This window comes from Sorex fumeus, unplaced genomic scaffold (assembly GCF_029834395.1).
Source record: "Sorex fumeus unplaced genomic scaffold, SorFum_2.1 ptg000044l, whole genome shotgun sequence".
NCBI lineage: Eukaryota > Metazoa > Chordata > Mammalia > Eulipotyphla > Soricidae > Sorex > Sorex fumeus.
The window spans coordinates 72,766,026-72,909,587 of NW_026606101.1; the positions used below are offsets into that span (position 1 = coordinate 72,766,026).

A 143,562-nucleotide genomic window follows, 5' to 3' on the forward strand; every position below is an offset into this window, starting at 1 on the left:
AAAAGTTCCTGGGGTAAGACGGGGGGGGGGGGGGGGGGGGGGGGGGGGGGGAGGGACCAGGGGAACACGCCTCTTCTACCACTTGTACAGCTCCTGGTGAGCCTTTAGATCTTGGTCATCTGAAGGGGAAGCAACATTATATCCTGGGAAAGGCCTCTTGAGCTGGGACACCACACATTCTGTGAGTGGGAGTTCAGATTAGTGCCTCTGAGTTCTTGAAACAAATGGTTGTTTCCAGGACAGGGGGTTGGGAGTTCTGAAAACAATTACCTGGGTATTTAGGAGAAACCTCACTTCAGCAGGTTCCTTGTTAAGAGCTATTAGACTCATTAATAAATTCAATGAGTTATTCTAACAACAATAATAGCAATGATAATAGAACACTAATTGAGTGCAAGCATTTGTGTATTGCTTATTTTTTTTGGCCACACCTGCTGTACTCAGGGAGGGCTCAGGGGATCCACAGAGGCTGCTGGAGATCAAATCCATGTTGGGCGAGTGCAGACAGCACTTTCCAGTTGTACTGTCTTTCTTCCCAATTAGTGTATTATTTAATAAAGTTTTCTTGGCATTGCTTTACATTACTTCTACTACCCTATTAGCTATACCCAGGATATCTTCACCAGGACCTGAAAGAATCCTAATTAGGTGTAAGAAAATTCAGCTGTTATTAACAAAGACACATTTTTTTATTTTGACCATTTCCTGTTTTGTTCTGTTAAAAAAAGCTCAAAATGAGTTCTGTGCCAGTGTTGTTTTATTTTCTCATATAAAAAATGCCATAGTTTCAAAATAGAGAACACTGAATTTACTCCTAAGTGTATACTGATTTCAGTCACTGCAAATATGTTTGTCTTAACCTATGGAAATTTGTCTTTAAGCCCTAGGTTTGCTTAATAGAAGGTAACTTCATAAATCACTGCTGTCTGTCCACACTGTCCTCCCGTTGTTCATCGATTTGCTCTAGGGGGCCCAGTAACATCTCCATTGTGAGACTTCTTGTTATTGTGTTTGGCATATTGACTACTCTCGGTACCTTGCCAGGCTGAGAGGGGCAGAGGAATCGAACCTGGCTCTGTCAGGCCAGGCTGGTTGCATGCAAGGCAGAGGAATCGAACCTGGCTCTGTCAGGCCAGGCTGGTTGCATGCAAGGCAGAGGAATCGAACCTGGCTCTGTCAGGCCAGGCTGGTTGCACGCAAGGCAAACGCCCTGCCGCTGTGCTATCACTGCAGCCAAAATCAAAGTTGCTTGCAGAAAGGCTTCTCTCTGAAACCAGGGTTCTAAAAAAAAAGGCAGAGCTCCTCCTTCTTATGGATTCTCCAGAACCTCTACGTCTCACCTCTCCTTCATGTTAGTGGAGCAGATTGATGGCATTCCAGGCCCTTCCCCTAAACTCCACCCCCAGATTTACTCGAACTTGGATATGATTGCTGAAAAAGTTCTCCTCTGTCGAACTTCGTCTCAACTCCTTTTGGGTAAATGATGTAAGCCCATACACACCTTGTATTCATTTGGTTTTGGGGACACACTACAGTGCTCCCCTGCAAGGCAATGGCATGCATATGATACTATCTCTCCTGCCACCCTCCTTTACCATTTTTACTGAGGTAGACCATTTACACTGCCAGTAATACTTTCCACACATACATTAGTCCGGCTCCACACTCGCTAGTGAAAATGTCAGTGCGCTCCCACCACCAGGCCCGACAACTGCAACGTGTCAGAGAAATTCTCCTCACTTAATCTGCGCCACAGGCTTTCTATCCTTCGGGGGCGGGGCTGGGGTGGGGGAGGGGAGTCAGCCTCGCCCCGCTGGTCCAGGATACTCGGGCAGTTTCGCAGAAGGACAGCGGCGAGGGAGGTCAGCCCGACGCGGCCCGCTCCCGCCCCCACCCGGGATCAGCCTCTGGGCCGGAGCCCGCCCGCGTCCAAGGACCTTCTTCCGCTCCGGGCTCGCCGGTATCTCCGCGTGTGGAACCTCAGCTTTCGGCCGTCCCGCGCGCGTGGCTGCCCACTGCCCACCCGCCCCTCCGTTCCCGACCCGCGTTCCCAGCACCCGGACCGCGGACGCGCCGCTCTCCCTCCGGACTCCGGACTCCGCCGCCCCGCTCCCCGCCCTCCCGTCCAGACCCCCTGGCCCGCTCCCGGCCCACCCACACGCAGACGCCCGGCCCGCCGTCCACCTGGAGCCCGGCTTCCTCCCCCGCCCCGGCGCCCCGGCTTTCCCGGCCCGCGTCTCCCACGGGCGCCCTCGGCTCCCGCCTCAGCTGCCTTCGCCGCCTCGGCGCCCCTCAGCCCGCCTCAGCTGCCGCAGCAGGGGGACGCGGCGGGCCCCGCCCGACCCGAGGGGCGCGCCCGGCGGGGTCGGCCCCGCGCGAGGCTGCGTTCCGCGGGGCCGGGCGAGGCGGCGGGAGGCGCGGCCGGGGGTCGCGGGCGGGCGGCCGGGCCGGGCTTTCCCGCGCGGCCGCCCGGGGGGCGGGGAAGGGCCCGGATGGAGCCGCCCCGCCGCGGGATCCCCGCGGGCTCCGGAGCGCGGCGCGGGGCGGAGTCCCCTCCTCGCCGCGCGCCCATTGGCTCGCCTGCGCCCGCCTCCTCCCGCGATTGGGTGGCGGCGCTGCCCGTCGCCGGGCGTCACGCCCCGCCCCCTCGCGGCTGGCTGCCGGGAGGGGACGGCGTCGACGTCGCCTGGACTCGCTGCGTCTCCCGCGGCCGGCCGCCCTCCGCCCGCCCGCGCTCGGACCCGGCGCCGGGCTCCTCGGCTCCGCGGCCCCTCGGAGACGCCGGCCGCCCCCCGCCCGCGAGCCCGCGCGCGGCGCCATGTCCTGGATGTTCAAGAGGTGAAGGGGGCGGGGGGGCGCCGGGGCAACGGCCCGCGGGCCCCCGGCCGGGCCCGACCTCCCGGGGCGCGGGCCGGGGCCGCCGCCCGCCGCCCGCCGCCCGCCGCCCCCCGCCTCGCCTTGCTTCGCCGCGCCGCGCCCATTGTTCGGCCCGGGCCGGGGCCGGGGCGGGGCGGCGGGCGGCGCGACCCGCGACCCCGCGGCGCCCGGGCTTCCCGTGCGCGCAGTCGGGGGCCGGCGCGGGCTGACGGCCGCCGCGAGCCCCGGGCCGGGCCCGGCGGGGCCCCTGGGTCGCGGGATTTGTGCCCGGGCGGCGCGGGGCGGGGACGCGGGTCGCCGTCCGCAGCGGGCCTCGCCTGGCCCCCGCCGCCTTTGTGGGTCCCCGGCGGCGCCCGCGGGTGGGTGGGGGTCGCGCGCGGCCGCGGCACCACGCAGGGAAGGAGGTTTGTGGACCCTCGGGATTCCCGTGTCTCGTGTGTGCGCGCGCGCGCGTGCAGGAAAAGAGGCTTGTGCATCTTCGGTAGGGGGTTTCGTGTCGAGAAGCTGTGTGTGTGTGTTGACCTGGAGTGGAAACCTCCCGCACTCGCAGTGGGGGCTTTTGTTTGGAGTGTGTGTGTGTGTGTGCGTGCAGGAAAAGAGATTTGTGGATCTTCGGTCGGGGCATTCGTGTCGAGAGACTGTGTGTGCACGCGTGTGTGTGCGTGCGCGTGTGCGTGCGCCCGCGTGTGTGCGCGTTGACTGGAATGGAAACCTTCCACACTTGCAGTGGGGGCTTTTGTTTGGAGTGTGTGTGTGTGCGTGTTTGTGTGTCTGTGTGTTGACCTGGAGTGGAAACCTTCCATACTCGCAGTGGGGGCTTTTGTTTGAAGAAAGAGAGTGTGCGTGTGCGCGCGTGTGCGTGCGCCCGCGTGTGTGCGCGATGACTGGAATGGAAACCTTCCACACTCGCAGTGGGGGCTTTTGTTTGGAGTGTGTGTGTGTGTTTGTGTGTCTGTGTGTTGACCTGGAATGGAAACCTTCCATACTCGTAGTGGGGGCTTTTGTTTGGAGAAAGAGAGAGAGAGAGAGAGTGTGTGTGTGTGTGTGTGCGCGTGCGTGCGCGTGCGTGCGCGTGTGTGTTGACCTGGAGTTGAAACCTTCCACACTCGCTTTGGGGGCTTTTTGTGGAGTGTGTGTGTGTGTGTGTGCGTTGACCTGGAGTGGAAACCTTCCACACTCGCTTTGGGGGTTTTTGTGGAGTGTGTGTGTGTGTGTGTGTGTGCGTGTGCGTGCGCGTGTGTGTTGACCTGGAGTGGAAACCTTCCACACTCGCTTTGGGGGCTTTTTGTGGAGTGTGTGTGTGTGTGTGCGTGTGCGTGTGCGTGCGCGTGTGTGTTGACCTGGAGTGGAAACCTTCCACACTCGCTTTGGGGGCTTTTTGTGGAGTGTGTGTGTGTGTGTGTGCGTTGACCTGGAGTGGAAACCTTCCACACTCGCTTTGGGGGTTTTTGTGGAGTGTGTGTGTGTGTGTGTGTGCGTGTGCGTGCGCGTGTGTGTTGACCTGGAGTGGAAACCTTCCACACTCGCTTTGGGGGCTTTTTGTGGAGTGTGTGTGTGTGTGTGCGTGTGCGTGTGCGTGCGCGTGTGTGTTGACCTGGAGTGGAAACCTTCCACACTCGCTTTGGGGGCTTTTTGTGGAGTGTGTGTGTGTGTGTGCGTGTGCGTGTGCGTGCGCGTGTGTGTTGACCTGGAGTGGAAACCTTCCACACTCGCTTTGGGGGCTTTTTGTGGAGTGTGTGTGTGTGTGTGTGTGTGCGTGTGCGTGTGCGTGCGCGTGTGTGTTGACCTGGAGTGGAAACCTTCCACACTCGCTTTGGGGGCTTTTTGTGGAGTGTGTGTGTGTGTGCGTGTGCGTGTGTGTTGACCTGGAGTGGAAACCTTCCACACTCGCTTTGGGGGCTTTTTGTGGAGTGTGTGTGTGTGCGTGTGCGTGCGCGTGTGTGTTGACCTGGAGTGGAAACCTTCCACACTCGCTTTGGGGGCTTTTTGTGGAGTGTGTGTGTGTGTGAGCGTGTGCGTGTGCGTGCGCGTGTGTGTTGACCTGGAGTGGAAACCTTCCACACTCGCTTTGGGGGCTTTTTGTGGAGTGTGTGTGTGTGTGCGTGTGCGTGTGCGTGCGCGTGTGTGTTGACCTGGAGTGGAAACCTTCCACACTCGCTTTGGGGGCTTTTTGTGGAGTGTGTGTGTGTGTGCGTGTGCGTGTGTGTTGACCTGGAGTGGAAACCTTCCACACTCGCTTTGGGGGCTTTTTGTGGAGTGTGTGTGTGTGCGTGTGCGTGTGCGTGCGCGTGTGTGTTGACCTGGAGTGGAAACCTTCCACACTCGCTTTGGGGGCTTTTTGTGGAGTGTGTGTGTGTGTGCGTGTGCGTGTGTGTGCGCGTGTGTGTTGACCTGGAGTGGAAACCTTCCACACTGGCTTTGGGGGCTTTTTGTGGAGTGTGTGTGTGCGTGTGCGTGTGTGTGCGCGTGTGTGTTAACCTGGAGTGGAAACCTTCCACACTCGCTTTGGGGGCTTTTTGTGGAGTGTGTGTGTGTGTGCGTGTGCGTGCGCGTGTGTGTTGACCTGGAGTGGAAACCTTCCACACTCGCTTTGGGGGCTTTTTGTGGAGTGTGTGTGTGTGTGCGCGTGTGCGCGCGCGTGCGCGTGTGTTGCCCTGGAGTGGAACCCTCCCGCGCTGCCTCCAGCGCCCGCTTTAGCTAGAGCAGCGCTCGAGGTCCGCGTTCTCGCCCAGCGTTTCTTGAGGTCCAGCAAGCGCAAAGGTCTGTCAGTGTGTCTGGAGACGTACTCGGCTAGTGTCATGTCTTGTCTGTCTTGTCTTTGTTCCTCCTGAGTAGAGATCCCGTTTGGAAGTACTTGCAGACCGTCCAGTATGGAGTCCACGGGAGTTTCCCGCGCCTCTCCTACCCGACTTTCTTCCCGCGCTTTGAATTCCAAGATGTCATTCCTCCGGACGACTTCCTGACCAGTGACGAAGAGCTGGACTCAGTCTTGTTCGGGACTTTGAGAGGGCATGTGGTCGGACTGCGCTATTACACGGGAGTTGTGAGTGTGACTTCAGATCGCGAATCAAAGTTGGGGTGTTCATGGTGTTTCCCTGGAAAGTCCTGTGCTGTGTAGAAGTCATCTTTAGGCTACTTCAATAGAAGTATGTTTAGGGCGGAGAGAACAAAAAAAACTCGTTTTATTTATTTTTTGGGTTCTGTGTGTGTTTGGGTCACATCCCAGGATGCTCGGGCTAACTCCTTTCTCTGCACTCGGGATCACTCCTGTCAGCGCTCAGGGGACCCTGTGGGTTACCGGTCCCTAAGCTGGGGCTGCCTGCAAGGAAAGCTTCCTGTTTTGACTTTTTTTTGTCATTCTTTGTGTTGGAGAGGCTTTCGTTGCTACAGTGACTCAACTGTGGGTAGACATCTGTTATCCCCTCAGAGAGCAAGACTCCAGTTTGGCTTGGTTCGGTGATTTGCCCAAAAGAATGGTTGGATATCAGCTACCATCGATGTTCGGGGGATTGCTCCTTGTGACTTTCAGCACATTTTGTACTTCTTCCTAGTTTGATTTTGGGTTAACTTCTATGGAGGAAGGGAGTTTTTTATTTTCAAGATACTGTTGTTTTGATTTTTGAGTGAAAGGCGTGTCTCCCAACTTTTCCTGTGTCTGGCCTTGTTCTCTGGAAGAGACACAGGTAGAGACTATATGATACTCTCTGACGTGTAATTGTATTTGTTGTGGTTACCTAGTTTGCCCCTGTGTTATCTCTGGACGATATGCCTGCAGTTTTTATTTTTTAATTTATGTAAAATTCCAACAATGCTTTAGTAATAAATTTCCGTAGAGATTTTGCATTTTGCTTCATTGTTTTTGTGTGTGTGTGTTCTTATGCCAAAAATTCTAAATAACAATAATATTTCACACTGATATAATTCAGTATGTAAATAAATAGTTTGGGTTGGAGCGATAGTACAGCAGGTAGGGCGTTTGCCTTGCACGGGCTGACCCGAGCTCAATTCCCAGCATTCCATATGGTCCCCCAAGCACCGCCAGGAGTAATTCCTGAGTGCATGAGCCAGGCGTAACCTCTGTGCATTGCCAGCTGTGACCCAAAAAGAAAAAAAAAATCTAAATAACAGTAACATTTCACACTGGTATAATTCAGTATGTATATATAAAAAGTTTGGGCTGGAGCAATAGCAGCACAGTGGGTAGGACGTTTGCCTTGCACGCTGCCAACCCAGGTTCGATTTTTCCATCCCTCTCTGAGAGCCCAGCAAAGCTACTGAAAGTATCCCACCCGCACGGCAGAGCCTGGCAAGCTAGTTCCCTGTGGCATATTGGATATGCCAAACACAGTAACAACGAGTCTCACAATGGAGACGTTGCTGGTGCCCACTGGAACAACAGGGAGGACAATGCTACAGTGCATAGAAAAAGTTTATACATTTTCCTCCCCTTTGTTTTTATATTTAACAAAATAACAATTTCTTCCCGCCCCCACACCAATTATTTAGGAACTGTAATTTGCGATTCTAACCATAGTAAAGTTTCAGGCATTACAATGTTCAGCATCAGTCTCATGGCTAGCATCAACTTGCCTCCACCAATGGCTGCATGCTTCCCCTTCCCAAAGTAGTAATTTATGTTGCATTTCTTCAGTAATCCAAAATCAGTTTCCTTGATTGTTTAAAAGTATCTTCTTACAGTTTTTCACCCCTCCTGCCCCACCCAAGTCAAAAGAAAAAAAAATTTAGTGGCAGGAGAATTAGTATTGGAAGTGTGGCGCCCTGCATGCTTTGCATCCCAGTTCAGGTCCTGGCAGTACAATAGGTTGCTCTTGAGCAGAGCCAGGAGCAGGCCCAGAGCACTACCAGATGTGGCCCAAATGCGCCCCCCCCCCTTTTCTGGAAGAGAAATATCTTGACGGTTTTGCTCTGCAGGGGAGGGCGGCACTGTGGTGGTGCTGAGGCTTTGCTGGGGGTCACTCCTGGGGGTTCTAAGGCATGCAGCAGTGCTTGGGGCGACTCTTGACTCCGCACCGTGCAGGGCCAGGAATGGGACGGGGACCTCCTTTGTATGAAGCATACGCTCCGCCCATTGAGCCAGTCTCTAGCCCCCATGATTTTATGTTGATTTTAGGTTGCTTGTTGGAAGCATGTTCCACTGGAGATTCCTTGGGGACGAATTTCATGGTCTAGATTTATAGCGTCTTTAAGTTCCTTCATACTTTTTTTCATACTGCCGCTTCTCAAATTATTTTGTTCGAGTCTGAAATGTTTTGTCTAGAATCCGACTTCTTAAACTGTGGGTCACAACTTACAGTAGAATGTGGCAGGAAAGGATCACAAAAATTTGGTCTTTACGTGAGGGTTCTGGAACACACAACATCCAGAAGTTATTTAAAAATCGACTGACTAATGAATTTGAGGTGTTCTTAGTGGTACTTACCTGTGTTCCGTTTTTTGGGTGAAGAGGTGCTGGGAGTGAAAAACGTTTAAAATGTCCTGGTGGTGTGCAGCTGCCAATCCATGGATTGTCACCAAGCCTGTCACCAAACATAAAAATGTCAAAAACCACTTGTTCACTGCAGCGACTCCCCTGCCGCCCCCTTGGGTGGGGCTGGGTGGTGGTGGTGGTGTGGAGGGAACATACCTGGTAGTGCTCAGGAATCACTGGGTGGGATTTGGGGGCCTTTATGGGGTACCAGGCCATGTTTAAGACAAGTGCCTTGCTTGTACTGTCCTTGTGCTCCCATGGGTGGTACACAGGTCCTTCAGGAGTAAGAAAGGTGAACACCACCGGTCTCCAGGAGACTCCTCAGGAAGGAACAACGTGTTCACGATGGTAGTATTTACACTTAAAGGGCAATTTTACCGAGTGTCAAGTCCACCCATACTTTCCATGGTAGCTTGTAGCTTGATTGCTGTTGCATGAAATGTTGCTGGTGACAATTCTTATGTCAGTATGTCTCCTCTCTGTAAGTGGAATGCAGGTTTTTTGGTTTTTGCCCGGATAACCAAAGGAAGATTTTTTTTTTCTTGAAGCAAGTTCTGTAGTGTCATTATGCTGTATCTTAAGGTTAATTTTTCTGTAAGCTTATTTTCTTAGTTTTGGGGGGTTTTGTTGTAGGGCCACACCTGGTGATACGCAGGCTTCCTCCTGGCTCTGCACTGAGGGTTCGCCCCTACAGGGCTCAGGAGGCCATCTGGGTGCTGGGGATTGAACTTGACTTGGCCAAGTGCAAGGCCAGGCGCCTCACCCTCCCTACTATCTCTTGGACCTCTATTTTTGTTTTTATATAAACGATTACAAAACTTGTTTTTCCTTCTTCGAGACTCCCATTCTGCTCTTTACGCAAAGTTTTATGGTCTTTTTTTCCCACCCCTTTTGAAAGGCATATGACTATTCCCTCTGAATTTTTAAAATAAATCATTTATTGGGACTGGAGAGAAAAAGTATAGCAGAAAAGCCATTTACCTTGCATTCGGCCTTCCCTAGTTTGATGCCCGGGACCCCAGGTGGTCCCTAAGCCTGAGCCAGGAATGGTTCCTGAGTCCCTAGCCAGGGGTAAGCCCTGAGCACAGCTGACTATGGCTTCCCCTCACCGCAATTCTTTTTTAATAATTAACAGTTAATGTGTTTACAATTGCCGATACATCAAATTAAAAAAAAACTGGTGTTGACATTTATGGTCTTGATGTGAATAGTTACCTCATCTCACCACTGCTAAGGTGCCCAGACCCTCCACCTCTGTACTCTGTACCATTTCCTTAAATTGGGTTTTTTCACTTTAGAGTTTTTCATGGTCTGTTTCCTTACCATGTTTTTAAAAACGCCTGGTTTTATTGTTGTCATTGTAGGGTTCGTATCTGGTCATTTGGGGATTGGGATGAAGCCCAGGGATGGAACCCCGGCCCCACACGTGCAGAGTCGGTCCCCTCTACCACAGTGCCACATCCTCAGCCCCAATGTCTTTGTACTTTGTGTTCTTTGTACTTGCCTGTCTTTTAATTATGTTCTTTTTTTTTTCTCACTGAAAAATCTAGTTTTTATGTTTCATCTGTTCTCTTGCTTTCATGTTTTGGGTCTTTGAACATAATTTAAAATTTAAATTAAAATTTTCTTGTAAGTGAAATTTCTTAATCACAGTTATAGTACTTTTTTTCCTACTCATGAACCATCCTTTCTTGGTTTTTGGCATGTTTTATATTTTTGTTGCTGAAACAATGTGTTCTTCTCTCTTCGTTCCCATTGTTTGTTGTTGCTGATTTGGTGATTGTTTTCTTAAGTGTTTTGAATTAATACTGTGAAATATCCTCTTTCTTACTTGTTGTCACTCAGGTTTCTATACTTAGTTTTTCAGTATTCAGCTAATAGTGGTAATGAGATCAGTACATTTCTTGTTTTTTACTAAAACTGGTTGCGTTTGGGGGCACTCCTTTAATCTAGAGGCAGGCATTTAGGAACTCTGCCTTAAGCCTCCACTTTCTACTAACTCAGTAGCTTATGTTCACCTACAGCTGATAAAGGATTTCACAGCATATAGCAGTGCCTTGGGCGAAAGGTCTTTTGGAGCAAATGTAAGGCTTTGAGCCAACTTGTAGCTTGCATGTAACCTGGATTCCAACAGTGTTTTATAGTTTTTCAAATCCTCTGTGGACATCTTTTTGTATTTTCCTCCCTACCTTTAACCTTGTCTGTGAAATTATTTCAATAAACATCTTATTGAATGCTTATTAAGAAACTTATTAAGAAACCTAGAAGCCATATAGAAACGGTTTTGCAAAGTAGAAAAGCCCCTTCGAAAGTGCTCATGTCCTAGGGAACTTTGGCCATGTACAGGCCAAATTATGTCAATTGGGGTAGATGAATCATTGCAAGATTCTGCTTCCTCTGGGACTGCTACATCAAGATCCCAACAAGTTCATTCTAAAGGGCATTATTTAATAGATTGGACTAGGGCTCTGATATTCGGCTGTTGTCATACATTAACATGACCTGCCATCTGCAAGTCAGTGTTAGTTTCCAGAGTACTGGAAAAGTTAATTCATATTGTTTTATTTTTCTTTTTTGGGACATACCTGGTGTGATGCTGGGGACTCTGTTGTGCCAGAAATTGAACCTGGGTGTCCCACATGCAACAGATTATGACTATTTTTATCATTACTGATAGGTAATTTATAGTGAGAAGGAGTGAATTAAGTGGAATCTGAATGGTACAAATCACGATCACGATCACGACCACGACCACGACCACGACCATCCTGTTGTTCGTCAATTGCCTCGAGCAGGCCCCAGTAACGTCTCCTTCGTCCTAACCCTGAGATTTTTTTTGTTTAAAGTGCCATATTCAAGGCTCTTTCAGGGTTAGGAGAATGAGACCCATCATTGTTACTGGTATTTGGCATATTGGGTACGCCACAGGGAGTTTGCCAGACTCTGCCGTGTGGGCAGGTTACGTTCGGTAGCCTGCCAGTTTGTCCACAAAGTAAGAATGAAATAATAAGATGTCATTATTATCTCTTTATGTCAAAACCCTGCTTCCGGGAGCTGGGTTTATAGTCTCTGGGTCTTGGCCTTTGATGGGATTACACGGCGCCAGGGGGCCAGTTGGTGGGTGTGACCCCTGCCTACTGGAATATGGAGGATCTGGGTGGAGGATGCTCAGCCCTGATCCGAGCAGGCTTGGAGATCTCCAATGGTACAAATAAAATACAGAAATTTTTTATTAGTTCAAAGCTCTTTCAGGGTTAGGAGAATGAGACCCATCATTGTTACTGGTATTTGGCATATTGGGTACGCCACGGGGTAGTCCCCGTGGCGTACCCAATATGCCAAATACCAGTAAAGTTTCTTCTTTATAATCTCCCAGTTTTTACTTTTTAAGCTAAACACTTTGGGTTTAGGAACCATCCCGCTGAGGTTCATATTCTGGCTTTGTAAATACCTTTTGGTATTTTTGTTTGGTTTTGGTTTGGGGCCACACCCAGCTATGCTTAAGGCTTACTCCTGGCCCTGCATCACTCCTGGTATGCTTGGAAACCACATGGAGAGTTGGGGACCAAATCTTGGGTGCAAGGCAAGTGCCTTATTCACTCCACTATTTCTCTGGCCCCATCCGTAAACTGTTTGTGTTTGTGCCTTAGTATCTTTGCCTAAAAATGGGAATAATGGTAGTGTATGCCAGTAGGAATGTGAGGCTTTAAAAAGTTGACCTGGTGCCAGAGATAGTACAAGGGTTTAGATGCTCACCTTCGATGAGGCTGATACAGTTCTATCCCGGCAATGCACATGGTCCCCCTAGCACAGAGCCGGGGATATGCCGTGAGTGCTGTCAGTTGTGCTCCAAAAGTTAAAAAGTAAAATGTCAGTCTTTGTAATGTACGATAGGTCTCAGAATACTGTCCTTTTGATTTAAGGTGGATGAGGAACATTGGTCCTATTGAGTCTAAGAAAATACTGGTTTCTTCTGTATAAAATTTTACTCAGAAATCATTAAAACAGTGAATGAAAATTCCAGATAAATTATGAGGAAGTTATTAAGATATTTTTATGTTGATTATATCTGTTTATTGTTTTTATTAGGTTAATAACAATGAAATGGTTGCATTACAACGAGAACCCAGTAACCCTTATGATAAAAATGCAATTAAAGTGAACAATGTGAATGGAAATCAGGTTGGCCATTTAAAGAAAGAGCTTGCAGCTGCTTTGGCCCATATCATGGACAACAAACTCGCACAAGTTGAAGGGTAATGCACTTTCTGTGTTTAGTTCTAGTAATTGTGAGTTGTAGTGGTATTTGTTTGTTAGAGTTTATATAGTTCCCTGAAACCACTTTTCAGTAAATGTTTTCATTCTCTTCTCACATGCCCTCATGACTAGCCAGCATATAGCTGTCCCTCACTATACTCTTGAATTTGGAGATGAACAGACTTTGGTCCAAGAGTTTGAGAAGATGCATCATCTTTCCAAATCTGAGAGTGAAAAAGTGTTTGTTTAAATAAAAGGTGGTAAACAGGCAGCCTGGGACTGGGTCTGCAGCACTTTAAAATTTATTTCCCACAGTTGAATATCGGAGTATTCTATTTGTTAAACCTAATGTTTTTCCTTTGAGTTATAAAAGTTGCTTTCGAGTGTTTCTTTTGACAAGTGGAATATCTGGAAATGCAGAATCCTCATTTCCACATGACTTCAGTCAGTTGACTGGAGCAAGCTAGCAGCTAGAAGCCCAGGCAGAGAGTCCCAGGTCCTGTCCATGTCTAAATTCGCCTCTTTCCCTCTCCCCACCTTCTTTTTTAAAAACTCAGTCTCCTCGGTTACCTTTTGTCTTTTAGGGTTTCGTATTTTAAGTATGGGCTGTTTAGGATTTAAATGGGTGAGTTGGGAAGAGAAATGATCAGCGCAACATCTTCTCACTTGTTTTCTTTCTCAGTCCATCAAGTTTTTCAGGTATTGAGAACAAACTTTTAGTGAATTTTGGATAAGAAATTATTTTTGCAAATCATTCATTTTCCCAGAATGAATTGCTACCCTTCTCCTAGTAAAAGCTCTGCTATCGCAACTAAATATACTCTTTTACCTGTCTGACAGTCTTGGTTACAGACTATCCTTGTATTTCAGTCCTGCTGTATTTTACCTTTTCAGTTTCTGTGGTATTCTCTTCCTTTAAACCACCTTTTATTTTTGATTATTGATGATCACATACCTTCTCCTTTCCTCTTTTTCAGATTCCTCCAGATTTCCTCCTGTATTATTACTTCATGCAAATTGAATGCTATTTTCAGAATATTTAATTTAATCTTAATGATAGTAAAAACCAAAAAGTATAATATCCTCTCTTTTCCTTCTTAAATAAATAGGGTAGTTCCTTTTGGTGCAAACAATGCTTTTACTATGCCTCTGCATATGACTTTCTGGGGCAAAGAAGAAAATAGAAAAGCGGTTTTAGATCAGTTGAAGAAACATGGATTTAAATTGGGTCCTGCTCCAAAAGGTAAATTTAGGGTTTAACTATTTTGCTTGTGTATAAATGTTGCAATTGTAAAATACTTGCTCTATCTCTTTATAAGCATTTATTCTCTTCAGTTTGGGTGATTAATTCATGCTGAAGGCATCAAGTTATAACTCAGGAGTGTTTTAAAGGAAATTCCTGAATTTTGATTTTACCTCTTTGTTTTGAAGTAACTGTCGATTCATAGGAGGTGTGCCATGTGCGCAGACACAAATGTGAAATGTGATCCTGAATTCCCTCCCCTGTTTTCCTCCAGTGATGGTATCTGGAAATTCCTGATTTTAAACATTGTCTTGCTGATAAATTATAAACAAAAATATCTCCCAATAGGGAGTGAAAATTGTGGAATTATTTTTAGTAATATAGTACTGTAGCACTGTCCTCCCGTGCTTCATTGATTTGCTCTAGCAGGACCAGTAACGTCTCCATTGTGAGACTTGTTACTGTTTTTGGCATATTGAATACTCCACAGGGAGCTTGTCAGGCTCTGTCGTGCGTGCGAGATACTATTGGTAGCTTGCCAGGCTCTCCAAGAGGGGTGGAGGAATCGAACCTGGGTGCAAGGCAAATGCCCTACCTGCTGTGCTATTGCTTACATTTTATTAAAAAATATTTTTTTAATGAATCATTATGAGATACAGATTTACAAACTTTTGTGTTGTGCAATTGCTCAGATTTTATTTAAAAAATTTTTTTTTAAAGAATCATCATGAGATACAGATTTACAAACTTTCGTGATTACGTTTCAGTCATACAATGATCGAATACCCGTCCCTCCACCAGTGCCCATTCTCCACCACCAGTGTTTCCCAGTATCCCTCCCACCAGGCCCCTTGCCCCTGCCTCTGTGGCAGGCACATTCCCTTTTACTCTCTCTCCTTTTGGGTGTTATGGCATCATGTTTCGTCCATAGTTAGTAAAATATGTTTTGAATGACAACAGGAAGAAGCTTTATAAAATCTTTAATACTAGTTATATTCAGAGAATTTAAATGTAGCTTATTATACAAAAATATTTTGTTAATGTTACATAAATATAAACTGAAAGAATTTGATGGTTTTATTTTGATTTTGTAAATTTAAAGCTTTAGGATTCAGTTTGGAAAGCAGCTGGGGCTCTGGACGAGCTGGACCAAGTTACAGTATGCCAGTTCATGCTGCAGTACAGATGACAACGGAGCAGGTTGGCTTCATTTTGCTTCGAAAAGTTAATTCAGGGACCAGAGAGAGAGTAGAGTGTGAAGGCGCTTGCCTGAACGACACCTGGCACATGTGTGACCCCTTGAGCAGTGCTGGCGTAATTACTTAAGCACAGCCAGGTTGATGCCCGAGCGTATCACTGGTGTTTCACACTTGGATGTGGCTTAATTAACACATTGCAGCAACAGAATCAATGTGTTAAAAGAGCAAGGTAAATATGTATGTGGTTTAGAATGTGCGGCTTCATGGCTGTAATAATAGTACCACGGTAGACTCCTGCTTGCCTTGCACATGCCGGATACGGGTTTGAACCTGGTACCTCATATGTTCCCCTGAGCACTGCTAGGAGTAATTCCTGAGTGCACAGTCAGAAGTAACCCTCAAGTACCACCAAGTGTGGCCTCAAAACAAAAATGTGCGGCTTCTTCTGTGTGCTGGTGATAGTAATCTTCAGATGTGTTGTTATTATAGACTTGGATTATTGTAGTTTTTTTAAAAAAATGGGACATTGATAGAGAATGTATTTATGTACAAAGTCATATAAACAGTAAACCAGTTAATTGCATAGTTTTCCATTCATGGTCTATTGTATATTTATTTTTAAAATGTATAAGTAATTTATATCTTAGTCTTAATAAAAAATAATTGGAGTTTAAAACTTTAACTCCTTTCAGCAAAGTTGCAAATACAGTATCAAAAATTAATTCCAGATTTTTGACACTATATTTCAATATCCCAAATTGCAAATTACTTTGTTCAATTTGTAATCTGGGATATTGAAATTACATCAGATTACTCTCACCCACCCCATAAATGTTAGCCCTATTATATTCTTTTTTTTTTCCTTTTTTTGTAGGAGTACTGCTATTTATTCAGCCACTGATTAGCTGATTGAATTGTGCATGAACTCCACAGCCCTATTATATTCTAATTTTTCCATGCTCATTGTTGGAAGAACTTGAGTCTGGTGGCAAATTCCAGATAATATATCAAAAATTTGTATTTTAAAACTGATTTTCTGACTACTGCTGTATATTTATTGTTAATTTACAGAAATAGTTATAATACATGTGCTTTGCTCTAATTTAGAGGTCCCCGAATTTATTCTACATACCACCCTCTTTTAAGAAAGCACCCCATCACTCAGAGCCTCCTTGGAAATCTACTATAAGTGTTCCTTATATACATCTGAGACAGTTAACCACCCTCTCCTGTCACCCACTTTGGGAAACTGATCTAATTAGACATACAATTTCAGTGTAGTAGTGTATATGTTGCTTTGTTTTGAGATTGTTCAGTCAGCCCAGAAGTTTTTGCAGGCCTTGGTTGGGGAGAGGGATTTGCACATTACCCAATAGTTCTTAGGGAATTTGGATGCTAGGGAATGAACCCCAGTTGGCCACATGCAAGGCAAATTTCTGTACTGTCTCTTCAACCCATATAGCGGTCACTGCCACTGTCCTCCCGTTGTTCATTGATTTGCTCCGGGCACCAGTAACATCTCCATTGTGAGACGTGATACTGTTTTTGGCATATCGTAGGAGCAGAGGACTCAAATCGGGGTCGGCCTGGGTCAACTGCAAGGCAAATACCCTACCCGCTGTGCTATTGCTCCAGCCCCATAATGCAGTTATTTTATTTAATTTTTTGTGTAGGGAAGAGGGGAGTGCCGGGTGGTGCTTGTCATACCCTGTAATGCTCAAGGACTACTACTGGCTTTGCCCAGTACTTGGGGTATGCAGTGCTACAGGACTCCAACAGGGTTCACTGCATGCAAAGAAAGTACCTTAATCCCCTGTATTTTATCTCTGGTACCCCCAGTTCACTTAACTGTAATAGTATATAGTTATTTCTTGATTGCAGTAATAATAAATCCTGTTATTAATGTGAAAAAGTCATGTGACTGCAATTCTGTGGCTGTATGGGGTGACTTTGTCTCCGTCATGCAGCACTTACGAACCTTTGAGAATCCACTGCCCTAGGTTCAGGGAATTGTTGCACATTCCCAGGGTCTCTGTGACCAGTGGATGGCCACATAGGTACCTGGTTGCTTCTCCTAAAATGGTTTAAACCCAACAAAGAGAATAACTAAATTTTTGGCATAATGCACCTTGAAGACATTTTAAATCTAGTTTCCTTCTTTTAAAGAATAAGATAGAAGGGCCACAAAGTTGAAGTTTCTTATTCAAAATTACGGATTTCTTTTTCTTCTCCTTTTGAGGCAAAGCTGTGAGCAAAGAAGGCCGGAATTTATCAGTCTCTACTCTTATATTCATAGTGAAGCAATTTTGTCTTCAACCAAAACACACCTATTCAGTCTTCCGTAAATGGATAGTGGGGTATCTCGAGTTAATTTATTAACATTAATTTACTAGTGTTAGTTTATTAACATTCCACTCTTATAATTATTAGTTGAAGTCTATGAATTAAATGTATTTTCATGGATTTTTATAGTGTTTCTCATTCGTTTTAGCTTAAAACAGAATTTGACAAATTGTTTGAAGATTTGAAAGAAGATGATAAAACTCATGAAATGGAACCAGCAGAGGTAATGTTATTCTCTATTAAAACATTTTTGGGACTGGGGTTGTAGCTCATTGGTGAAGCACCAGTTTCACATACAGGAGGTTCTGATTGCTTCCCCCATTCTCCCTCCAGAAGTGAACAACTTAAGTGTATGTGCTGCTGAAGCAGGCACAAGAAATGAACAGCTTGAATGAAAAGAAAAGTAGGATCACAAAATAAGTTGTTTGTGATAAAAAGAACACATTTTTATTATTCAGATTTTTCAAATTCTGCATGTAGAGAAGAAGTTACTGTGTTTCTGTTAATAGTTTTCTTTTATTTTTAGGCTATTGAGACACCATTGCTTCCACATCAGAAACAAGCTCTAGCCTGGATGGTTTCACGAGAAAATAGTAAAGAACTTCCACCGTTCTGGGAACAGCGTAATGATTTATACTATAATACAATAACAAACTTTTCTGAGAAGGAACGACCAGAAAATGTTCATGGAGGAATTTTAGCTGATGACATGGGCTTGGTAATTATTTTTTTTTCTTCTTGCTAAGGTTTTATTTGGTAGTTCCACTTTTAGAGAGAACAGTTTTGAGGTAGGTAAAAATATATTATGCCAGTTTGGGACTAGATTCTACCTCTATTATGGAACAGTTTTTCCTATATTTTTTGGCTTAAAATAATTCCATTTTGTTCGTTGGCTTTAAGGGTCAGTAAAATATTAGTTTTGGGTTTTCCTTTTTCCCTTTTTGTTTGGGCTGGGGTGTGTTGTTCTGTTGTGCTGTGTGGAGTTGGTGAGTAGGGATTTGGGCCGCACTTGCAGTGCTCAGGAGTTCTTGGTGTGGTGCTGTGGATCAGACCTGGCCCTCATGCATGCAGTGTATGATTTCCTTTGAGCTGTCTTTCTGTCCGTATCTAGCTATATTTTCTTTGGGGAGCTTCGTGGTTTCAGTGTAAAAAGTTTTTAATCCTTTAAATTTTTGTTTTTAAATTTGGAGTAAGATAGTAGTATACTTTCTTGTGACTATCCAAAAATACAATTAATTTTTTATTGAGGTGAAATGCTCAGGAGCTATTCTTGGCTTTGTGCTTTGGAGTAACCCCAGGCGTTGCTTGGAGGACCCATTTGCAGTGCAGGTCGGCCACATTGAAGGCAAATCCTTAACTCCTGTATGATTTCTCTGGCCAAATAGTTTTGGTTTGGGGTTCATACCTGTCTCCACGCTCGGGGATCATTTGTAGCAGTGCTGGGAGACCATATGTGATACCAGGGATCCAACCTGGGTCAGCCTCATTTAAGACAAGCACCCTACTCACTTTACTATCTGACCCTTAGAATTGTATATATATTTGTGTGTGTGTGTGTGTGTATGTACATATATATGTATATATATTTATTTTAGTACAAAATAGCTATCCCAAAATAGAAATCCTTTTGACGAGAAGATTGGTTTTGGTATTGTTTTGCAGTTTTACAGTTCTCTTCATGGTCTAATAGATATAGCATAATCATCATCTGCTATTTATTTATTTATTTATTTATTGAATCACTGTGGGAAAGGTTACAAAGCTTTCAGGTTTATGTCTCAGTCATGCAAATATCAAACACATTTCCCTTTACCAATACTTATTTTTTACCCTGAAGAACCCCAATAAAACCCCACCCCCCACCCCTCCCCATCCCTGTGAGGCAGATGAATTCTAGTTAACACTCTATCTGCTTTGATTAGATTCATTATTTCAATAAGATTCACCACTATTATTTAGAGTTTACCCCCCCCCCCCCCCCAAATCAGACATGCTGAAAAAGCATTGTGAAGTGATTTGCTTTCTACAGCTGGGTTCAAGAATTAAATGTTGGTTTTGGATTTCTGCTATTTTACCTATTGACCCTGGAAGTATTTCTACTGAAAGTCAGATAGTTAAGAAATTGGTTTCTGTGTTCTGGAGTCGTGGCCGTGCTGGAGAGCCGCTAGTGAGGGGCAACCGGTGGCCTCGGTAGGGCGTGAAGGGCGGAGCGAAACGCCCCCCTTCCCATGAGGTTTTAGTCACCCCCACACTCCCGGCTCATACCTGCTGTCCACAAGGCTCCCATGTGGCCGCCATCTTTCTTTCCAGAGAGGAGAGGGCGAATGGGGCAACACCCTTTCCCCTCCGGCAGACTTGCTGGGCTGGATCAATGCATAGTCCATTCACTTTTCTGCTCCAAGCTGCTGGGTTCTGCATTAAGTCCTTGTGCTTCTAGGGCCATGGCCGTGCTGGAGAGCCGCTCGCGGGGGGTGACTGGTGACCTCGGTAGGGCGTGAAGGACGGACCGGAACGCCCCCCGACCCATGAGGTTTTAGTCGCCCCCACTCCCCCGGCTCATACCTGCTGTCCACAAGGCTCCCATGTGGCCGCCATCTTTCTTTCCAGAGGGAGGAGGGCGGAAGGGAGCAACACCCTTTCCCCTCTGGGCAGAAATGATTGCCTGGATTAATGCATAGTCCTTTCACTTTTCTGCTCCAAGCTGCTGGGTTCTGCATTAGGTCATTGTGCTTCTGGGGCTGTGGCCGTGCTGGAGAGCCGCTCGTGGGGGGCAACTGGTGACCTCGGTAGGGTGTGAAGGACGGACCGGAACGCCCCCCTTCCCATGAGGTTTTAGTCGCCCCCACACTCCCGGCTCATACCTGTTGTCCACAAGGCTCCCATGTGGCCGCCATCTTTCTTTCCAGAGAGGAGAGGGCGAATGGGGCAACACCCTTTCCCCTCCGGCAGACTTGATGGCCTGGATCAAGGCATAGTCCGTTCACTTTTCTGCTCCAAGCTGCTGGGTTCTGCATTAAGTCCTTGTGCTTCTGGGGCTGTGGCCGTGCTGGAGAGCCGCTCGTGGGGGGCAACTGGTGACCTCGGTAGGGCGTGAAGGACGGACCGGAACGCCCCCCTTCCCATGAGGTTTTAGTCGCCCCCACACCCCTGGCTCATACCTGCTGTCCACAAGGCTCCCATGCGGCCGCCATCCTTCTTTCCAGAGATGAGAGGGCGAATGGGGCAACACCCTTTCCCCTCTGGGCAGAGATGATGGCCTGGGTTAACTCATCGTCCGTTCACTTTTCTGCTCTAAGCTGCTGGGTTCTGCATTAAGTCCTTGTGTTTCTGGGGCTGTGGCCGTGCTCCAAACTTAACTCTGATTTTCAGGGAGAAAGATTGGGTGGTTTACTTCTCATTGATCACTTTGTATATAGAGAGATGTCGCGCGGCCGCATAAGCGGCCGCACGGTTTTGAGAAAAAGTCCTCGTTCCCGCATACTCGAGCTGTGTTTTTAGAGGCTTCTGGTCACCGGGGTTCCATCTGGCGGAGGCGGGATGCGGCGCCTACTCCATCTGGAACTTGCCGGTCATCTCGGCTCTTTTTGGAACCTGTTTTTTCTTTTTTTTTTTCCTCCGGGATCCCGCACCCTCCATGTGTTCCTTCTCTTATGTCATCTGCTATTTTGTTCAGTCTTGTAATACAGGGTTTTAGGTGAAATATAGAAAAATCAGTCCTCACGCCACAAGTACATAGTTGGAAAAGAGAGTAGTATTTTAATAATCTTTGTAGAATCTTGTAATTATTCTTTTATACAACAAAATGAAACATTAATTTGCATTATATATTTATATTTTAAAATGTTTGTAATATTTCTTAAATACATACTGTATCACTGTCATCTCATTCATCAATTTACTTGAGTGGACGCCAGTAACGTCTCCATTCGTCCCAGCCCTTAGATTTTTCAGCCTCTCCTTGCTGGTCTTTCCCAATGCTGCTGTATTGGAGGCTCTTTCAGGGTCAGGGGAATGAGAGCCGTTATTTGTTACTGTTTTTGGCATATTGAATATGCCACGGGTAGTAGCTTGCTAGGCTCTGCCGTGTGAGCAGGATACTCGATAGCTTGCTGGGCTCTCCGAGATATATATATATATATATATAAAACACACACACGTGTATGTATTTCCCTCTATGATTTGTTGCCTACTGTCTGAACCCCATCAGATATGGTGAAGTAATTATGGAAAATGGGCAGGGAGTGTCTTATGATGTGCACCGTCCAGGAAGATGTTCACTCCTATGTGAGGCTCGGCCTGAGAGTGTGGAAAGCGGCCTGGAACGTGGCAGTGGTAGGGTAGTGGAGGTTGGCTACCGGGGCTGGGTCCTTTGGGGCCGGGAGGGCTTTGGGGCGCTCCGAGTAAAAACAGCCTGGTGCAGAGTCCGGTGGCATGGTTATGGGGGCCTCATTTTATGCTCCCTTCTGGGAGGAGCAGCTGTGATTTGTGGAAGATGGCTGATGAGATTATCTGGTGCAGGCAGGGGGTAGCTTAATGGGTGTGACCCTGGGATCTCTGCTCCCAGGTCCTTTTAAATACATACTTACTGCAGTAAGCATACACATATAGCTATATAACTTATATGTTACATTTATAATGTTAAACTTTAAAATTATTAAACTTGCATTTTTAAAAATAGAGTAGCTTAAATATTAAAGTGATATTTTGCTAATGTATGACTTAATAACATTAGACATTGCTCATTTGAATAATACTGGTTCATTGAGTTACGCATATTTGTCAAATGTTGATAATTTCATTTTACTATATTGAAATTTTACATTTGTTATCACAGTGCTTATTAGAAAGATCTTTACAGTTTAGGAAGCTGTTAGATTCGCTATTGGATACAGATTCTTATCTTGAAATCTCAGATTTCATCAGTAATTGTTTTCCTTAAAGATGATCACTTGATCTCCCGTTATTCATCGATTTACTCGAGTGGATGCCAGTAATGTCTCCATTCGTCCCTGTTGCGTGCTAGCGTAGCCCAATGGCATCTGTTCATTCTAGGAACATGCAGAGCCTCAAACCGATCATTCAGGGTCTTGACGAAGAAGTCCGACCATCTTGTAGGTGGGAGTCCACGCGATCTTTTGACGTCCCGTGGAATCCAGTCAGTAATGGCTCTAGTCCAGTGGTTGTCTGTAAACCTCATTACGTGTCCAGCCCATCTGATTTTTGATGTCTTGGCAAATGAGACAGCGTCCCTGATTCTTGAGCATTGACGGAGATCAGAACTCCGGATTCTATCTCTCATTTGAGTGAATCATGATATTCCAAGCATTGCTCTTTCGATTCCTCTTTGAGAGACCTGAATAGCGTTCTCATCCTGTTTTCGTGGGGCCCAGGTCTCTGAGGCATATGTTAATGCAGGAAGAACAGTGGAATCGAAGAGATGTGCTCGTAGCTGGAGGTTCTTTGTCCTCTTAGTTATTTCTTCAACGCTCTTGAAGGCATTCCAAGCCGCTCTCTTCCTCCTGCGTAACTCAGGTGCCAGGTCATTCATCGTGTTGATTACTCGACCTAGGTATATATAACTGTTGCATTTGGAGATGGTGGTTCCGTTGAGAGCGAATGGAGCGTCAGGAACAAGGCTGTTTCTCATAAACATTGTCTTCTTAAGATTCAGCTATAGTTCGACCTTTCCACACTCACAGTCGAAATCGGTCAGCATTTGTGCCGCTTGGCTGATATTTGGTGTTATTAGAACGATGTCATCAGCAAAGCGGAGATGGTGTAGTTGCCGACCATCTATCTTCACTCCCATTTCTTCCCATTCCAGTCGTCGCATGATGTTCTCGAGGGTGGCATTGAAGAGTTTTGGTGAAATGGTATCACCCTGCCGAACCCCTCCCTTGACATGGATGATTACTTCTTTGTAGAATGGTGAGATCCTGGTAGTGAATCCGTAATAGAGCTCGCGGAGGATCCTGATGTATTGAGTTTGTACGCCCTGATTGGCTAGGGCTTCTATGACCGCTTCCGTCTCAACAGAATCAAAGGCCTTCTTTAAATCAATGAACGTTAGACAGAGCGGCATCTTGAACTCCTGAGAAACCTCAGTGAGCTTAGTAATCGTGTGGATATGGTTGATGGTACTGAATCCTTTTCGGAACTCAGCTTGTTCACATGGTTGTCCTTCATCTAGTGTTCTGCTAATTCTATTCAGGATGACTCGACTGAACAGTTTGTAGATGACAGACAATAGGCAGATTGGGCGATAGTTGCCAATGTCGTGGATGTCTCCCTTCTTGTATAGTAGTACAGTCTTGCTGGTTTTCCAGTGGGACGGAACCTTGCATTCAGACAGGTAGCGAGTGAAGAGCCGAGCCAGTGTATTGATGAGTACTGATGGTAAGTTCTTCAGGTGTTCAGTTCTGATCTTGTCTGGGCCTTAAAGATGATAATTTTGTTAAATATAGCACAGTGGTAAGGCATTTGCCTTGCATGCAGCCAGCCCGGCCAAGCCGGGTTCGAGTCCTCCGCCCCTCTCGGAGAGCCTGGCAAGCTACCGAGAGTATCTTGCCCGCACGGCAAAGCCTGGCAAGCTACCCGTGATATATTCGATATGCCAAACACAGTAACAACAAGTCTCAAAAAATGGAGATGTTACTGGTGCCCGCCTGAACAAATCGATGAACAACGGGAGGACAGTATTTGATTGTTTCCTTGGGGGCCACATTTGTTACTGCTCAGGTGCTCTTTCTGGCTCTTGTCAGGAGTGACTCTTGGGACTCTGAGTAGAGTTGGCCCATACAAGGTGAGCCGGTTATCCTCCTATTAGGATCTTTCAGTCACTTTCCTGTGTTCACTTTTCAAGAAAATGCCATTCATGACCCCTGTCATTGATAATTTCAGTTAAAAAATAGTTATGAATGAAAAGTTTATAGTGCATGCTGGTATGTGGTGACTATTTAAGCTTGCAGTTCGTTTTTTTTTCTTCATTTTTTTTTTTTTTATAATTTTAGTTACTGAGAGCAGTTACAAAGCTTTCGGGTTTAAGTCTCAGTCATACAATGAAACACTCATACCTTCACCAGTGCCCATTCTCCACCACCAAAAACCCCAGTATACCCCCATCCCACACCCTCCCTTTACCTCTGGGGATTTCCACATTACTCTCTCTCTACTTTGATCACATTCAATATTTTGACACCAGACCCACCATTATTATTTTTGATTTTACCCCAACACTCAGATCTGCTGAAAAGGCAGCGGTAGACAATTTGTTTTCTATTGCTGGTTAAGAATAACATACGAAGTCGTGTGGCTGCAGATGTGAACGCGTGGTTTTGAAATTCTGAAATTTTAACACTTAACTCTGGAGGGATTTCTGCCCAAACCTGCTGGGTTCTGAGATTTGTTCCTGAGTCTCTGAGATCATGGCCGTTGAGCAGCTTGATCAGGAGCCGAGAGGCCGTTCGTGGGCGGCGAAGCGGGTCGCAGTTCGTTCTTGCAAGTGCTATTTCTTTGCTATTTCTATAGATGGGCTGGAGCGGTAGCACAGCGGTAGGGCATTTGCCTTGCACGCAGCCAGCCCGGCTGAGCCGGGTTCGATTCCTCCGCCCCTCTCGGAGAGCCCGGCAAGCTACTGAGAGTATCTCGCCTGCACGGCAGAGCCTGGCAAGCTACCCGTGATGTATTTGATATGCCAAACAGAGTAACAACAGAGTCTCCAATGGAGACGTTACTGGGCCCGCTCGAGCAAATCGAAGAACAACGGGAGGACAGTGTGTTTGTTCTATAGATAACCTTACTTTTTAATCAGCAGATGTATTTTATGTGAATTACTTATTTTTTCATTTGGAGTATTAAAAAGTTGATATGAATAATGTGTAGAGAATTATTAAAGTGTGGCTGGCATTTTGTTTTTTTTCACTTAGAATAGTTATGTGGTCGGTAAGAATATGGTGGTCCCTGCTGTAATATATCACCAACGTATTTGTTTTATGTTAAGGTACCAGTAATTTTATTCTCTTTGCTTTTGTGGCATCACTATATTATACCACAAATAAAGTTTTTTGAAAATAGTTTTAACTGCATTTATCATTACTAAGATATCAACACAAATAAGATTTTATAAATATAGTTTCAATTCCTTATACTGTTAAGAGTTATAGGGACCAACTGCTACAATTTGGTAGTATGTTTTCAAGAATATGAAATGTGGAAATACACAGTATAAATGCTTTTACACTGTTTTAAAAATGGCCAAATTTAAAAGTTTCTAATTAGCCAATTAGCTATGGGAAATAATGAAAAACTACATTTAAGAAATACAAAACATTGGGGCTGGAGCAATAGCACAGCGGGGAAGGCGTTTGCCTTGCATGCAGCCAACATGGCCGATACAGGTTCGATTCCCAGCATCCCATATGGTAGGAGTGATTCCTGAGTGCATGAGCCAGGAGTAACCCCTGAGCATTGCCGGGTGTCACCCAAAAAGCAAAAAAAAAAATACAAAACGATGTCCTTTATTTTTTATGGTTAAATTACAGCTTTTAAATTTTAGTACAACTTTTAAATTTTAGTATTATCTTTAATCAGATTTTAAAAGAGAATTATATCCTGTATATATGTGTATATATGGGAACTACATGTCATTTTATATTTGCTGTGAATTTCATGGCAAGCCAATATTTATAGTTTCATGATAATGACTCAGTTAAATGTAAAAGTCTTGAATAGCAGATATTCCAAATTATTGATATGCTTTCATTTTTAGAATAAATAATTTAACATAGAAATATTAGAAAGTTCAAAATAATCAGTGTTGGAAGGCATTTTGTAACTAAATCAATTCACTCATATGTCCTTGAATGGTATTTGGTAATGTGATTTTAAAATTGATTTGGGGTGTTTTCTGGCCAACTGTATTCAGAATCTGACTTCTGTTTCTGTTTTAAACTTTAAAGGGCAAAACTCTTACAGCCATTGCAGTAATTCTTACAAACTTCCATGATGGTAAACCTCTTCCTGTTGAAAGAACTAAGAAAAATCAACTGAAGAAGGTACAGTATTGCATTTTCTCGAAAGTTTCCGATTTATTATTAAAACCTGTTCATTTTGCACCCAAATTAATATCTGATGTTTTCAGAGCTCTTTAATGTGTTAATCAGAGTGAGAGTTGGTACCACACACTTGAGGAAAGTATGGTAATAGTTTTAAGGATATTAAATTTGCTTAATCTTTGATTTAGTAATGCCGCTTTAAACAAATGAATGCATTATTTCCCCAAAATAAAAGAACTTTATTTTGAAGGCAGGGCATTTGAGACATCACATAGGAATGGTGCTTGTTAAATTATAACATAGCTGTAAAATTTGATATGTAATTACAATTTCTATTTTTGAAGTCCACTGGCTTTCCTGTATTTTAGTTAAAAAAAGCTGTGCATTTGCATATAGTATTCCCATCAATACATATTTGTGTATTTTAAAGTGTATAGACTATAAGCCAACACTATAGACCAAGATGTTAATATTAATGCTCATATCCTAATGATGAGAATATGGGTAATTCTTGATAGTTTATATGTGTAGTGTTGTATATTGTAGCATAACAACAAAGTCTCCAATGGAGACATTACTGGGCCCGCTCGAGCAACATTTATGCTATTTCTAATGAATCCGCTCAGAAGGCAAAATAAGCTGTTAAGTAGAACAGTTCTTTTCTGCCAGTAATGTAGAGATAACAAAGTAGGAAAGAACTAAGCAGAAAATGATATTCAGAATAAAGCTTTTGGATTCTCCGCTCAACTCCCTGCTCGGGGTTCCGCCCGAATGGTGCTCCTGGTGACTGGAAGAGAGCGAGAATGTGCCCCTAGCCAGCCTGTGGTGCATCTCTCTGACCCAAGTAGCGCTTTTGAACTCTTAGTATTTCGCTTTCTGAGTTTTCAGAGAGGCAGCTCACTTCTTAGTGAGTTTTTAAAAATTTGTTTCTCTACTTACTTGGAATTTAAACCATAAGTTTCTAAGGTATAGTTACCTACCTTGAATTTGAATAGTTCCAATTTTTTGCATCCTATAATTGATTATTAAAATTGAAAAATAGTACTTAAAACTCTGGCAGTTTCATTGTCAGTCATTAGTATAAAAATTGCCAAGTATCAGTAATCTTTTCCTTTTTTCCCCTTCCAAGGCAGCCATGCATTTAAGATGTCACTTAGTAGGGAGGTTTTTTTATAGTCTCCGTTTACATTTAAGATGTCACTTAGTAGGGAGGTTTTTATATAGTCTCCGTTTACTTGAAATAGAGGCTGAATATGTGATTTCTACTTAAGAATCACTGCAAAAATCTCCACTATTTTTGGTAGATAAGATATTCCAGAGTAAAAGTTCAGTGATAAATTTCCATTAGATGCAGAGTAGCCTGATTTGACATGTTGCATTTAGGAGGAAGCTTAGGCTGAACTCTACGAAGGAAGAGCTTGCTGAGCTAAAATAAAAAGAATGTAAAGGGCACCCTTGAAGGATAACCTATTAGAATTTTTTGGTACCCAGTTTAATATAAATGGTTGTATTAATAGCTAAAGAAAACTTTGGACTGAAGCAATATTACAGCTGGTAGGGTGGCTTGCTGGCATCCCATATGGCCCCCTGAGTACCAAAAAGAATAATTCCTATTTACAGAGCTGGGGGTATACCCCTGAGCATCTCTGGGTCTGGCTCAAAAACAGAAAAGGAAACTTAGTAGAATCTATTTTTAACATTTTTCTTGGAGCTGTAGGTTTTAAAAAGTTAAATATCTAAAGTTGTTAAATATCTTTAAAATTGTTGTATTTTGAACTTCAGACGTTTATTTAGACTTAATCCATGAGAAAGGGTTGGATCTTTACAACCACATATTTCACTGTCCTCCCGTTGTTCATCGATTTGCTCGAGTGGGCCCCGTAACATCTCCATTGTGATACTTGTTACTGGTTTGGCATATCGAATATGTCATAGGTAGCTTGCCAGGCTTTGCTGTGCAGGCGAGATACTCTCCGTAGCTTGCCGGCCTCTACGAGAGGGGCGGAGGAATCGAACTCTGGTCGGCTGTGTCGGCCGCGTGCAAGGCGAAGGCCCTACCCGATGTGCTGTCGCTCCAGCACAACCATATATTTAGTAAGACTTAAGTTTAACAAGACACTTGAAATTCTATTAGTCCTGGTTCTCAGTGAAAACTTATTTTGTATCTTGTCCACCAATCTCAGTCTCTACAGTTCTGATTCACAATATGTTATCACCTACTCTTTTAAAATTGAACTAGTTACTGTGTTTATATCCAGTTTCATTTGTTACTCCTGTCTACAAAATCAGAAATTAAAAATAACATTAGAGGAGCCCTGTTCCACTTAAAAATATGAAAAAGTATAAAATTTACTTTTATAGAACTTTCTGTATTTGTCTATATGTGGGTGCATTTTGAATCAAAACACTACACAAGAAAGAAGAAAGTTAGGATTAGCCAGTTAACCCCTGATCAAATCAGAAAGGAAATAGGCAATTAATAGCATCTGTGATATTTCCTCGTACTTAAGTTGGGAATTCCAGAGAAACAGTGGCAGTAATAGCTTTTTAATAATAGGTTATTTCCCAAGATAGTTTTGAAAACTTTCAGTCTAAAAATTCTTAATTATAAAATAAATTTTATTTTACAAATATTACAGTAGAGTGGTATTTATAATTAAGGTTTTCTTTTTGTATTTCTATTGAAAAAAGACTAGATTCCAATTTTTTTTTTGTATCTGAAAAAAAATTCGGCAGAGCCTGGCAAGCTCCCCGTGGTGTATTTGATATGCCAAACACAGAAACAACAAGTCTCACAATGGAGATGTTACTGGGCCTGCTCGAGCAAATCAATGAACAGCGGGAGGACAGTGCTACAGAAAAAATATTAATTTTTTAGTTATCCCATAATTCATCTTCATCTGTAGTTCCAGAATGGGACATCAATTTATGTTGTTTTATGTTAAGGAGGACATAGTACTGTATCACTGTCCTCCAGTTGTTCATCACTTTGCTCGAGCAGACCCAGTAATGTCTCCATTGTGAGACTTGTTATTACTGTGTTTGGCCTATCGAATACGTCACGGGGAGCTTGCCAGGCTTTGCCGTGCGGGCGAGATACTCTCGGCAGCTTGCCGGGCTCTCCGAGAGGGGTGGAGGAATTGAACCTGGCTCGGTCAGGCTTGCAGCGTGCAAGGCAAGCTCCCTACCACTGTGCTAAGTAGGACATAAATAGTATGCATTTTAAATTTATCTAAAACTAACTTTAGAACTTTGTAAGTAATACTCCTTCTTATGTAGGAAAGTAATATTAAGGATGAGTCTGTGAAACTTGGAAGAAACAGTACCAATGAAAAGACTGATGGATTAGTCAAAGGTAAACTTTCATTTTTGATATTTTATTTTATTTTTTATTTCCCATATCTGCCAGTGTCCAGGGCTTACTTCTGGCTGTGTGCTCAGGAATCACTCCTGGAATTGCTTAGGGGACCACATGCGGTACTAGGATTGAACCAGGGTCAACTTTGTTCAAGTCATTCACCCAAACCCCTGTTCTGTTTGATTCCTAAACTTTAAATATGACCCCACATTTGATTTAGATCTTTCCAGTTTAGTCCTTTAAATCCAAACTTTGGTTTTTGTACTGTAGGAAATTTTTTTGTTTTGATTTTGAACCACATCCAGCTGTGCCCAGGGTTTATTTACTCTTGGCTCTGTGCTCAGGTATAACTCCCGGCATTCTCAGGACCATTTGGGGTGCTGGTGATGGGACCTGGGTCAGACAGGTGCAAGGCAAGCACCTTATCTTCTGTGCTATCTCCCTAAAATTTGCATTTATAAAGAATTGAGTTAGAACTGCTGGAAAATTTTTATTTTGGAGATAAACTGAACTTGACTGATAGTGCTAGTTCACTTAGAGAAGTTGAGGAAAATAATTTTTGGTTGAGATGAAAAAATTAATTAAAAATGTGTTGCTTTTGTTTCAGCTTTGTACCATACTCAGTGGTGTTCAAGGGTATTACTCCTGGCTCTGTACTCGGAATTATTCCTGGCTGTGTTCAGGGGCCATATGGGTTGTCGGGGACCGAACCTGGGTTAGCTATGTGTAATGCAAACACCCTACTAATGTACTGTCACTCCGACCCTAGAGATGTGTTTTTGAAGCCTTGATAGCTTTTTGATTTGGTAGGTATTTATATTAACGGGCAATAATAGCAGTAGATAAGGAGAGGAAGATAGATTCAAGCCAAATTTTAAACTTAGGAGAAATACGGTGTCTAGTTTAACACTTGTATGACTTGATTTAGCAGTTAATTTAGTTAGTGATTTCTTAGGATTGTTTAGAGCTGATGGAGATAGATTTCAAATTATGAATGGTAGGCGAAGTGTTAAAACTGTGCCGTTAGGAATTTTAAATTTAAGATAAGAAAGATAAATGGGGGCCTGAGAGATAGTATGCAGGTTAAGATTCTTGCCTTGCATGCAGCCCAGTTCTATCCCCAGTTACCCATGTGTTGTCCCCTGAGCAACATCAGGCAGCCCTGAACACTGTGGGGTGTGACCCCCCCTCCCCCAAGAGAAATAGTGAAGTCTGCAGAATTGAGTACTCCTTTTGGTGTGTTAAGGGTGTTTAAGAAAAATCCATGGTAGTAAGAATATGGTGATGATGGGAGAATGCTTTGTAGGCCTGATCAAGAGAATAGATGAATTAAAATTAGAAAGAAAGGAAAAGAAGATGAAAGAAATAGAAAGGCAGGCTAGGGGCTGGAACGATAGCACAGCGGGGAGGGCGTGCACGCGACTGACCCAGTTTTGATCCCCAGCATCCCATACGGTCCCCTGAGCACACCCAGGAGTAATTCCTGAGTGCAGAGCCAGGAGCAACCCCTGAGCATAGCTGGGTGTGACCCAAAAAACAAAACAAATAAAAATAAATAAAAAGGAAAGGCAAGCTAGCTATAGGAGTTCATGAAAGATGACATCTGATTTTCCTTGTGAAATGCTATAGGTTGTGTGCTTAGATTATAGGTAGTTAACAGACTAGGGGTTGAGTATAATGTGGATTATTCTGGTGAGTAGATAAGAAGACTGCATGATTATGTGTCAGAGTTCTCAGGAAGTTAAAAGCCTAAACTTGGGGTCCTATGTAATACGAATTATTCCACTGAGGGGATTATATAATGATTTGTAAGAGTTTGCTGGGTGACAAAGGCAACAGCTGAGATTGAAAATGTCAGTTTACAGTGACACCTGTTTCTTGTTTATTTTATCCAGCAGCTCTAAGCTGCCTTGCTTAAGCTTGAAATTCAGCTAGTAGTGACTGTTGACTAGATGACTATAGGTAAAAAGTGGGCACAAAAATTGAAGGTACTACTAATGAGAAAATACCAGTTACAAAATAGTAAACTGACAGGTCACTGAGAGAACAGAAATGAAGGTGTTAGAGTATTGAGTTGGAAAACCAAAGTCTTAAGAAGCATACTTGAAGTCCAGTACTATTCACTAATGCTGTTTATTTGTCCTTTTTTTGAAATAGAGGGATCTAGATGTAGTGGAGAATCCAGTATTTCAGATGTCAAAGAAAAAAATAAATATTCTAAATCAGAGTTATCTAGCTCCCGCCCTAAAAGGTAAACTCTAGTTTTATCATATATGTTGTTGAGACTGTATGTTTTCTAACATATAGGAAATAAATATGACCGTTATACCTCAATTATGTAGCTATTTCAAATACATTCTTTCACTGAAACTGCTCAAGTCACTGTGACTTCAGGTGAACTGTTTTTACTTCGTAGGTTAATAAAACTCATTATTAACCGTTAACAAGTGACTTTGTAATCAGGGTTTTTCCACCATCCCATTTCTCTTGCTCCCTGGAACTTAGATCTAGCTTCTGAGTTCTGGGTTCTAGATAAGACTAAAAGAGTTTTATGACTTTAAGGAGAGAAAACTGGCAGATACATACTGAATGTTTGACAGAGTGACTAAGTGCACAACTTGATCCTTAATGGAAGCAAAAGAAGATAAGTTATTTATAGAAGTTTTAACAGTATAGAGGGAGAATATGAATGAAATGCATAATGCCCTTGGATCCAAAAATTTCTTTTTAGCTTCTGAAGTAGATTTACCTTGTAAGGTAGATCTCAATACTAGATTTTGTATTTTCTGCCATCAAATTCTGTAGCCATAGAAGGAGTTATTAGTCGATGAAAAAGATTTCAAAACTGGGTCTTGTTTTCTATCATAAAATCTTTCATCTCACACCAAATTCTCAAATTTTACATCTCTGAACTAGCCATGAATTACCTAATCACCCAAATAACAGCATACTGTGTAGTTCTTATCAGATTAAAGGATATTGATAATATTAATGAAGAGGACATAAGAGAAATTAATAATAACCAACAAATACTGCAGCAGCTTACATATACCTACTATACAATAGCCACTAATTTGGGGACTATTGTCTAATAACACACTTTTTTTGTAAAGAGGTTTACTTTTTTTTGGGGGAGTCACACCTGCACAGGGGTTACTCCTGGGTTTGTACTCAGGAATTACCCCTGGCAGTGCTTAGGGGACCATATGGGATGCTGGGGATCGAACCCGGGTAGGCCGCGTGCAAGGCAAACGCCCTACCCGCTGTGCTATCTCTCCAGCCCAGAGAGGTTTACATTTTTATCCCAATTTTCCAAATGAGAAAACTGAGGCACAAAAATTATTTGGCGACTTGTCTCAAGTCAGATAGCAAATAAATGATAGATTGGGCATTTGAATTCCACGTTTATTGTTTTTATGCACTTAGCTGTGCTGCTACTATACATTTTACAAAATTCATGAAATTTTTTATTGTGAAGAATCAGATTTTTATGCAAGAATTACAAGTCATTTTGAAAGAATTTAATGTTAGCTTGTTGGAATTTTTGTTTGAGAAATTCTTTCACTAGCTTAACGTTTTAATTGAATCAGTCAGTATCGAACTCATTGAAAGGATACCTGTTTCAGAATGGTTTCCTTTTTCATCCTTTCTAATGTAGTGGTACTGTTTTTATATAGTAAACAAAGGTTGTTATGAAAATAAGTCATCTAGAGAAGTTGATATCAGTTTAAGAGTTTCCCTGGAGTATTTTTCCATAAATTCACAGAAGCAAGACAAATACTTAAATATTGCCTTATTAACATATGTGTATATATTTCATTTTGTTATGGATTGATTTTAAAAAATTGTGTATATTAAATTTCAGAAGAAAAACTATTATCCAGTACACAGAAAGTAGTGATTCAGAGGAAGTTGAAACAAGTGAATTGCCACAGAAAATGAAAGGTAAAAATGAAATGTATTTCATTCAGTAATGTGCTCTGTTATCTCTCTTCCTGGTGTGACTTTTATGATTTTGTTTTTAGGCAAGCTGAAAAATGTCCAGTTGGAGAGTAAAAGCAAAGTAAAAGGTAGGTATATGTATATACATACACCTCAATACCTAAATATACATATAACACATATAATATACATTTAGAGATAATTAAAGTAGCAACTCTCCACTAACTGGTATCTCTATAGCTTGGAATTCTTTTTATTTTTTTTTTTCTCTTTGGTTTCTGTATCATACTTTTATCCCACAATGTTGGGAACTATTCCTGGCTTTGTACTTGGAGTCACTTCTTATAGTACTCAGGGGAATCACATGGTGCCAGGAATCAAACCTGGGTGTCTAGCATGTAGAACATATGCTCAGCCCGTTGAGCTCTCTCTCCAACTCTAGCTTGGAATTCTTTAGTAAGAATTTTAACCTTGTCTGCTGCGAGTGTTGGAACTAATGTTCATAGAGCTTAGCTTATGTTAAATGGATAAGGCAAGTTGAAAAAGTACTTGAAATTTAGATATTAAGAGATTTGGGGCTGGAGCAGTAGCACAGCGGGTAGGGCGTTTGCTTGCACATGATTGACCCGGGTTGCACATGATTGTCCCAGCATCCCTTGAGCACCGCCGGAGTAATTCTTGAGTACAGAGCCAGGAGTAATCCCTGTGCATCGCCAGGCATGACCCAAAGAGAGAAAAAAAAAAAAGAGAGAGAGATTTATATATATTTTGGAGGGGGGGGGGCTTTTTGGGTCACACCCGGCATTGCTCGGGGTTACTCCTGGCTCTGCACTCAGGAATTACTCCTGGCGGTGCTCGGGGAACCACATGGGATGCTGGGAATCAAACCCAGGTTGGCCGCGTGCAAGGCGCCCTGCCCGCTGTGCCCCATGGGGGCGGCGGTTTCTCTTGTTGCTATTCCCAAGGCCATGTCGTGTCGGATTGAACCTCAGCCTTCTGCAGGCAAAACTTGTGCTCCAGGCCATTGTCTTTCTTGCCCTTAAGAGTTAATTTAAAATTTTTTTTTTTTAACTTAAGCCTTTTATTTATTTATTGAGGGATGGGGTGCCCAGGGCTTATTCTTGATTCTGCACAGAGTACTCCTTGCAGTACTTGGGGAACCGTATGTGGTGTTGGGAATTGAACCGGGGTCAACTGGACAAGTCCCTGACCTCGTATTTTAAAAAGTTATTTAAACCTTTAAACAAAATGAATTATTCTTTATCAGGTAACTTTAATGAACTCTTAATTTTAATATCTGTAAACCACACACATATATCTTAGAAATAAGTTCTACTTTATTGAGGAAAAATCTTGTCAACAAATTGCAGGTTAATTATGTTAAATTCTTCATAGTATTTCACATTTTAAGTTATAATTATTATGATGGTCAGTGATTTTTTAAAAATTTTCCTTGTGTTACTAGGAATTCAATTCCTGGGCCTCACACACACAAAGCATGTGCCTAACCCATGAGCCACATTTTTGACCTAGTGTTACTTTTGTCATTTTTGGGAGAGGGTGTCTTAGTCTACACTTATATAAGATGAATTTTATAAATGTGTGTGCTCCACCTGCTGGTTTCCTTTCTGTTTTCCTGACACAGGAATCCTAAAGTTAGGCCAGTTAACTGTAATGATTTCTTATAATCAAGTGAACAGATGAATTACATGTATCAGCCTCAATTTATAGATTAGAAATGTTAAATTTAGACTTGTATGTTGAAAACAGGCAAAAACTAGACCTTTTGCCCTTGTGAACAAAGTTGTGATGCAAAGGAAAATTTTTTATTTTATTTATTTAATTTTTTTTGCTTTTTGGGTCACACCCGGCGATGCTCAGGGGTTACTCCTGGCTCATGCACTCAGGAATTGCTCCTGGCCGTGCTCGGGGGACCATATGGGATGCTGGGAATCGAACCTGTGTTGGCCATGTTGGCTGCGTGCAAGGCAAACGCCCTGCCCGCTGTGCTATTGCTCCAGCCCCTAAGGAAAAATTTTTGAAGAAAATTACTGATAGTTTTCCAGCGAACACAAGAATGATAAGGAAACTAAGGAGCTTTGTTATTGATGTGAAAAAAGCTTGCGTGGTCTGGATAGAAGATCCAATCACCATTGTTACCTCTAGTGAAATCCTCGCCAGAACCTGCTACAACTTTTCAGTCCTCCGAAGACCACAATAGGTGAGAAAGCTGCTGAAGCAATATTTAGTTATTAGAGGTTGGTTTATGAGTTTGAAGGAAAGAACCAATCTCTTTGTACAAGGCGAAGCAGCAAGTGATTATGTAGAAGTGCAGCAAGTTAAGAAAAGAAAAAGATCTAGCTGAGGGAGAGTAGTTATATGAAAAGGTTGACTTTCATAAATAAGAAACAGCCCTATCTTGGGAAAATCACATCTTGGACTCCTGGAGAGAAGTCAGTGCCTAGTTTCGAACTTCGAAAGACTGATTTTGTTGTTAGGAGCTAATGTAATTAGCTTAGTAATTGTGCCAAATCTATTTGCATGATCTCCAAGAGTGAGGCATAAAGCCTGCATGGTCACACATCTGTAACATGTCTTAAGCCTACTGTCAAGACCTAATTCCGGGAAAGGTTCCTTTCAAAAAGTGTTACTGCTTGACAGTGCACCAAGTACCCAGGAGTTCTGATGATGTCCAAGAGGATCAGTCTCGTTTTCATGCCTACTAGTGTCCATGATCAGGGAGTACTAGTTTTGTTTTTGAAGTCTAATTGAGAAATTTAGTTTCTAAATTTGCTGCCATAGATAGTGATTCTTCTGATGAATCTGGGAAAATTCAGCTGAAGATGGAGTCACCATATGCCATTGACAACATTTGTGATTCGTCGGAAAGAGATCAGAATCTCACCAGGAGTTCAGAAGAAGTTGATCTCAATTTTTATGACCGATATTTAGGGGGTAGAACCTTTTTTAGAAGTTATAACTACAAATATGGGGCTGGAGCGATAGCACAGCGGTCAGGCATGTTTGCCTTGCACGCGGCCAACATGGACAACCCGAGTTCAATTCCTCTGCCCCTCTTGGAGAGCCCGGCAAGCTACCCAGAGTATCTCGCCCGCACGGCAGAGCCTGGCAAGCTACCCGTGACGTATTCGATATGCCAAACACGGTAACAAGTCTCATGATGGAGACGTTACTGGGCCCGCTCGAGCAAATCGATGAACAACGGGAGGACCGTGACCATGAACTACAAATATAGAATAAAGCTAGAGAACTAAATGAATTAGGGCATAAAGCTGTGATGGGATTGCTGTGGTCTGATCTCTTTTTAAAAATTCTCATTTTTAATTGTCATTGAATTACAAAGTTAATCATGATTGTGTTTCAGGCATACAATGTTTCAACACCAATTCCTTCACCAGTGCTCACTTTCCTCTACCTGTTGTATTCAGTTTCCTTCCCACCCAGTTTCCCTCCCATCCCCTGTTGCAGTCCAATGAGAACTTTAACCAATGAAAAATCATTTCTTTTGTTAAGGTGCGGAGAGGGTACTATACCTGGATGTGGTCAGGGTATACTCTTGGTTCTGTGTTCAAAGGTCACTGCTGGTCATGTTTGGGGGGGCATCTGGGGTGCCGGGGATCAAACTCAGGTCAGATGTGCCCTACCTGCTGTTCTATCTCCCCTGCCCCAAGAGAAATGATTTCTTATGGAAAAACAAAGTGTTATTTTGGAGGTGAGATCTTCTGATGAAGATGCTGTGAATGTTATGATTACAACAGGATTTAGAATTTTTTGTGTTTTGTTGTTGGGGGCATACTCAGTGGCCACGCTGAGAACTTATTCCCGACTGTGCTCAGGGACAGGGATCACTCCTGGTGTGCTTGGGGGACCATGGGAGATGCTGGGGATCAAACCCGGGTTGGCTGCATGCAAGGCATTGAATACCCTACTCCGCTCTGGCTTCGGCTCACAATAGGATTTAGAATATTATGTAACTAGTAACTGTAGAGTTGGGCTAGGGCGTATTGACTCCAACTTTGAAAGACATTCTGTGGATATGCCTGTCACGGTATGTTAACTGAGAAATCTTTCATGAATGTAAGTATTAAGGCACGAGCAAATATGCTTTATTAAGTCATTCTGGTTATATTTTTATGGATAAAGTACATTCTAAGATGGGTCAGGATAAATAGTATAGCCTATAGGGTGTGTGAATTACCCAAAGCCAACCTGAATTCAGGTCTCCCAAGCCCTGCTCAGGAGTGATCTCTGAACAGAGTCAAGAGCAAGCCCTGAGGAATGCAGAGTGGGACCAAAAAACCAGAATAAGGCACGGGATTTTTATTTTTATATTTTTTTATTTTTTATTTTTTTAAATGCAGAAGATTCTGCACACTTAAAACTGTAGTGTAAATCTGATGGGCCCTGGGAAAAATTCACAATTTGCTTTATTGACACTCTTGCTTTATTGTCGTCTGGAACCCCACATTTCTATAAAAGTAGATGGTGTGTATCTTTTTGGCAGTCCTATTAATATTCACGTTTTCATGCAGATGAAGTAATCATCTTTTTCCTTAACTCAGCGTACTCACTTTATAAAATAGATCCTGTATTCCCAGTTAGTTGAGAAATTGTATTGCATGGGAAAATGGTCCATCACTATTGTCTGATGTGAAAATTTGCTCACCTCATTAGAAGTCAGAGCATCTGTCTCTTGTCTTTATTTTATTTATTTTTTTTAAATAAGCGCCTGTGAGAGGTGCTGTGGGGCCGGGACCACTCACCACGATGCGTGTTTCGTTTCATCTGTGTGACCCTGGCTCGTGCTGCTGGGGCCTGGCAGTGTTGTGGCTGCCCAAGCCAGACCTGGTAGTTTCAGAGACCCCAGGGCTGTCTCTGGTGGGAGAGGTTGAGGTAGTGACATGTCACCTCGGCGATTGTACTCAGAATGTTGGATGTGCACGGCATGTGCTCCTCCACCCCTTTTCCTATTTTCCAGCCCCCAAAGTCTGTTTATATGGAAAATTACACTTGGGAGGCAGTCATCACTTTCCTTAAGACAGTTTTACAGTCACGTATTTTCCTCAAAAGCAGTAGTTCATCATGAATGAGAATTCTTTCTTTGAATGGAAATTTTTGGTTAGTATTGTGATGCCATTATGTCTGCCATATATAGTTTTTTACGTACTAGAATCTCTAAGTGGTGTGTGGGAGTGGTACTTTCTTACATTTTTAGGTCACACCTAGCTATGCTCAGGACTTCATCCTGGCTCTGTACTAGGGACCATCCCTGAGGTGCTTCAGGGGTTATATTTGGGGATCCTGCCTCTGTTGGCTGCGTGCAGGCAGGTGCCTTACCTGCTCCATTCTCTCTCGCCCCGTGGTGCTGTATTTGCAGTCATCAGAAAGGACCTGTACGTTGGCACGGGTACTGACTTCAGATACTTGAATGATTCTCTGCCTGTTTAGCAGGGTCATCTAAGGTGAGAGCAGAGACAGAGTTTGCACGTGCGCTCACTTCATCCTCCTCTGCAACAAAGAAGAAAATGCTAAAAAAGGGTCAGTAAAACCTTTTTTTTTTTAAGCTTTTGTTTCTTTTTTTCTCTTTTTCAGTGAAAAGAACTTTTTACTTTATTTTTTTAGTGAAGCCAGATAGTTTTTATTAAACGAAATTTCTGAAGAACAAGTATCCGGATGTATACCAAAATCTCTGTTCACCTTCCCAGTCACAATTTTCTGCCTGCTCCCATAAAAATAATCAGTATCTGGGTTTTTTGAATGCTCCGAATAGAGTGGCAAATTAAAATGCTTAATAGAAAAAAATTTTTTTAATTGTGGTTTAAGTCCTTTATGTTTATGGAGGCACGTTATTGTCATTACTTAAGTGACTTCATATTTGAGTGGAAAAGCAGTTAAAGTCTGTTACCTTTTTTTTTTTCAGGAGCATCTGCAGTGGAGGGTTCAAAGAAAACTGATGCTGAAGAGAGACCAAGAACAACACTCATCATCTGTCCGCTTTCTGTCTTAAGCAATTGGATTGTAAGTGTGAAAAGTCCCTTTGAAAGTATGGTACACCTTAGGTTTGTCAAATAACTACTGGGGGCCAGAGTAATAGTCCAGTGGGTAGAGAATTTATTTGCCTTGTGTATGTCCGACCCCAGGCTTGATCTTTGGCACCCCATGCAGTCTCCTTAGCACTGCCAGCAGTGATCTCTGGGTGCAGAGCCAAGAGTAAGCCTGAGTAACAATGAGTGCTCCCTAAAAAAACTTTTTTTTAAAAAATTTTTATTAGTGAGACACCGTGAGGTACACTTGTAGACTTACAAATTTTGTGCTTGGGTTTCAATTATACAATGATCAAATACCCATCTCTCCACCAGTGCCCATTTCCCACCACCACGGATCCCAGTATCCCTCCCACCCCCCCATCTCCCCATCCCACCCCGCCTCTGTGGCAGGGCTCTCCCTTTTGTTCTCTCTCCCCTTTTGGGTGCTGTGGTTTGCAAAAGAGGCATTGAGTGGCAATCGTGTTTGGTCTATAGTCTACTTTCAGCATGCTTCTCCCATCTTGGGAGGATCCTTCCAACACCCTTCTCTATCTGAGCTGCCTTAAAAAAACTTTTTTAAAGTGTTAAAATCTTAGAAGTATGGTTAAGGTGGGTGGAAGATCCTTAGTCAGTACCTTATATCTGTATTCAGTTTCTTATTATTATTTTTCTTTTTGGGTCACACTCGGAGATGCACTGGGGTTACTTCTGACTCATGCACTTGGGAATTACTCCTGGCTATGCTTGGGGGAATATGCGGGGTGCTGGGAATCAAACCCGGGTCAGCCACGTGCAAGGCAAACACGCTACCCGTTGTGCTATCGCTCTAGCCCCTCAAATAATTATTAATTGGGTATATTTATTGAAATGATTAGTGAGCACCTATGTTCTTGGTTTCTCCCTGAGCCCTTTTCATATATTTTTACATGGAATCCTACTAGTAATATTTTCAGGTGTTTCATATTGAAGCATCAGAGAAGTAATTTGTGTAATCAACAAGCTAATAACAAATGATGAACTGAGATATAGTTTACGGTGTTCTGTAGTCTAGTCCAGATTCATGACTTTAGAAGCCTGTGCTTTTAGGGCTACTGACCAGATCATTTTTTCAACTTTCTCTAGCTTGCTTTCCTCTTCTAAAATATCACCCTGTAATTTCATAGTTCTTAGCTTGGTTACATTTCCAGACTGTCAAGTTGCAGCCATAATGAAATAGTAATTAATATGAACATAAAGACTGTTAAATGTGAATTTCCATTCTTGCCTCCACCCAGGTTACTCTATCTATGTTCCTTTCAGAGTTGGAAAGGGCCTACTTCTGGAAGTCTGGATCTTAGTCTATGCATTAGACGAGTCTCTTCCTGCCCTGTGTTCTGTTAGTTTGTTCTTGCTTCTTCAGTTTCTTCCTCACTCACTTGTTCACAAAACAGTCCTCAGATTTTTTTTTTGACATTTTTAGGTATTTCTTTTTGTTATATCTCACACTTAAGCTGCTGCTTTTTCTTCTTATACTCTTACACCTCTTAGATTTAATTTCTCTGTGTGTGTGTGTGTGTGTGTGTGTGTGTGTGTTTTAATTACTTAATTCATTCTCACGAGTTCTGTAGAATAGTGCTGAAAAACTTTCCATTCATGACTCTTTTCCACCTGAAATACTTTTTTCGTTTGCTTCCCTTTTTCGGGGTGGGGGTCATACCTAGCTGTGTTCAGGACTTGCTCCGGTATCATTCCTGGGGGGCTTAGGAGCATCTGTGGTGCTGGGAATAGAGTCCAGGTTGGTTGTCTGCTGTACTGTCTCTCCAGCCCACTACCTGAGAAATTTTTATATAACTTCTGATAAATAAAATAGGTATAAAAGCTTTTGCTAATAATAAATTACAAGTTATTTTAAAAGAAATCTTTGCAGCCTCCACTTTGATTTTTATGGCACCTCGCTCCTGCCTCCACTCCCCACACTTGGTGTTGAGATCCACAGTTTAAGGAGTAAGGCTGTAGATTACATTAGAAAGGTTGTTAGTTACTGTCCAGGTGTCAAATTCTGTGGCTTCTTTATTTTATTTTACTCTTTTGTAGCCTTAACCCTTGACCTTTTTATTAAAAGACTTTGGTTTATATTTTAAAAAATTATATTAATTTCCCTTATTAAAATTAGTAAGGGAAGAATTTAGAGTTTGGAACCAAAGACTGAAGATATTAGGAACTAAAAATTAAAGGAACCTCAACCGAAGAATTTTAGTTTTCTTACTAATAAGTTTAAATTCCAACAAAACTGCTTTTTAAATTTGTAGTCTGCTATGGCCAGTGCTTGTGGTTACATCAAAATGAGATTTGTTGGAGTATTAACTATAGAATCAATGGTGCGGATATGTGTTTTTTAAAAGTGTAAGCAGTGTTTAATTATTGTATATTTGAAGATGGCATAAGTTTTGGCATTATTAATTTCAGAAAGGAAATCTTGGCAAAGCCTTGCCTCCTGAGATGATGGAAATCTGATTTTGGAAGGAATCCTCATTGCACATATAGAGGTGTGCACTGGTTGCACCTAGAGTCCCTGATAAGAATTACGTTTTCATTCTGTCACCAGCTCTATTCTTAACTTCCAAGTAAATCACCTGATCTTTTCTTTTTTATTTAAATACCGTGGTTTACAAAATTGTTCATGATACAATGTTACAGGCATTCAGTATTCCTGTACCAATCCCATTACTAGTGTCACCTTTTCTCCACCATTGTCCCCCTTTTCCCAACTCCCCACGCCACCCCAACCCTGCCTCCTTAAGTACGTACAGAGCAGTTTTTTAAAAATTTTTTTAAAATTTTAAAATTTTTTTTAAATTAGTGAAACACCATGAGGTACAGTTGTAGATTTACAGTTTTTTGTGCTTGGGTTTCAGTTATACAATGATCAAATACCCATCCCTCCACCAGTGCCCATTTTCCACCACCATGGATAATATCCCCCCCACCCCCATCCCCCCCATCCCACCCTGCCTCTGTGGCAGGGCAATCCCTTGTGTTCTCTCCTTTTGGGTGTTGTGGTCCAGAGCAGTTTTTTTTACATTGTTTCTTACAACTAAATGGCTAATGGAATTATCAAAAAAATATTAGAGTAAAAGAAAATTTGTGAGGATTGTTGTTTCTTACTGTGGGGTCATTAGGTCCATGTCTGAAGGATTACTAAGCTGTTCATTGCCCCTGAGCCTTCTGTGCTAACGTTTTGTCTGTTGAGCTTCGTTGGCTTCGATGTCATTTGCCCCTTGACTTCCGTGTGTGCCTACTGGGATGTCAGTGTTGTAAGATGGGAAAGTGCGGTGCAGCCGCGGACGCGGCCTGTGCTACAGAAACTGCAGAATATCTGGCTGGGCTGTGAGTTGACATGACAGCAGTTGTGGGGATGTGGCAGTCTGGGGAGTGGGGAGAGGCTTCCCTCCTCCATTCTGAGAAGACCTTAGTGTCCGCAGCCTGAGGACTGGTGTGCCTGCAGTTTGGCATCTGTAGAGCTTAGTTGTGAGGCAGTGGAGGTGGGCCCGTAGTGTGGCATCAGCTGTGGGGCGAGTGTGACCCTCGCTCCTCCTCCCAAGGGCACCCCAGACATTTATTTCAGCTGGGACTTTGTACCCATGAATTTTTGCATTGTGGGTATCTTCTGAACAATTACACATTTTTTCCCTGGATATTTTGACTTCACGTCACAAAAGAAAATGAAAAATAATATCTATTTCCCCCTCCCAATTTCTGTTAGATGCTCCAAATACAATCTGAAATACATGTGCACTACCATTCCTCACAAGGGAAAGTATTAATAGTACGTGTCACATACGCGCAGTCTCATCTCCCAGCATTATTGACTAGAAACTCAGTAATTCTAGTTCTTCCCCCCCCCCCCCCCCCCCCCCCCACACACACACACACACACAAAGGCAGGCTTTTCCTTTTTAAAAATCCAGTACTTCTACAAATTTGGTCTCTTCCATTCTGTGGCAACCCATTAAGTTTTACTATACTAGATTTGTAAGATTTCTTCTTTACCAGAATTTTTCTAGAATGCTTTGCATTTTCCTCCTTCTGCTCTTTCAGATTTTGTTCCTGTCTTCGCCCCATCGTCTTCTGGATTTAGAAGCCATTTGTGAAGTCTCTTACTGACATTGCTGCTACCATGTCCAGTTCCCATGTCTTTTCCCTGTGCCTTGGCTTGGTTTCCATTTATTTTTGTTGCATCTCATTTTGTAAGCCATCTTTATTATTTTTGTTTTGTGTGGAAGGGATGGGGGCTAAGTGACCTTCATTTACTTAACAAGATTCAAGAATTTCAAAAGTTCACATTTGCTTTCCTTTCTTCAGTCATACTTTAAACATGTCGTATTGTCCGTAGAAGCATAAGCCTTTTAAACCTTGGCATTTTGTTGTGTTTCATGGTCTGTGGCTCATCTTTTGTAATTGTACATGTTCTTCCTATTCCTGCCGTTTTCGTTTAGGACTTCAACATCTCTTAACTGAATAACTTCCAGTTCTGTCTTCCTAGGTTTGGCTATTTCTATTAAATTTTTTTTCTACTCATTTCTCAGAGTTGTTGCTTCAACAATTTAAACTCAGTGTTTTGTTGTTGTTGTAACTATGTTCTTAGGACACAGATTCTTATATTTCTTTTTGGTGAGACAAGGGTTGTGGTAGATAACTTGAATAATTGGCCTCTAGTAAGGGAAAGAAAATGGCTATTGTCATCTGGAATCTGTTGACAACCGTAAAAATGCTGTACTTGGGACTGGAGCTATAGTACAGTGGGTAGGGTGTTTGCTCTGCAAACGGCTGGCCAATGTTTAATCTCTGGTACCCCATATGGTACCTTGGCCCCACCAGAAGCAACCCCTGAGCACTGCCTAGTGTGGCCCAAAAACCAAGGGAATAAAAAACTTTTTTGTGTGTGTGCTTTTTGGGTCGCACCCAGCGATGCTCAGGGGTTACTCTTGGCTCTGCACTCAAGAATTACTCATGGCGGTGCTGGGGGACCATACGGGATGCTGGGAATTGAACCCGGGTTGGCTGCGTGCAAGGCAAATGCCCTACATGCTGTGGTATTGCTCCAGCCCCAAGCCCAATTTTTTTAAAATATAGTTCTTTTACTGTTACATTTGATAGTGAATCTGCTTACCAAGAACATTAAAGATCATTTTTATTAAAATATTGAATCTTTCAAGGACTTGTTGCTGTTTTATTTTGGTGTGCGTGGAAAGCTTGGTGTGCAGGACTCAAGTTATTCTTGGTTCTGTGGTCAGGGATCACTGTGACTGCTGGGGTTTAGCTCTGGTGGCTTTAATTACTGCCTTACAAGAATTTGTTTTCTCCTGTCTAAAAACAAAGTGATTGCTCACTGGAAGGGTCTAACAAAGGCTTTTGTACATTACAATGTCTGTGTATTATTGATGTTTAGATTGCAGGAAACATGATTTATGAAATTTTGAGAATTTGATTGTGACACAAACCAGTACTGTACTTTTTTTTAACACATTGTAAAATTTATCACTAGTCTGCTTATTAAAAATATTTGTTTTTTGTAGGACCAGTTTGGACAACATATTAAATCAGATGTGCACTTGAATTTTTATGTTTATTATGGTTCTGATCGTATTAGAGACCCAGCCTTGCTTTCAAAACAGGATATTGTTTTGACTACATACAATATTTTAACTCATGACTATGGAGTAAGTATGTTGATATATTGATTCTTTTCTAAAGTTGAATTCAGGAAATTTGCTCTAGGTTTCTAAAGTGTTACAAAATTCAGCATTTCTGTTCTTTTTTCACCTCCTTTAAAAATTTGCTTTAAAAGATGTTTCTTTTATTTTCTTTTTTTCTTTTTTTTTTTTTGCTTTTTGGGTCACACTCCGTGATGCACAGGGGTTACTCCTGGCTCTGCACGCAGTAATCACTCCTACTCCTGGCGGTGCCTCAGGGGACCATATGGGATGCTGGGAATCGAACCTGGGTTGGCTGCGTGCAAGGCAAACGCCCTACCCGCTGTGCTATCACTCCAGCCCCAAAAGATGTTTCTTTTTAAATTATTTTATTCTATAAGTTGTTGTACCTCAAATTCACAAATTGCCCAACCTATTTAGAAGTCTAATTTTTGTTTACCTATAACTACTGTTGGGAAATATACTGTATGGTTTTCAAAATATCTTTCATCAGCACTTTTCTGCTGGAAATATTAACTTCCAGTGTAAAACAAAATTCGAATTATTCTTACAGCAACGATTTTTATAGTTTTAATGAGGCAGAATAATAGCTTGGTGCATGAACCAAGTCTTGAAGGCACGCTCGGCTGTCTGGGTTTGAATGGTAACTCTGCCACTTCCAAACTGCGATGCTGTAGGCATGGTACTTCCGTTTTCTTAACCTACATAACACAAATGAAAATATTTCAGGGCTTGGGATGCAGCTCGCTGGTAGAGTGCACATACACTAGATACATGTTAAAGGGCGTAGGCCCCTTTTCCTGACTTAACAGTCACTAAAATTCCGTAACCTTGTGAGCATTGAAAAGTTCACGTCAAAAATACTTAAACAGTACCGACAGTGTAGGTAATGTAAAAGCATAAAAGCAGCTCATTCTGTGCCTAATTCATAATGTCTGTTTCACTCCCCTTTCCTTTCGATGTGTGTGGACCATTTCAGACGAAGGGGGATAGTCCGCTGCATAGTCTTAGGTGGCTGCGCGTGATCCTGGATGAAGGGCACGCTATTCGCAACCCCAATGCACAGCAGACCAAAGCCGTGCTGGACTTGGAAGCAGACAGAAGATGGGTATTGACAGGTAATGTGGCAGTAGCTTAAGAGATTCCACGTTTCCCGATATGTATCGCTGCATGTAGTATCCCAAAAGTAATCATAAAAATAACTCTGTTTTTATGTGGTGATAGTTGCTAGCAACATGTGAATTGTAATTTATGGGAGAATTGCTAGAGTGTTCTAGAACCTTAGAGATTAATTGGATTCTTTTTTCCTTTTTTTAAATGAATTAATCCTCCAATCAGAATTGTAATTTTCCTGTCCCCATTTCGAAGTCTGTTAATTGTGATAAAGTTACTGGAAGAATAGGGAAAAGAATACAGAATTAAATTAGTTTTTTCCTTTTTGCTGATTTTTTCCCCCTGCTACTGTTTAAAATACAAAAGCGAATATTCTTGTCAGCGAGAAAATTGAATTTACTTTATATATTTTTTTGTAATATGGCAAATGAGATAAAAATTAGAGCAAAATCATGTTTTTAAGATTGTATGTGTTTAAGAGGGAATTGTAATCACAGATGATGGTGTGTAGAGTGCCCATTTTTTGGGGGGGAGGGGCATACCTGGTTGTGCTCAGGGCGTATTCCTGGCTCTGCACTCAGGGGTAACTCCTGGACTCCTCTTGTGCACGGGAGCATATGAGGTGTTCGGGTTTGAACGCAGGCTGAGGTAAGCATCTTACCCGCTGTGTTCGCTCTTGCCTCTAGACTGCCCATTTGTATGGAACTGCTGTTTTCTCTGATTGGCTCAGATGGATAGTCTAACCCGATACTTTGGTTATAGGATCGTAACAATTTTCTGTTCTTTTAGGTACTCCAATCCAGAATTCTCTAAAGGATTTGTGGTCTCTTCTTTCCTTTTTAAAACTGAAACCATTTATTGATAGAGAATGGTGGCACAGAACAATACAGCGTCCTGTGACAATGGGAGATGAAGGAGGACTTAGGTAAGTAATTTAATAACAAAATGACTAGTACAGCCAGTGAATAACTGTTGCAGTCTGAACCAATTTGGATTTTCGTTACTATTTGATTGTTGGTTTTTCCCTTCATGAAATGTTTACAGCTTGAGGTTGGAAAATTTTTCTTACTGTGCTTAGTGATAATGAACATAGTTCAGAAGCCACTAATACAGTTTGCAACACTAACTACTTGATTCTTTAGAATGAATTATTTGAATTTTAATTTAAGAAATTGTTTTCATATTTTAGTGTTAGGAGAGAGGTGTTTTTTAATGTTTAAAAACTTTTTTTTTTAAAATGATCATTGATTTGGGGCTACACTCAGAGCTCAGGGCTTACTCCTGGCTTTTTGCTTAGGGATCACCCCAAGGGTATTCAGGGGACCATATGTGGTGTTGGAATCAAACTGGGGTTGGCTCCATTCAAGGCAGGCACTTTTCCCTCGTATCTCTCTAGCCCCAGGAAAAAATTTTTTTTAAAAAAATACGTGATATGCTTCCTTTTTTCCCTGATATTGAAAAGGGATTGTAAAGGTTGTAGAGCCTTGAAGACATTTCTCTTTGTTATGAATTATCATAACTCAATTTTATAATATGACCTTTTACTTTATATTAACCATGTACTGGTTTTCACAGTACTAACGAATTTTAGAGGCAAGGCAATATTTTTTCATGCATATGTGATATTTGGGATTTGCCTTGCCCTTAATGGATATTTAATAATTTGTTCTATTTGGTGATGTTCAGTAGATCAATTTGTTCAGTGGGAGAATTAAGTGAAAAACTTCATTTAGTGGTTAGAATAAATTGGGGAGAAGTGCTCTAAAAATAAGAACAGGAAAACTGGCAAGTATTAAGGGGAAATTTCAGTGCATTTATTGCTCTGTTTTTCTCTTTATATATTGTGATTATCAGGCAGATTGAATGGAACCCCAAGCAAGGGATTTTTGTTTAACTTTGCTAAGATTATAAAACTAACAGTAAAATACTCATTTGGTTACTCAGAAATACTTACATAATTTTGTTTTATTTTGACTAGGCGTTTACAGTCTCTGATTAAAAATATTACACTTAGAAGAACAAAGACAAGCAAAATTAAAGGAAAACCTGTTTTGGAGTTACCAGAACGCAAAGTATTTATTCAGCACATTACACTTTCAGATGAAGAGAGGAAGATTTATCAGTCTGTAAAAAATGAAGGCAGAGCCACTATTGGAAGGTATGAAAAAAGCTGATCGTTTGAAAACATTTTATGTTGTTTCAATTTTTTTTCACTTCATCTTTTTAAGAAATAGTAGTAGTGAAGTGTACAGTATACGAAAAGATATTTACTTTTACTTGCGTTTTTAACTTCTTTAACAGTTTTAACAAATTGATAGTAAAAGTGAGCGAAATAGTGTAATTTCTTAAGTTAGGGGGAAAAATGAAATGGTAAGGGTCCCCCCACCCCCATTTATTGATTGATTGATTCACTCTGAGGTAGACAATGTTGTTCATGATTGGGTTTCAGTCATACAGTGTTTCAACACCCATCGCTCCGCCAATATATATTTCTCAGCACCGTGTCCCCAGTTTGTGTTTCTTGGCTTCATTTTCCAATGTGAATGCTGTGTCTATAGATAGGTTCTTCTGCAAACACAGCAGGTCTGTGTGTTTCCTTATTTATTTTACTTTCTCTTCTGTGTAAAACTTGTTCAGGGAACATCATGCACCCTACTTTCTCTTTTGTGTGTGAATGAGGCTGGTTTTCCCCTAGGGGGCATGCTAATTTGAAGTCCTTTCGAGCTCATTTGTAGGTCTTCTTCACAATGTCCTACTTGAACTACAGTTAGAAGCCACTTTGCATGTATTTTGCTTTATTATCTCTGAAAAGTAGAGAGAATCTCATTAGTCTGCTTTCATTGTTTCATTGATTCGCATAGTCATTGGTTTGCTTTCCTGTTCATCTTTGTTTTCAAAGCCAACAAGGCCATTTTTATTCCCATTGTTTGCAAATAAGAAATACTGTTAGGGGTGTTCATAGTTAATCTTTTTCCCTATAGGTATTTTAATGAAGGGACTGTCCTTGCACACTATGCAGATGTCCTGGGTCTTTTGCTTAGACTGAGGCAGATTTGTTGTCATACTCACCTTCTGACAAACGCAGCATCTTCCAGTGGTTCCTCAGGTAAGTGATTGCGTTACCCCTGTGCATTTGTTGCATATTTAAATCAGATTGAGAACATTTTCAGAGACCCTAAATTTAGTACATTTTCTTTGTCCAAAAGACCATTATTCTTCATATAGGAATCAGTTGGGATTGATTGTACTTCAAATTCTGACCAGTGGAATGGAATGGCAACAGGGGGTTTCCAGGATTTCTAGTCACATTCTTAGATGAAAGGTTCAGATTGATTCTACCTTTTATTCTGCGCTAGTAAATGTAGGTCATATTTTAATGATGCTATGATAATGTTTCTATATAAGGTATATCATCTGGGTTGACTCATGTTTTAGTTTCTGGATTTTCCTTAAAATTTTCAGTTTAAACCATACTTTTTACCTGTGATAGAAAAGTATTAAGGATTACCCAAGCAGAACTTTTCCTTATATCAGGAAGATTTATCTTGCCATGTTACAAATCTTGCTTTGAAATTAATTTTTCAGCCTTTTCTCTAGGAAACGATACACCTGAAGAATTGCAAAAGAAGTTAATAAGGAAAATGAAGTTAATTCTGAGCTCAGGTTCTGATGAGGAATGTGCAATTTGCTTGGATTCTTTAACAGTTCCCGTGATAACACGCTGTGCACATGTCTTTTGTAAACCCTGTATTTGCCAAGTCATTCAGAATGAGCAGGTTAGTTTCATGCTTCTGTGTTGGACGGAATTTCGCTCCTGTCTTGAGTGTTAACAAAACCCAAGTCCACCAGTCTTTTTAAAGGATTTCTCACTTGAGTTTATTATATCTAATTGATTATGTTACTGTTTTGAGGTGTTCTAAGACTGGGGGGGTTGTATTTCACATTCACTCTCTCAGTTCCTCTAGCTAGCTCTTTAAGTCACTGTTTAAGAGATCAGTAATGTATTTGGAATTTGGTGCATGTAGTAATTTATCAGATAACTTTGCTTTATTAATATGTCTTGGTACTAAGAAATATAACCAGTATTGGTTTTTTTAGTGAACATGATAGAATTTAGCAAAACTGGAATGACTTTTTGTTTTTTTGTGGGCAGAAAACCTGGTGGTGTTCAGGGCTTACTCCTGGCTCTGCACTTAGGGGATGACTGTGGCAGGGCTTGGGGACCACATGGGATGCCAGGGGTTGAATGTGTTGAGCATGTGCAAGGCCAGCCCCCCCCTCCCCCCGCTGTTCTGCCGCTCTGCTCAGGAGTGTCTTTATACACCACGGAAGGAATTATTTACCCCCAAAGGGTAATTCCAGCTAATGTGCTTTGTTGTAGTTAGGTTTGAAAACCCACTTTTTTTTTAAATTTCTTTACTTGTCAGTAAATTTATTCTCTAGGTTGCTGCTAGTCAAGATCAAATACTTTCGCTTTCTTGTTAACTTATCCTACTTCACACATCAGAATACTATCAGGAATTAAATATGTACAGATTTAATTCAAATGGATGAGTCAGTAAAAGGTTAAAAAAATTCCAGCTAGTTGTGAAACACAGATTATAGAGTTCTTGAAAAAATCTGAAAATTTGTATTTCTGTTCCTCTGATTTTTTCTTGTACTTATTCTTTTTTATTACAATAGCCACATGCTAAATGCCCTTTATGCAGAAATGATATACATGCAGATAATTTACTCGAATGTCCTCCTGAAGAATTGTCATGTGATACTGAGAAAAAATCTAACACAGAGTGGACATCCAGTTCAAAGGTAAACTATGCATTCACAGATTGAGAAATTGCTTTTTATTTACATAGGAAAGTGCTATGTACAAAAGTGATAATTCTGTTTTTGTGTTTGGACCAACACCCATTGGTGCTCAGGGGCTGCTCCTAACTTAGAACAGTGCCAGGGAGCAAACTGAGGTACAGTGGATGCGCCCTTTGAGCTGCCCCCCCCCAGCCACCTGAATTCTGGTTTTGAATCCTGTCATTTGAAGATGCATTGGTCAGACTGGCTTTTTTGTCAGCGGTAGTGAGGAGTTTGAGGGAAAGGAGAAAGCTTCAGTTTACTATGGAACTCTTTCATAAAATAGTGGGTTTTTTTTTTTAATTAAAGCGCCATGGTTTATAATGTTCATAATAGTGTCACTTCAGACAAGCAGTGCTCCAGTACCAGTCCCACCCCAGTGTCCCTTTCCCTCTATCAGGGTTCTCAGGTTCACTCCCCACCGGTGTAGGCATATATATAACAGATTTACTCATATTACTTACGCCCACAAAACTAGATGGCAAATGGAGTTATCAGTAAAAGTCATTAAGTGGTGATCGATTGTTGTTTTTAACCTTTCTTAACTTAGTAGAAGGCTACCATATATGCAGGGTGGGTTGCACATTTTGGGAAGTCTCTCCTTATCCTTTTCTTTTCATAAATAGCTGTCCAGGACCTTTATATTTTTATTTATTTATTTTGCTTTTTGGGTCACACCCGGCGATGCTCAGGGGTTACTCCTGGCTCATGCACCCAGGAATCACCCCTGGCGGTGCTCGGGGGACCATATGGGATGCTGGGAATCGAACCTGTGTCAGCCATGTTGGCTGCGTGCAAGGCAAACACCCTACCTGCTGTGCTATCGCTCCAGCCCCTGTCCAGGACCTTTAGGAGAAATCAACTTATGACATGGAACATGAATATGATTATAATCTAATCTAGTTTACCACTTTGTTCCAGCTGTCACTTTTTTTTTCCATTTGAAAGCTTATGATTTAAAAAGTTTCCATAATGCCATTTCAGGTGCTAGTATTGCAACTCCAGTCCCACCACCCTTTGTGACCGTTCCTCCACTCAAGTTCCAGGTTACCCACCCACAAAATAATTTACTTCATATTGCTTGTTACAGCATATATCTCTTACTGGTGTTATTAAGCGACTATCTGAGGGTTTGCTGAGCTGTAAAGTGCTAATTGAGCCTTCTGTACTATTGTTTTCGTTCACTGAGCACAGTGGCTTCTCTGCAACTTTTCCATCTGATTTTCTGTTTTCTCCCGGGGTCTCAGTACTGTGAACTTTGAACCCGTCGCATGGCTGTTATGTGGCCACATGCTCTAGTAACGGAGTAATCACTAGGATGATCCAGCACCATGGCATCTCATGTCCACCAGGTTTGGCTCAGCTGCGGCTTTTCTCTCTCTGTTCTAAAGGAGCCATTTTAACATTTCTTGCAAAGCTGTTTTCAAGGCTCCACTTCCGTTAGCTGTTGCCTGTCCATGAAACTATTGTTCCTTCAAATATGAATGATAATCTCGCTGCAGAGCATATTCTTGGTAAAGCGTTCATTTTTCATTTCATCATTGTGTCACTGAAGACATAGTCTAAGGGTTTGCAGAGCTGGTTGGTCGTGTTTGTCTTTGGTGATGCTGCTTTTGCTCGTTGAACATGGTGGACTTCTGTGTGTTTTCCCTGTTGGTTTCGTCGTGTTTGTGCTGTGCTGGGGGGTGAGTCTTTGTAGTTAGACCCAGCAGATGTTGCTGTCTCTCTCTCTCTCTCTGCCCATTCTCACCAAATGACAGTGAACAGTGTGCGATTTGGTGTTCAGGGGCTTTGGTAGGGGCCCTTAATATGGCGTCGACCAGGTGTGGGGGCTGCCAGGACCTAGCCAGAAGGGAGGGTCTCTGCTTCCTGTTCCAGAAGGGCCCAGTGATGGCAGCCGGCGCAGAGCAACTGACAGAAGGGCCTTCTTTTGTCTTATTAATAGATAGCATGACAGAAACTTTGAACATAAACACTGTGGAAATATTCTATTTTGCTTATTCAGTATGGATTCTAATGGTAGTCCCAATTGCTTTTTTTTTCTTTTCAGATTAATGCTTTAATGCATGCATTGATTGAATTAAGAAAGAACAACCCAAACATAAAAAGTTTAGTTGTTTCCCAGTTTACAACATTTCTGTCTTTAATAGAAACACCACTCCGGTAAGTTCAACAGTGTTTCTTATTAAAGTATTAAAGGATTTTCTCTATTTTGTTTGCTTTGGATTGCAAAATTAATTGTACCTTGCTGTATCCATTCATTTTATATATCTAAAGTGACATTGAATTACAATAAACATTTTCTAGCAGCATAACATTTTTTTAATTAAATCCTTAAATTATGTGGGATTGCAGAGCCTGACATACTTAGTCATTGGTTACTAAATATTTGTCAAAATAAGTGAAAGAACAGGTTGAAGGAAGAGGTTTATCGTTTAGCATGTCTGTATATTATTGTTGTCTCTTTGCCCCCTTCAGAGCCTCTGGGTTTGTGTTTACGCGTTTGGATGGTTCCATGGCCCAGAAGAAGAGAGTGGAGTCAATTCAGTGTTTTCAAAACACTGAAGCAGGATCCCCAACCATAATGCTTCTGTCCTTAAAAGCTGGTGGCGTTGGCCTGAATCTTTCTGCAGCTTCTCGAGTGTTTTTAATGGACCCAGTAAGTGATTTTGTAAACTTCTTGATGTGTTGTTACTTTTAAAAATTATGAAGTAGGACTGGAGAGAGAGAGTCCGTGGGTAAGGCACTCACCTTGCGTGCAGCCAACCCCAGTTTGAAACCCTGGCACCACTTTCCATCCCCTGGAAACAGTCAGAACTCTGTGTTTTCTAATTATTTACATTTGATAAATCGGGTTAATTAACTTACTAAGATGATCAGAGGGTAAACTCGAGCCGTTTCACTTTTGATAATTTGTGGAATGTGACAGCTGTTGCACAGAGAATTGATTGTCGCTGACTGTTTCAGCTTTTAAGTTTTTCTTCTAATTTCAGTTTTTCCTTGTTACTGTTGTTGCCAGACCACACCATTCGGTGCTGAGATGCAACTCTGGGGCCTGCTTCTAATGCTCAAATAAAAGCCAGATCCCTTACCAGCTGTATCTGTCTCTATGATTTTGTTTGTATTTTCAAGTTGTTCGCTGTATTGTTACTTTCATTTCCTCCAGGCACCTTGTTTTCAACTTCAACAAGTATCCCATAGCTGACATTTAAATTTAATGTTTGTTCACATATCCATACTTCAGGACCATTTGGCTATCTTTCTAGACTGAAGAACTGTATATCCTTTTGCTATTCCGTGCCACTGTTTGTCATTTTGCTTCATCATTTTATTCTTCATCTTAAGACAGCCTTTGGGGGCTGGAGCGATAGTACAGCGGGTAGGGCGTTCGCCTTACATGTGGCCAACATGGCCGACCTGAGTTCGATTCCTCCGCCCCTCTCGGAGAGCCCGGCAAGCTACCGAGAGTATTCGATATGCCAGACACAGTAACAACAAAGTCTCCAATGGAGATGTTACTGGGCCCGCTCGAGCAAATCGACGATCAACGGGAGGGCCTTTACCTTTACCTTTAAGACAGCCTTCATGATAAAAGGTGCCTATTAATTACTGTTGCTTTTTAATTTAATTTTTAAGTCAAGCTCATTTATGTATGAAATTGCATAAGCAAAGAATTCAGTTAGAATTTTAGTATTTTTGCCAGCTTGTAGAATCATTCTTTTTTACTTTATTTGGTAAATGGTGGAAAGGAAAGACCAGCAAAAGGCCAGAACATTTTTATAAATAAACTGAACTGCATATCTCGTCGGAGATGAGCAGGATTAAATCACCTAGCAGGATATGTAAACTTTTCATCCACTTTCAAAGGCAGTGGGAAGGGGGTGCAGAAAGATAGTACTTGGTTAGTCAGCTGTCATTTTGTGTGTTTTCTGTATTAGATAATAGAAGTAGTAGAGTGCAATGACAGTGGGAAGAATAGCCCTCAGAGAAGTGATAGGGGCAGGTGCGGGAGCAGGTTTATTTATTTTTTTCCTGTGCATTTGGATTATCTGAATTTACAGGGTGAGTTTAAGTAAAAAAGATGAATAAATGATGCTGCAGTGAATTGTCTTTCTGCCAAACACTCAGATCAGGATAGTGCTAAAGCAGCTCATTTTCTTGATAGGCCTGGAACCCCGCTGCTGAAGATCAGTGCTTCGATAGGTGCCACAGACTTGGCCAGAAACAAGAGGTCATCATCACTAAAGTGAGTTTTTAAACCAGCTATTTTCAAATATAGTCGATAGCAATTTTAAAACGATACAGATCATGTGTCGATGTATTATTAAGGCTATTGGAGTAGAATTTTCAGACCAGAATAGGAACCACCGTCAGTCTCATTTGAAGTAGCCACTATTGGGCTTTTGACATTAACTAATCAGAGTGTCTTGTGTTTGCACATACGCATTCATGTATATATCTCCAATAAACATCCCCCATAGCGTAGTCTAGAATGATTCATTGTGAATAATTTGCAAAATTACATTTTTGCCAAATCAAGTATGTGAGAGAATAAAAAGTTTCTTTTGAGATAAATTGGAATCCACTTAATTTTTCTGCAACATGCTTTTTTTGTTTCCTCTTATTGTAGACTCAGCAAAACACATATTTTTGGTAGTAAAATATGCTTAATATAGTTAGCATTTCAACTGTCTTAAGTATACTGCTCAGTACCAAGTATACATTGGGTAATCAGTACCACCATCCTTGCCTAGAATTTTTGCATCTTCTCAAATTGAAACTGTATCTCTTAACTGGACCATTTCTTTCTCCTTCCAGCCCCTGACACCTACACTTCTTTATGTCTCTGTAGGATGTGGCTACTCTATAAACATGTTCTTTTTGACATCATTTATAACCAATTTTCTTTTCTGATAAGCTCATGTCTTAGCATCACATTGCGTTTGTGTTATGAAAGCCAGAACTGTGGATTTAGAATTCTTTTTCTTTTTGGGGAGGGCCATACCCTGAGGGGTTCAGTGCTTGGGGAAACTTCTAGCAGCTCTCAGGGGACTGAACCCTCCTGCATGAAAAGCTTATGATCTAGCCCTTGGAGCTGTCTCCCCCTGCCCTGGATTTATCATTCTTACAGTTGTCAAGTTGTTTTGAAACTAGACTTTATGCTGCAAATATTTGCTTGCTGATGTGCAAGAGAATGCTTTTCTAATTTTCATTTAACTAAGACATTGTGCATCTTTCACACTGTGGTCTGTTGATCTTTCTGTTCTCTTTTTTTGGGGGGTGGGTGGGTGTTGGTCAGATATGGGCCCTGCGACCCTACATAGTGTGAAGCATTTGTTCTACCATTGCACTCCATCTCTGGCTCTTGTTCATTAATATTTTTTTTCTGTGAATCACTTGTTTATCTATTTTGCCCACTTTTCATAAAGTAAAAATTATGCCTCTGCAGTACAGGCAACTTTTGATATATTGTTTTGAAATAGTTTGTTATATTTGTGTTAAAAACAGTTTCTTCCAGGCTCTTATTTGTCTTTAAACTGTAATTTTTGTCCTGAAAGTCTTACAAACAAATTTTATTGGTGGAAGTTTGCCAAGCAGTGCTTGGGCTCTCCTCCTGATTGTTTTTGGCCAACCAGGCCTGTAGCTCAATGCCAGGGTCCAAGAATATGGTGCTGCAAAGGCCCTGTGATGTCCCCGGAGGAGAACCTGAGCCATGATGGTCGTGTTTGGGCTCTGCAGGTCTCGCCCAGTGCCTGAAAGTGGAACTGTTTTAGAATTTTAAGTGCCAGGCATTTTCTTGATCTTAAATTCTTTCTTTGTTTTTGCACCACACCTGGTGGTGGTCAGGTCTTCCTCCTGAATCACTCCCCATGGGTTCTCAGGACCATTTGGGTGCCTCACCCACTGCACTGTTTCTCCCACCTCTGTATTTAAAATCTTAGAGCAGAGAACTTTTTTCAGATCTAAGAAACTTTATGTTGTGACTGTTTGATCTTTGGCATCTGTTTGCTTCATGATGTGGGTCTAATTTTATTCGTTTTTCCAAATCTGTGCTTTGTAAAGACTTTTTTTTAAAGTTTATTCTTTTTTAACACACTGTTTTTAAATGGCAAATAAATGAACTTATGTGTATTGCATAGGTCTCTTCGTTTTTCATTTATTTTCTCTTCCTAGCTCCAGGACACTATCAGTTGTTTTCTTTTTTTGGAGGGGTGGGAGGTGCCATACCTAGCAGTGCTCAGGGTTTACTCCTGGCTCTGTACTCAGGGATCAGTCTTTTGGGCTTGGGACCATAAGGGCTGTTGGGGATTGGACCCAGGTCACTGTGTGCAAGGCAAACACCCTGCTTGCTGTAGTATCACTCTGGCCCCTGAAAATTTTATTCTTTATATGAGACAACTAGTGAATTGATGGGAAAACCATTGCTTATTATATCAAGGGAGAAACAGTGCTTATTCTATCATGTTGTAGATAACTCTTCACTGTATATTGTCGGGGAAGAGGGAGCTAAACAGTTCTATTAGGTTGTTATTTACAGTTCTTATAAATACATAATACTACAAGCGAATTCTTTATATAATTTTCTATATAATTATAAACATAATTTAAATTTTTCTTGTTCTTAATTTTTTTAAGTTCACTTATCTTTTTTTTTTTCAGTTACAAAGTTGTTCGTGACCAACACCTGTCCCTTCACCAGTGTACACTACCCACCCCAGTGTCTGTCCTGCCCTCTCCCACCCCCTACCCATCCTACCTCTGTGGCAGGCACATTCTTCTTTCTTTCCTTTTGTGTGTGGTTTGCAATACAGATACTGAAATGTTATCTTAAGCGTTTCTTTCCCTTTTTTCAGCACTCAGTTTTTATCCAGGGTGATCATTTCCTACTGTTACTGTCATGGCCATCCCTTCTCTGTCCTAACTGCGCCCCCCCCCCACACACACACACACACTCACACTCACACTCACACTCACACACTCATGGCAAGTTTCTGTCTAATTTTAAATTTTTTAAATTTTACTTTTAAACGTTAGAGATTTTAAATATCGCGACTTAAAGGTACAGACCCAATATAACTTTGTGTTTTCTCTTTAAAGTTCATTGTGAAGGACTCTGTTGAAGAAAATATGCTGAAAATACAAAACACAAAGAGAGAACTTGCAGCGGGAGCCTTTGGAAGTAAAAAGTCAAATGCTAATGAAATGAAGCAAGCTAAAATAAATGAGATCAAAACTTTAATTGATTTATAATTTGTGAGATTTGGTAAGGTCAGTTTGGTCCGATATATACTGAAGTTTTGGAAATGAGAAAAATAAGTTTTTAGAAGTGACATCTAGGAAGTATGTCTTCTAGAAGGAACACATATCACTTTGTATTGTGAAGAGATTACTGATCTATAATCTCTTCTACATATTGACTTGTTCTTGATATTTCAAATAGCAATAAGTTCTGTTATCTGCTGTGGCCTATGATAATTTTTTGACAGAAAAGTTACTTTGCTACCAACTTTTCATAATATTTATGCTGAGTATTTTCATATATCTTCCAAGTACTCGGTTTTTTCATACTTCAAATAAGGTCAGACTTTTTATACTTTTGACCAAACAGTTATTTTCTATTTGAACACATTTGGTTATTTACCAAAGCCTTCCATTTGTGATGTAGTGCATTCATAGTCTTCAGAAAACAACTAATGTGCATTAATCTGTATAAGAGATTGATTTGATTTGGCCTTCATAAACCGTTTTTGCATTCCAGAGTCAACTTTAAATAAGAGACCAAAGTTCTGGTTAGCAGGTTGCTTTGTTTTGTTTTGTTTCTTTAGATATAAAGTTTCATTGTGATATAATTCACATAAGTGACTTGCAAGTTTATGCTCAAGAAAGAAGTAGAGACTGTGATAGAGAACTATTTTTTTTTCTGTTTTAGTTGGGTGATTCTGTTCACTGTTTAAATGTACCTCAGTGTGTCTAGTGTGTAAATACAACCTAAGGGTGAGGGAACTAAGTACCCAATTTGATTTGAATATTTAAATTATGGAATTGCTAAATATTTCTATATAGAGAATTTTTATTTATGTAGCTTTAAAAAATAACTATAAATTTTTATAATTAAGAAAATGTGTGAGGTGTGATATTAGGAAGGTGGGCGGGATGACCTCCAAAACATTTCGACTCTTAACTGACATCTTAATTCTAGACAGAAATTTTTTGTTGCTATGTTTGGAATGAAAACTCCAGCTGTTTCTAGACTTAGTCATCGTTTTCTTAGTTTTTGCTGTTATCAGACTCAATATTGTTGCTCCAGAGGTCTAGATGACTGAGTCACTTCTAAAACAAGTTTTAAGTGTAGTAATCAGGTTAAGTAGTCAGTGGTGTTATTTCCTTGAGGGGCAGTTGTTTTAATCCAAAGAAGAGATTGGTCACTGTATCAGGAAGTTTCATATTAAATGATACAGATTCAATAACACCTCATATTTCACCTAGGTGTTAGAAGTGACTTGACTAAAAGATGAAAGAGATTGGAGGAGGCATTAGGCTCTAAGGCACACATCAGGGGTGTGCTAAGTAAATCCTTTGACCACGAAGTCAGGCCCCTTTTTCCTGGGTGCTGCCTCTTATTTAGGGGAACAGTACATTCAGTAGCAGGAATTTTCCCAGACTCTGCTCCTTGGGAGCAGGTAAGGCTGAGGGCTGAAGCAACTGAACAGTCCTTTTTTCAGGGATAATAGTGGAATATCAGTTTGGTTCACTAGTTTTCAGACCAGGTTCTTTACCATGTATGACTCGCACTACACACAGAAAAACCAGGCAGATCAGAATCTCAGGAAAATTAGGTGTGGTTCTCTATATACCAGTACTGTAGTGCAATTAAATACGAAATGGGTTCAAAACAAGAAAATATCCAGTCTACTCTCCTTGCTTACGAAGACACAGAGCTTTGCAAATTCATTGTAAAGAGAAAGATTTCTTGCTTCTTTACCTAAACATTTACAGTCTTGTGTTTTTAAACACATTTATAATGATAAGTTTGGCAAGTCATTTTTTAAAAATGTCTTACTGGTTTTGGACATTTTCATTAAATGGTGTTAAAAAGCAATGGACTTATACTAATAAATACATAAACCACTAGAGTAAAACTTTATATTCCGCACTGCTGTTAATTCTGTTTCATTATTATGTAGATAATAGCTTTAGAAGTATCTTCAAGACGTTGTATTCCCATTTGTGGTTCAAACTGGATTTTGTTTTACGTTTAAGATCAATAAAAGTTTCAAAAATTAGCTTCTTCAGTGCCATAATTTTGATGACTACTTTTTCTTTAAAACATTTTAATCACTTACAAATTTCATACTTCTCTGAAGATGTTCTGTAGTGTCTTCTGTTGGGGGAATCGCAAAGGCATTGGTTTATCATTTTGTTTTCTATACATTAGGAATTGTAAAATTAGTTTAAAACACGAGGACAGATCTCATGTGTGACTTAACATGAACATAAATTAATCTTGCTTTTAAATATTTTAACGTTAATACTTTCAAGAGACTGCCCTTGGTAACAAGCTGTCTTTCGATTAATAAGCATAAAATAGTCATCTGGGCTGAAGAGATAGTACAGGGGTAAGGCACTTGCCTATGCCAACCCTGGTTCTTTCCCCGGCACCATATATGATTACCCCAGTACCTCCAGAAGTAACCCAGAACACTGCCAGGTATGGCCCAGACCCACCCCACCACTACCAAAAAATAAGTATGTTTTAACCTCTCTGAAGTTCTACATTTACATTTACATAGTCTTGGTATTGAAGTTCTACATCTGCATTTACATCGTATTAGTATTGAACTAAGGGATTTTTACACATTTTATACACATTACATCCCTTAGTATCGAACTAAGGGATTCATTAGTTCTCATCAATTCTGGTCAGAATTCTGCAGTAAACCATGATTTACTTCTTTTGAAAGACAATTTTTTAGATTTTTTTTTTAACGACTAAAATGGCATTTCAAAAAAAAATTCCTTTTCTCTTTACTTAGCCTTCCTGATGAGGACTTTGCTGACAAATTTGAGTCCAATTCTACTTTTAAATGTTAATATTGAGAACTGTGTGAAAGTAGCATTTTAATAATGCATATAACATACCTACCTGGACACAGGCCACTTCCATTAACCTAACTCAAGTGTTTGAAACTTGAAAATAACTAGGTTCTGTACAGGGACTTCATTTAGGACAGCAAATGTCAAGGTGACATCTTAAATTGGTGGCTAAAAAGAAATGAAAATTCTAGGACACGTCTATGAACACTTGGAAATCTCTCAAGTTTAAACTGTTTCAAGAGGAATATTTAATACTAAACTCCCAGTCACAAGTATTTAATGTGAATGGGAAGGATGCTAAGATATAGTGTATATTGTTAAATATGTGCTTTATTTACTAAAGCTGAGATAACGAATAATGTTTCAGTAAGTTTGCTGTTGCAACAGAATATTGAAAATAAAGTTAGGTCAAATTATCCGTGATATGAGTTTCCTGAATGTTTAAATTACCATTTTGTTGGGGATGGGTGGATAGCTATTGCTGGTATCCATATGCAAATAAAAGGTAAATAGGATACAAGATACAGTTCTGTGAAGACGACAATATGCTTCTTGAAGATAAAGCTTTAAGGAAGGAGAATTAAACGTTGACTTTATGCATAAACCATAGATCTAAATGAAGTATAGAACAAACCTCCAAAGGCACTGACCTTTGTGTGGACAAGTTTGTCTCATTGCTATGGCAGAGCATATAATTGTTCAAAGTGGGCTTTTAAAATAGATTGATCAACTCCATAGATGCATATTCACGTTATGTGAATCACTGCTTTTTTACATACCTAAGTGATCCCTGATACTTCAGTTGACCTGAAAAAGATCTTGCAGTATGATTCTACATCTTTGCATAGAAAAGTTAAATTAACATGTTTGCACCACTGCTATTTGTTTTTATTAAACTATATTCCAAGTGTGAACCACTCTAGGTATGATCCAGTGTCAGTATAGTAATTGACTTTTTTTTTTAGGGGAATGGTGGCAACACCTGGAAGTGCTCAGGGCTTGCTCCTGAATCTCTGTTCACTCCTGGCAGGGCTCAGGAGGCCATCTGGGGTGCCGGGGACTAAACTTGGGTTGGTTAAGTGCAAGGCAAGAGCTCCACCAGCTGTACTATGGCTCAGATTCCTGACATATTCTTGAATCATCAGAACAAAATCTTTTATTTCAAGTTCAGTGATATTCCAGCTCTTAATTTGATGGCTTTATACACATTACATGCTACTTTATGGGATAAACCTGTCACCCTTTTTGATTCCAAAAGTTCATAGCCATCATTAAATTCTTAAACTAAAAACTTACCAATGCTCTTCCGCTCTTAGGCTACTAGTAGCAGTGAAAGGAAGTAAACCAAAAATTAACACAGTGACATGTTTGAATCCCCAACTCCCAACTGGGATGCTTTTGATAGCTTTTCTCTGTTTGTTAAAATTCTTAAATGCTTTTGATTTTGTATTGTCTTTGGTAACAGAGGAGTTATAAAATATTCAATTACTTGGATCACACTGACCGATGACAACAATGAAAGGCAGTAGAAGTTATTTGAAGAGTAGGTGTCTCGTCCTCTCAGCTCAGCTCAAATAATAGCCTTATATCCATATATTCAACTCAGTAGAAAAGGTCTAGCATTCTCAGGTTTCATTACTCAATATTGGACTATTAATTTTTGTTCTACGCCAACAGTAGTGAGAAGTGAGGCTGATAGACTATCAAAAAAAGCCTTAACCAAATAAGTAGATCTCAAGAGTTGCATGGCTGAGGAGAGAATAAGGAGCTCTCACGCCTGTAGGAGTGTGTTGACTCTTTAATTTATCAGTATCAGAATAGTCACTTTCCAAAAGCTTTCCTGCTTCTGGACCTGTAAAACTACTGGGAAAGCCAAACTCTCCTCTTAATTTCTGCTCTTGAATTCTCTGACCCATTTTTTTTTTTAAATATTACAATTTCAGACATGCTATCTAGTACAGCTTTTGTAAAGAAGTATTTCCCAAGACCCATTTCAGGGTCACTGTCCTCTCTCTATAGGAAGCAAAATGAGAGCTTTTCCATTGTTATATTTTGTCACTTCTTTAATTTTTTGGTATTTGTTTTTCTCATTAGATTGAGATGTTTGATCCTTTTGCCCATTTCTCTGATCTTATTTTCCATTTTAATTATGTTTGTTTAATGCATAATTATGAATCGCATTGGGGTTAGAATAGACAAAAAACTTGGATTAAATTCTTTTGCAGATTTTTTACTTTTTCTCTGATTATCTGCAAAACAGTAATACTATGTAGACATCATCAAATTACTATGGTCCTTGAAATGCAAATACCTAATAAGTTCTCTCCTCTTTTTGCTTTCTTACAGATTGTTTTTACATAAAGGAGATTGAATTTCAGCATCTGAAACTCAGAGAAATAAGTTATCAGATAACTTATTCAAGTATAAAAATGGATCTTAATCCATTTTTGTATTTGTATAGTAAGCAGAGAAAAAAAGCAAACCATGGCATACTATTCTATTTCAGGAGAAGTCAAGTCTTAGCATGCCCCCAACTCTGAATTAAAAAGGTAAACACGACACAACTTTATTTGTAGTTGTTCTTTTATGGTCATGTTTCCTGTATCACTACAGGAGTTCAGATTGTTGTTTGGAAAGTCTTTATTGTTAGAAGTTGAATCCCTGCTATGCAGCAACCATCTTTCATGTACCTTCTGCTAAAAGCCCGATTCCCTCTTGTATTCAGTGTAAATAATGTAGCAAGTGGTCTCAGATGCGACGTGGGTCAGAATCAACTGGGGTTCTGGATGGTATATAGGGTGAGGCTGTTGTGGCTTTCGACCAAGACCCCGAATCAGAATATGTAATACTGAGCTTCAAGAAACTGTACTTACACGAAGTCTCCAGAGTTTTCAGGAACGACCAACTTGAAGACTTGCTTGCTCACATCCTCAATCTTTCCTCACTTTTTACTTTTAATCCATTAGCGGTATCTCTGCTTTCACTCTGGTGAAAGCATGTTGGATTCCTCTCAGTTCTCTGTTTCTACATTTACAACCTGTGGGTCTGTATGCCTTCCTATCAATTCTTTGGTTCTCATTCAGGTTCGTTTCCACCAGCTGCAAAAGCAGTGTTCTTGAGTTGTGAATTGCAGAAACAAAACATTTTTGACCATCTTTTAAGAACTGTAATAGGTAGAAACTTTATAATTCATTCATTGATAATATAATGGAACCAAACCGCCTCAAAACCACTGGTCGCCTTTGGAAGATGCTAGGAAGTCAGTTCCTTATTTTGTGTACTGGCGAATGAGAAAGAAACATTTATCATGACTTTTCTATAGAAACTTAACCTCAGGATGATCAAATTAGTGGAAGCATGTAGAAATATTTCAGCTAGTAGACAAGTCTCCATTTTGAAATCCAATCTAGGCAATCATCAATGGCGTAAATGCAAGAAGATAACACTTCTGTAAAATACAGTACAAACGTTTGACACCTTAGAGCCAGAGAGATGAGATAGCTCAGCAGGGTGAAAGCATGCTTCACATGCAGGTGGCCAGGTTCAATCAGTGGCACAAGGTTCCTCAGGCACCACCAGAAGTGACCCCTGAGCACTCAGTTAGGAGTAGTAGCTGTGAGCATCGCCAAAGTGACCCCAAATCCCCGCCCCCACCAACAAAAAAAATCACAGCTTAACCTGATAGTTTGAATCAGTTCATGGGAAATGTAGAATATATAGGATATATAAGAACACATGATTGCCAAATTTCAACCAGCGAACTATAGACTGAGATGAGAAAATAAAATCTGGTTTCTTCATCAACAACAGTAACAAAAATGGAGGGTGAGAAAATAAGATTCTATTAGGGAATATCAAACAGTTGTGCTGTATGGGCCCTACACAGATTTTGAGAAATAAGATAGTAAGATAATGGAGAACATTTCCTTTGGGATTAACCGTTTTTTGTTTTGATACCAATTCCTGAAGTCGTTATGTTTTAAAGATAAATGCAGAAATGCTCTAAAAACTTATTTATGGGATTTGTTTCCAAATAATCATGTGGGGGAAGACGTGTAGAGGTAACGTAAAGTTGGATGATGGGAGTTCGTGATACTCTTCTGCCTTTTTTGTGTGTGTCTGTACTTTCCCACTAATAAAAGCTGAATACAAATTCTTCATAATCCCCAATTTCTGTTGAACTTTTTGTAATGTCACATGTAATAAAAATGACTTGCATTTAGAGGTCTTACCAGACCACATTAAGTTAGGACTTTGCCTGTTCATTTGTCAGTGTAGTTTGTTAAACATACTTTGTAACTCCTAACAAAGACTAAGGATCTATGTCTAACTTATACATGCCTGTATTTCTAATGCCCATCTTACCACATGTGATAGGGTAGGAGGTATTAAGTACTCATTGAATGAGTAATGTTGTCTCTCTTCGATGTATATGTTGGCTTATTTTGGCGCAAATGAAGTAAGATGTGAAAATAAGATGATTAAATAAATGCTTTGGTGCATGCTGTTTCTGAACTAAGCTCAGGTTTCTTCTAAATCAGACAGCTCTCGAGGACCACTGGGGGTTGCAAAATGAACATAGTGCTGCAGTGAACTTGGAAACCGTCCGCGGACTCTCCAGAAATAATGACTCATTCATATGGCTTTTAAATGATGGAATGAGTTTCATTTCAGCTTAGCCAGATTTTCCCTGCCTATTGGATTTTCACTGGAAGAGATTGACTCCTGTCACTCATTACAGGGATTTGAGCCAAGGGCCATCTGTAGAGCTCCTGTGCCACATCTGACATGCGGAGGCTCTCAGGTCCTGGTTTGGGGCCAGGAAGACAGCTCCTAGGAGGGCAGGAGCACATGCTTTGTGTGAGAGCGGTCCAGGTTCCGTCTCTGGTACTGCGTGGGTCCCCCCACCCCCCGAGTACCACTGGGAGTAGCCTGAGTGTTGCTGGATGTTGACCCCAAAATACGAATCTTCATTTGGTGGTGCTTAATGTATGTGAAAGTAAGAACGCCTTATCTCTACCAGTCCAAGAAATTGTAGTTTGTTTTATTGTCAAATCATTAATCATTGTATAATTTTAGGTAAATCCTCTTTTGGAGCACCTGTGACAGCTGGCTTTTCGGGTGTCCCCCAAACTAATCCTTGCCTCCAGGTCTCGACTCCCCGGTGTCAAATCACTGCACCCACACTCTCAGGGAGGGTCTGAGGAGGACATCCTCGGGGCCCTTGGAGCTTCTACTCGGTTGAAGTTTCTGAACATCCTGGTTCTGTCTCCCGTCTTCTTCAGTACAATGGTTTCATGCAATCTTAATTTTAAAAGAGGTACACTTTCTTAAATGGGGGAGATTTCATTTTAAGTAGACAACCGAGATATGGCAATAAGTTTTTATTTTTCATAAAGGTGTCATTGCAAGTACCGCTCAGAGAACACACCACTATTTTCAGATGCACAGAACTGAACATGTCACCTTATACGCAGGAAACTGGAGGAAGATTTCCCCGCCAGTGGGCCCAGGAGATAAAGTGGGTTAATGCCGTCTGTGGTGAAGTATGCGGCTCCCTCAGCCGAACCGACTGTGTTGGCCTGAGAGTGTCATGTGCAACCCCTGCAGCCTTGGGCTATTCTACAAGGCACGTCTAGCGACGGGCACGAGCAAGCATGAGCCAGGCGGCCTGTCGCATTCTGCAAGGAGACCGCCGGGCGCCTGGCACAGCACAGGTTGGAAGTCGGTACAGCCTGCTCGATGGTGTGAGAATTCCCTGAGCGCGTTGGTGGGCCATCAGCATCTCGGAGGGGCCCCTGAAACTTCCACCCAGGAAGCCGTGGGTGTGAAAGCACAGTGCTGTCCACGTCACAGAGCTGCCCCCTCCTCCCGTGCTGTCCTGCAGAAAAACCCTCATTTTAGTGAAAGCCTCTAACAGCTGAAACAGACCTTCCCCAGCCCCGCTCCAGAACCCTGGGATCGGGGAACACGTGGCGGCGCCGTGGGCTGTTTCCGTGGAACGTGGCAGTGTGGCTACTGGAGGTAGGTGTCCAGTTTCCTCTTGATGTTGTCGAAGGAGTCGGCACCTAGGTAGTCGGCCTGGCCCTGCTCCCACCGCTCCTTCCGCTCTTCTGAGGACACAAACGGCGGGGCCGCGGTGGGGAACTCCCCCAAGGACAGATGTGACATGGCTCCCGAGGCCTCTTCCTAGAAGGAGAGCAGAGCCAGAGACCCCGGTGAGCAGGCCACCTCCCAAGCAGACAGTCAACGGGAAGCGAGAAAAATCAGGATGGGCGGTCATGCAAAAGAGTCGCAACGGAAAATTGCAGCACATGAGATGGATGAAGAAGGAAGGGGGAGGAAAAAGACACAAAGACGGGGTTGTATGATTGTTTTCCTAACGAAATGAAGACTTCTCGACGCGGGGCAGACACTGGGTGGACGGGAAGGAGGGCTGACGTTTAAGTTCTGCGTACCTTTCTACAGAAGCCACAAGAGAAAGCCAGTGTACAGACCCAAGTCTGAGAGCTGCAACAGTTCAGTAGAAAGCGTAAGGCGGCTGGAGCGGAGAACTCGAGGCTCACGCTAACTTCTCGGTCGGTGTGGGCTCGGAAAGGTGGAGAACTTAAACAAAGGGGCTCTGGAGAGGCTGAACCTCGGCAGGCGCGCACCCAGAGAGCCGCACTGCACACACGAGTTGTCAGGCTCTCGGGGGAAAGCTCAGTGGGTAGAGACTGCGCCCAACCAGAAGGCCTGCGTCAGCCCAGGGTGTCGGCTCTTGCAGCCTCTGTGCATCTGCCCACTGTCTCCGTTCCCATCTTCACCTTTCCTTGGGGGTCGGAAGGACACGGTGCACGTTCAGGCAGCAGAGCCCACCTACTCTACGTTAAATTAAATTTGGTGCACATCATGGGTAGGCAGTCCCCTTTAAAAAAAGTCAGTGCTATTCTTTGAAAGAGGCTCAGGTGAGAAGGTACTAGAGATCTTAGTAGAGAAAAGGGCAGGCAAGTGATTGCAGATGCAGTGTTTTTAACCAAGAAAAAGGGAGCACAGAAACTTTGATTACCTGTTGCTATAGGTCCGTGAGAGCATACTATATATGCACGTATGTAAATAGACTAGAAATACAATGTATTAGGCCTGTGGAAACTGGTCTTCAGAGCTGTATTATAATGGCTGGTGTTGATTAGACCCGCCTTTGCCGAATGCCAAGATCTTTCTCAACCAGTTAAAGTCTCAGACCCAGATTTGAATCTTGTTACTGTCTAGTTTGTCACCTGAGAGGTTATCAAAGGACTTTCAGCCTCAGTTTATCTATGAAACGGGGACAGTAACACTAGCACTTGATAGCGTCTGCCAGGCTTAATTAAGAACAGCTTTCTCGGGCTGGAGGACAGTACAGTGGGGAAGGCACTTGCCTTCCGTGCAACTGACTCAGAGCGGATCCCTGGCACCCCAGAGGTCCCCTGAGCACTGCCAGGAGTGATCCTTGAGCACAGACCCTGGAGTAAGCCCTGAGCATGGCCAGGTGTGTCCAAAGCCCACGGCCGGAGGGGAAGCTGTTCTTGTTTAGTTTTCCGTTGCAGTTTTGGGCCCACACCTGGCACGCCAGTGTTAGGGGTTACTCCTGGCTCTGTGCTCAGGGATCACTTCTGGCGGGGCTCTGGGACCATAAGTGGTTCCGGGGATCGAACCCACTACCTGCTGTAGTATCTCTCCATAGTGTCTCTCCAGCTCAAGCACAGTGTCCACTCAATCAGCGGGTGCTCAGTTCCACACTGTTCTTGGGTCCATGCAAGTGCCCCATGACCCACAGGAGCTCAGAATAAGAACTGAGTTAGTTATTTTTTTCCTTCCTCCTTATATTTTGGTCCAATGGTAATATTAGTAAGCGGCTAAATTTGTACCACAGCCAAGGACAATCTTTCATATAATCGTACAATCTCACAATTATACTATATACTCATATGGTATAGACGTCGCCCATTCATTTCTGGTCTTTATAAAGGAATGTAACGGAAGTTCAGTTTCTCCTCTTCCAATTCTTCTAAAGAAACAGGCCTCAGAGGGAGCCCTCTGAGGCCCATGAAGATGCTGCCAGAGGGTTCTGGGACTTGTGAGGGCATGTCATCTGTCTCTTGCGAGATGACCTTTTTTCAAGCTTCTTTATAAACACACAAATATAAACGAAAGTCATCGATAATGAGAATATCTGCTCACATTCCTGTCACTGTGATTTTCTACTGCAAATATATTCTGAGCCCCCTCCCTCCTTTTTTGGTAAGGGCATTTAGTTTCAAAAAGGGAAAAATTCATCTAGACTACTGGAATGATCCCAGTCTCTTCACAGGGGCTAATTACAAGTTTGCAGATTTGTACGAAACCTCCCCAAACCCTTCCTTCTGCTCTCAGACCTAATGCAAAGGGTAGTGTTGGCTGGGCTTTCACACAAAATCTTCTTTATCCGCTAAGTAGTGCCGCTAAGGACTCCCCCTGGTCTTGGGGCCCTGAGTGTTCAGAGCTTGTGAGGAGAGAACGTACCACGGTGAGGGCCGCGCAGGTGTCTGTGGCGAGGCCATGCTGCCGAAGCACGGGGAGCACGCTGCTGGTGAACACGTCCCACCACAGCTGCAGGAACTCGGGGTGCGCCATGCTGGGGTCGTGGCCCTCGCTTCTGACACTTTTTGTTTTCGGGTCGTAAGCATAATTCCATGGCTTGATTCGCCCCAGGAAGTGCACCACTTTGGCATTTCCACCAAACCTGCCAAGTGAACACAGGTCGAGACCGTTGCTGGATTCTGATCACCCACGAAATGGTAACGGTGGGCGGGAGAGAGAGCGCAGCGGGTCAGGCACTCCCCGGGCATGCAGTTCCCGTGGGTTTGGGCCCCAGCGCTGCAAGTGGTTTCAAGTACCCCACCAGAGGTGATCCAGGAACGTGGAGTCAGGAAAACGGGTGTGACCCCCAAGTCGTCTCTCTGTACTTCCTGAAGCCTTGGCAATCACGTCCACACCCCAAAGCTGCCACCCAGTAGAAAAAGCTACTCCAGCCATACCTTCCCGATAAAGACACTGAATGCCCTGAACAAACACGAAGATATCTTAGTACCTGTATTGCAAGCCACAATGCACACAAGAAGAGAGCGAATGAAGCCAAGTGCCCACCATAGAGGCAGGCTGCAGGGTGGGGGAAGTGTTGGAGAAAGTGGGAGGGAAATGGGGGACACTGTGATGGGAAATGAATGCTGGTGGAGGGACGGGTGTCGGGTCGCTGTAGGACCGGAACCCAATCATGAACAGCTTTGTAACACTCTGTCTCATGGAGATTTAATAAATTTCAAGAAAGATTAGAAAAAATCAAAATCAGGCTGGAGAGAGCACAGCAGGCTGAGTGCACACGTCACATGCAGGGAGCCCAGGTCTCACTCCTGGCGCCACATGGTCCCCCCAAGAACTCCCCGGGCTGACTCCTGACTCCCGGGGGCGTAGCTGCACGCAGCATCAAGTGTGACCCCTACCCAAAATGGAGCGACAGTACCAAGCCCTTGAGAGGGGTCCTGACTGCACCCGCCCTCCTAGAGCAGCGCTGGGACAATGAGTGAAACCCATCAGAGAAACTTGGGTGTATTAAGAAAAAAAAGAAAAAGAAAAACTGTCAAACGGCTACAGAAATGTCAGAGAAGAGCCGTGGGGGCGGTGGTCCAACACGCCCACCCCTGCCGCAGCCCTGGCCTGGTGGCTCGCTACGATGGCCAGTGGCCCTGAAAGCATGTGACCCACCCACCGTGCCCCTCGCCTTTCTAACCTTCCCCTGCGCTGGAAACCGCCCCCATGGCCACAGGTGAGTCGCCCAGCTGACCCTTCAGGCGTCCCGGCTTCCAGCGCCTGCCAGGGAGAGACCATTGCCTCTGCGTCCTTCTCGCCTCACCTGTGGGACCCGGGTGGTGTGACCGTGGGCCCCACAGAAGTAGGCTGGCGGGGAGCACAGGTCCGAGTGCCCGTGCCCTGAGGTTCACCAGCCCCCAGCAGAGCCGGGAGTGATCCCCGAGTGCCAGGCCCCCGCCGGGCTAGGAGCCTCCCCCCAGATAAAAGCACCACGTTCTCTGTTCTCTGCTCTCCGAGAAGCTGCAGCTCCAACAGCAGACCAAGCTTGGTCGGGAGGCTGGTTCCAGAAGGGGACACACAGTGACACAGCTCAAACGTGGCAGAAGCACAGACGTGGCTGGGAAGGGCAGAGTGCCCCTACCTGTCCACCTCTGTGGCAGCTGAGTCCTTGCTGATGGCCGAATGGCACAGGTCACTCATCCACTCTACTGTCTGGAGGGACAATTTCTGGCATGTTTATATCCCGCGGTACAATACAGTAGCGAAAAATTTACTGTTCAACTTTTACGTACACCGGTAAATTTCTGTTAGCTTTTGGAACACGCCTGGCAGTTCTCACAGCTGACTTCCGGCTCTGTGCTCAGGGGTTATTCCTTCACGTCTAGCAGCGCGCAGGGATTTGAACCAGGGGCAGCTTCACGCATGGCAAGACTGAACTTCTATTTTTTTTTAATATGCCTTATAAAAGTACCTACAAACGCAAGTCAAAATCCATATAAATCTACTTGCACAAGGCGAGAGCAGACATGAAACTGGTGTGTAAACCAGGCTAGTCTGATCTCTGGAGGAGGACGCCGGGTTTGTGGCCATGCTGGCTGTTTCATTTCTTGGGAGACATTTCTGAATCAACGCAGTTGTGGTAAATACTCTGGTGTACATTCTGTCTTGCAGCAGCATCTTACAAAAGCATCGGTTGCGAGGTCCAGTTTTGAGGCCAGAGAGATGCCATGCATATTTTGTGTGCAGAACCCTGGGTTTGCTCCTCAGCACCCCAGGGTCTCTCCCCCCTCAGGCACCAGTGGGTATACCACCCCCCAAAAAAAGGGGGGCTTTCTTTGGGAGGAAACACCTACATATTCAAAATGAAAGTGAAGGGGTCAGGGACAGTAAAGCAGGGAGGGTGCTTGCCTTACACACAGCCAACCTGGGTTCAATCCCCAGCAACCCATAGGATCCCTGAGCACAGAGCCAGGAGTAAGGCTGGAGCACCTACGGTATGGCCCAGAAACCGCAGAAACAACCGAGAAAGAACCCAGAAAGTGGGAAGCCGGGTGCCTGCTTGCCTTGCATGCCGCCAACCGCGGTTCTAAAAGGGACCCCTGAGCCCTGCTAGGGGTCATTCCTGAAGAGTCAGGCACAGTCCCGGGCACCACTGGGCATGGCCCAACCCCCCTCCCCCGCTACAATCAAATCAAAGTAAATAAAAACGAAAGCAGCCGCTGGGGCCAGTGGAAAGGTGAGTGTGTGTGCCGGGGACCCAGAAGCACAGAGAGGTGACTGGAGTGAGGGCCTGGCTGGGGGGAGGGGAGTGCCTGATGGAAAGACTGGCAGGCGGGTGGCCGCAATCAGGGGAGCGCGTGTGGGCGCGAGTGGGTGGCCTCCACCTGGAGCCGAGGAGGGACAGGCCGGACAGGGCAGGCTCTGCCAGGTGGGGGTCGAGGGGGCTCATTCGGAGGCACCCACGGTACGAAAGGGGTCCTGACAGCACATGCTCCGGTGTCCTGGCTTCTGCGGCTGCAAAGGGTGTCATCAGAGTCTGCGGGGGCAGCTTGTCCTGCCTGGAAGTGGAGCTGCCCAGGACCGGTGTGTGTGTGTGTGTGTGTGTGTGTGTGTGTGTGTGTGTGTGTGTGTGAGAGAGAGAGAGAGAGAGAGAGAGAGAGAGAGAGACAGAGACAGAGACAGAGAGAGAGAGAGACGGGTGTGTGTGTGAGACAAGTGTGCGTGAGACAAATTGTGTGTGTGTGTGTGTGTGGTGTGTGTGGCACCGCTGGGGACTCTTCCAAGAGCTGCAGCTCTGAGCCCTCAGGGTGGACCCTGCCACCCCAGCTTCCTGTTCTTCCCTGCAAGCTCCAGGGGAGCAGCCATACACACGACACAGGAGGTCAGCACTCAGGGCCACACGGTCCCCTTCCACCCGGGGCGGAGTGGTAACTGCAGGCGAGGCAGGTGCAGCATTCGAGGCTGCCGGGGAAATCTGCTACCTGGGGATCTGTTGCTGCTTGTTTGGGGGAGGGGGCACCCCAGCTGGGCGTCTGCTCTGCACTCAGGGATCATCACTCATGGTGGGCTTGGGGGACCGACCACAGGAGGTGCCATGCACAGCCAGCGCTTGGCCCCGTGGGCAGCTGGCGAATTCAGGGGGTGGGGAGAGGAAGGGCCGGTGCCAGCAGGACTGGCGTGTACAGGGCAGGCGGAGCAGAGATGAGGTGGCAGAGAAGGCCTTGTATCCCAGGGCTGAGTCCCCAGCACCATCTATGGCCCCGCGCACACGGCCAGGAATAGCCCTTGAGTGCCGCTGGGTGTGGCCCCCAGGCCCTGCCCCCACCCCACACTAAGACCTCTGCAGGGTCAGCTGAGCTTATCTCCAGGACAAATAAGGGAGGAGAGCCAAGGCAGGGGGAGAGCGGGTGGAGGGGTGGGGGCCCATGTCAGCTCACAGTCGCACCAGGGCCAACCCCCCCCCCCCCCCCGCAGGGTGACAAGGGCTGTTCACGGAGGAAGTCCCCGTGTCCAGCTATCCCAGTGAGAACTGAAACGCCCAAACACAAAATCGGAAAAGATGGTGGTGGGAAGGTGTGCCCGACGGTGGTGAGATTGGCGCTGGACCCCTGAACGTGCCCAACCACCATGAACAACTTCGAAAAGAGATGAATGAAACATACAAATGAAATAAAAATCGTAAGATGGCCAAACGCAGCCACGACAGAGCCACAGAAAGCAAGCGAGGGGCCAGGAGCTCGTGCAGCGCCCAGACAACACGGGGATCATGCAGGGGAGGCACCTGGCTGGCACGTGGCTGGATCTGGCTTGATTCCCAGCCTCCTGCGGTGCTCTGAGCACTGCCAAGGGTCACGTCCAAGCACAGAGTCAGGAGTAAGCCTTGTGCACCTCCAGGTGTGGCCCAAACACAACGGAAGTGCCCCAGTTTTTTGTTCTACCAATATCACAAAACCACTGTAGCCACATGAAGCCAGAGCACAGATGACAAGAAAGAGAACATTCCCCCTTGCTTTGTTTCGTTGTGTTTTAGGGGGGTGGAGTCACACCCGGCAGTGCTCTCATCTTATTCCTGAGCACTCAGGGATTACCCCTGGCGTTGCTCAGGGACCATATGGGATGCTGGGAATCGAACCCAGGTCGGCCGTGTGCAAGGCAAACGCCCTACCCGTTGGGCTATCACTCCAGCCCCTGCCCTTTGCTTTAAAGACTATCCATTAGCCTTGTGGTGATCTGGGATGACCTGACAGGGGGCGGTATTTTTCTAGCATGATCTCCCTCACCAAAGAACGGCCATCAAACACAACGTATGTCTCCCTCCCGGCCGATGGCAAAATAGCCGATGAATAAGCAAGGAAAATATTGATGCCAAGTTCAACTGACCTTGCCCCAGAATAAAGCTGCCCGGAAGCCTCCCTGACTCATCGCTAGATTTATCCACCAAACCACCAGCCAGGGATAAAACCAACCAACTAACCAACCAACCAACCAACCAACCAACCAACCGCAACAAAAAAAGAGCCGGGTTCCCATCGCAATTGCCTCTAAATTATTCAGCCATTCAGCCATTCATTCTGACCCAGCAATGTGATCGTGTGCCCGCCTGCCTCCTTCTCTTAAAATAAGTGTTCTAATTTTAACCTGAGCGATTCCAAGAGACACCCAGGTCACAAGACGGGGTCTGAGCCCCAGGCTGCGAGAACATCGCTGCCGTGAGCCACGAAAGCGTCCCGTGACCCGCTGGAACAGGACTTGTTTAGCAGTTGGAAAACATGGCTGGGGACATGGGCATGCAAGCACGACAACTCTTGGGGCTGAAAAGGGATGGAATTGGGGTACCCCCAGACCTCCTCTGTCTGGAAGGGGCTCCCCTTGTGATTCACAAAGAGGTACCCAGGAGACGCTGACAGCAGCACCCGCCACCCTGTCGCCCCTTCTCATACCCAGGCTCACACCCAACCCAACACGCCACCCTCGCCTCCGCTCCCCGGGGGAACACCTTGAGGGCTGGAGAGGGGCGGGGGACCACGGGCACAGCCCCAAATGGATGGGCCTCTGGCGCCCTCGAGTGCTCACCCATCACAGCCTGCCCTCCCAACCCCCACGCTCAGACCCAGAGCTGCCCCAACAGCCCTGGCCCGGGCTCTCCCTCCACACTGTGGCCTGGGAAGCCCCAGGCGCGAGGGGGATGGTCCCCGGGGAGCTGCTCTGGGCTTCACTCATTCATACCCTCACTCCTTCATTCGTTCACTGTGTTCGGGGGCACTTCTGGGCAGCCAGCCCTCCCTGCCCCATCACCAGGCCAGGCCCCCTGGCATGACCCAAACTCCCTCCATCTCTGTGTGAGGAACACCCCAGCAGGGACGGGTCGCCCTGCTTTAGAGAGAGTGCCCACCCCAGGGAACGTGTGAGAAGGGGCACCCTCATTCGGGGCCCCCACTCTCCTGCACCCACCCTACGACCACCCCTTCTCCCACATCATCTATGTCCCTGCCCGTCCTCGCCACCCCACGTTCCAGGTGGAACACTAGTGCTCACCTGGCCTCTTCCGCCGGCCTTTTGCGGCTTCTGCCACCGAGACCCCCTTTCCCCTGGACTGTGTGCGCCCCATCCCCCACCCTGGTCTTCTGCCCGGCCTCCTCCCACACTGCCTCTGGCTCAGGGCGTGGCGCTGAGTCTCAAGCTCAGAGAGATGAACACCAGAGCTAAGGCCCGTGTGACCGTCTCACCAACTCCTGCCTTCAGTCCCCAGTGCTCTCCAACTCACAGTCACTGCCTCTGCTCTCAGTCTCGCCCACAGTCTTTCCCACCCCAGCACAGGGAAGCCCCCAACTCCTGCTGCCCGGACTGCAGCCAGGAAGCCCAAGTCACTGCCCAGATCCCTGCCTGGCAGTCCCCTTGGATACCTTCCCCATCAAGCCACCGACAACCGATCTTTCCCAAAGAAACTAGAATCTACATAGTACTCCACTGTGTAAATGCTCCATGGCTTGGAGGCCAGCCACACACACTAGGGGAAAAGGGAGCTCAGATCGAGAAGGGAGCACCAAATAAAGGGTGTTGGGAGGATCCTCCCAGGATGGGAGATGCATGCTGAAAGTAGACTATAGACCGAACATGATTGCCACTCAATGCCTCTTTTGCAAATCACAACACCCAAAAGCAGAGAGAACGAGGGGGAATGCCCTGCCACAGAGGCGGGGTGGGATGGGGGTTGGGGTGTGGGAGAGATACTGGGACCCGTGGTGGTGGTGGAAAATGGGCGCTGGTGGAGGGATGGGTGTTTGATCATTGTATAACTGAAATCCAAACACAAAAATTTGTGGGTCTACAACTGTACCTCATGGTGTTTCACTAAAATTAAAAAATAAAAATAAATAAAAATAAAAAGAAACGAGAATCCGGATTACATGTGGAAGTTCCTAATCTTTAACGCTGACAACTGTAGCACTGTCCCACTGTCCTCCTGTTGTTCATTGATTTGCTCGAGCGGGCACCAGTTATGTCTCCATTATGAGACTTGTTACTGTGTTTGGCATATCAAATATGTCACGGGTAGCTTGCCGGCTTTGTCGTGCGGGCGAGATACTCCTGAGAGGGGTGGAGGAATCGAACCTGGGTCGGCCGGCCCAGCCTCATGCAAGGCAAATGCCCTACCTATGACGGTAGTGGGTTAATAAGTAGAACTTATTAACGCGAGGAACGCTGACAACTAAGCTGTCTTTTTTTTTTAAAAAAAAAAAAAGGAAGGTGGGGACGCTGGACATGTTCCAGGGCCACTCTGGGCGGTGCACAGGGGCCATTCCTTGGACCACATGCAGTGTGGGATTCGAACCACCCCCGTGGCCGCAGCCCCGTGCAAGGCAAGTGCCTTAACCACTGTGCTATCTGCCCAGTCTGACAACTAAGTTTTCCAAAGAAGAAGAAAGAAGTTGCAGGAGGGAGACACACAGGCGGGCTACTGGCCTTCGGGCTGGAGACCCCGCAGGGGGTCTGGGCACCCCTCTCCTGCTGAGCCGATGTTCTCTGCGCACGATCCTCATCTGGGCAGGGGTGCGGGGGGAGGGAGGTGTGGGGGGGTGCGACTCTGCTAGGTCAGACACGGAGAGCTGGGGTCCCAGAGACCAGCCTGCCAGGCTGACAAAGGGGGTGTCTGGGGGCAGTTTCAGATTCATGAAACCCCAGAAGGCGGCCCCTGGCAACCACCTCCTGGTCCATCTCCCTGCCCCCTCCCCCCCGCCACGACCAGGGCTGGCTGTCCACTGCCCGGACCGGGGGCCTCTGGCCAATGTGGATGGGACGAGACGAGAGGACCATAGGCCTGCTGTGCCCTGCGGAGCACTGCGCATTCCCTCAGCCCTGGACTCCCACCCCTGCCCTGGGGCCTGGCGCTGGGGGTCTCAGGCTTAGGTGAGCGGCTTTGCTGGCTACGCCCTGCAGACACAGGGGCGCAAGAGCCCTCAGCGCCGAAATGCACTGCCACAAGATTTTCAGGACACTGAAGGCTCAATTGCATTTTTGAAAACCACTGACTTGGGTTTTCTTTTCAGGGGCCTGGTGATGCTGAAACGCCTGATGATGGTCAAACCTGGTGATGCTCGGGGCTGACTCCTGGCTCTGTGCTCAGGGATCACTCCTGGTGGTGCTTAGGGGACCCCTATGTGATGCCAGGGATCAAACGCTGCATCAAGGCAAGTGCTGTCACCCCTGGACTATCTCTGCAGCCTGAAAATACTGAGTCTGAAGGAGAGCAGGCGAGGTCTTAGGTGAATAGGCCACGCTACTGAGAAATAAGCTACAAGCATCAACGGCTGCGCCCCAGTGGATGGGAGTCTTGTCCCTTGCTGGACCGAGATTCTGCGAGGGGACACGCAGGTTGGTCGCCCGCAGAGCTCAAGGTGAGAAACCAAAAGGTCAGTGAAGCCACCGCAGCCTGCCCAGCTCACTGACCTGGCAGAGCAAAGGAACCCCCAAGTTCTCCACTGGCACTGCCCATTTCTGTGGGGGCCACGGGGGCTCAGATTTCTATCAGTAAAATAAAAAGCCGAAAGTTAAAATGAAACGAAACGCGGCATTTCCAGAGACAGCGAGATCTCCACTGGCCTGGACACCAGACAGGGCCCACCCTGGATAACCTCGGTCCCCTCAGCGACTCTGAGACCGGCCCTGCCGTCTCTGGGTCACTAGACAGAACCTATCCAGGGAGACACACTAACGCACGTGTCCCCATGCGCAGATGGTGGGGTGAAGCCCGGCACCTCCCAGGAGCTGCAGTGGAACCCTTGGCTCTCCCGGAGTCCCGAGTCCTCGGCGGCACAGCTCGAGTGCCTGTCCTCAGCTTCGTCCCACCTGTCCCAGGCAGAAGCTCCAATGCCCGCTGCAGCTGACCCTTGATTACATCGCCCTTCGTGGAAGCATCATATCATCATGAAATCAGAAGAATGTGATTTTCAGGTAAGCACATAATCTTAATGAACAGCCTTGTTCCAGGGTCTCCCAGGCTCCAGGATGCTGAGGGTACCTCAGGCCGACTAGTTCGGTCTCCAGCATCTGGTCCTCACTGTCCCGTCCCTCCAGGAGAGACTCCTGAGCACAGAGCTGGGAGTGAGCACTGCTGGATATGGCCCCCAAAACACAAAGGAACAAAGATTTAGTCCAACCCCTCTTCCAGCAAGCACATGATGTTGCAAGCAGCTCCCTGGGTGCCCTCCTAGGTCCCAGCAGCACCATGGGGTCACAACGCCACATGGCCCTGGGGAAGGCCAGGGCTGAGCACTGCATGGTCCAGGGAAGGCGAGAGCTGAGTACCGCATGATCCAGGGAAGGCCAGGGCTGAGCACTGCGTGGTCCCAGGGAAGGCCAGGTCTGAGCACTGCATGTCCCTGGGGAAGTCTGGGGCTGAGCACTGCATGGTCCCAGGGAAGACTGGGGCTGGGCACTGCTTAGTCCCAGGGAAGGCCTGGGCTGAGCACTGCATGGCCCTGGGTAAGTCTGGGGATGAGCACTGCATGGCCCTGGGGAAGTCTGGGGTAGAGCACTGCATGGTCCCGGGGAAGATTGGGGCTGAGCACTGCATGGCCCTGGGGAAGTATGGGGCTGAGCACTGCATGGTCCAGGGAAGGCCGGGGCTGAGTACCACGTGGTCCTGGGGGGAAGGCTGGGGAACTGAGGACCTGACAGCAGGACGCCCAGTGCCTGAGACCCTGGCCGACCCTGTACTTCAAGGACATGGTTTTGCATCCATCCCCAGCAGCCCCGCCACCACTCTACCCTGGCTTCCCTCTCCAGTCAGAAGGAAAATCTCTCATGGCAGAGCCGGAGCTCTGGGAATAGGAAGTGGCCTTGGTCCTCATCCTCCTGGCCACAGAGTCAGGAGGGCCACAGCCCGGCTGGTTTGCTCAGAGTCTTATCACAGAAAAGGAATGGGGGTGCAGACATGCACTTAAGATTGTGAGGGGGGGGCCCCCACATTCCCTCAGGCCCTGCTGTCAGCAGCAACGGGCCCAGGACAATGACCCAAGCAGATTTCCAAAATTAGCCTCATCCCTGGGGCGGGTGTGGGGGAGGCAGCATCCGGACTATTTTGGTCAGGGTACTCTCCCTGGCTGTTTGGCGGGGAGAAATTCAGTCTGGGGAGAAGGAAGTGGTGGGGTTTCCAGAGGGGAGGGTTTTCAGCAGATTCACCTACAACCCCCCACCCACCTCCGCCCAGTTTTCACTCTTTGATTCCCCCAGAACAGAACAAGAAGGCCGGCCACTGCGGTGAGGCGTGTGAGTTCAATGTGGAGAGTGTGTGTGTGTGTGTGTGTGGGGGGGATGATGACCCAGGGGATGTCCAAAGAGAATCTGACTGCCCGGCACAACCTCCGGGGGTCACGAGACACAGACAGAGGGCCCCTGAGAGGTGGGTGTCAGCTGAGTCTCCCCAACATGGTGACCCTATCACTTGCCGCCATGCAGGATCGGGGTCCGGACGCAGGGGACAGGCCCCACCTCGAACGCTCCCTTCTCGGTGCGTGTTCGTTGGTATGTTTGCTTAGTGACCCCTGACCATGACGGTCACATACAGATGCCCATTCTCAGGGGCCAAGCTAGCCCGAGGCTGGGAGCCCAGAGTGAGGGGCCGTGCGAGAGAGGAGGGGGTGAGCGCAGAGGTCAGGGTCAGACGAGCCTGGACCTCCTAGACACAGGAAAAACTGCCTCGGACCCCATCTGGATGGTAAACCTCCTTCCCTTACCTTCCCGCCATGCAAATACACATATACACACACACACACGCACGTACACTGCGAGTATGTGTACACACACATGCACAAACACACACGCGCACACACACACATGCGCGCGCGCACACACACACACACACACACGCAGTGTGGGCCTGCAGGCCTATTTGGGTCAGGAAAGGGAAGAGGCTGCAGCTGTCCCGAGGCCAAGAGGGCAGAGCGGGCAGGCACAGGCAGTGCCCTCGCTGGCTGGGCCCAGGGAGCAGGGCCAGGGAGGCAAGTGGGCCAGGCCCAGGGAACAGGAACCCCTCAGGCCAGCGGGAGCTGGCGGGGAGAGCGGCCAGGCCCAGGGCTTTGCTGCTCCCACTGGCCCGAGCAGCCGACAGCTCTGGCTCCGGCCCACACACCGAACGAAATCTTTGCCCGAGATGAGTCAGAGGCTGGGATGGGGGAAGGGCTGCCGCCTTCCCTGCACCCCGAAGCGGCGCACCCTGCGGGGCCCCCGCCTCTCCAGCCCACCCCTCTGCCCCCCAGCCCTAGGGACTCGCCACCTCAGCTGGCCCAGGAGGAAGTGGGGGACCCACGGAGGCGGTGGGGGACTGGCCCCATGTTTACAGAGCCTGAGGACCCATCACTGGGACCCGGCCAGGAGGGGACATGCCAGCCCAGGGGCCCGAGAGGGGCCCCACGTCTGCTTGTTGCCCTGCGGCTTGTTCTGAATCTGCCATCCTCATCACCCCTCACCTGCTGGGACGGGGTGCTGAGGGCGGCGTCCGGCCTGGGGCAGAGTGGGCGTCCCTCCCCAGGGATGACGGATCGGGGGCTGGGCACCCCAGGTGACCGAAGGGGAGGCCCTCAAAGTGTCCCCCTTCCCAACCCCCCAATCACCATAACAACCAGCTCCCCAGGGCCTTCCATCCATCTGCCCACACTCACGCTTTAAAGGCCGGGAGGTAGGAGTATCTCGAAACGCTGCTGAGGTTGTAGAGGAACGGCAGGTGTTTCCGGATGTCCGTGGTCGCCCAGTTGCTAAAATACGTGTTGAGTAAACCCTGGTCCCCACCTGGAAAAGAGCATGAAACGGTCACTGAGGAATAAATGTCACTGGGCCTTTCGACACGGGCGACCGCACTGTGGGCTGAGGAGAAATCCCACCTTTGGGTGCTGGACTGGAAGGGACACAGGGACACAGGGACCGGGGGGGCCGTGGGCACACTGGCAGTGAGGGGAGCGAAGCTGTACCTCAACACTAGCACCCAGACACTCGGCACGGCGTCACCTGAACTGTGACTGAAAAACACGTGGGCTGGAGCAACAGTACAGCAGGGAGCGTGTTGCTTTGCACGTGACCAACCTGGGTTCGATCCCCGGCATTCTGTACGGTCCCCTAAGCACCGCCAGGAGTGATTCCTGAGTGCAGAGCCAGGAGTAAGCTCTGAGCATTGCCGGGTGTGGCCCCCAACAAAACAACATCAACAAAAGTCGACCTTAAGCCCCCGGCACACTACAGATGTTTTCTGGGACGTTGTGCTCCCGTGCCCCTTCATTAGACCAACACATCTTTATTGGGCAGCTATTACATGTCAGGCCCTGGTGAGCCCGCAGGGAACAGAAACATGGTCCACGCTGGATGGCGACATGATCCGCGACCGACCCCCCCAGGGGAGCTGGGTAGGGGGCTCTGAGGGAGCACGGCCGCCAGCCGGCTGAGACTCAACACGGACCCGACACTCCTCGCCTGGGAACCCCTCCAGGAGTGATCCCTGAGTATAGGGCCTTGGGCACTACCAGGTATGCCCCCGAACCTAGAATCACAACAACACCTAAAAGATTGACTTTCCCCTTTCTTTCCCTCCGGGGTCATTTGCTATGGTGTGTCTGGGGGGGTGTCCGCAGTGCTGCAGACTTTTGTTCATTTGTGCTACGAGGCCTGCAGTGTGTGTGTGTGTGGGGGGGGGGGGGTTGGAGGGCTAGGAATCCACACTGAACGCTGCAAGGCCTCACTCTGTGGGGACCCCAAGAAGCTCCGAGGGTCCTGCTGCAATTCTCGGCCAACCAGAACTGTGTGTTTGGGGCGAGGGTCCGAGGATATGGAGCAGTTCAGACCCAGCAGTGCCCAGGTGGTGGCGATGCTGGGAGCCTCCGGGACCCGGAGTCAGGTGGTGCTGGGAACACCACACAGGTGCCAGCCAGGCCTGCAGCCTACCCCTTGGATCACGTCACTGAACGTGGGAGTCGCAAAACTAAAGCGACCGCAGCAGCTGAGCTCTCTGAGCAGGTGGTTCCTGGGGTGTCTGAGAAGATGCAGTGAACTGAACATGCTCACCACCCCAAGAGAAATCCAGGCTATGGGCAGAGCCAACGTCTTCACGTCACTCAGGCTCGACCCCACTGAAGCCAGGAACAATGGGTTTCTTCTACCCTGGTAAATCCCAGCTTTGGGGGTTCACTTTAAGAAGAGATTAGTTTAAAATTTGAGAAATTTTTTTTTAGCCTTTTGGGTCACATCCGGCAATACTCAGGGGTCACTCCTGGCTCTGCACTCAGGAATGACTCCTGGTAGTGCTCAGGGGACCATATGGGATGCTGGGAACTGAACTTGGGTCGCCACGTGCAAGGTAAACGCCCTCCCCGCTGTACTATCGCTCCAGCCCCCAAATTCGGGAACTCTGATGCTCAGCTACGAGTCCACTTTCTCAGCCAGAGGCCAGCCATTCCGCTCCACGTTTTTCTTATCACCCTGAACCTTCAAAACTCACCCTCACACCATGAACTGCATGCTTAGCTTAAATGTCTGCAAGGTCTCACCGGAATGGGCTTTTATGGAGACAGGGAGGGGAAAAATGTGTTATTATCAGTCTGTTCCTGGCCTGACCTTGAACATTCTGCCCCCAGCGAGGAACTAAGATGATTTTTTGAAATTCATTTCCACGAACAAAACAAACTATAGAAATGTAGGCAAGAGTGACAGCCCACAAATACTTCCAGCTCTGCAAAACTATGCAGGGCTCTCAACTGTGCTGATTGGGGGGAAAAAACCCAAAGCCTCTGGCTACCAACCCTCGGGGGAGAGAGGAGACTTGTTCTCTGCCTGTTTTATAAGGAGGATGTTCTGGCTGCCCCAGGAGAAGGCATTTTGCATGATTCATCAGCATGACGATCAGGTCAAAGAGCTTTCTCAATCTTGGAAATGTTTTCCAAGGATATTGTAGCGTACAATCTCTGGGACAAGGAAAATACCCAGACATCTCTCTCTCTCTCTCTCTCTCTCTCTCTCTCTCTCTCTCTCTCACACACACACACACACACACACACACACAAATGCAGAGACTGGTTTGCATGCCACCCAGGTGAGTTGCTGTACCCACAGCAGACGCGCAGCAAGGAAGTCCTGAATGGGCACTGAGGGAGGAACAAACGCTGACCTCACTGCACTGCCCACCTCACTGCACTGCCCCGGAGGGCAGGAAGGCCAAGGCTGGCACCAGGGCCTGCTCTTTCCAAGCCCATGGCGGGGCAAGACGCCCCATGAACAGGGCACTCATCGATGCCAGGGGAGAGAACGGCACTTCAGAGAAATGCGGGCACACTCCTCTCACTCCCTACAGATGAAGACTTCCGTTTGATTTCTCTGGGGGGATTTATGGGGACACACACGTGGTACTCAAGGGCTCTTCCAAGCTCGGCGCTGCTCTGGTCACGCAGTGCTGGGCATCCTGGCTGGGCTGGTCTCATGAGAGATAAGCACCTTCACCTGTGCCCGGTCTCTAGGGCCCGGTCCCTTTCCCTTTCTGCTCTTGTTCAAGGTCCTTTTCTACCCATATTCTGGATTAATTGACATCCATGCAAGAGAAGGGGGCAATTTTTTTGAATGTTGTTTTCAATTTGTTTTGCTGGCTGTGTTTAGGGATCACTCCCGTTGAGCTCGGGGAGCCAGACGGGTGCTGGGGATTGAACCCCGGTCAGCCGCATGCACGGCAAGTGCCCGACTCATTGCACCATCACTCTGGCCTCTAGAACTGGACAACATACACGAAGGGCCACAACCGGCTCAGGTTGGGGGCAGCTGGCGAGCCAGTGTCCCGGAGCAGGGAACCAGGAAGAGTTGGCACTCTCCCAAGCCCTGTGGTCAGCCAGTGCTAGGCGGAAATACCTCTCTCCTTCCTTCCCTTTGCAGGCGGGTCCAGTTGGAAGCCAACTTGCCACAAAGATCACAGCAGCCCTAATGTCACACTTAATTAAATTTATTTATTTATTTATTTATTTATTTTGCTCGAGCGGGCCCAGTAACTGGGCCAGGAGTAAGCCCCAGGAGTACTCAAGGCTTATTCCTGGCTCCAGGCTCAGGGACCACCCCTGGTGATGGAGGAACCATATGGATGCCGGGGATGGAACCCAGGTCAGTCACGTGCCGGCAGTACTATTGCTCCAGCCCCCTATTATCACATTTGAACAAACTTTAACTCCAACTCTTTTTCTCCAGATAAGCATGATTTTACGAGTTACCAAGAGTATCTCGCCCGCATGGCAAAGCCTGGCAAGCTACCGTGATGTATTCAATATGCCAAACACAGTAACAACAAGTCTCACAAAGGAGACGTTACTGGACCCACTCAAGCAAATCGATGAACAATGGGAGGACAGTGCTACAACTTAGCAGTAGAGTGTCTGGCACGTAAATGTGAGACTCTGGGTTTGATTCCTAGTCTTTCTGTCTCACAATCACATACACACAAACACACACACACACACACCCTTTAAAACCTTCTCATGCTCTTTTGATTTACTCTTTCCAAGCACAGAAGATGTGACCACTGAAGGGTCTCTGTCACTACTTCAAATTAGACTTCAGAACCTAGCAAATGCTGTGCCCTCCCTGGAGGTCACAGGATTCTGCTTGTGGTGAAAACACCCCGGCCACTCAGCCATCGATCCTCTCCTATTTTAATGACAGACCACAATTTCACTCCTTCACAGTAAGGAACTCAATCCCAGGATTATAATAAAAAGGATGCTCCAAGTTGGAAAAGATGGACTCGTGGTTTTGACTCGGGTCTTTAAACCAACACATGGGGATGAGAAGTGACAGCGATTCTCCAGCAGAAACCTGCCTCATTCAAGCCAGCAGCACCCTTTAAGGAAAACCCAACTGGATTTGCATGCAGAGTGAGTTCACCCAGCCAAGGACACTGGTGTCCCTGCCCACCAGGAGTGAGTGCAGACAAAGGAGCGAGTTGGTATCTATGATCTCACTCTCTGGCTGGGGCTCCCAGGGCTGACCTTATCTAGACACATTCAACAGTGCTGGTGAGCTTTCCCCTTTCACAAGGGCGACGGTTCAACTTTCAGGAAACATGTAACTTCTGCGACGATGAAGTAAGTGCCAAGCCGGTTTGCAAAGACAAGACTCCGAACAGGAACTCAGCCAGAGGGAAGTGTAGACACACCAGCCTCCTTCCTGGTGGCTTCTAGCTCGGAATTCTAATACTCTGGGGGAGAAAGGGGGAGTCGCGGTTCCCAGCGCCCTTTGCCATATTAGGATTCCTGCCTGGCCCCGGGCGGGACTGGCCACATTCTTTCCCATCAGGAGGCTCTGAAAGCAGCTGCAGAGGCTCGGCCACCAGCACTCTCCTTGCTGGTCACTGGGCCGCAGTGCCCACTGTATTCTGCCCCGCACACGCGTGAGATTAAGCAGAACTTGGAAGATGCTCAGAAGGAGATAAGGCCTTGGCCGCTTGGTTCTAATCACAGGGGGGGGGGGGGGTGAGGGAGGGGGAAACGAGGAATTCAAGCCCCGGAGGAGCAGAGCAGAGACATGGGGGCGGGGGTGGGCCAGACTTGCTGTGACTATTAGAAATGTTCGGGCCAGGTGGGCAGGGACAAAGGAACATATGAAAACGCTTGTCTTGGGTCCAGTAGGCAGAGTGTTGAAAAGTGGACCCAGGGGCCGGAGCGATAGTCCAGCGGGGAGGGTGTTTGCCTTGCACGCAGCTGACCTGGGTTCGATCCCTGGCACACCAGGAGTGAACCTTAATGCAGAGCCAGGAGTCAGCCCTGAGCACAACTGGGTGTGGCCCCAAAACCAAACACAGAAAAGGAAAAGAAAAGGGAAAGGAAGGGAAAGGAAAAAGAAAAGTGGATGCAGCAAGCAAGGACCCTATGAAGAGACGCAGGCATGGGCCAGAGTGTGTCCTGTGAACATGACGTGTGAGTGTGCGCTGTCCCCGACACGGATCCCACACCTGGGCGGGGGCAGGGGGAGCAGGAACCATTGCATCTGACCCAGGCTGGCGGGGGGAGGGGGGGTCGCTGGTGTGGCCCGCATCTCCCGTTGGATCGCAACAACATCTGGGGAAGAAAGTCGCGCTGTCGGGGTCAGAGCCGAAGCCTCAGAGCCCTCAGCTAAATGCCCAGGGTAACGGAGGAAATTCCACCCTCGCCGCCAACCAGGTGTGGAGCAGGGCCCGGAACGGCCCCATCCCAGGTGGGCCGGACACTGAAAGGCCTCACTCAATGCTGAGATTCTGGCCGTGAGTGGCAGGGTGCATTCTAGTTCCACACTTCTCAGCATTCTGGCCTCTCAGCAGCAAAACCCAACCCTTGGCTCCCTCCAGACCCCAGAGCAAGGCAAAGGATCTGCCCGGTGCTCTCTGGCATTCAAATCCTTTTCTGTTCTAAAACCCCAACCCAGGGCCCGAGCGAGAGTACAGCGGGTCAGGAAACTTGCCCCGCACATGGGTGCACCCGGGTTCAATCCCTGGCATCGGGCTAGAGTGATAGCACAGCAGGTAAGGCGTTTGCAGTGCATGCAGCCAACCCAGGTTCGATTCCCAGCATCCCATATGGTCTTCCGAGCACCGCCAGGAGGAATTCCTGAAAGCAGAGCCAGGAGTAACCCCTGTGCATCGTTGGGTGTGACCCAAAGAGAGAAAAAAAGTCCCTGGCGTCCCCTGTGGCCCCCCGAGCATGGCCAAGAGTCATTCCTGAGCAGGGCCTGTGTAAGCCCGGAGTATCACCCCCCCAAATCATACCCATCATGGGGTCAGAGAGCTAGGACAGCGGGCAAGGCCACGAGCCCGTGGCTAAGGGAGGTTCTAAGCCAGGCACTGTGTAACCGGGTCCCATACCCTGAGCCCCTCCTGGAGTGTTCTCTGAGCACAGAGCCCGGAGAAAGCCCTGAACAGCGCCAAGTGTGGCCTGGAAAACCACTGTAGCACTGTAACACTGTCTTCCTGTTGTTCATCGATTTGCTCGAGTGGGCCCAGTAATGTCTCCATTGTGAGGCTTCTTGTTACTGTGTTTGGCATATTGAATACGTCATGGGGAGCTTGCCAGGCTTTGCCATGCGGGCGAGATACTCTTGGTAGGGTAGCTTGCCGGAAAACCAACACGTTTTTATTTTATTTATTTATGGCTTTGGGGGTCACACCTGGCGATGCTCAGGGGATACTCCTGACTCTGCACTCAGGAATCACTCCTGGCGGTGCTCGGGGGACCATATGGGATGCCGGGGATCGAACCCGGGTCAGCCACGTGCAAGGCCAATGCCCTCCCTGCTGTGCTATGATCTGGCCCACCAACAAGTTTCTAAAAAATGAAAAATAAGACCCTAACCCAAATCCTTTCCCACAGCCTGGCCCGCTGCCAAGTGGGACCTGAGCTCTTCTCTGTCGACAACCAACTCGACACTCTCCTCACTGAGAGATCAGGGCAGGTGCCGACCCCCGCCCCCAGCTCCCCCGTGGGGTGCACTCCCTCCCTCTACTGGAGCTGAGAACTGACGCTGGGTTTCTGGCATTATTCCCTGCGAATCTGACGCCAGGCGGTGAGGAAAGTCTGTGGACAGGAAGGTTAAGAAGAGCCGGGAGTGGGGGAGGGGCGGGGGCGTGGAGCCTTTCACAAGGCTCAGGGCTGGAGCCGCCGCCTGGCAGAATGCTGCCTTCATTCCTCCCGGGAGCCGAGCCAGTGACCACCGCAGGGCCTGGCCACTGCCGCTCTGGAAGGCCGTGCCCGGCAGGAATTCCCAGGCCCCCGGCCCCACTGTCAGTACCCCTGCTGTTACCCAACATGCACAGCGCCAGCAGGGATGGGATCGCCTGGTCCTCTCTGCTGGGGGCCGTCCCAGGAGCTGGGGAGATTGGGCAGGCCTCTGGCTTCTACCCTAGCGAGGACAACCAACTAGGTCTCCAGACACTGCCTAATTCCCAGGGGGCCCCAAGTATCAGCTCCCCGCCCCTCCCCCCTCCCCTCTGCAAGAGAGCCGCTGTGTATAAACTAGTCCAACAGCGAAGCAAGGGGACTTCAGCACTGCAGGCTTCCGCGACAAAGGCCACCAGATTTCCGTCTCCAATCCACTTAAAATGTTCCCATTTCCCAGCTCTTTGCAAAAAAAAAAAAAAAAAAAAAAGGACAAACTTTTAGATGTAGCTTTTAACCCAAAATGTTTGAACTTGCAATTTTCATTTTGGGGGCCCACACCTGGAGCTGCTCATGGCTCTGTCCTCAGGGATCGTTCTTGGGGGGCTCTTTGGGGGACCATATGCGGAGCCTCCAGGGTTCAAACCAGAGTGGGTAGCATGCAAGACAATTTTGCTTTTTCAGTGCACAATGGGATAAAGAAAATGGTTCCTTCCAGAGCACCTGGGCTCAACTCGGAGGCATCTGGGACAGGCCAGCTGACTCCTCACTGCAGTGCTGAGGACTCTGCTAGGGGATAGAGAACCCAGGGTGTGGGTGGAGAGTCTGGGATGGAGATGGTGGAACTGTCACCCTCCAACCCCCCCGAACAGGGCTTCAAGTCTCTGACCTCGAATGATCAGAGCAGGAGGATTTCTTCCTAGCTCCAACTGCCTGTTCTTCTCTCTTCAAGAATCATTGATTTTGCAGTTACTTCCGTAGGCGAAACACTGTTTTCTTTATGTGGGGAGGGATTTGTGGTGGCGGCTTATTGTTTCAGAGGCCTGAGAGTCTCTGGCTGGCTCTGCCGTCAGGGGCACGGAGAGGACGAGAGGCTGGAGGCCTGGGGCCCCCACCGGCCGCACACCAGCCCTTTCCAGGCTGTGCACACTCCACAGGTAAACACACCGAGAGGCCTGCTCTGAGGCCTGGATACTGCACGCGCCAGGCACGGGCCCCCTGCCACCTTCTGGCGAATGCCTCCTGGCAGAACGGGCCCGAGGATCAGGGTCACCCCGTGGAACTGCCACTGGGACAAGTTCACTCAGGGTTTAATGAGAACTGCTAAAGCTGGGAGTGTCTGCTTCTCTTCCGAATCCTGGACAAACTGGGGTTCTTCTCCCCACCCCACCCCACCTCACTGAGGCAGTCGGATTACAGGCAATGCCTATCTGCATTTGAATTCTTCTGTCAAGAACAGATGTAGGGGCAGGAGTGATAGTATAACGGGTAAGGCATTTGCCTTGCACGCTGTGACCTGAGAGCGATCCCCAGCATCCTACATGGTCCCCCAAGCACTGCCAGGAGTAATTCCTGAGTGCAGAGCCAGGAGGAACCCCTGAGCATCACCAGGTATGACCCAAAAACCAAAAAAAAAAAAAAAAAGAACAGATGTAGACACACACACACACACACACACACACACACACACACGTCTTTCTGCGTTTCCCCAAAGAACAACCTCACTTCCAAGCTTTGCATCAGCTCACACATCGCTCACTGCCAGGTCAGAGCAAGGATCAGTCTGTCTCCTGTGTTCCTGGGAAGAGCCTGGAGAAATGGCCACAGCTGCCCGGGAGAGGTCAGGGGGGCTACTACATACCATCAAAACTGCCCCGCTCGGAAGCCAGATGCAGCAGCTGCTTGTACGTCTGCATGGAAGGCCGGTAGACGAACACGCCCGAGTTGAAGCAGTCAGGCCAGCCGGGGTCGGGCGCCGCCGACAGCTCTTCCCTCTCGAAAAGGTCATCGATGTTCGTCAGGACCTGGTAGTGCAGAAGAAACGGGGCGGTGAGGGGGGAAAGTGTGTCCGCAATCCCAGGCTGCCGCGGGAACGTCTTAAGCTATCCTTCAGTTGTGGGGCTCACGGGGGCTCTGCGGATTCTGGCTGTCAGGCAGCCTGTTCTGTCCTCACCCGACACTCTGTGGGTGCTGTTTTATCTCGTGGGCTTTATCTCAACTGTCCTGATGAGACTGAGCACAGCACAGAGGTCTCGTCGGCCTCCAGGGAGCCCGGTACAGGGAGACGAGGCCACACTCACCAGCGTGTCTGCGTCCATGAACACGCACTTGGAGTACTGCGTCAGCGACCAGCAGTGGAGCTTGGTGAGCGTCACCCCCAGCTCCGGCCTCTTCATTAAAGTCAGGTGGGCAGAATCCCCGCTGTCCAGGACGTCCACAACGATGACCTCATCAAAGACCGTCTCCAAGGCTTTCCTGTCAAGATTCAGACAGGGACGCGGCACGTTAGCCTCCGTCCTGAGCAATCCGCCCACCTCCCAGGAGGTCCGATTCACCTCTGATGACCCGTGCAACAGCCACCTGCAGCCCTTGCACAAGGATGGGCCTTTCCAGGGCCCTAATTTGCCTCAGACAAATGACGTCAATTTGCATTGCCTGCAGAAGCAGTCACCAAAATAAAAAGTGCTCATGGTATGGATGGAAAAGCCCTTGTCTTCAAACACAAATTTCACTGATGCCTGGGGATGCTGGGCACCACTGGACCTAGCTTGTCACTGTCACTGTCACTGTCCTTCCATTGTTCATCGATTTGCTCGAGTGGGACCAGTAACATTGTGAGACTTGTTACTGTGTTTGGCATATCGAACACATCATGTGTAGCTTGCCAGGCTTTGCCGTGTGGGTGAGATACTCTTGCCGGGCTCTCTGAGAGGGGCTGAGGAATCAAACTCGGGTCAGCCTTGTCGGCCGCGTGCAAGGCAAACACCCTACCCGCTGTGCTATCCCCCCAACCCTGGAACTACCTTGTAAAAAAAAAAAGCCAAACAAAAACGGGCTGATGCTGAGTATGTGTCGCGGTCTGTCTGCAGCAGCCCAGGCCTCTGACAATGACACGGGTCAAAACTGATTCCTGCTGACCGCGGCGGGCTTTTATCACAAGTGGTGCGAACTAAGCTGCGGATCAGACCTGCCACCGAGTCCCTCAGCAATGACTGTGGCTCAAGCAGCGCAAGGAGAGTGGAGGGAACGGGCCTGGCTGAGCCCACCTGCACACCCGGCCTGGGCTTAGTCCTGGGACACAGCGAGGTCCCCAGACACCCCTTTTCCGTGGCCAGTGGTCCTAGGTTGCTCTTTTCCTTGGGTGGTGGTGAGGCATTTTGCCTTAAGGCGAGTTTACTGTCTTCTCCATGTCTTAAGGACGCGCTGGAGTCTTTCTGATTTCAACCTTTTGCCCAGTTGGGAGAAAGCTGATACTGTATTACTGGTCCCCAAACTGCACCCAAATCGGTTCCAGTCACCCCAAACTGATACCACTCAGGATGACGAGGCATGGGATCTTTTGGGCATTTTCTTAGGAGTCAGGATGGTCCTCTCTCCCCTCCTCCTCTAACTCTCCCTGCCCCCACCCCCTGGCGCGCGCGCGCACTCTCTCTCTCTCTCTCTCTCTCTCTCTCTCTCTCTCTCTCTCACACACACACACACACACACACAGAGCCGTCTTTTCAGAGGCTTCTGGTTATTTTCTTCTGGAAGAGAGTCAAGACCTCCCACTTGCAGGCGGCTGGGAGAAGGTACAACTGCACCGGGCACAGAGCCCCCAGTGTGCCCGGACCCATGTCAGGCTGGAACTGGAAAGTGCCGAGTGCATTCGGACACCTCCAAGTTTCAGCCCAACAACTTACCAAACAGAAGCAAGCCAATCACCCGGCACCAAGAGCACACCTTCCCACCCCTGCCCGCCCCCCAGGGCTCAAGCCTGTCCCCTGGGAATAAAAGCCCTCGGGTTACAGAAGTCCGGGGGCAATAGAAGGGGCCACAACTCTCCTCCAACCTCCCCCAAGGTCTGGGATGGCTGGAAAGAGAAAAGAAAGCACCCCCCACTGTGAGCGGGGCTAGGGGCCGTGGGACCCTCCCCAGAACCTCACGCCCGCACTCACCTTTTCCAAGAAACACAGAGGGTCCAGAGAGGGACCCGAGCCCTTGGTGGCACAGGGCAGACCATCACCTCCCTCCCAACACCTCCCTCCCTCGAGGCGTTTCCTGCCCGCCGCACTGCCCACTGCCCCTTCCCACCCGCTGCCAAGCCCCGGACAAGTGTCCCAGGGCGCACAGGCCTCACCTCATGGGCTCCGAGAGCTGTGGTGTCACCAGCACCACCAGCCTGCGGGTGGTCCTTTGCCTCTTCAGGGAGGACCCCAGCACCAGCGCTCCTCGGGCGTAGGCATCGTTGGTGGTCAGTGTCACGAAGGCCTGGTCTGGACAGGACGGGTCAGAGAGAGGGGGCGTCACCACAGTCCGCCTGCAACCAGGTGGACAGGTGGGGTCTCGGGACCCCTGGAAGCCACGACTGAGCAGGTCCTGCTCCCCCGAGAAGACAGCTCTGTTCACTGAGGGGCAGATGTTTTGTTTCGTTTTTGTTTTTCTGTATTGTCTGTTACGGGGAACTGCTGAACATCCTTACACAAAAGTGCTCATGTAGGAAGCAGTGTGAAGGTTGTTCTGTTTTGGCAGGAGCCATTAAGGCATTCTGTAGGATACCACTAATGTGTTGCTAAAGCTTGGGTGATGTGAGCTCGGCATATATATCTGAAAATATGTATCTATGCATATACATATATTTCCCTCTATGATTGGTTGCCTACTGTCTGAACCCCATCAACGATGGCTACGGAGAATGGGCAGGGGGTGTCTTATGACGTGTCCAGGAGTATGTTCACTCCTATGTGAGGCTCGGCCCCAGCGTGTGGAGGGTGGCCTGGAGCGTGGTGGCGGTTGTGTAGTGGAGGCTGGGGCCCTTGGGGCAGGGAGGGCTCTCACCCCCACCCCCAGGGCGTTGGGAGTAGCAGATGTTTCTTGGCTTTTTTTTTTGAATTTCAAGTCTTGGGGCCACAGCTGGCCACGTGCTCAGGTCCTCCTGGTTCTGAGCTCAGGAATCACTCCTGGCGGGCTTGGGGGAGGACCATGTGGGATGCCAGGGATCAAACCCAGGCCAGCCGCGTGCCATGCAGATACTTTACCCACTGCACTCTCTCTCTCTCTCAGGCAAGGGGCAGACTGCTTCCAAATTCCGTTTTACAATTCTGGTTTGGGGGCCATACTGGCGTTGCTCAGGGCTTACTCCTGGCTCTGTGCTCAGAGATCACTCCTTGGAGGTGCCAGGGATGGAAACGGGGATCTGCTGTGTGCCAGGCATGGCCCTTCCCGCTGGTCTATCGCTCCAGCTCCAGGGGTGCCTTCTGGCTGGGGCAGGGGCAACCAAGAGCCCGCCGAGCCCGCCCAGCCCGAGGATGGCCGAAGGCACGCCCCTGGGCTGGAACCCCTTTAGCAAGCTCTGAATGGCCCGCTGAGTCCAGGTGTGAGCTCGATTCTCAGGACAAGTCAGGGGCCGAGACTGCCCCAGAGGGCGACCCCCACGCAAAGAAGCCCGAGTTTCTCTGGCCAGGAGCTGCTTCTGGCCCGGTCTGCAACACCGCCAGCTTCTTCAACCGTTTCCCCACTGTGGTCCCGGGAGTCTCGCACCCGCCCGGCGAGGTCTTCCCTCTGGGCCGCTCAGCACTCGGGGGCGGACTTGGGGACCCCTCTCCCTGCGCGAGCTCTGACCGCCCTGCCTCAGTCCCTGGGCGAGGCCCCAGGGTGCTCTGTCTTGCAACACCCCCCCCCCCCCCACCCACCCACCGGGCACAGGCGCGCGAACAACCCCTCAACACGCGCGACTCCGAGATCGACCTCCGCCCGGGCAGAACGAGGCAGGTGCGTGATTCCCGGTGGTTATTCCTCCTCGCACCCTCGGCCCCGCCCCCGGCTCTGGGGGGCTCTCCGCAGCCAGCTGGGGGGCATCCAAACGCCGGGACGCTTGGGCCAGCACCGGCGGGGTCACTCGGGGCATCGTTGCCCAACCGGGGCTGGGACACCGCGTCGCCAAGTCGCCCGGGTCTGTCTTGGGTTTCCTCCTCCGGCCTCGCCCCTTCTGCGAGGCGGCGGCCGCGGGCGCCGGAACCCCCTGGCGGCGCTCGAGCAAGCCGGGCCCCCCGCCCGGGGTCCGCGCGCCCCCCCAGAGCCCCGCGGGAGGCTCGCCGGGAAGTGCAGGGCCGGGACAGGCGTCCTGGAAGCGCGCGGCGAGAGGGTCGCGCGCGGGGCGGGGCGCGGGTCCGGGGCACCGCAGGGCCGGGCGCGGGGGCAGCTCCGGACGCCCCGGGCCTCGGCCGGCGCCCCCCGCGCCCCGCGCGCCCCCGCCCGGGCCTGCACTGGGCGCCGCCGCCGGAACCGGGTCACCCCGCGGCTCGGGCCGGGCCGGGCCGCGCTCCGCCCCCGGACGCCCCGCAACAAGTGGGGCCGCGCCGCCCCGCCCGAGCCGCGACCCCCGCCGGGCCGGGGCTCGGGTCAGCGCCGGGGGTCCGGGGGCCGGGCCGGGCGGGCGCGCCTACCTGTCATGGTGCCGCCGCAGCCGCAGGTCGGGGCGGGGAGCGCGGGGCCGGGCGGGCGCCCGCCGCGCTCTTATAGCGGCCGTCACGTGAGCGCGCGCCCGCGCCTCCTCGCGCCCGCGCCCGCGCCCCCGCGCCCCCGCGCCCGCGCCTCCTCGCGCCCGCGCCTCCTCGCGCCCGCGCCTCCTCGCGCCCGCGCACGCGCCCCCGCGCCCCCGCCGCCGCCCGGGCGGCCCGGAGCCCCGCAAGTCCCTGAGCCTGAGCGGTGGCCCTGGCTCGCACTCCTGCACTCTGCTCGCACGGACACGCACACTCACACACCCTCTGACTTACACGCTCTCTCACACTGACACACACTCTCACCTTGACACACGCGCGCACACTCACGCACATCGTACACTATCACACTGACACGCTCATGCTCTCACATTGACTCAGACACTCTCACACCGACACTCACACACTGACTTACACACTCATACACTCACACACACTCACGCTGGCTTACACTCACATCCACAGACTCTCACACTGACTTCCACATTCACCTACACTGAGGTATACACACATCCCTACACTCATACTGATTTGCACACATTCATACGTTTTCACACCAATTTACACACATCCATATACTCTCACCCTGACACACGTCTTCATACACTTTCAAACCAAATGATCTGATTCGTGTATTCTCACACCGAATTACACATTCATACACTTTCACACATACCTACATACACCGAATTGTACCACATACTCACATATACACTGTCGGAAACATGCAAACACACTGTATCACACAAACACACATACAAACTCACGTACACACAAGCTTACAGAAAAATACATACACAACTCACACGTTTCCACACACAAACTGACTTATATACAAACTGACACACCCAAACTCAGGCACACTCACATACACAGACATTATCTTATAAACTCACAAGCGCACGATAGCTTACATACACAAACACACAAATATGCACACTAACATATATACAAACACACCCCCCCCCCCCACACACACACTCTCTTCTCTCTTTTCCCATCTCCAGACTCATCTGAAGTGCTTAAATTAAACACGAAACTCAGTCCCAATTCTCTTTCCCTCCTAGAACGCCAAGTCTGGAAGCATCAGGGTCATTGCACGGTTTTCTGGTATTTCCCCCCAATACTGAGACTCTTCGTCTGTCACTGAGATGCCCGTCCCCCGCACCCCTCCATCAGTCAGGTATGTAAGGGCTTCCTTTCGTTCTCCCACTTGCCTCTGTGAGGTCTGAGTTTTACAGATGAAGAACCTGAAGAGCAGGAAGGCGACTCCCTGATTACTCAGACTTGCTCCTCCCGGGAGAGGGGGCACTGGAACTGGGCTCTCTGCCCACAGGCCTTCTGATGGCAGGGGGGCCTGGTACAGGCCCCTGAATGAGTGACGGTGGGTAATTGGGGGGTGGGTGGGGGAGTGTTGTTTAGGCTAATGAATTTCACACATCCTGAAAAGGTGAATTTGTCATTTCTCCTGGAACTTGCAACATAGCTCTGGAAAGTGATGACGGGTCGTGTGTCGAACAGCAGGAAACCAAAGCAGCAGCTCCACCGATTTTCTGCAAACAGGCGTTGCTCGGTAACAGCTGTGTGGGGTGGGAGTCAAACAGGAAGTTGACCACATCAATTCAGAAAGTGACAGAGATGCTGAAGAACATAAAGGGGAGCCAGAAATTTGCGAGCCAAGAGGTTCCGGTTGGGTTTCCATTTTAGGAAGAGGATCAGGCCACACCTGGCTGTGCTCAGGGCTTGCTCCTGGCTCTGTGCTCAGGGGTCATCCTGGCAGTGTTCAGGGACCATGCTCAGTGCCCTGGGGACTAGATGCATTTCCAGGGATCTAACTGGGGTTGGCTGCACGCAGGCAAGTGCCTAACCCCTGTACTACTGTCGCTCTACCCCCTGAGTGGGTTTCCACATATCCTAAAACATCAGCTTAGGAGCTCTTTAAGTCAGGCCTTCCTAAACCTTTCCCACCTTTGACCCATTTCGGCAGAGAAACGTTTGCATGATGCTGGGTATCTGGGTGTGTAAAACACGTCTGCAAATCAAATTATACAAATTATACGAAAATTAGTTTAAGACAATCCTTTTAGAAGCTCAGCCTTAACCCAGGCACGCCTCTTTTTCTTGTGCTCCGCGTAAGTCGGCCCATTTCTGGCAAAGGAGCACCACTCGCTTCTCGGTGCTTGGTGCTCACGTCCTGTCTCTAGGCTGTGGATAATTGCCTCATGATAATGGCCTCCTACTAGTCATGGATGAGAGTCGAGCATAGATAAAGCTTAGATAGGCACTGTGCAGATACGCTCAAAATTTTTAAAGCCAAAGACCTTGTGGGCTAGGGCTGGAGCGATAGTTCAGTGGGGAGGGCATTTGCCTTGCATGTGGCCAACTTGGGTTCAATCCCCAGCATCCCATATGGTCCCCGAGTACCACCAGGAGTGATTCCTGAGTGCAAAGCCAGAAGTAACCCCTGAGCATAGATGGGTGTGACCCCCTCCCCCCGCAAAAAAAAAAGCCAAAAAACAAAAAAGGCTTTATGTGCCTGCTGTCTGGCAGAGAGGAGCTTGATGGGCAGGCTGGAACTGAACCCACGAACTCACAGACATTTGCCTGCTTTCGAATTTTATCTCCCAGGTCCGGGAAAGCAGACAGGGGTGCTCTCCAGATCTGAGTTGTGCCTTTCCATTTGGACTGTGGGGCCTAGATAAGTGAGGTTTCTGTCTTGCACCCAGAAAATCTGCCTACCTCTCACCTTTGCTTAAAGCACTGAGCCGAAATGGGCTTTGTTGGGGTATAAGAGCTGGGGACAAGCAGCAGGGCTGACTCCTGCGTGAGTGGAAGCTGTCCCCAGTCATCTTTGGTCATCTGCCTGTTCACAGAAACAGGAAGTTTCTGCTCTGATCACTTGCAATGAATGAAGGACATTGGGCACTTGTGACCGTCTCCCCTTACATGTTATCGCGGTGAACGGTTGAACTTACTGTCCAATTTCCTGAGCCTCTTTCATCGAGCTTCATTTGTCAATTTCCAGCTTTCATAGACACACAGATTGCCAGAGCGCTCCTGTGCAAAGGCAGAATCTGACTCAGTAGTTTGGCTGGTCTCTGGATGACACTCCAGCTGTGGGAAGCTGTTCAAACATTCCTTGATGTAAGGCTTTGGAGGCGGTGAGTTGCCGTAGTGTTGTAAAGACACAAATGTTTAAGACTCTAGCTTGTTAATTTTTTTCCCCTCAGGGTTTGAATGGCCAGAGGGTTTGAATTCTAAAGCAAGATGTGGGACCGGAGTGATAGTGCAGTGTGTAGGGTGTTTGCCTTGCACGAGGCCGACCTGGGTTAGATCCCCGGCATCCCATATGGTCCCCCAAGCACCACCACGAGTAATTCCCAAGTGCAGAGTCAGGAGCTGAGCATTGCTGGGTGTGACCTAAAAAGAAAAATATTAAGAGAAAGATATATGTTAAAGCTGAAAAATTGCATGATATACATAATTATTAATCATGCAAGCCTATGTGAAATGTCTCACTTCGGCCTGGTTGATCCAAATTTCATTTGAGTTGGCATTGGAATGCATTATGTGATTGGTTTTGGCGGGCTACTTGCTTTCGAATTGTGTTTTGTTTAAGGTGATGCTGGAAGTGGTTTGCATTGCACTTAACAGACTAACTGATGCCAAGAGTGGGTTGACCTGGAAGTACATTCCCGGCAGTTCCCACGGAGGGGCTATGAAAAAGGTCCCTGGCATCTGACCAGACACAGGAGCTAACTGCGAATTATATGCTTCAAGCTTTGCCCTTAATGGATAACACACAAAAATAGTTTCCATGCTCACAACCCTCTGTTTCTTTCTTTTTGGGGGGTCACACCCAGCGATGTTCAGGGGTTACTCCTGGCTCTGCACTCAGGAATTATTCCTGGCGGTGCTCAGGGAACCGTATGGGATGCTGGGAATCGAACCCGGGTTGGCCACATGCAAGGCAAACGCCCTCCCCGCTGTGCTATTGCTCCAGCCCACAACCCTCTGTTTCTAACTGAAAACTTGAATGCAAGAAATATCCTGGGGGGGGGGGGGGGAGAGAGAGAGAGAGAGAGAGAGAGAGAGAGAGAGAGAGAGAGAGAGAGAGAGAGAGAAAGACAGAGACAGAGACAGAGACAGAGAGAAGGAGGCAAGGCACTTGCATGGCAGGCCACTTACCATGGTTCAATCTCCAATACTGCATGTGGTCCCCTGAGCACTACCAGAGGTCACTCCTCAGCACAGAGCCAGGCACAGCCCGAGTAATGCCAGGTGCCGCCCATTCCCACCCTCACCACTCTCCCCCCGCCAAAGAAATATTGTCTTTGGAATCCCAAGAAGGTTTGTTCTTTTTTGGGGGGGGGGTCACACCCAGCGATGCTCAGGGGTTATTACTGGCTTTTCACTCAGGAATTACTCCTGGTGGTGCTCAGGGGACCTTATGGGATGCTGGGAATTGAGCCCAGGTCAGCTGCATGCAAGGTAAACGCCCTCCCTGCTGTGCGATTGCTTCTTCCCCCAATGAGCTTTGTTTATTCCTCACTCAAGAGCTGAAGTAACCTCCCAACGTTGCAGGGGCCTGGTACCTTAAAAAAAATCCTTATTGAGATGTAGTTACAGGTGGTGAAAGTACACAGTTCAATGGCAGAGTTGTGCAAATATCACCAGAACCTGAACTTAGAAGGGAGCGGATCCTGTATTCACCCACCTTCCCCCATTTCCCTTAGCCCATGGCAACTACTAACCTACTGTGCTTCTCTCGAGATTATTTTTAGAGATGTAGTAAGCATGGTTCTTTGTGCCTGGTGTCTCTTACTAGGCAATCTGTTTTTATATTTCTTCCTAGTTCTGGCAATATTAAGTACTTTGTTATTAAGTGATATTTTATTATATGGATAGACCACATTTTGGATACCCATCTCACACATAGACAATGTTGATGTACCTTTAGGTTCTTCAAACTAGTGCTTTTATGAACATTAGTGTCCAAGTTTTTACATCAGTGTTTCTTTTTGCCCCTCTTGGATGGCTACCAAGAATGGGCTTTCCGAGTGACCTGGTGATTCTATAGATAACAGTTCAAGAACTTTCTGACTTTCCCAAAATATTCACAACCATGGAGTTTGAAGGTTTTGATTTCTTTGCTGTGCTATCCAATACTCCTTAATTTCTTTCTTTATTATAACCACCCTAAAGGGGTTGGGTGGCATCTCATGATTTTGATTCACATTCCCTAATGACTTGGGATCTTGAGCACCTTTCGTTGTGCTTATTGGCTCTTTAGATGGCTTCTTTGGAGAAATGTATGTTCAAACCCTTTATTTATGTCACTGTCACTGTCTTCCCATTGTTCGTCGATTTGCTCGAGTGGGCCCAGTAACATTGTGAGACTTGTTACTGTGTTTGGCATATCGAATAAGACACAGGGAGCTTGCCAGGCTTTGCCATGTAGGCGAGATACTCTGGGTAGGTAGCTTGCCGGGCTCTCTGAGAGTGCTGGAGGAATCGAACTCGGGTCGGCTGACCAGCCGCGTGCAAGGCATATGCCCTACCCGCTGTGCTATTGCTCCAGCTTTATTTATTTATTTATTTAAATTCAAGGGTTTTTAATTGTTTATGTTAGTGAGTTGTAAGAGTTCTTTATATATTTTGAACACAAGTCCTTAACAAATTTACGTGACACAAATCTTTTTTATATGTTGGCTTTTTTAGATTCAATTATTATCATTATTTGCAGCACAAACATTGTAGTTATCTGGAGAGTGCAATATAGTTTTGTCCTATGTTTGGGCTCCCGTTTAGGAAGCCATTGCTTAACCAAGGCCATGTATACTTACTCTTGTGTTTTCTTTTAAGAGTTTTATAGTTTTAGCTCGTCAGTGTAAGCCTGTAATCTAGAGGCTTTCAGATTGGGTAGTAGCTTCTGCCCCTACCCTGTCTGACATCATCTGATTCACCCCTGCTTCATTTGTTCTGTGTTGTTTTTACCATCTCTCCCCAGGAAGGATTTCGCTGGGGGCAGCAGATTCTGTTGCTCCCTCCCATCTCTGGATCAATTTTACCCTGTAGGCTCTCGGATATTTCTTGAATGTATGAAACTCAATATAATGTGGCTTGAAAAATTTCATTTTGAGTTTATTTTTATGTGTGGTACAAAGTAGAGGTCTAGCTTCTTTCCTTTTCACATGACTGTTGAGCCATTCTGGTCCCATTTGTTGCAAAGACTGTTGTTTCCCCATTTCAGTCCCTTCATAAAAATATCAGTTGACTATATATGCAATGAATCTATTTCTGGCCTTAATGCATTTCATTGATTGATATAATGACCCACCTGCTAATTCCAGTCTGTCTTGATTTTTCACGGGAAGTTTGGAACCGTTAGTTATTGCTTTTTCTGTGTCTGTTCGCCTTGGAATTTTGGATAGCTTGCATTTCCATTTGATTTTTAGTATCAATTATTAGTGTAAGCTGGGATTTTGGCAGGGCTTGTATTAAAATTATTGATTAATTTTGGTCATAGGAGGAACTTGGGCTGGAGTGATAGCACAGCGGTAGGGCATTTACCTTGCACGTAGCCAACATGGCCGACCCAAGTTTGATTCCTCTGCCCCTCTTGGAGAGCCCGGCAAGCTACTGAGAGTATCTCGCCCGCACGGCAGAGCCTGGCAAGCTCCCCGTGATGTATTTAATATGCCAAACACAGTAACAACAAAGTCTCCAATGGAGACGTTACTGGGCCCGCTCGAGCAAATCGATGAACAACGGGAGGATAATGATCATGATAGGGAGAACTTAGCACCTAAGTCTTCTGTTCCTTAAACATGGGACTTTTTATGTATTTAGACCATCTTTTACTTAAACACCTGGTTGCATATTTCATTTCATTTCATTTCATCATCCTGTTATTCGTCGATTGCCTCGAGCAGGCCCCAGTAACTTCTCTTTTATCCTAGCTCTGAGATTATATTCAAGGCTCTTTAGGAGAATGAGACCCATCATTGTTAACTGGTATTTGGCATATTTGGTACGCCACGGGGAGTTTGCCAGACTCTGCCCTGTGGGCAGGCTACATTCCATAGCCTGCAAGTTTGTCCAAAGTAGGAATGAGATAATAAGATGTCATTAAAAAATGTCCTGATAAGACATCAGGTGATAAGGCCAGGTGGTGGGTGTGACCCCCGCCTACTGGAATTTGGAGGATCTGGGTGGAAGATGCTCGACTCCAGTCCGAGTAGGCTTGGAGATCTCGGCCCCGGAACCCGCGTGGCTTTGTCCCTCTGCCAGTACCTTCATGTGTGCGGAGAGTGGTCTCAGCATGGTGGTGGCTGGTCCTGGAGGTCTTCGGCTGCCGGAGCCCTGGTCAGGGCAGGGAGGAAAGCTCAACCCGCTCCCCTCCAAGGGGCCTCGGCGAGGAACAGCCAGGCCTTGGTTGCATATAGCACACTTTAAAAACACACCTTAGGGGCTGGAGTGATAGCACAGTGGGTGTTTGCCTTGCACGTGGTCGACCTGGGTTCGATTCCCAGCATCCCATATGGTCCTCCAAGCACCACCAGGAGTAACTCCTGAGTGCATGAGCCAGGAGGAACCCCTGTGTATTGCTGGGTGTGATGCCCCTTCCCCCCAAATACCCCATAAAATTGCCACAAATAACCTGGGGTCTAATAATTGCAAAAACTCCACAGGTATGAAAACTGATGTTCTTATCTATGAACTGCACTAAATTTGAATATAAAATCTGGTTCTAAGTTCTAAGCGAGAATCAACCTTGTCTTTGCTCTGACTCAGGACAATATTTGTAAAATAGCACATTGGCGTTATTATTAGTAATTGCTAGCACATGTGCGGTCGAAGCTTCTAATACATGATCCATCACCGAACATGTCCCCACCAGCTAATGAGCTAGGTCATCTGAGAGCTGAGACCTAGCACTTGCCCAGCACTTCGCAGCTGCTAAATTTGCAGCTGGGATGTAACCAAGCTGCCCCCTCTTAGTCTGTGTGTTAACTGCTGTTTGCTATTGTGTTGACTGAGCACTTTTTAAAAGCCTCAGGAGGATCTATGCAGTGAGAAGTGCCTCTCCAGGCCACTTCGCCCCTCCCCCCATCCCCTCAGTACGTTCTTCTCAGAGATTGCTGTGTCCTCTCTGGAGGGGCGCTGTGTCCTTGACTTGTCCTGGGGTTGTAACGTGCCACAGAAAACTCACTGAGCACTGTTGAAGACGTTTGCTGGATTCCACAAATTCCTCTGTGCAGAATCTTTTAGAACATGTTCATGGCTCTTGGTACCAGACAAGAATGTTATCTCCTTTTTATTCACTCTTTTTGTTCTTCTTTTATCTTATGGATATTTTGAGAATCGTATCAGTACATTTTCCCACCCTCAGAATTGTTAGCAACTTAGAGGAGAAAATTGAAGTGAGTTTTAGTAACTGTCCACTCATCATTAATGTTCGTTGTTGCCCCTCCCCCCGCTGCCCACCCCGTCATTGTTGCCTGACTTATTTATTGAGTTATTGGGGTCCTTTGTGTGGGAAAGGAGTGTGGAATTAGTTATTAAATAACTAAATGATAAGCAATTTCAAGTGAGAGGAGAATACGAAAGATGAAATTTCAGTTCAAGTTGGGGCAACTTGGAGGCATTTATAATAGTTTTGTCCCCTTTAAAGGAATATCCCGTCAAGAGACAAATTTTTTTGGGGGGGGGGGACTAGGTTGGGCTTTATTTAGCAGTTACCAAGATGGGCATTACCGCAGGTTGGGGCCACAGCCCTTCTGGAGCCTCATGAAAGATGCCAAGATTGATCTGATACCTGGAGGCACATCTGGACCCTGGAAGAAACTCGCCACTTAACCTGCCCCCTGGATTGCCAGAGGAAGTTCCAGATAGGAAAAGAAAGGATAGTTGCAGTAGTGAGTCCCAGTGCTTTGCGGGCACCAGAGGAGGAAGACAGCAGTTCTCTTTGGAAAGCCCCGCAGGGGTCTGGTGAGAGGTGCCTCCACACTCAGAGAGCTGGGCAGGGCAGGGCGGGGCGGCCCACTGGTCACAGTCCCCTAAGGATGCTTGGGAGGGACAGTGACCCTGGAGTATGTCACGGGTTTGACAAAGGCAGATAGGGCCTTTTTTGTATGAAATCAAGATTTTTTTCCTCTTTACTGACATGCACATGTGCTTTTGAGTTAAATGTTCTACAAAAAGATTATAAACAATAGAAAACTTCCAGCTTGAAGTCAGGGGATGTTAAAGATTACAACACAATAAATACACCTCTGGCCTCCAGAGCCCTGCCAGAGAGGCGGCGGCAGTGATCAGGTGCGGAGAGGTTTGCTGGGAGGCCCCAAGTGCCGCCCGGGAAGGGAGCTGCAGCGCGCGCCACAGACGGTCCTGCCTCCCGTGTGTCTGTCATAAAGAGACAGATTTCCCGCTACAAACTTGGAAAGAACCCGCTGTGATCGCTTTAAAAATCTTCCTAAGAAGACAGCACAGTTGCTCAATATTTTAACCGCACTTAATTATTGAGTCTACTTTTAACATGATGATATGACAGTGACCAGAGAAAGAGTAAAGCTGTTCGAGATCTTTAACTCAGAACATTGCAAATAAATGTCATCTTCCTCTTTCTTTGTCATATTACGACCTTTAGTAACTGGGTAACTAAAAGTAAAGTCTTGCTCAGGCTCGAGGATTCGGTGCTCGTCTTGCGTCTCTGGAGTATCAGTACACGCCCCTCCTGTGCAGCTTCTTTAGTGGGACTGGAGGAAGGAAGGGGACTCGGATTTTGAAGAAGGATCTCAAAGAAACAGGAAGTCGAACACGGTAGAATGAGAGCCGGAGCCTGGGGGAGACAGGAAGGAGGTCGAGTGGAAACGAACAAAAGCCAAGAGAGCACCAAGTTTCTGGTAAAGGCCAGAGTCCCCGGACGACGGAAGTCATTGTGCTCCCAGCAGCGAGGAGAGATCTTTGACGTCCTCTTCAGAGGAGCCAGCAATGCAGCGACTTCATGAATTTTTGGCCTGTCCGAAACCCTTGAAAACCTGTCGGAAACGTCTTTAACTGCACAGAACAGCTGAGCTACAGTTAGTGATAAGGGAAGCTGGGGTGGGAGCAGAAACGCTCCTGTGGCCAGCACAGTCAGAAAGAGGAAGCCTGGGAGCGAGCTCACCTCACCTGCTCACCTCTCCGGCAGGAGATGCCACGGAAACTGTGACACAAGGCTGTAACATGGAAACTGTGACACAAGTCGGAGTCCCGCTGGTATGAACATGCCGTTTAGGAGCCAGTAAACAGACATTTTGTCACATGTGACAGGAATAAACAGGTCTTTCTGTCACCTGTGAGTGTGTCGGTTTTGCTGGAGCAGATTTCTGCAGACTCGGGGAAACACTTTTCTCAATTAAGCCGCACGTTCTCCAAAGCGATGTTGGGCTCCAGCCCTTGTGCTGCCGTGAGGGTTCAAAGAGCCCTCGGAGAGAGCAGCGCCCAAAGCGTGTCTGGCTCTTGACACGCTCCAGAGGTTATTGGTGGAGAGGTAGAAATGTCTCCAGCCTGCGACTAACACTTTTATTTATGTTCCCATTTGTCTTACGATGATTTCGGTGACGTAGTTACGGCAGTGGTCATGTGTAACATGGTGTTGGTGTGCAGTTACTCTGTCTCTCTCCACCTGAATGCCTGAGACACCCCCCCACCAAGGTCTCTGGGTCATTTCTAGTCCCCCCCCCCACTTCCTCCTCCCCTTCCCCCTCTCCTTGGTAATCTGAGTTTGCTGCTTACACTTTTTTTTTCTTTTTTGGGTCACACCCGGCGATGCACAGGGGTTCCTCCTGGCTCTGCACTCAGGAGTTGCTCTTGGCGGTGCTCAGGGGACCATAATGGGATGCTGGGAATCAAACCAGCGTCGGTCACGTGCAAGGTAAATGCCCTAACTGCTGTGCTATCTCTCCAGCCCCTGCTACTTATACTTTTAAGTATACGTGTGTGTGTGTGTGTGTGTGTGTGTGTGTGTGTGAGGACCAACCTCACACATGGGTAGCAACTGCTCTACACTGAGACACAATCCAGCTTAAAAATATACATAAAGACCGCCCCCCCCCTCAAACATAAAATTAAGCATTTTTTCAGGTGAGGTGAAAATGAGAGATTTTGTGTCATTCCAGTCACATCAATTTGTTCCCAGAGCTAGCCGACACCTTCCTGTAGTGTTCCTTGGGTGTTAAATGTGTTTCTAGTTCCTGTAGCTTTGGATTTTGAGGAACTTTCCAGTTCCTTTCTTCCTTACCTTCCTCTCCTTCTTCCCTCCCTCCCTTCTTTCCTTCCATACTGTCTCTCTAACTCTCCTGTCTGTCTCTGTCTGTCTTTCTAAACCTGATAAATGTTTGGTTTCTAAAATATGGCAGGTGATACTCTGTTGGGTGATCAGGAAAACATTTTATTTGGAATCCAAACAGCTTTCAGAATGTACAGGCATATCTGCTGTGTTTAACCTCCACTGACAAGTAATCAGAAATCCGTGGGCTGCCACCAATTTTCTGGAGGCAGATTTGCAATCACCAGTTTAAAGGCCGGCGGGGAGACGGCCTTCCCCAGCAGGGGCTGACCTGAGCCAAAGATGCTTGCGGGCCCGTTTGCATCAGGAAACCCTCCTGCGTGCAGTCCAGCTCCTCCCTGGAATATTGCCGGCCCAAAGCCGGCACTCGAATTCGATACAACCCTGTATTCTTGCCAGCACGGGGCCGCCATCAGAACAGCTGGGTCATGGTTCCGTATTAGGAGGTTCCTAGTTCTCACAGCTTGGGCAGGGTGACGGTATCTAACCTGGGGGGCCTCTGGACAAGTCAGCATGTTTGGCCAGTCCTGCTACCCTTTCTGAAAGCAAGCGCTTCTGTCTGAGCGGAAGTGGCCCGGCTGCCTGGCCACCCACCCTTGCTTTAGAGATGGGTGTGAAACGCTCCAGGCGCATCTGTCTGGGAGGGACCCACCTACCCCTGGACATGCCAGATGCTTTTATGGAAGACTTCTGGAGGGAGAGGGAGGAGGGGGAGGGAGAGGGAGGAGGGGGAGGGAGAGGGAGAGGAAGAGAGAGAGGGAGGGAGGGTGGGAAGTGGTGGGAGGGAAACTGAGGACATTGGTCCTGGGAAACTGGCACACTGGTGGGGGGTGGGCGATGGAACGTTGTATGGCTGAAACCTGATCATGAATAGCGCTGTCACTGTGTATCTTATGGTGATTGAATTTAAAAAAAAGGTTTCTGGCACCTGTCTAACAGATCTCGAGAACACTGGGCAGAGGGGAGGCGGGGTGCGGGGAGAGAAGGGGAGAGTCTCAGGGACGATTTTCAGGGGGAAGGAGCAGGGTCACAGTCACTCCTGCAGTACTCAGATCACTTGTGATGCTGCTGAAACGGGATCAGCCGTGCTCATGTACCCTAACTCCTTAAGGTGCCATATTCAAGGCACCTTAACTCCTGGGGCTGCTTTGTGAAGGCCCCTAGCGCTGGCCACCTCTCCTCTCTTACCACCGCTTGTTCGTTTGACCCCTTCCTGAACGCTGTCTAGTTGGACTCCCCCAGGATATTCCCTTTTCCGGATCACCTGCTCCTCTCAGAAGACGTTTGCTTCTCTCCTTCCCAGATCCGCTTTCCTTGTTCCTCTCACTGCTGTCCTCTGCTGTCCCTTTGGGGCTTGAGGGTTGATTGCTCTGGGGTGCTAAGTGCTGTGCTATCGCCCAGAGGGACCATGGTTTATCCAGTCTCTGATGAAAGGAAATCTTGGTTGACTCTGTGTAGGGGCAATTGTGAATGAAGCTGCTCTGAGCATCCTTGGGCTTGATTGTGTGTAGACATCACTCTTCCGTTCCTCTGGATAAATCCCACGGAGTCATTTGGTGATGCATGTGGTAAGAGTATGTTTAGTTCCCTGAGTCCATTCCCACCAGAGTGGTCTGTCTGCTCTGCCTTCCGGCCAGCAGGGATGAGCGTTCCTCTTGTTCCAAATGCTCATAAGCATTTATTCTGGTCAATGGGTCCAGAATCTGGCCACTCGGATAGTTGTGTGTGGGGATACTTGCATTTCCCTGCTGGTTAATAACATGAACATCTTTGTGTGTGTGTGTGTGTGTGTGTGTGTGTGTTTAATCTTTTTTTCCCCTTCAGTGATGTACATGTGAAGGTTTTGGGCATATTTGTTAACTTTTTAAAAAAAATTTTTATTAGTGAAACACCCTGAGGTACAGTTGTAGACTTACAGATTTTTGTGCTTGGGTTTTAGTTATATAATGAGTGAGTACCGATCCCTCCACTAGTGCTCATTCCCCACCTCCAATGCTTCCAGCATCCCTCCCACCCCCCAACCCCCATCCCATCCCACTCCTGTGGCAGGGCATTCCCTTTTGTTCTCTCTCTCCTTTTGGGTGCTGTGGTTTGCAAAAGAGGCATTGAGTGGCTGTCATATTCGGTCCATAGTCTACTTTCAGCATGCATCTCTCATCCTCCCAACACCCTTTTCTTGGTGCTCCCCTCTCTATCTGAGCTGCCTTCTTCCTCAGCATGTGCGGCCGGCCTCCAAGTCATGGAGTGAACCTTCTGGTACTTATCTTGGCTATTCTTGGGTGTTAGTCTCCCATGTTAAATTTTTTTTGAATTCAATTTTTAGTGTTTACTATTTATTTTTGTCTAGTAGTTTTTTTTTCTTTTCTTTTTGCTTTTTGGGTCATACCCAGCGATGCTCAGGGGTTGCTTCTGGCTCTGTACTCAGGAATTACTCCTGGCAGTGCTCAGGGTACCATACGGGAGGAGAGGGATTGAACCTGGGTCAGCCACGTGCAAGGAAAACGCTGCCGCCGCTGTACTATCGTTTTGGCCCCCAAATAATAGTTCTTTTAAAAAAAATTAAAAAGAGCGCATGTGCTGCCCATGTGCTGCTTGTGCCCACGTGGCCGAGCACATGTGGCAGCCCAGCACTTGTGCCACCCGCATCTTCTCTTGAGATGTGTACTTTCACGCTTTCATGTCTAATGCTGGGATGTGTGTAGGGGCTCTCTCTGCACTCGGAGTAAGCCCGCGTTTTCTCTTGAGGGTGTTTCTCTCTCTCTCTCTCTCTCTCTCTCTCTCTCTCTCTCTCTCTCATATTCTCTCCCCCTCCACACCTTCTAAAAACCGTCCAAATTAAATCTGTTTTACTTCAAACAAAAAAATTAAAAAGAATTTATTGATTGAGATTCTGTGGTTTACAGTTCTTGTTAATAATGGTTTCTCATGTACTTCGTTGCAGCATCACATCCCCTCCCTTCCCCAAGGATCCAAACACCCCTCTTTCAACCTCCACCCTCCCACCCTCGAACCTACTCACCTGTGTGTCTCAGTTCTTCCACTGTGTTGCCTTTGGCCCTTTGTTGCTGCCCTGCTGTGTATCTTTGAGTCCCACATAGGAGAGAGATCATTCAGTATCTTGGATACCAGCACTTTACCAGATTTTTCTTTTACAAATATTTTCTCTCCAAATGTAGCTTGTTTTCTACTTTTCTTGACAATGGATTTCACAAAGTAGAAAAAAATTAACTCCAGTATATCAGTTTTTTTTTCATAGACTATTCCTTTGTTGTTCCATTGGAAAAAAAACATCATCAAACCCAGATTATCCCAAATTTCTTTCATGCTGTTGTTTGGAGTTTTAGTTTGTGTTTTCTATCTTGGTCTTTAATCAAATTATAGTTCATTTTTTTTTGTAAAAGAGGAAGATCTGTGTCTAGATTGATTTTTTTTTTGCATGTGAATTCCAGTCACTCAAACTTTTTTTGGGAAAACACATTTTTCTCCTTTACATTTTGTCAAAGATGAATTAGCTATATTTACATAGACCTGTATCTGGTCTACTTGTGGGTACTTATCTAAATGGTAAAATGGTTTAAATTTCAAATTATGTTTGTTCATTGATAGTATATAGAGAAGAGATCAACTGTTGTATATCAATCTTGTATCCTATTACTGTGTCATAGTTGTTTATTAGTTCTAAGAATTAATTAATCAGTTCTTTTAGATTTTCTATATAGATAATCATGTCATTCACAAAGAAAAAGTTTTATTTCCCCCTTTAAAATCTATGTACCTTTTATTTCCTTTTTTTTCCTTTGGAAAAGTTTAAAATTCCTTAGCTTTTTATTCCTGGTATTGCCGCCACAATTTACAGGGCAATAACATGTAATAAAAAAGACAGATCAAAGGCCTCAGAAATGTACATTTGATTGACATCACGATGCATTAATCAATAGCTTCACCTTTTGCAAACCATGGTGATGGCAGTTCTGAGCGAGAAGGGTTTCCTGCTTCAGCTGCAGTGACTTTTCTGACTGTGGATCATTGCTCCTTCTGTGGCAGATTTTTATTTATTTATTTATTTTTTATTTATTTATTTATTGAATCACTGTGGGAAAGGTTACAAAGCTTTCAGGTTTAGGTCTCAGTCATGCAAATATCAAACACATTTCCCTTTACCAATACTTTTTTTTTACCATGAAGAACCCCAATAAAACCCCACCCCCCACCCCTCCCAGTCCCTGTGGGGCAGATGAATTCTAGTTAACACTCTATCTGCTTTGATTAGATTCATTGTTTCAATAAAAGATTCACCACTATTATTTAGAGTCCCCCCCCCCCCCCCCCAAATCAGACATGCTGAAAAAGCATTGTGAAGTGATTTGCTTTCTACAGCTGGGTTCAAGAATTAAATGTTGGTTTTGGATTTCTGCTATTTTACCTATTGACCCTGGAGGTATTTCTACTGAAAGTCAGATAGTTAAGAAATTGGTTTCTGTGCTCTGGAGTCGTGGCCGTGCTGGAGAGCCGCTAGTGAGGGGCAACTGGTGGCCTCGGTAGGGCGTGAAGGGTGGACCGAAACGCCCCCCTTCCCATGAGGTTTTAGTCGCCCCCACTCCCCCGGCTCATACCTGCTGTCCACAAGGCTCCCATGCGGCCGCCATCTTTCTTTCCAGAGAGGAGAAGGCGACTGGGGCAACACCCTTTACCCTCCGGACAGACCTGTTGGCCTGGATTAACGCATAATCCTTTCACTTTTCTGCTCCAAGCTGCCGGGTTCTGCATTAAGTCCCTGTGCTTCTGGGGCTGTGGCCGTGCTGGAGAGCCGCTCGCGGGGGGCAACTGGTGACCTCGGTAGGGCGTGAAGGACGGACCAGAACGCCCCCCTTCCCATGAGGTTTGAGTTGCCCCCACACCCCTGGCTCATACCTGCTGTCCGCAAGGCTCCCATGTGGCCGATGTGGCAGATTTTTAAAGTTCCTCGAATGGACGTGAGCTGACTGTCTCAAAATCACCTGCCGCTTTCTCGAATATTCCTCTTTCTCTCTCTTGCTGAGAACTATTGCCCTTTGATGCTGAGTCTTTAGAATTTTCTGCCACTATAGCCACCACTTCTACCCCTAGATCTCTAACCACAGGGACTGACTGAGCTTCTTTTACCAAAATTACCTGCCAGCCCTGCACTCCACCCCCCACAACCCCCTGCCACCTGTCAGTGGGCCCATAATTTGATTGCTGTTTCCACTATAACTCCCCAAATTAGTATAATTACCACCAGCAGCACCACAGTTACCACCAACAAAACTTTCTGCTTTGTTGAAACCATCTTGTCCATCCCTCACCTCCTCCACCGTATCATTTTGGTTTCTATGTCCTGGTCCTCCACCTCCATAACCTCCTTTACTGCTATAACCAGGACCTCCTCCACCACTGCCACCATCACTCCCAAGCCCACTCTACCCCCATCACCTCCTCCTCACTCCCTCCGCTGCCGCCTCACCACCACAGATCCTCTTCGACCCAAGTGTCCCCCATGACCAAGGTCACCTCCACCACCCATGCAGTCTCCAGATCCACCTCCGTGAGCTCTTTGCAATTCCATGGATTGCATGTCTTGTTTGGAAAGAGCCTTCTGCACAGTATTCATAGATGCCCATTAGTAGGGGGGCATTTCTAAACAATGATTTTATCCACTGTATCCTGATCATCAAAAGTCAGAGAGCCAAATCTCTTTTTTTCCCCCACCCTACCCGTCTTCCAGAACTTCTCCGGTTTCAATTTTCCCACACACTCTCCACTTATATTCTTCAGTGTTTCCTTTAGTGCCACCAACAAAAATGTTCTTGGCTACCCGATGGGCACCAGGCTCCAGGGTCTGCCCTGGACACAGCTCTCTTTGGTTCCATGACACGCCTGTCCACCTCCTGTGTTCGAGCACTCATTGCAGCAGACTCCTCCTTAGCACGGGGGTAAGTCGCAAGGCAAAGCCTCTGGAACATTTTGCTTGGGGTCTCTTGTCACCACAGGATGTGTAAGTGTGCCTGTTTCTCAAAACTCTCTGCAGTGTGAAAGCTCAAACCTTCCACGAAGTCTTCTCAATTGCTCTGGTTCCTTTGGATCATGGCCCTCACTTCACCTCCCTTGCAGCCCTCATAGCAGAGGCAAAGGCCAGATCCTTATTTCCTCCCCCTCTCCCCTTCTCCCCTCCCTCCACTCCAATCCCCTCTCCTTCCCTCCCCTCCCCTCCCCTCTCCTGTTCTCTCCTCTTCTCTCTTTTCTTTTTTCTTTTTGGGCCACTCAGGGATCACTCCTGGCTGGGTCTGGGGAACCACACAGGGTGCGAGGGATTGAACCTGAGTAGGCCACATACAAGACCCGTGTCCTTCCTGCTGTGCGATCTCTCGGTCCCGCCCTTTTCTTGTCTTATGGCATTAGCTAGGACTTCCATTATAAAATGTTGAAAGCATTTCTTAGAGTTGACATTGTGTTTTCTTTTTGGGTCACAACTGGTGATGCACAGGGGTTACTCAGGAATTACTCCTGGTGATGCTAGGGGGACCATATGGAATGCTGGGAAACGAACCCAGGTTGGCCACATGCAAAGCAAATGTCCTACCCTCTGTACTATCGCTCCAGCCCAGAGTCGACATTCTTAGATTGCCCCTGACCTTAGAAAGAAAACTTAAGTTTCTCATTAATAAGTATCATGTAAGCTATACATTTTTATCTTGTAGTAGTTCTTTACCAGGTTGATGGTGATTTCTCCATTATAAAGTAAAAAAAATATTTTGAGATCATTTTATTATGGACATCAAGAGCAACAAGTTGTTATTATTACTTAGGCCTCAGAGTATTATATCTCATGGCTACACTATAGTTTATTTAGCCTGATTCTTAGGCTGGGACTCACACAAGGGTGAAGCCCCAGAGAGCCAGGGAAGCGGAACTCTGTGACCTCAGACTCCAGGCTCAATGGACCCGGGAGCAGAGATCCTCTGCCTGCTCCCAGCAGCCCGGCAGACCTCCATTACCTCCACTACCTCCACTACCCAGCCGTGGATGCCCTACAGGACACTTTCTGCTTTGTATTAAGTTATAAAACACTTAATACAAGATTATCGCATCATATTTGAATGCGTTGAAATATGGTTTGAAGCATGGGAACACCTGTAAGGGTGATTAGAAGCCGCCCTAAAAGCCTTTATCCCTCTCGGAGAGCCTGGCAAGCTACCGAGAGTGTTCCGCCCACACGGCAGAGCCTGGCAAGCTTCCTGTGGTATATTCGATATGCCAAAACCAGTAAATACAATGGGTCCCATTCTCCTGACCCTGAAAGAGCCACCAATATGGCAGCATTAAGAAAGATGAGGAAGGAGAGGCTCATAAAAGCTCCGGGCTGACCTACGCTGCCAAAACGAAGAAGGACAAAAATGACTGTCTGTACTTTCAATGCACATACGCTGGCATCGGATGAATCCACTGAGGACTTGATGGTGCAAGCACAAAAGATCAAGTATGACATCATTGGTCTGACTGAGACGAGAAGGTGTCAATCACATCATGCCGTTTTTGACACTGGGGAAGAACTGTTCTTCGGAACATGCGACAAAAGAGGTGTCAGTGGTGTCATTGTCCTTGTCAACACGAACTTGGCCATAAACATTTATTCATTCGAATGCCTAACAACCTGAATCGGATGTTTACATTTGAATAGATGTGGCACACTGCCGGCAGTTTCTATCTTCATTGTCTACGCACCAACATCCAATTATAATGAAGGAGAAATTGAGAAGTTCTATATGGAGCTGGAGAAGTTCTGTAAAGAAGACCACATCTTCTACAAGGTCATTGTCGGTGATTTTAATGCCAAGATAGGACCGAGAAGATCAGCTGGGACCCATGGCCTAGAATGGAATGAACAGGGTGAGAGACTGTCTGAGTTAATAATGTCAATCAAGACCATCCATGGTAGCTTATAATTCCAAAAGGCCGAATCTAAACATTGGACATGGGAGTCTCCTGGCGGACGGTTCCACAATGAAATTGACCACATCATACTCAATCGATGGTCTTGCCTGACGGATGTCGCTGTTGTCCCAAAATTCCGAACGGGATTGGACCACCATCTTCTATGCGCAAAATTCTACTTCACAGAGCGGGGAGAAAGGGCTGCAAAGTTTAAGAAGAGAACTCCCAGAACGACCACCAACTGGGAGCTCTTTGGCACTATTGTGGCAACATGGAAAGATGCTGTAGTTGACAGCATTGACGAGGAATACGATCGACTGGTTCAGAACCTCCATGATTGTGCGAGGAACACCGAGAGAGATAGCCACAAAAAGACGACTGTCTTCAAAAACTCTCAAGCTCATTTGCCAACGTGGCTTGGCGCAAGCCTCAGGCAACCGCAAGCAAACTTCCGAGCTCACAAAGCAGTGGAGAGAAGCAATAAAGGAAGACCTCAAAGAGAGAAGAGCAGCAGTGCTGGCAGATGCAGCAGAAGCTGGGAAAAGCATTCGCAATGCCCTCCTGTCCTTTGCCAACTACAAGACCAAGATGACTGCCCTCCGATGTCCTGATGGATCTATCACATCTTCCAGAAGGGCAGTGGAGAAGATTATCCATGACTTCTACTAGGATCTCTTTGATAGCCATGTCCACCTGCCCACATGCCAAATTCTGCAGGATGGATATGTTGTTCCCAAAGTTCTCCCTTCCGAAATTCGACAAGCCATTTTGTCAGTAAAGAATTGAACAGCAACTGGCCCAGACAAGGTCAGACCCAAACACCTGAAGAACCTGCCATCAGTATTCATCAATACACTGGCTTGGCTCTTCACACACTACCTGTCTGAATGCAAGTTTCCATCCCAATGGAAAACCAGCAGGACTGTACTACTGTACAAGAAGGGAGACATCCACGACATTGGCAACTATCGCCCAATCTGCCTGTTGTCTGTCGTCTATAAGCTGTTCACTCGAGTCATCCTGAATAGGATTAGTAGAACACTAATGAAGAACAACCATGCAAGCAAACTGGTTTTCGAAAAGGATTTAGCACAATCGACCATATCCACACGATAACCAAGCTCATTGAGGTTTCTCGGGAGTTCAAGATGCTGCTCTGTCTAATGTTCATTGATTTAAAGAAGGCCTTTGATTCTGTTGAGACTGAAGCAGTCATTGAGACCCTAGCCAAACAGGGAGTTCAAAGTCAATACATCAGAATCCTTTGTGAGCTGTATTGCGGATTCACTACCAGGATCTCACCATTCTACAGGGAGGTGATCATTGATGTCAAGAGAGGGGTTCGCAATAACTTCCACCAAAAAACTCCTAGAAACAATAGACTCGTATAGTAAAGTTGCAGGTTATAAAATCAATACCCAAAAGTCCATGGCTTTCCTATACGCAAACAGTGAGAGAGAAGAAAGCAACTTGAAAAAAACAATCCCATTCACAATTGTGCCCCAGAAAATCAAGTACCTAGGAATCAGCTTAACTAAGGAAGTAAAGGACCTGTACAAAGAAAACTACAAAACGCTACTTCAGAAATAAAAGAGGACATGAGGAAATGGAAAGATATCCCCTGCTCATGGGTCGGGAGACTTAACATTGTCAAAATGGCAATACTACTGAAAGCATTGTATAAATTCAATGCAATCCCTATAAGGATACCCATGACATTCTTCAAAGAAATGGAGCAAACACTCCTGAAATTTATATGGAGCAATAAGCCCCCATGAATAGCTAAAGCAATTCTTGGGAAAAAGAAAATGGGAGGAATCAACCTCCCGAACTTCAAACTGTACTACAAAGCAGTAATAATTAAAACAGCATGGTACTGGAACAAAGGCAGAACTGCAGACCAATGGAACAGGGTTGAATACACTGACATCTCCCCTCAATCATATGCTCATCTAATCTTTGATAAAGGTGCAAGTAATGTGAAGTGGAGTAAGGAAAGCCTCTTTAATAAATTGTGTTGGCATCACTGGACGGCTACATGCAAAAAAATAGGCTCAGAACTCTGCCTAACACCATGTACAAAAGTAAGATCAAAATGGATTAAAGACCTCAACATCAGACCAGAAACCATAAGGTACATTGAAGATAAAGTTGGCAAAACCCTCCATGACATTGAAGCTAATGGTATCTTCAAAGATGCCACGCCACTGGCCGAGCAAGTGAAAACAGAGATAGATAAATGGGACTATCTTAAACTAAGAAGCTTCTGCACCTCCAAAGAAACAGTGACCAAAATACAAAGACAGTCTACAGAATGGGAAAGGATATTCACCGAATACACATCTGACAAGGGGTTGATATCCAGGATATACAAAATACTGGTTAAACTCCACAAGAAGAAAACATCCAACCCCATCCAAAAATGGGGCAATGAAATGAACAGAAACTTTCTCAAAGAAGAAATCCGAATGGCAAAAAAGCACATGAGAAAATGCTCTACATCATTAATCATCAGGGAGATGCAGATCAAAACCACAATGAGATACCATCTCACACCTCAGAGACTGGCCCACATTCAAAAGAACAAAAGCAACCGATGCTGGCGTGAATGTGGCGAGAAAGGGACACTCCTTCACTGTTGGTGGGAATGTCGACTGGTTCAGCCCTTCTGGAAAACACTATGGACGATTCTCAAAAAATTAGAAATTGAGCTCCCATTTGACCCAGCAATACCACTCCTGGGAATATATCCCAGAGAGGCAAAAATGTATAGTCGAAGTGACATCTGCACTTGTTTGTTCATTGCAGCACTCTTTACAATAGCCAGAAACTGGAAGAAACCTGAGTGCCCAAGAACAGATGACTGGTTAAAGAAACTTTGGTACATCTACACAATGGAGTACTATGTAGCTGTTAGAAAAGATGAAGTCATGAAATTTACATACAAGTGGTACAATATGGAAAGTATCATGCTAAGCGAAATGAGTCAGAAAGAGAGGGATAGACATAGAAAGATTGCATTCATCCGGGGGATATAAAGTAACAAAGTATGAGATTAATACCCAAGAATAGCTGAGATCAGCACCAGGAGGATTACTCCATAACTTAGAGGCCAGCCGGGTATCCTAGAGGAAAGGGCAGTTCAGATAGAGAAGGGAGCACCAAATAAAGGATGTTTGGAGGATCCTCCCAGGAGGGGAAATGCATGTCGAAAGTAGACTATGGACTGAACATGTTTGCCACTCAATGCCTCTTTTGCAGACCACAACACCCAAAAGGAGAGAGAGAACACAGGGGATTGCCTTGCCACAGAGACAGGGGGATGGGGGGATGGGGGTGGGAGGGATATTATCCATGGTGGTGGAAAATGGGCACTGGTGGAGGGATGGGTATCTGATCATTGTATAATTGAAACCAAAGCACAAAAAATTGTAAATTTACAACTGTAAAAAAAATAAAATAAAATAAAGGGGGGAAAAAGAGAGGGGTTCGGCAGGGTGATACTATTTCACCGACACTCTTCAGTGCCACCCTCGAGAACATCATGCAATGACTGGTATGGGAAGGAATAGGAGTGAAGATAGACGGTCAGCAACTACACCACCTCTGTTTGGCTGATGACATCATCTTATAACACCAAACATCAGCCAAGGGGCACAAATACTAGCCGACTTTGACCGTGAGTGTGGAAGGGTCAGACTACAGCTGAATCTAACAAAGACAATGTTTATGAGAAATGATCTTGTTCCTGACATTCCATTCACTCTCAATGGGACGAACATCTTTGAATGCAACAGTTATGTGTACCTAAGTTGAGAAGTCAACGTGACGAATGACCTGGCACCTGAGTTGCACAGGAGAAAGAGAGTGGCTTGGAACGCTTTCAAGAACATAGAAGAAATAGCTAGGAGGACAAAGAACCTCCGACTCCGGGCACATTTTTTCGATTCCACTGTTCTTCCTGCATTAACATACGCCTCAGAGACCTGGGCCCTACGCAAACATGATGAGAACACTATTCCGGTCTCCCAAAGAGGAATTGAAAGAGGTATGCTTGCAGTATCATGCTTCACTCAAATGAGAGAAAGAATCCGAAGTTCTGACTGTCATTGACGGTCAAGAATCAGGGACACTGTCTCATTTGCCAAGGCGTCGAAAATCAGATGGGCTGGACATGTAATGAGATTTGGAGATGGCCGCTGGACCAGAGCCATTACTGACTGGATTCCATGGGACGTCAAAAGATAACGTGGCCGCCCACCCATGAGATGGTCAGACTTCTTTGTCAAGACCCTAAATGATCGATTTGAGGCTCCTTCGTGTTCCTAGAATGAGAAGATGCCATTGGGCTACATTAGCATGTGACAGGGATGAATGAAGACATTACTGGCACCCACTCGAGCAAATCGATGAGTTAATGGGATGTCAAGTGATCAAGTGAAGTGATCAACCTGATTCTTATTGATGGATATGTAGATTTTCCATTTCTTTTGTTAATACCAATACTGCTGCAGTAACTATCACATACATAGACTATATTGAAAATGAGAAAATTCCTAAAAATGGAAATGGGGAGTAAATTTGTAAGTGCATATTTATATTTTTTATTATTTTTATTGAATCACCGTGAGATACAGTTACAAAGCTTTCACGATTGAGTTTGTCATACAATGATCACACACCCATCCCTTCACCAGTGTACATTTTCCAACACCAACGTTTCCAGTATCTCTCCCACCACCCCCACCCCACCCCACCCCCTGCATCTATGGCAGACAATTTCCTTTTTATTCTCTCTCTACTTTTGGGAATTATGGTTTGCAACACAGTTACAGAGAGGCTATTATGTTTGGTTCTTTGTCTACTTTCAGCACACATCTCTCATCCCGTATGATCCCTCCAATTATCATTGACTTAGTGATCCCATCTCTATCACAGCTGCCTTCTCCCCCAGCACATAAGGAAGGCTTCCAACCATGGAACAGTCTTCCTGGCCCTTGTCTCTACTGTCCTTGGGTGTTAAGTCTCATACTATGTTATGTTATATTCCACAAATGATGGTATCATTCTGTCTGTCCCTCTCTTTCTGACTCATTTCACTTAGTATGATACTCTTCATGTCTATGACTTATAAGCAAATTTCATGACTTCATCTTTCCTAAAAGTTGCATGGTATTCCATAGTGTAGATGTACCATAGTTTCTTTAACCATTCATCTGTACTTGGGCACTTGAGTTCTTTCCAGGTTCTGGCTATTTTGAACAGTGCTGCAATGAACATACAGGTGCAGATGTCATTTCTATATCCTGGGAATGCTTTTCTGCACCCCCATGATATATTCCCAGAAGTGGTATTGTAGGGTTATATGGAATCTCAGTTTCTAGTTTTTTTGAGGAATGCCCATATTGTTTTCCAGAGGGCTGAATCGGTCGGAATTCCCACCAACAATGAAAGAGTCCCATTCTCCCCACATCCTCACCAGCAAATTGTTTTTGCTCTTTTTTTTTTTATTAGTGAAACACCATGAGGTACAGTTGTAGATTTACAAATTTTTGTGCTTGGATCTCGGTCATATCACGATCAAATACCCATCCCTCCACCAGTGCCCATTTTCCACCACCAGGATAATATCCCTCCCCCCCATCCTCCCATCCCCCCATCCCCCCCTGCCACTGTGGCAGGGCATTCCCCCCTGTTCTCTCTCTCCTCCTGGGCGCTGTGATCAGCCAAAGAGGCATTGAGTGGCGAACATGTTCAGTCCAGTCTACTTTCAACCTGCATCTCCCCTCCTGGGAGGATCCTCCAAACACCCTCCACTTGGTGTTCCCCTTTCTATCTGAATTGTCCTTTCCCCTAGAATACCCAGCTGGCCTCTAAGTTATGGAGTAATTCTCCTGGTGTTGCTCTCAGCTATTCTTGGGTATTAATCTCATATTTTATTATTTTATATCCCCCAGATGAATGCTATCTTTCTATGTCTATCCCTCTCTTTCTGACTCGTTTCGCTTAGCATGATACTTTCCATATTGTACCACTTGTATGTAAAGTTCATGACTTCATCTTTTCTAAGAGCCACATAGTACTCCATTGTGTAGATGTACCAAAGTTTCTTTAACCAGTCATCTGTTCTTGGGCACTCAGGTCTCTTCCAGTTTCTGGCTACTGTAAAGAGTGCTGCAATGAACAAACAAGTGCAGATGTCACTTCGGCTACACGTTTTTGCCTCTCTGGGATATATTCCCAGGAGTGGTATCGCTGGGTCAAATGGGAGCTCAATTTCTAATTTTTTGAGGAACGTCCATACTGTTTTCCAGAAGGGCTGAACCAGTGGACATTCCCACCAACAGTGAAGGAGTGTTTTTGCTCTTTTTGATGTATGCCAGTCTCTGTGGGGTATTTATTATTTGATTAGGAAATCAGTAATGTATGTAAATAGGGAATTTATAGTCATATCAAAAAGCATAAGATTTGAAACATATCTTGGTGAAGTTTTGATTTTTCTTTTTCTTACTATGACTTGTTAAATCTTCTCTGTCTTTTTCTATTTGGATCATTCAGATTTCTGCTTCCATATCCTCTGTCATTTCTCTATTGGACTATTGATCTTTTTGCCCGGTAGGTAGAGTTCTTTGTATATTGTGTAGACTCTCTCTTTCGTCTGTTCTGAATTATGAGCAGACATAGATGAGAATAAGCCATTTAACAGTAGATTCTCTGCCTCAGAAGTATTCAGTGTAAGGTCACTTGCTTGGGGAGCTTACCAGGTATTCTTTCGTTTGCTCCCTGGGTCATCTGGTTCTTTAAGTACATTTTTGTTCTCTATTTTATGATCCATTGATTAACCATTGCCAGATTTAGACCAGGAAACCTATATCTAGTTGTCTTGCAGTCTCTGTGGCAAGAGGCTTCTTTAACCTCATTTATTTGGCATTTTCTTAAAGGACAGAGCTAAATACGAGCAATCAAGTAGCCATGGGAAACTCAAGGACCTGCCCCCTTGCTCTCCTTTCTAGCATAAGGAAGCAGCCGAGGTTGACCGTCTTTGAGCATTTTGGCCAGAAGCCTGGCCTGTCGGGAGCGTGTCCATCCCGCTGGGCAGAGGCATGCAGACGCCTCCAGGAGAAAGCAATGTTCAAGAGAACCAAGGGCGTGAAGGATGGTTGGGCGACGCAACTCTTGTGCAACTTAGCGGAGGAAATCCAGCCGGTCTCTGCTCGGCACTTCGTGTGAGATGAGCTGAAAGTGCAGAGAAGCATGTGGAGACGGAAGGAACAAATTCGAAGCATGTTTCAGTCAAACCTCTCACATCACACTATCCAGGCAGCTTGGAAACTTTTCCTGCACTAGAAAACATCTGATATTAGTCTCTCAGGGTGGAGGAACCCCCACGTTGTCTTGTCCTCAGAGGCTGATTTTCTGTCCACTCACATGATCAGCAAGGGTTGGGGAGCAGTAAGGTCTTGCCCAGAGACCCCGCTGATAGCGGGGTCGGCAACTGGGATCCTACTGGGATGTTAGGAGCAGTTCTCACCAAGGTTGTTGTATGTTTTGCTTCCAAAGCCTAAGAGCAAGACATCAGTAACTTAGAAGACTCCAGCTGGAATCTTTGCTCAAGGGATGAAGTTAGTTTAGGTCAGTTTGCAATTTAGTACTCTTTTTTTCTTTCTTTTTTCTTTTTTAAATTCTCTCTCTCTTTCTTTCCCTCCTTCCCTCTCTCCCTCTCTCCCTCCCTTCCTGGGATCACATTTGAGATCAGTGGCTATGTTTAAATCTATAGAATTGTCCAGATGGTAGCATCACTTTAAGGAACATGACTAAAAAATTTCTAAAAGGCTGAGTAAAGGGGTTGGTTTTAACTCTCTTTACATGAGAAGTTTCAAAAATGGGCCTTGGGTAAATTTCTTAGAAAACATTCTAGCTTCTGACTCAGAACAAAGGGAGGGTTTGTTTGCTTTTTCTGGTCAGTGATATTTTTGTCTGGGGCCATACTCAGTGCCACTCAGGGGCCATATCCTGTGGGGGCTGGGCTCAGCCTCCCCCATGCAAGCACATAACCCAGCTCCTTGAACCATCTCCTGTCACAACCAGCAGAACTTTAAAATAGCACATGTGAGGCAGAGATAGTACAGGGGAGAAAGGCGCTTTCCTTGCTTGTGACTGAAGAAAGTTTGATCCTGGGAACTGCAAATAGTTTCCCAAGCACTACCAAGAGTGTTTCCTGAGCACTAGGCCAGGAGTAAACCCTGAGCAGCAGTGGGTGTGCCTGCTATAGAAAGAATTGTAGAATTGTAGCACAGTAACACTGTCCTCCCATTATTCATCGATTTGCTCGAGCGGGCACCAGTAACGTCGCACAACAAACTGTGAGACTTGTTGTTACTGTTTTTGGCATATTGAATGCGTCACGGGGAGCTTGAGAGACTTTGCCGTGTGGGCGAGATACTCTTGGTAGCTTGCCAGGCTCTCTGAGAGGGGCAGAGGAATCAAACCCGGGGCAGCCATGTCGGCCACGTGCAAGGCAAATGCCTTACCAGCTGTGCTATCACTCCAGCCCATAGAAAGAGTTAAGTTATATATGTATATATATGTATATATATATATAACATAACATAATATATATGTATATGTGTGTGTGTTGAATGTAAAGGGAATAAAGCACCCCTGAACAATTGGAATGACGTGCACTTCTTTTTTTCAATGTTTGAAATGTTTATTTCTGTTAAATGCTTAAGGCAGTAGAAAGAACATAATAGGTGTTTAAGAATATCATCACCACCACCAACATCATCACAACCATCCTCACATGAGGAAAGGTGATGAGGAGTTCCAGGAGAGTGAGGTTGATGGACTATGCCAGCTACTAACTATACTGGAGTTTTCCATCAAAGTAAAAAACTCCAAGATGATAGTGTAGTTCAAATCTCCCATATCCTTCAGAATTTCCTGACAATAACATTTATTAATTATTGAAGGAAGGGACTTGAATTCTCTCATTTTAATGTTGTATTTGACTATTTTTTCTTTTGGTGCTATTAGTTTTTTTCCTCATTCATCTTTCTTAATTTAATTTTTTTATTTTTTGGGGGGGCGGTCACACCCAGCAATGCACAGGGGTTACTTCTGGCTCATGCACTCTGGAATTACTCCTGGGGTGCTCGGGAGCCATATGGGATGCTGGGACTCAAACCCGGATTAGCCTCATGCAAGGCAAACACCCTACCTGCTGTGCTATCGCTCCAGCCCTCATCTTAAATTTTTTTTCCTTGTGTGCTAATATTTTTAAAATTGAGATGGTTGCCTTACATTACATTCTATCCAACGTGTGCTACTCCTGGTACATCAGTGGTATAGAGTATGAGATGCTGTGTTGGCTACATTTGCCCCAGGAATTCTAAAATTTTAAATAGAGTGATACAGCTGGAGTTAATTTTTTAACTGGATGGTGATTTGGGGGTCTGGAGGCTTCTCTGCAGCTCGTTGATCTCCCCTAAGCTTTATTTGTGAGTATCTGGATCATGGCTGGTTAACGAGCTTATATGATGCCAGAGGCAGTTCGTGGGTGTGACTGCCAGGCTCCCAGAAGAACAGGGGCATGGGGCGGCAGTCACCCAGCCTGGACTCCATGAAAGCCTGGAGATTTCGGGCACAAAACCCACATACCTGAGTTTTTCAACAGATTTATTCATGGATGAGGCTCGTCTGAGTCTGTAGAGATCTGCTGTGAGCATGGCAGTGATTGGGCTCTGGAGGTTTTCAGCTGCTGGAGCTCTGTTTGGGTGCGTGATGGGACTCACCCCTCCCCACCCCCCGCCCTGGGGGTGCCCCAAAAGGTGACTGTGCTTCTTATTTCTCTCTGTGGCAGTGTCATTGTTGGATATCTGCAAAGGACTTTGGCTTCTAGATCTTAATCATTGATGTGAAGAAGCAAGAATGAGCATGATACATTTACGAGAATGTTTCGCAGCGCAGCTTTGCAGTGGGTTGCTTAGGCTGGAACAGCCTTAGCCAGTGCTATGTCAGGAACGCTATAGGAAGAAGGACACCAATGTTTTCCTGCTGTGATGATCTGGTAGGGTTAGCAAAGGTAATTACCAGTTTGGTTTTATTTTTGCAGTGAAAATAAAATGTGAGCTGTATTGAGACAGAAATTCAGAACTTAACCTGTGCTATGGAACCATCAGTGAAACTTTGTAGTTATTTTTCTTTATTATTCCTAGCTGCGGTATCCAGGCGGCTCGGGCCTGCTTTGAACACTCTAATTTTTTCAAAGTAAACGCTTCGGGCCCCGCGGGACACTCAGCTAAGAGCATCGAGGGGGCGCCGAGAGGCAAGGGGCGGGGACGGGCGGTGGCTCGCCTCGCGGCGGACCGCCCGCCCGCTCCCAAGATCCAACTACGAGCGATAGCACAGCGGGTAGGGCGTTCGCCTTACAAGCGGCCAACATGGCCGACCCGAGTTCGATTCCTCCGCCCCTCTCGGAGAGCCCGGCAAGCTACTGAGAGTATTCGATATGCCAGACACAGTAACAACAAAGTCTCCAATGGAGACGTTACTGGGCCCGCTCGAGCAAATCGACGATCAACGGGAGGGCCTTTACCTTTACCTTTTATTTTTCTTTAAAATTAATGTTGTTTTGCTTCAAGGGAGTTGATGGAAGACATTGTGAGTGGTTTTTTCTTTTTTGTAGGTAGACTTAAAATTGTTTTATTAAATGTTAATGGGCCTAATAGTCCAGTTAAAAAGATCCAGTATATTAGTCTGCAGGCAGCATTAAATGCTGACAGGGCTTCCATTCAGGAATTGCATTTGGCTTCATAGCAGTGAATGTCATACGTGGACATAGGTTAGGAACAAGGTTGGTTCTTTTGCTGCAAGGAAATAACCATGCTCTTTTTCAGTGGCTCCAATTTTCAGCGAAGTGGTCATTTCAGATGCAATCCATCAGTTTATTTTTGGCCCAAAGAAAGGTTTGGACATAGTTGAATATTTGAAATTCAGAGAGACTCCCTGGCCTCAACAAGAGATTACAACTCAGCCAGGGGGCTTTAAAGTCCCATATATACTTCCAGTTTTCTCCAGCACCTTCATTATCAAATGATCTAATGATAGTATTGGGAAGAATGACTGATTTTATGTGTGTGTTTGTTTATGTATGGTCCTAGGGCCATACTGGCAGTGCTCAGGGCTACTCCTGGTTCTGTGTATGTATATATTTATGTGGTTTTTGAGGCCAAACTGGCAGTGCTCAGGGGCTACTCCTGGGTTTGAATCTGGGGACTTGGTTCTGGTCAGGCTCAGGGGACCGTATATTGTTTGGGATTGAACCCAGGCTTCCTGCATGCAATGTATATACTCGGCCCACTGAGCTTGAAGGATGAATATTCTTGAAATTTTTTAATTTTTAAAAATTTTGTTGCTGTATCACACGTTTAACACCAGAATTAAAACCATCATTCTATACTCACAGTGCGGCTACCCCAAGTGAGAGAGGGTGTTGCTGATTTGGGGGTGTGGTAAAGGACACTTCCCAAACGGTTTTAACCATGTACTTGGGAAAAAATGCATTTGTAGTTAATGGAAGAACTGAAAGTGTAGCCAGATTTTAGACTAGATCAGATTAATTTTTTTCCCCTTTGAACAATGCAAGGTCCATCGTGTAGAGAGAACCAGAAAGACAGGAGCACGTCGCCCTTTTACTCTTCAAAACTTACCATATCACATGCCTTTGGGACTCTCTTTGCCAGCACTTTTGAAACCAAACAATGTCATTTATGTAATCTCTAGACATTTGGAACTAGAAATGCTCTGTCATTTCACAGCATGCAAACCCTATATAGGAGCTGTATGAAGGCCGAGAATGGGAGACACCAAACACATTTTCATTTCTCCTTTCTTTATATGAAGGGTGAGACATGACACCACAAGATTATGAGAGAGCCTGAAACGAAAGATTAAAAAAATACCCCATACCTTCTTCAACAAGTATTTTTTTGAGCCACTTGTATTCAATCGTCTGCACTCAGGTAGTCATATTTTCTTTCACCCAAATAGATGTGAAATCTGCAGAAAAGTCTTTGTCTTTGGCTCGAAGGATTCCAACGTAAATTCATTCTCAAGAGCTCAGAATAAGCAGGATATGAAACAAGACAGAAGGGGATGGGTGGAGAGAATGTTGGACTGCGGCCTGGAGAGGCGACTTCTGGCTCTCTAACAGTTTGGGCATAACAAACCAACTGCTGGAGGTTATCCCAAGGTAGAGGAAAGACTGATGCATCCCTCCTATCTTCAGCTGCTGTGTGTGGATCCCATCCTTGTGTAATATTAGAGCACTGTGATTGTTATAAGGTGCCTGATGAAAACGGACCCCTTGATTGAAAGGTCACATCTCTTTAGCACAGAAAACACCATGCATCGCCAATTTGTTTTTTTTTGTTTTGTTTTGTTTTGCTTTTTGGGTCACACTCGGCGATGCTCAGGAGTTACTCCTGGCTCTGCACTCAGAGTTACTCCTGGCAGTGCTCGGGAAACCCTATGGGATGTTGGGAATCGAACCTGGTTCGGCCACATGCAAGGCAAACGCTCTCTCCACTGTGCTCCAGCCCTGCTGATTTTTTAAAGCTCAACTCTCCACTTGGATTTATTTTATAGGCAAAAGGGATTGATCACAAAGCTAACTGAAGGAACATGAGGTATGATCAAAAAAACCAACTTGCCCAGGGAACCTTCTGTCGAGGTTCATCCAGCTTTGGGACTGGAGAGACAGCACAGCAGGTGAGGCGCTCGCCTTCCATGCTCCTTACCCAGCACGATCCTGGCACTGCTTGGGGTCCCTCTCGCAACACCAGGAGTGATCCCTGAGCATAGGGCCGGGGTAAGCCCGGAACATTGCTGGGTGTGGTTCAAAAGACCAGTTTTTAAAAATATGTGACTCTTTATTTTTTATTTTTATTTTTTGCTTTTGGGTCACACCTGGTGATGCACAGAGCTTACTCCTGGCTCATGCACTCAGGAATTACTCCTGGTGGTGCTCGGAGGACCAAATGGGATTCTGGGAATTGAACCCGGGTCGGCGTCGTGGAAGGCAAACGCCCTACCCGCTGTGCTATTGCTCCAGTTCCTAAATATATAGCTGCTTAATTTTGGTCAAGTCATTGCCTTTTCGACCTGCCTGCCTTGGCCACCAACTGGGTTCTCGCTGGCTCACACTTCTCAGGGTCGGACCCGAGACCGACCCCTTAGCTCGTCTGCTGCTGCTTGCCGGTGCCTTTGCTCTGGCCTGCGTGCTGTGGCCACATGTCACAGTTAGGTGCCAGCATCAAGCCCAGATTGGGAGGCTTGGCTCCTGCCAAACCCTAGACCAGGAACATCAGGCCCTCTAGTCAGTTCTGGTCTACAGGGGCTGAGGGGACCTCCTGACTTTAGTCCTCACCCAGCCCTGCCTGGGGCTGGAATCTTGAGATGCAAGTCCACCTTGAGCTCGAGATACAAAGGCTGGTCTTCTCAGGGAAAACCGGGGCCAGGAGGACTGGTCAGTGGCTAAATTAATAACAAGTGAGTTGGGAGGCGTGGAGGGTAGTTAAGATAGAGAAGGGACCAGGAGGACCATAGTAGCTAGAAATGATCACGCTGGACAAGACCTGAGGGTTCAGAGTAGGTAAAGGGATATTCCTGATAACCATTCTGTATCTGTATTGGCAAACCACAGAGCCCAAAAGGAGAGTGAGAGGAGAGAGAGAGAGAGAGAGAGAGAGAGAGAGAGAGAAATGCACAGAGACACAGAGACAGAGACAGAGACAGAGATAGAGGGAAGGGAGGGAGACAGAGGAAGGGAGGGAGGGAGACAGAGAGAGAGAAAGAGAGAGTAGAGCCAATTACTCATACTGTTTGGAAGTTCAAGAAGAAAAACATGTAGGCAACAGCAAGCTAAAAAGATTAGATCTGGGGCTGGAGCGATAGCACAGCGGGTAAGGCGTTTGCCTTGCACGCAGCCAACATGGCTGACACAGGTTTGATTCCCCGCATCCCATATGGTCCCCCGAGCACCGCCAGGAGCAATTCCTGAATGCATGAGCCAGGAGTAACCCCTGAGCATCGCCGGGTGTGACCCAAAAAGCAAAAAAATAAAAAAAAGATTAGATCTTCCCTCTGGAAAGAAAGATGGCAGCCGCTTGGGAGTCTTGTGGAAAGCCAGGTATGAGCCGGTGGTGATGGGGCGACTAAAATCTCATGGGAAGGGGGGCGTTCCCGGCTCATCCTTCACGCCCTACCGAGGTCACCAGTTGCTCCCACCTCTCTGGCACGGCCATGTCTCCACAGCACAGAAACCAATCTCTTAATTATCAGAAATCCAAAACCAGAAATCATTTAATTCTTGAACCCAACTGTAGAAAGCAAATCATTTCACAATGCTTTTTCAGCATGTCTGGTTTGAGGGTGTAAACTCTAAATAATAATGGTGTATCTTTTATCGAAACAATGAATCTAGTCAAAGTAGATAGAGTGTTAACTAGAATTCATCTGCCTCACAGGCATTGGGAGGGGTGGGGGGTGGGAGTTGATTGGGGTTCTTCGTGGTGAAAAATAAGTATTGGTAAAGGGAAATGTGTTTGGTATTTGCATGACCGAGACCTAAACCTGAAAGCTTTGTAACTTTTCCCACAGTGATTCAAAAAATAAATAAATTTTAAAAAATAAATAAAAAGATTAGATCAACTTTGGGAAAGCTGTCAGGGGGAGACATAGGGAGGTGGGGTCTGGACTGAGCTATGCCACAGACCCCCTGCCAGATTGGGGGGTGGGGGCGGGCACCCACCTATCTGAAGTCCTTCACGTTTCTTCCTGGGAGTTTGGGGGGCATTCTGAGAACATGAAATCAGGCCATGTCTTGGCAGAAGGATTCTTAGAGTAGGTTCAGGAGGAATCTGGGCACAACATTTCACTGCAGGATCTGAAGATTTTATGCCAAATGTTTTTGCAAAAATATGGGGCTGCCACCACTACATGCTTTCAGTAAAAATATCTTGTGCCAATATTACCTGAAAACATGGCAGGATGCCAATGCAGTGAAATACGGTGTACTTCAGGTCTAGTGGTGGGTTCTGGACCCAGGTGCCACAAAGGGGCTGGCGGATTTGGAACAGACGGGAAATGAAACCCAAAGCCACCTCTAAGACTTGAGCACCCTCTCGGTTCTGCCCGGCCAGGCCCACCTATGTTCCAGCTCTTCCTGGGATGCTGAAAACATGTGACATTGTGAAAAATGCACGAACCCGGGAGGGAAGTGGCCCTGGGGCCCCGAACTAGAAAACTAAAATTAATAAAAGGAAAAGACGAGGAAGAAGAGACCCCAGAGTCCACCCCCCCAGCCGTGCAGAGAGGGGGGGCCCCACGGGGGGCAGGGTCAGGGAGGCTCTGGCCCCCAGCCGGAAGGGGCGCGGCGCCCTGGAAACCACACTGACGCTGTGCTCCGTCCCTCGGCGCCTTGCTTCTGTGGCCCCGAGTTGAGAGCCTTGAGCTGCTCGCCTGGGAGCCAGGAGAGTGGACGTGCAGCACCCGTGGCCAGCGAGTGGTCTGTACCGGCCGGGGGTTGCCCGGGCGCCTTGGCGGGTGAGGAGAAGCTTGGAGAGGAGTGGATTGGCGCTCGGACCTGGCAGGCCATGTGGAGGAGCGGGTGCAGGAGAAAGGCCCGAGCCCACGGAGGAGGGAGACCTGCAGCTAATGAAGCACTTTCGTGCTGGGACACATAGACTCACGTTAGTGGGCAGGCGAGGACTGTCTGTCCCCCCCAGAGCTCACAAGGGATCAGATCTGTGCAACGTGGTTTGGGGTGCTGAGTCCCGAGAAGAGAGTGGCTTGCGCAGGAAGTGGGCAGGTGCTGGTGCAGACAGCGACGGCTTGGGGGTGGGATAGGATCGCTGGACATCACCCCCAAAGATGAGAGGGTGACTCTTGTCATTGGAACAATATCATCCCGAAGAGCGACAGCATGCACCAAGGCCCTGTGGCAGGAACCCAGCCGTGTTGCGGGAGGAGATGCGAGGAGGATGGGGCAGGGCGGGAGAGCGGTGTTGTTCCCCACACTGGGAACGCCAGGGTTGGATCTGGACTGGAGCCAGAGCCAGGATGGAAGCAGTAGCATGAGTCGGTCTTGTTGTATAGAGGCTTTTTTTTTCTTTTATAACTGAACATTTGGAGAGACTTTGTATGTTTGGTTCCAGAGAACTGAATATCGTCTTGAATTCCCAATGAACAATAAAATGAGTTCTGAGTTCACCCTGGATTCTTTTTTTGCTTAGAAGTCTTTCTTTTGAGCGATTTTTTTTAATGTTCATAGGAAGAGTCCAACATGGAATCCTCCAAAAATTGTGGTTCTCCTGCAAGAAGCTCCCTGCCCTGGTCCCAGAGTTTGCATGGAGATACTCAAGGGTTATCCCAGGCTTCAAGCAACACCTAAACCTTTGATTTAGTGTCACTGGCCCTGAAAATCTTCCTCCGCCCTGGATTCTTTTTCCTAAGAAGAGCTTTCATGGAGACCGGGAAACCACTCATGAAGGCATCGGCCGCCCCTCCCCGCCCTCACCCCACAGGCCAGAAGCCCTGGTCCAGACAAGCTCAAGGCCAGCACTGCAGAAAGCCGCAAAACGAAAACTGGGAGACCCCCACACCTCATTCCCCTGGGACAGTTGCGCACCCTGCAGCTACAAGGCACCCCAGAGCAGCCTCTGGAGAGCACGCCTGGGAGAAGGGGGCTGGGCCACCATCCCGTGCCCCACCCCCACCTGCACAAGATACGTGTCTCAGGGCCGACAGGCTGGGAAGAGGCTCTGTGGCCTGGACAAGGCCAAGGGCAGGTGTCCAGTCAGACCTGCAGAGAGGGCGCCCTTCTGTCCAATGACCTGTTCTCCAGGACGCCTTGAACGGTGCCCAGGAAGTTGGGATCATCCACCGGTCCTGCTGGCTAATTCCAAATCCACATTTTGTTCCCACAATGATAAAAACAATGGGGAGAAATGGAGTACAGAGGAGAGAGAGATGGTGTGGATGGGCTAAATCAATCCCCTGATTTCGTCTTTGCTTGTCACATCGCTGATATTCTATGGATAGTTGGGGGTAGAGGCTGTGAGGTGTTGTCTGGCCCGGCCAGACAACAGCCACCCCAGATGGCGCATGCATTTGTTTGGTTTGTTTTGAGGCCACTCTCAGTGGTGTCGATCCTTACTTCTGGCACAGGGGTAGTAAGCCCTGGTGGGTGGGGGTGGGGTGGGGTGGGGGGAACCATATGGGATGCCGGTCTTTCAATCAGGTCATCTGCGTGGAAGGCAAGTGTCCTACCCATTGTATATCACTCTGGGTCCTGAATTTCTTAAGAAAATAAAAGTTCCAATCATGCATGGTGTTATAGCCAGTGTGTGTGTGTGTGTGTGTGTGTGTTAGGGTGTTGGGTAACATACCCTGACAGTAGGATATGGGGACCAAAGTGATGGCAGTTGTGGGTTAGAAGCTGGTGGGGGTGCCCACACAGTGCTGGGGAACTGAGACCATTACAGAATCTTGTGGGTTCAGGGCAAGGAGCAGCTTGGAACCCCATTGGGGCAGAGGCATCGGGGAAGGGGGTCAGGACGCTGGGGGAGAGAGTCCAGCAGTGGCTGTTACTAGTTCTAAACGCTTCTAATCCTCATGGTCCTACTCAGTCAAATTTGTTTTGTTTTTTATTCTTCTCATATATATCATATATTCTTCTTCTTCTTTTTGGGTCACACCGGCAAGGCATAGGGATTACTCCTTGTTCTGCGCTCAGGAATTACTCCTGGCAGTGCTCAGGGGACTATATGGGATGTTGGGATTGAACCCGGGTTGGCCACGTGCAAGGCAAATGCCCTCCCCGCTGTGCTATCGCTCCAGCCCCTCATAGATAATTTTTATCTCATGCTAAAGAAACTTGGAACAAAGATTTGTTATTTCACACAGTTTTAGGCAAGTTCCATCCTCTTTTTGTGTTTTTTTTTAAATAGAGACTGAAGTATAGGATTTGGAGTGCAATGTCCAAAAACATCGGGGTTAAGACAGATTTATTATTCTATGCAATAGTTTTACAGTTGTTTTGGAAGGCACAGAAAATATTTCACAAAGATTTCCCACTAGGTGTCACTGTTGATCCAGTTAAACCTGGTTAGAGGCGTTTATAAATAGAAGCGCGTTTATCGAATATTTATTTCCTTGCCTGTGTCAACAGGAATAAGGACGTGTCCCCACCTGTGTGTTCTGAAGCCTTTCCTGGTGCCTCTGTCAGAAAGGTGAGTGGACATCAGTTCCCGGAAGACAGGTGCCTCTCACTGTCCCCTTCCGGAGACTTCCTGAAACTGGCTAATGGTACATCTTCCCATCAGATCCCAGGGCCTGACCTTTGGGGTCATGCTGGCTTCTCCGGAGAAGAGCTACTGCTTCCCAAACTCCCTGTTTCCCGAAATCCTGTCTCTGGGTCTGTGTAGGAAGCACTTTCCCTGACCCCACCTGTCCATCACCTTCACTGCCCACCTGTCCTATCATCTTCACGATCCATCTGTCCATGATCCTCACTGCCCGTCTTTCCCTCACCCTCACTGGCCACGTGCTAGGCAGCAAGTGCTGTGGGCAGTTGTGGATTTCAGCTTTCTTCTTACTGTCGCCCAGTACTGCCCCGTTCTGCACTTTGCCCTTCCTGTAGGACCCCCCGCCCCCACCCCGGGACCAAAATGGGCCCATCCTTCAGAGCTTGCAGTCTGATGCGGAGGTTCTAACCACAAACAGATTTCATTTACATTGAAAATGTTTTCCTCCCTCTCCCAGTTGAAAGGGGTTCACGTTCAGGGAAGAGAGGGGTGCTTGTAAGGAAGATTCATACGAGGTTTTCCAGTGCAGGAGCAGGGCTCAACCCGCTGGAGGGGCTGGTCACTGTGTGTTCCTGCAGCAGGGAGGCCCATCCAGCAGACTGGGGGGTGGTAACTATTTGGCGGAAGAACAAAACCATGTGAGCCCGTGATAGATGTGTTGTTCTAGAAGGGGGGGGGGGCATGTGCTAGCTTAGTGGAGGGTGGAGGGGAGAGCAGGTGCAAAGGTCCTGGGGCAGCCGTGCGCTGGGCCCTTCAGAGCCAGCGAGAAGCTGTGAGACTGGAGAGGACCTGCAGAGGACAGGGTCCGAGCGACAGGCGGGGCAGCCTGGAGGCGGCCTTTCGCCTCCCAAACATCGCTCCCCACTTTGCAGACAGATGCACACCACATGCCTCGGAGGCCCGCCTTGCCTCTCCTCTGGCCACACAGGGCAATGGGGAAAGTGAGAAGCGCAGCTTCAGACGGGACTCGGTGCAGCCACAGGAAGCAGCCGTGGGGGAGAGGAAGAGGAGGGACCCGCTGCCGGGAACCCTCGGGAAACAGATTGCTTTGTCTCACTGCCACGCACCTTACTTGCGACTGGGCGGGCGGGAATTCCCGCTTGGAGTCGCTGGGAGGAAGCAAAGTCCCCCCACCCCCACGCCCCCCCACGCCCCCTCCCCCACCCCTGACCCTGTCACTGCAGTTCTGTCATCTGGCTGGAACCTGGTCTGGTCGCCCCTCGTCCTGCCCGGGCTCACGCCCCAGAAGACTCCATTCCCCTACGTTGTTCCCACGCCTGCGAGGAAACTGCCCTTCTTTTTTGTTCCAAAGAGCGGGTGGGTTCTCTTTGAGACACCCCCACCTCCCCCATAAATCATGGGTGCGGGCGCTCTCTTTGCTCCAGATTCAGGTCTAGGCACTGAGCTGGATCAAGTCCTCCCCAGCCCCCGGCCCTTGGCTTCTGCTGGCCAGAGCAGTGGGTTTGCCAGGCCATCCAGACTCTGGTTTCCTGCCCACCCACCCCTGCTCTGAGGGCTCAGAGGGGCTCAGGCACTTGGAGGGCTCAGAGAAGCCCCCTCGCGAGCCCAGGGTGAGGCTGGAGAGAAGCTGACTGGCGAGAGGCGAGTGTCTCCTTCATGGGCTCGAACAAACGGCCCCACGTCCTCGGTCTGGGTGGCAGGAATTGCCCACCCACTCCCAGGGTCCCTCCTCTGACAAAACGGCTGCGTGATTTTACTTCATTTTGCCACCTGTGGGTGCCCCCAAGATGCAGCTCCCTGGTGGCGTTCTAAGGGAGAACAGGCACCAGGTTTCTGTCTGGCTCCCCAAGGGGAGAGCCCGCCCTCACGGGCCTTTAACAACAGTCCCTGGGCCAGGAGCCCCGAGGCCTTGCCTTGCGCACAACCTGTCTGCGTCCATCCCAAGTACCACAGGGGCCCTGACCCCTGCCAGGAGTGATGCCTGAGCTCTGAGCACGGCCGGGAGTGGCAACAGCAATACCCTCTCCCCCCCCCCCCCCCCCCACACACACACACACACACACTGATCTCATTGCCTCATGGCCTGGCAGATCCCGTGCTCTCCACTGTCCTCCAGAAAAACTTGATCTTCCTAAGAGACAAGGAGGCCTCAGTCCGCCCTTCCTCCCTTCCTCCCTCCTTCCCCCTCCCTCTCTCCCTCCCTCCCTCCCTCCCTTCCTTCCTTCCTTCCTTCCTTCCTTCCTTCCTTCCTTCCTTCCTTCCTTCCTTTCTCCTCATTACTCCCCTCCCTCCCTCCCTCCCTTCCTTCCCCTCCCTCCCTCCCTCCCTTCCTTCCCCTCCCTCCCTCCCTCCCTTCCCTCCTTCCCTTCCCTCCCTCTCTCCCTCCCTCCCTTCCTTCCCTTACTCCCTTCCCTCCCTCCCTCCCTTCCCTCCCTCTCTCCCTCCCTCCCTTCCTTCCCCTCCCTCCCTCCTTCCCTTCCTTCCCTCCCTCCCTCCCTCCCTCCCTCCCTCCCTCCCTCCCTCCCTCCCTCCCCCCCCCTCTCTCCCCTGCCTCCCTTTCCCTCTCTTCCTCTCCTCCATGATTTACAATATTGACAATGGCAGGGCTTCATGCATTAAACAGCAAATAATGTGCCCGAGTGTCATCTCCCCCCGCCCATTGCCCCAGAGTCCCCCCCCCCAGTCCCAGCTCCCCATTCCCTGAGTCCTCCCTCCCCGTGCTCCCTCCCCATTGCCCTCTCAGTCCTCTGAGTCCTCCCTCCCACTCCCAGCTCCTCCCCCATCCAGTCCACTAAAGACCACTTCAGTTTCTTTTGCCTTTGGGTACTGTTTCCTTAGTATGACCGTCTATCTCCCAAATACGAGGGAGGTCTCCCTCCCTCTCTCCCCTTCCGACTCGCTCCTCGGTGACTTCTCCCAGATCCAGCCCTGGGGCAGCAACTGGCGCGGTTTCAGCCTTCCTTCAGCGGCTACTACCCCACTGTGCGGACATACCACAGTGTCTTCATCCAGTCATGTGTTCCTGGGCTCTTGCTTTGTTTCCATACTCTGGCTACTGTGGAGGTGGCTTAAGTGGACACAGGAGGGGGTGACGTCTTTGCAAAATTGAGCTTCAGACCCCTGGGGTAGTAAAAGCAAGAAAAAGGACCCATGTTGTTCTCTAAAAGTCTGGACCATCGGCGTTGCGTGTGGTCCCTTTCCCCACTTCCACGCCAGCGCTGGTCGTTTCTGGTCTTGTGATATCTCATGTTGTCTCGAGTTGCATTTCCCTGATGATCAGTGGCACAGAGCACTGTCTTCTGCTCGTTGGGTCAAACCCAGCGATGCTCAGGGGTTCCTCCTGGCTCTGCACTCAGGAATCACTCCTGGCGGTGCTCGGGGACCCTGGGGGAGGCCGCGGATCGAACCCGGGTGATCTGCGTGCCAGGTAAACTGTCACACCCTTTCGGCCTCTGTAGGTCTTCTTAGAGGAAGTTTCTGCCCATCTTCTCCCTTCGATTTCTGATGGGGAAAAGTTCTCCGGAAAGTTTTGCGTCGGCACCGGCCGTCTGCACCACCGGCTGTTTCCCGGGAAGTTCTCCCAGTGCTGTGTGTGCCCGGGATATCATTCTGGGAACCGCAAGTGGGAACATTTTCCGCGGTCTCTGGGCGTCCTTCTGCTCTGGTCACGCTTTTTGTGCAGTGTGCAGAGGCCTCTCCGTCTGCCCGGCCCCGCTCGTCTTGGACCCCGCTGGCCTGCCCGGTGGCACGAAGCCCGAGGAGCGAGCCCGTCGTTCCGATGCGCAGGACCCCTCCTCGAGGGACTCCGGGGCTGGGGCGGGGCCACCGGCCGCCTCCTCGGTGCCCGCTCGAGGGCGGCACGACAGCAGGACGCCGGGGCGGCGCCTCTGGGGGGAGCTGGCGAAACGGCCAAGGTTCGCGGCCGGCCAGCAGGACGCTGCCCTCAGAGGCCACGTGGCTGGTCTGTTCGCGCGCGATTTAGCGGCAGGACGTCCCGTCTCCTCTCTGAGCTGCAGGGACGCAGAGGTGGAAGGTGCACACGAGGCCGCGCCTGGGTTTTCGAGCACCCAAAGGTGCGAGGACGCACAGCTGCGCCTCGAGGGTCCGGCCCGGGAGGACCGTCCATGCAGCGCCCGCCTGCGGGCCTTCGGGGCCCTGTGCCGCGAGGGAGACCGAGGCGGAGAGAAGGCGGAAGCACCAGTCCGGGCCAGCTGGGCTCGCGCTTGACGCGACCGAGCGAAGCCAGGTCCCCTGGGACCCGTCGCACACGAGTTTGGGGCGGGGAGGAGCGCGAGGAGCGGGACAAGGTCACGGGGCGGTGGCGCCTGGATTGGGCCTCGAGGAGGGCGAAGGCGACGGCCTGCAGGGGTGAGGACAGGACGCTGGCTGGCCAGGCTGCGCCCGCAGGGGCGAGGAGAGGGCTGAGTCCTGCGGGCACGTGGGCGCGCGGCGGGGGCAGCCGCTGACGACGCAGGACAGGGATCTGCTGGGAAATGAGGTGCTTGGAGCCGGGGCGGGATGCGGGGGCCTGTTGAGGCTCGGAGGAGAGAAGCAGGAAGCGGGGTCCGTGCCGGACCTTCCGATTTTGTCCAGCCGATGTCGGTTTCCTCTACAAACTAGACGGCTCTGCAGTCAGAGATGACCACGCGAGTGTCCTCCCCCCCCCCGCCCCCCCCCCCCCCACTGGCCACTTGCCGGGCAGGTGGCTCTGGGTGTCGCGGAAGTTGGGGCCTGGAATCTGCTTCCCGTGACTGGCACGTGGGGCTCTGAGCACTCTTGGGAGCCACAGGGGAGCTTGGGCTCAGGTGCGTCCTGCCCTCCCCTCCCCGCACCCCGGGGCTCACTGCCCATCGCTGGTTATTCCCTTTGGAATCACCTTTTCCAACCTGGGGAGGAGAAGTGGCCCCTGGAGACGGGTGAGTCTTAGTTACCGGTGACGGAGCTTGGGGAAGAAAGGCCGAGACCCAGTCAATGAATCAAGCTGTCGCCCTGCCCAGGTGCTCACGAGAAGCACTTGGTTGGCGAGAGGGAACAGTGAGGCTGAGCAAAGTGGGACTCGGGGAGACGCACCTGGTTCAGACCAGCCCCGCCATTCCCAAACACAGTGACGTGGCCAGGCCAGTGAACTCAGAACTCCACTTTCGTTGGCAAAATTGAGGACGTGGGGATGGTGCGTGGAGCAGGATTCTTTGGGAAGTTAAGTGGGAGCAGGGCTTCTTTCATGTCTGCGTCGGAAGGCACATGGGCGATGATGGGTGCGCTGCAGGGAATGATAGGGAGTGGGGCCAACTGGAGAAGGCTTGGAATTTTCTAGTCTTTTCTGCTCAAACAAAAATTTGTGCATCCTGAACTGAACTCCAGTATGGAAAGCTTGATGAGCTATCCGGCTGGTCCCTGACTCTCTCTCTCTCTCTCTCTCTCTCTCTCTCTCTCTCTCTATATATATATATATATATAGGCACACCAGACAATGCTCAGGGCTATTCCTTGCTCCATGGTCAGGAGTCACCCTTGGTGGGGCTGGGGCTCAGACCTGACCAGTCACGTGCAAGACAAGAATCTTAACCCCTGCACTATTTCTCGGATTGGTTAAATCTTTTTAAAGGGTGAGAATGCAAAGGCCCACAGAACGTACAAAATTTGCCTGTGGTCACACTACCAACAGCAGCAGGCTTTAAACCAACGTGGCACTAAAGTCTCTATTCTTTATTTCTTTTTTAGGGTCACACCCAGTGGTGCTCATGGGCTGCTCCTGGTGGTGCTCAGGGGATCATACGGGATGCCGGGGATTGAACCTGAGTTTCTGTTGCAAGGGAAGCACCTTACCTGATGCACCTGCTTACCTCTGGCCCTGAAGTCACTTTTTAACCTCTCCACCCATTCCCCCTCTCCCCTCATCTGTCCCTCTGTCTGTGTCTCCCGCTTCTGTCCAAGAGTCATTCCAGCTGTTCTCCGGCACTGCCCGAGGAGCCCCTCACCTACGGAAGGACAGTCCAGATTGAGGTCAGCTCCCGTCTGCGTCCAGTTGCACTCCACTTTCTCCACACCCACAGCTGAGGTCCCACTTCGGCTTCTAGTAGACCCTGCTGGGTCAGTGCTCTCTGGGGTCAGTGCTTTCTGGGGTCACTGCTGTCTGGGCAGCTGGTGTCCTTGTGTGCCCCTGTCCACTTTCCTGTCCACCCTCCATCCTCCCTCTCATTGCCAGCTCCTCTTGTCCACAGTCTGACCTTGATGTGCTTCGTGCTGGGCATGCCCGTCCAGTTTTCCTGAAGGAACTTTTGTGCCTTGCCTTTTTGCCTGAAAGGATTTAAGGAAGAGTCTCAATTATGTGAGTCCATTAATACAAAACTATGAGATGATGCAACATTGTGGGGAGAGGAGGGCAGAGATGGGCGTTGAGAGGGTCAGGTGTAGTCAGAGCAGCTGTAGCGTGATGGGGATGGGGCCTGGGGAGTCTGGTGAAGGCCCAGGGTGGGAGGGAGAGCAAAGGCCCAAACATAACGAACACCCAGGAATTCGGAGAGCTGGTGCAGCAGGGAGGCACTTCCCTGGGTTCAATCCCTGGCATTCCATGGGGTCTCCCAAACTTGCAGGGAGTGATTTTTGAGCACTGACCCAGGGGGAAACCCTGAGCACAGCCATGGGTGTGGCCCCCAAAGAAAACAAAACAAGCGAGCAAACGAACAAAAATCCAGGAATACAGCTAGGCTGGGCTGACCTGGAGAGAGATTCTAGAACACTCTCTCCTGATCCAGACACAGGTGCTGTCTCTCTGAGCCTCTTCAAGGAGTAAGAGGCTGGACTGTGTCTTCACCATGAAGGGAAAGGGATGAGATCTAAATAAAGGGTCAGGCGAAAGTTTGACTTTGTTTTTGAAAGGTTTATTTTTTTTCTTTCTGATTTTATTATCATGATTAATACATGTTTATCAAGACATCATGATTTACTAAGTCACTCATAGTTGAGTTTCAGGCATGCAGTGTTCTAGCATCTCTCCCACCACCAGTGCCAACTTCCCTCCACCAGTGCCCCCAAGTTCCCTCTCACCCCCAGCCCGACTCCTTGACAGGCTCATTTTTGACGGGGAAGAGGTGTCACACCTGCTGGTGATCAGGGCTTCTCTCTGTGCTTTGTACTCAGGGGTCACTCCTGGCAGGCCTGAGAGACCATCTGGGGATAAACCCAGAGGGGCCAGGTGCAAGGCAAGGTGCCCACCTGCTACACTGTGGTTCTGGCTCTGGCAGACAAATCTTTCAGTTTGGTTGTCATGATTTGGGTGTCCTAATTTCAATGCTGTGGGATCTGTGGTTGAGACATATTAATCTTAAAGTTAACAAGTTATAAAATCTCTATCGAGGTTTTGTGATAGAACATCACGATTAATGGTGATTTTGTGCCTGCATCATTCCAATAACACATCCATCACCACACAGCCCACTGGGAGGGGGAGATTTTGGATGAAATTAAAATGGAATGAAACAGAAAGTGGCAAGGAGGTTATGAGATCTGCTTAAAAAGTCATGTAGGGAGGAGGAAGGTGAATCTTTGCGGTTCATTGTGTCTGTCCTTGAAAATGAAGCTCTCTCCACCTAGACCCCACTGAGTTTCTATTTTTGTGGAAGCTGGAGGCCTGTGTCTCCTTTCAAAGAAGGAAACATATCTTGGAAAATAACCCACGCTGCTGTGGATAGTTCTCTTGAGGAAGTGAAGTACGAGGTGGGGATTGGGATGGGGGGACATATACCTTTCACTCTGTACACTTGTGAAAGTTTAGAAGACACACCAGGTATAATAGGGAGAGGAACGGAGCAAATCCTTCTCCAAAGAAGGCCTCTAGAAACATCGTCAGAACCAGGGCTGAAGAGATAGTACAGGGGTTAAGGCACTTGCCTTGCATTTGGCCAACCCCAGTTCAACCCCCAGGACCCATGTATGATCCATGAGCCCAGCCCAGAAGTGATTCCTGAGCACAGAGCCAAGAGTAAGCTCTGAGCACCACTGGGCGTGGCACCCAAACAAATAAGTAGAAAACCCAAAACTCAGAATTACCGATTATCAGGGAAATACAACCTCAACTTTCAAGACAGCACCACTGAACCCGAGCACCATTAAAATACCAGGCACAGCTGCTACTGACGGGGTGTGGGGAGCAGGGAAGCTCATGACTGCTGGAGGGACTGTGAACTGCCCCTGCCTCAAAGGAAAATGGTATTTCTCCAAGTATGAAACGTAGCTGTCCCATGTAATCCACCAATTGCCCCCAAGTATGTGTCCATTATCCACAAATTCTAATTTGGAGAGATCTCTGCACTCCTAGTTCACCACAGTGCTCTTTACAATAGCCAAGGCTTGGAAATAAGCCAGTTTCCCCATGACAGATGGCAGGTAAAGAATCCGTGGTTGTGTATACACACGGGAGGATGACACAACTATAAAAAAAAAAACCCTCTTTGACATCTGTACTTGTTTGTTCATTGCAGCACTCTTTACAATAGCCAGAATCTGGAAAAAACCTGAGTGCCTGAGAACAGATGACTGGTTAAAGAAACTTTGGTACATTTACACAATGGAGTACTATGTAGCTGTTAGAAAAAGAAAAGTCATGAAATTTACGTACAAGTGGTACTGCATGGAAAGTATCATGTTAAGCTAAATGAATCAAAAAGAAAGGGATAGACATAGAAAGATTGCATTCATCTAGGGAACATAAAGGAACAAAATAGGAGACTAACACCCAAGAATGGCCGAGATTAGTACCAGGAATTTTGCTCCATGGCTTGGAGGCCAGCCACACATGCGAGGGGAAAAGGGAGATCAGATAGAGAAGGGAGCACCAAATAAAGGGTGTTGGGAGGATCGTCCCAGGATGGGAGAAGCATGCTGAAAGTAGACTATGGACCAAACATGATTGCCACTCAATGCCTCTTTTGCAAACCACAACACCCCAAAGGAGAGAGCGAACAAAAGGGAATGCCCTGCCACAGAGGCAGGGTGGGATGGGGGGGGATGGGGTGTGGGAGGGATACTGGGATTCGTGGTGGTGGGAAATGGGCACTGGTGGAGGGATGGGTATTTGATCATTGTATAATTGAAACCCAGGCACAAAAATTTGTAAGTCTACAACTGTACCTCATGGTGTCTCACTAAAAAAAAAAACCCTCTTTGTCCTCGATGACAACACAGATGGAGCTGGCGAGGATCATGGCAAGTGGAATCAGCTTGAAGAAGAAAGACACACACCAAAGGATCTTGCTCCTGTTAGAAGAAATAAAGCAGTAAAACAAGAACCTGGACCTAGCCTAGGGTTAAGTACACACTTAGTCTACACTCACCCTTTGTCGATCCCCAGAACACAGGGTTCCCTGAGCACTGCCAGGGGCATACTTGGAGGTGCCTGACACCACTGGGGTGGTCTGAGTAAGTCTCAGCTCTGCAGAGCCTGAGCAGACCCAGCGCACATGTCCTTGCTTTCAACTACTGGCCGGTGAGCTGAGAACTTCTGCTGCCCTCCCCCGAGCCCTGGTAACAGCAAAGAAACGAGGCTGTAGACCAAAACAGAGCAAACCAACGGAGACTTGAAGAGACTGTGGTTGAATGGACATTGGTGGTGGCGGTGGTGACCTACCTTTCGAAGAGGTATGGAATTACGCTCCTCTGACCCCTGTGTCTTGGACGACAACTCCACCTCCACAAAAGGAGACCCAGGTGCACACACTAACATCCTCTCACCCCCAAGGGCCTCAAATTCAAACGAACATCAACCACTCTGCAAGTTACCTGTCAGTTCCATGAAGGAGCTTCTTTCTGGTGGGAGGAAGGATCATGGCAGGATGAGAAAAGGTGCTGGTGTGTGTGTGTTGGGGGGGGTGCTGGTGCTTGCTGGGTATGAGGAAGACCCCCGTTCTTTGCTTTGGGCGCAAGAGTTGTGGAAGACTGAATGGGAGAGAGTTGGCCCCACAGCCTGAACGTTAGGAAATACTCCAGTGCTGTGTTGCTGGAAGGGAGATAAATGTTGTGACAGATGCCTGCGATGTTTTTGGCAAGGGAAGGAGTTCCATTTGGTAGAATGCATCTCAAGGTTAAGCTCTTTTGTGTCATGTAGATATGGCATGTTTTTGGCTCAGGGCTGAACTTCGGGGGTTTGGGATTTCTAGGGTTCTGGAAGGCAGGAGTAGGAGGCAGCATGCGAGGAGTCGGCCTGGTGCTGCCAGATGAAATTCCTCACGTATATGTGGAAGCCATGGAAAGTGCCTGCTCCTCTAAAGCTCAGACAAGGATTCTCGCGAGATGCGGAATACAGAAGTCAGAGCAGTCAACGCATGTCACTGCGTGGTTGTCTTTCAGCACCTCAGGCAGGATCCACTCTGCTCTGGGCGTGCTGAGTTAGTGAAAAACTGGAAGCACTTCACCGAGGTATCAAATTCACAAACATTCCCCACGAACCGCCATGGCTGGACTGTGGGGTCA

The 143,562-nt window shown here is 47.0% G+C and overlaps 2 protein-coding genes across 7 annotated transcripts; one reads left to right on the forward strand and one right to left on the reverse strand.

Moving 5' to 3' along the window:
- Positions 1 to 2,803: 2,803 nt before the first annotated feature.
- HLTF (helicase like transcription factor) lies at positions 2,804 to 65,999 on the forward strand. 6 transcript variants are annotated; one of them, XM_056121380.1, is made up of 26 exons: positions 2,804 to 2,838; positions 5,713 to 5,920; positions 12,455 to 12,621; positions 13,732 to 13,865; positions 14,968 to 15,065; positions 17,556 to 17,630; positions 17,934 to 18,125; positions 26,365 to 26,460; positions 29,740 to 29,815; positions 31,976 to 32,069; positions 33,684 to 33,763; positions 33,844 to 33,888; positions 39,230 to 39,319; positions 39,702 to 39,799; positions 45,363 to 45,506; positions 46,480 to 46,618; positions 47,403 to 47,538; positions 48,592 to 48,771; positions 49,595 to 49,719; positions 50,199 to 50,389; positions 51,297 to 51,422; positions 53,512 to 53,624; positions 53,940 to 54,120; positions 55,627 to 55,707; positions 58,560 to 58,730; positions 63,903 to 65,999. In XM_056121380.1, exons 1-25 carry the CDS (start codon positions 2,819 to 2,821, stop codon positions 58,710 to 58,712), a joined length of 3,042 nt encoding a protein of 1,013 aa, XP_055977355.1. In that variant the 5' UTR covers positions 2,804 to 2,818; the 3' UTR covers positions 58,713 to 58,730; positions 63,903 to 65,999. The 6 variants fall into 6 exon arrangements, with proteins under 6 accessions (XP_055977355.1, XP_055977353.1, XP_055977358.1 ...); XM_056121378.1 differs by having other exon boundaries at positions 58,560 to 58,725; positions 63,903 to 65,998; XM_056121383.1 differs by having other exon boundaries at positions 50,211 to 50,389; positions 58,560 to 58,725; positions 63,903 to 65,998.
- Positions 66,000 to 66,605: 606 nt separating this feature from the next.
- On the reverse strand, positions 66,606 to 95,484 carry GYG1 (glycogenin 1). Its single transcript, XM_056121674.1, has 7 exons — positions 95,428 to 95,484; positions 93,123 to 93,258; positions 91,084 to 91,258; positions 90,645 to 90,807; positions 81,803 to 81,929; positions 70,080 to 70,299; positions 66,606 to 67,745 (listed from the first exon to the last, which is right to left on the reverse strand). The coding sequence occupies exons 1-7, from the start codon at positions 95,432 to 95,434 to the stop codon at positions 67,572 to 67,574; spliced, it is 1,002 nt and encodes a 333-aa protein (XP_055977649.1). The 5' UTR covers positions 95,435 to 95,484; the 3' UTR covers positions 66,606 to 67,571.
- Positions 95,485 to 143,562: the final 48,078 nt, after the last annotated feature.

Bases quoted from the DNA above. Each gene is read 5' to 3' on its own strand.
- HLTF (XM_056121380.1), top strand. From the start codon at position 2,819: ATGTCCTGGATGTTCAAGAG. The intron at 2,839-5,712 runs GTGAAGGGGGCG...CCTCCTGAGTAG, and splicing joins ATGTCCTGGATGTTCAAGAG to AGATCCCGTTTGGAAGTACT. The intron at 48,772-49,594 runs GTATGAAAAAAG...TTTTCCCTATAG, and splicing joins GGCAGAGCCACTATTGGAAG to GTATTTTAATGAAGGGACTG.
- GYG1 (XM_056121674.1), bottom strand. The intron at 81,930-90,644 runs GTATGTAGTAGC...GCTCTTTTCCAG, and splicing joins CGAGCGGGGCAGTTTTGATG to GTGGGGACCAGGGTTTACTC. The intron at 67,746-70,079 runs GTACGTTCTCTC...CTCTCCTTCTAG, and splicing joins CCTGCGCGGCCCTCACCGTG to GAAGAGGCCTCGGGAGCCAT.